The 144,179-nt window shown below is 34.8% G+C and overlaps 8 protein-coding genes, 2 long non-coding RNA genes and 1 pseudogene across 14 annotated transcripts; 6 read left to right on the plus strand and 5 right to left on the minus strand.

Moving 5' to 3' along the window:
* The first annotated feature begins 40,526 nt into the window (after positions 1–40,526).
* LOC126699859 (elongation factor 1-gamma 2-like) lies at positions 40,527–50,904 on the plus strand. 3 transcript variants are annotated; one of them, XR_007646889.1, is made up of 8 exons: positions 40,527–40,693; positions 41,489–41,638; positions 41,724–41,784; positions 41,871–41,923; positions 42,286–42,387; positions 42,510–43,002; positions 44,127–44,582; positions 50,678–50,904. XR_007646889.1 is itself a non-coding variant. In XM_050397832.1 (7 exons), the coding sequence occupies exons 1-7, from the start codon at positions 40,685–40,687 to the stop codon at positions 44,504–44,506; spliced, it is 1,248 nt and encodes a 415-aa protein (XP_050253789.1). In that variant the 5' UTR covers positions 40,527–40,684; the 3' UTR covers positions 44,507–44,882. The 3 variants fall into 3 exon arrangements, 1 of the variants encoding a protein (XP_050253789.1); XR_007646888.1 differs by lacking the exon at positions 50,678–50,904 and adding an exon at positions 44,917–45,089 and having other exon boundaries at positions 44,127–44,716; XM_050397832.1 differs by lacking the exon at positions 50,678–50,904 and having other exon boundaries at positions 44,127–44,882.
* LOC126699860 (uncharacterized) lies at positions 42,715–49,027 on the minus strand. Its single transcript, XR_007646890.1, has 2 exons — positions 48,874–49,027; positions 42,715–42,852 (listed from the first exon to the last, which is right to left on the minus strand). It is a non-coding gene; the product is annotated as an uncharacterized LOC126699860 (long non-coding RNA).
* On the plus strand, positions 45,803–50,711 carry LOC126699858 (elongation factor 1-gamma 2-like; annotated as a pseudogene).
* A 1,676-nt stretch (positions 50,905–52,580) lies between the features above and the next one.
* On the plus strand, positions 52,581–54,294 carry LOC126699861 (uncharacterized). The gene is made up of 2 exons (XM_050397833.1): positions 52,581–52,770; positions 53,828–54,294. Exons 1-2 carry the CDS (start codon positions 52,695–52,697, stop codon positions 54,067–54,069), a joined length of 318 nt encoding a protein of 105 aa, XP_050253790.1. The 5' UTR covers positions 52,581–52,694; the 3' UTR covers positions 54,070–54,294.
* Positions 54,295–66,843: 12,549 nt separating this feature from the next.
* On the plus strand, positions 66,844–76,090 carry LOC126699564 (agamous-like MADS-box protein AGL11). Of its 2 annotated transcripts, none has more exons than XM_050397465.1 (8): positions 66,844–66,955; positions 68,228–68,417; positions 72,104–72,194; positions 72,597–72,658; positions 73,938–74,037; positions 74,759–74,800; positions 74,989–75,143; positions 75,831–76,090. In XM_050397465.1, the coding sequence occupies exons 2-8, from the start codon at positions 68,236–68,238 to the stop codon at positions 75,832–75,834; spliced, it is 636 nt and encodes a 211-aa protein (XP_050253422.1). In that variant the 5' UTR covers positions 66,844–66,955; positions 68,228–68,235; the 3' UTR covers positions 75,835–76,090. The 2 variants fall into 2 exon arrangements, with proteins under 2 accessions (XP_050253422.1, XP_050253423.1); XM_050397466.1 differs by having other exon boundaries at positions 72,104–72,185.
* LOC126699565 (uncharacterized) lies at positions 68,020–69,336 on the minus strand. Its single transcript, XR_007646819.1, has 2 exons — positions 68,950–69,336; positions 68,020–68,464 (listed from the first exon to the last, which is right to left on the minus strand). It is a non-coding gene; the product is annotated as an uncharacterized LOC126699565 (long non-coding RNA).
* A 2,658-nt stretch (positions 76,091–78,748) lies between the features above and the next one.
* Positions 78,749–83,926, minus strand: LOC126698395 (immune-associated nucleotide-binding protein 9). The gene is made up of 6 exons (XM_050395574.1): positions 83,755–83,926; positions 81,839–82,088; positions 81,430–81,707; positions 81,004–81,168; positions 80,790–80,924; positions 78,749–79,158 (listed from the first exon to the last, which is right to left on the minus strand). Exons 2-6 carry the CDS (start codon positions 82,068–82,070, stop codon positions 78,958–78,960), a joined length of 1,011 nt encoding a protein of 336 aa, XP_050251531.1. The 5' UTR covers positions 82,071–82,088; positions 83,755–83,926; the 3' UTR covers positions 78,749–78,957.
* A 3,025-nt stretch (positions 83,927–86,951) lies between these two features.
* On the plus strand, positions 86,952–95,657 carry LOC126698576 (regulator of nonsense transcripts UPF3). 2 transcript variants are annotated; one of them, XM_050395902.1, is made up of 14 exons: positions 86,952–87,263; positions 88,594–88,700; positions 88,991–89,086; positions 89,174–89,275; positions 89,613–89,692; positions 90,993–91,091; positions 92,694–92,814; positions 93,400–93,485; positions 93,642–94,149; positions 94,304–94,396; positions 94,522–94,640; positions 94,741–94,793; positions 95,056–95,193; positions 95,284–95,657. In XM_050395902.1, the coding sequence occupies exons 1-12, from the start codon at positions 87,124–87,126 to the stop codon at positions 94,777–94,779; spliced, it is 1,590 nt and encodes a 529-aa protein (XP_050251859.1). In that variant the 5' UTR covers positions 86,952–87,123; the 3' UTR covers positions 94,780–94,793; positions 95,056–95,193; positions 95,284–95,657. The 2 variants fall into 2 exon arrangements, with proteins under 2 accessions (XP_050251859.1, XP_050251860.1); XM_050395903.1 differs by having other exon boundaries at positions 86,953–87,263; positions 89,177–89,275.
* A 676-nt stretch (positions 95,658–96,333) lies between these two features.
* LOC126699005 (putative methylesterase 12, chloroplastic) lies at positions 96,334–101,567 on the minus strand. Its single transcript, XM_050396551.1, has 5 exons — positions 100,912–101,567; positions 99,444–99,683; positions 99,215–99,358; positions 98,380–98,514; positions 96,334–96,851 (listed from the first exon to the last, which is right to left on the minus strand). The coding sequence occupies exons 1-5, from the start codon at positions 101,155–101,157 to the stop codon at positions 96,579–96,581; spliced, it is 1,038 nt and encodes a 345-aa protein (XP_050252508.1). The 5' UTR covers positions 101,158–101,567; the 3' UTR covers positions 96,334–96,578.
* Positions 101,568–122,414: 20,847 nt separating this feature from the next.
* LOC126699910 (pentatricopeptide repeat-containing protein At4g13650-like) lies at positions 122,415–126,085 on the minus strand. Its single transcript, XM_050397879.1, has 2 exons — positions 123,468–126,085; positions 122,415–123,115 (listed from the first exon to the last, which is right to left on the minus strand). Exon 1 carries the CDS (start codon positions 125,997–125,999, stop codon positions 123,615–123,617), a length of 2,385 nt encoding a protein of 794 aa, XP_050253836.1. The 5' UTR covers positions 126,000–126,085; the 3' UTR covers positions 122,415–123,115; positions 123,468–123,614.
* A 13,490-nt stretch (positions 126,086–139,575) lies between these two features.
* Positions 139,576–141,030, plus strand: LOC126699918 (transcription factor MYB8-like). Its single transcript, XM_050397892.1, has 3 exons — positions 139,576–139,775; positions 139,868–139,997; positions 140,238–141,030. Exons 1-3 carry the CDS (start codon positions 139,643–139,645, stop codon positions 140,788–140,790), a joined length of 816 nt encoding a protein of 271 aa, XP_050253849.1. The 5' UTR covers positions 139,576–139,642; the 3' UTR covers positions 140,791–141,030.
* Positions 141,031–144,179: the final 3,149 nt, after the last annotated feature.

Consider the following 144,179-nt stretch of genomic DNA (forward strand, 5'->3'; position numbering starts at 1 on the left):
ATAAATAATTTTTTAAAAAAGGATGATATAGGGTATTATTTATATGATTTATTATGATAAAATTAAGGTGATAATTGCAAATTTCATTCATAAAAAAAATAAATAAATAAAAACTAAATTGCAAATTTTCATAGTTTTGATTGCAAAATACAAATACCCCTAATTCAGGGTGTGTTTTATACGATTAATACTATTTTTCTGTTCTATCATAATCACATACTCACAACTTCTGTTACAATTAATCCTATTTGCAAATTCTATTATAATGCTTTCAAGATAATATGGCTTTTGCAAAAGCAGTTGATACTTTGTTTCTTTCACCAGCCAACAAATCTCATTCCATAGAATACTTAACTCCGAATAATAATAATAATAATAATAATAATAATAATAATAATAATAATAATAATAATAGGGGTAAATTGGAAATTGCACCCCTAAAGTTTGAGAGTATTTAGATTTTACATTCTGAAGTTTCAAACTTTGGACTTTATCCCATGAAGTTTAAGGTGATTGGATTTTATACCTTAACATTTTAGAATTTGAATTTTGCCTCCTAAAGTTAGGGAATATTTAGATTTTACACCTCCAAATTCTGAAACTTTAGAGTGCACTCCTAAAATATAAGGGATAAAATCCAAATTCTGAAATGTCATAGTGTAAAATCCAAATACCCCCAAATGTCAGGGGGTAAAATATAAATTCTAAAACTTCAAGGTGTAAAATCTAACTATTCATAAACTTTAGGGGTGTAATTTACAATTTATCCTAATAAAAATGATTAAAAATAAATATTTGGTGAACGTAGCAGAGGCATTCTACGAAACTCCAGTCCGAAATGACAAGTCTTTTCTGCCACAACGGCCCACAGGCTAAAAAGGAATGAAACTCCACGATAATGGTGGTTTACTTTTACTTTTTCTTTTTTGAGAAGAATAATGGTGGTTTACTTGGAAGTTGCCACATACAAAGTTTTTTTTTTTTTTTTTTTTTTTTTTTGTTATTATTATTATTTTTTTTATGTGCATGTTGCACAACATGATAATTTCTACTTTTGATTTTTTTTGGTTAAATGATTTGTTAGGATCATGCATATGATTAGATGCAATGAATCAATATGACATTATAGTAATAGAAAAAGAAAGGATATTCGTATTGTTCTTTAAAAAAGGAGGATATTCGTATTATAACCATTCTTTTTTATCTTCTTTTCAAGTTAATATATTATGAGGTTCCTTCCAAGTTATTATTATATATAAAGTATTACAAAAACAAGGATATCGAGTGCTTTTGTTTCTTTTCTTTTTTGTTTTTTGTTTTTTTGATTGATTGTGCTTAATTTATAGGGTCAATAATGTTATCTATTTTTTTTTTTAAATGAATAATGCTATCTACTTAGCAAGTACAATTTTTTTTTTCCCTTTTTATATGTCGCACAAGATTCTTATTCATTGTTTACATTATAACAATTTTTATAACGTGATTTTGATCAATAAATTCACCTTTCATGCCTTGTTTTGCAGTTGATTTATTAGGGATTTGCGTAAAATTAGTGCATTGAGTAAATATCACCCTCAATAAGTCACAAACACATGCAATATATATGAAAAGTTTGGCATAAAGACATAAGATAGGAATATCCTCAGTTAGCCACAAACACATGCAATATGATTGAAAAGTTTTGCATAAAATATAATATTATAATGTATATGATAAGAGCATTCACATTAGGGGTGCTCAATTACCAAAAATGCTATATTAGCATTCCAAACACCAAAAAAACTTGCTTTATCCCATATATTAAATCTAAATATATTTGGCACTTTTTTTTTTTTTTTTGGGCAAACGCTATTTTTTTAGTGTTTGGAATGGTAATATAGCATTTTTGGTGATTGAGCACCAAATTCATTACCGAAATTCCAAACACCAAATACTAAATCTAAAAGGCTCCCCTTTAAAGGAAAAGTTCTTCACCTTAAGAAACAACCAGTAGACAGCTAAAATTAGGAGATATTTCAATATTTAAACACATAAAGCCCATAAACTCATGTTTAAGCAATATTTAGCCAAAACACTTGTAGCTTTTTGGGGGTGTTAAATGCTAAGTTTTTAGCACTTCAAATGTGAATACTCTTAAGCACTTATTAAAAAAAAATTACACATATTATGCTAAAATGGTGTTTTCGTTCTTAAAGTTTGAATGACATTCAATTTTTGTTCCTAACTCCTAAGCTTTAAAAAAAAAAAAAAAATTCCCCATAATCATTGGAAACATTATACTTTTTGTCCTTGAACTTTTTAAAAAATAATAAATAAATTCTCTTGAGCCACTTACCTTAATCTTGAGGAAAATTAAAAGAGGTAAATGAAGGTGTTGCCATAAAAACTAATAGCCATCTGGTCCAATGCCATTTCACCTATATGTTTTGTTAGAAATGTGGTGGTCAAATCCCTCAACTTTTACTCAGGCAAAAAAATAAAAAAAATAAAATTTAAATAAAATCCCATTATTAAAATTATAATTAACCCCTCAAATATTTATTAATGTTATACTACTCAATAAATTGTTATTATCTAAAAAATATTTTAGATTAAATTTTAACAAATTTTGTATTAATCAAAAGTAAATACATTCCCCTTCTATAGCCTAAAAAAAAGTGACCATCGTCTATGAAGAATAGGTGTGAGTGTGTGACTCCTCTGCATATTATGATCCCCCCGCCTCTTATATTTTTAGTTCTCATTCTCCCCATCTCAACACAGTTGCCAAAAAAAAAATACAGTTGCAACTTAGAGGGGTACATAAAAAATATATTAAAATGAAAAGTTGAAGAGATTCTTATTTCTTGTGTGAAAATATGATGAGAGGAAAAAAAACAAATTTTAATTAGTTGAATTGTGGCAATGAGATTCCCATAATTCAATTCTTTTCTCTCTCATGTCTCCTCCTATTTCAGCAATAGCATTGCCACAATTCAAATTTTTTTTTTTTTTTTTTAATCCTTGTTTCAATCAAAACAATCGGTTAGGTCAGTTCAGTTGGGGAGCTTTGACAATACCATTGCCAAAATCACTTTTTCTCTCTCCTTCCCTTATGTGACATCATTTCTCTCTCGTGATGTGGGATACAATTTACTATTTAATTATTGTAATTTATTATTTTTGGTATTTTAGGATTTTCTTCCATAACAAATTACATAAAAATACCAAAAATAATAAATTACATAAAAATCTCTATATTTTGGTATTTTCTTGATTTTAGGATCTTCTTCCATAACAAGACCTTCATTAATTTCTTCAGAAATCTCTATATTTTGTTCTTTGACTTCTACATAATCTTCAAGAACAATAATTTCTTCAACATGCAATTCTTCCTTTAATGGTGGAATATATGGCTCTTCAAAACAATTCAAGTATGAAAGTTTTGGCCAATAATAATCTTGTTTTGTATACGACAAAAGTTCATCACAATCCAAAGGATAAAAGTTTATAGCAAGCATCTTTTTCATCTTTGGCCATGAACGAATTTTGTCTTCACCTTGTTGGGTTCTATTAGATTGTAATCGTTCCCACCAATGTAAGGCATATCCACTAAGTTTATACAAAGCAAGTTTAATTTTTTTTCTCATCACAAATATTCTCATAGTCATATAAATCCTCTAGATCCAGTAACTAATTAAGAAAATCGTCTTTATAAAAATAACTATTAAAACTTGCAATTCTTCTATAAGGTTTATATGAAATTTGCTTACCAATAAGTTGCCCATGAGTTATGTCTTTGCGACAGTTATCCCTATTGTTTCCATGTTCCAACAACGGTATCCTAGCAAAGATTTTTATGAGTGCTAACTGTATGTCACGTAATACTTGCTAAGTTTTCTGTCATCGGAATTGCTACTGTCTCATATGTCAGCCACTAGGCCAGGATAAGTCAAGGCTCTAATACTAATTGATGTCATAGAAGTCTAAAGAAAGCACACACGATGCCCTCTTTGATGAACAAAACCTAAAATGTTAGTTTTTGGGTAGTGAACCTCGAATCCACAAGGGGTTCTTTAAATCCACAAAATGATAAACTAGAATCTACTAGAGAAAGAATTCAACAAAAAGCCTGTATTTTATAAATAATAGTCTATCAAAAACGTTTACAGACTTAGAGGCCTATTTAACAACTTTGTAAAACTTGACAGACAAGAAAAATATGTGAAATATACTTTTCAACAATTGCAATCATTATAGTTATTAAACCCACCCGAACATTGACCAGCCTATGAGCTGGGTCACTAGGTTACCGGTTTAACTAGTAAGTCATCAGTCAAATTGCAAGGTCAAATAAAAAAATTATATCTGTTATATATATATTTTTTTTAAAGAATATATGTACATCTATATACACACACACATACATATACAAAAAATTTTGAGAAATCATAATATAAATATTTAAATTAAAAAATAGACAAATGGCTAAATTAAACTGATCATCTATATATATATATATATATATATAAAAAACTGAAGCCTTTGAAACTTCCACAATTTTCCACGTCATCACTATTTTCTTTTTCTTTTTTATTTTAGGTTTTTTACTTTAATGTATTTCCTACTTCATTTTAGACTTTATAAAATAATAAATTTGAATTATTCCTCCACGGCACTAACCCTAAACCTAATACAACTTCTTTTTATTTGAGAGATTAAGGTAAGTAAACTTATTGAGAGAACCAATGAAATTTGGGATGGGAATTTCTTGGAAATAGTTGTGGCTTTGGTCCAAGTAATTCAGATATTTTAATTCAAGCAAAGGAGATAAAACACCACCCAAAGGCGTCCAACATGTATAACCAGACATTTGATCACATAAAAGTTGGCCATTGAGGTTGAGTTTTATGATGTTACCTGTTCGATTGCTACAGCCTACTCCCAACCAGTTGCAGCAATCTTCACCAACCCAGGAGGAAAGAGTTCTTGAAGGATCATCAAGACCTTCTTTAAATTTAAGAAGGGCTTCCCTTTCCATGTCAATGCAACCCACAGTGGAGTTGCCAGCACTAGAATTGGACCATATAGCTTCAAATGAAATAAACTCAGTTTGCAAAAGAAGGAAAATAAGAGCAAGTAGAAAGGTGGTTTTCATGCTAGCCATCGTTGCTTGGCGATTTACAATGTTGAAGCTTCTTAGAGAGCAACCTTATTGCAAGGCTGTAGGTAATAAAAATTTTCCACTCTTTTGTTTTTTTTAATACATGTTTTTCATGATTTCAAATCCTGATGAGAATCACTTTTGCTATGGAATACCAGACATATTTCACCATTAATTTGTTACGAATATAGTTGTATTTTAGCATTCATATACAATGATGCTAGGTGTAATCAAGAAACTATAATAATTTATAATAATAAAAAAAAAAACTAACACATAAAATAATTGTAAACTTTGATTTATAACTTTGTTTTATTTTTTTTTTTTTATTGTTGGTATGTAAAGAAAAGGTTGGCTAAGAGGCATGAAATACATCTTTATAGATTTGATTTTATTTTTAAATTATGAAATATGTTATTAGTAGCCCATCTTCTGTTTGAATTTAATGCCTCACCCTTTATTTATTTTTTTCATATATTTGATCGATTTGCATTTTTACTTGATTAATACTCTTTTTTGCCTTCAATTGGTACCTCTTCTTCTTTTTTACATTCATATATTTCAACATCTATTCTTTCCAAATTTCTCACATTTGTGTGCGTGATGAGGGTTTGTTTTGTTTATTGGCTTAAAAGTGTCCAAATGAATTTTTTTTACAATAGTTTTACTATTTAAGCCAGATAACTAAAGCAATCTTTACTAAATATTTGATACATTTATTTGTCTTCGCTCCCTAACAATGTCATTTTATTCATCTGAAGGTTGAGACCATACAACATTATTGGTGTTAGAGTTTCACTTTTGGTCTTAGTATTTTATTTTTCCTCTTAAGTTGTAACTTTTATAAGTGAAAATTTATAACTTTTGTTCGACTCTTCCGTGCATTGCACGGATTAGCGACTAGTTATAATTTAAAATTAAGATTTCACAATAATAGAGTAGTCTTTTGATGAGATAGAAGTCATAGAGGTAGGCATACAAACAAAGAAGTGAATTTGTTTGATAATAATAATAATAATAATAATTAGGTTCTCTCCTCTTTATATTACCGTATTATAATTCATAAAACAGTAAAGAAGTCAATAAAGTGGACTTACATATGTAATTTCACAAATTTCACAAACCCAACCAAGTGATAAAAACTCATCTAGGTTACATAGGTTGCCACAAACCCATCATATTTAACTGGATTTGACCGGGTCTTGTGCACAAACAGTCTATTTAAACAACAAAACTGGTCTAAGTGACAGGTCACCGATTTTCGATCCGGGTTTAATAACTACTCATTTATTATACTTTGAAAGGATTAGTAAGTTAGAATATATAATTTTTTCTTTCTGAGAAACCAAAACATTCTAATAAACACATGGTGTGAATTCAACATACATTGGCACAACATCAATATAAGCCGAATCCACGAACGAATCCAAAAAAAATTCGAAAACCTTTCTCTGAGTTTTTTCTACAACAACAGCCCACACTCATAAAACAATGTTCGCGTTTTGCACTACCCGCTTAACATGAAACACACTAAAAGGAATGAAATTCTCAGTGTATTCATGGCATCCTCAAAGCAAAAGGGAAAAGAAAAAAATGGTTGGTGGTTTACTTGGCCCCTCGTCACATAAAAAGTTTTTATTTTTTATTTATATTGCACAACATGATAATTATTAATCAATTAAAATATTTAACGATTTTCTACAACAACATGATAATTATTAATCAATATTCAAAGGTAATAAATAATGCATAAATTTGTATATAAATATAAAGGTAAATTAAAATTACACCCCTAAAGATAATTCTCTTCTTTGGACGAGACTTTTATGTGGTTCAGAAATACTCTAAACCTTAGGTTTAACAGAGAAAAAACTTAAAGATAACCCGGTAAAAATATATCTCCAACTTTATTTAAAATGCCTACAAAATAGGACATTCTTCTACTAATCTATGTTTTCAAAACAAACTTATACAAATTTTTTTTAAGAGAAAATTATGATACTAAACCAAAAAAAAAAAAAAAAAAAGTCCCATCTCACGCGCAAAGCGCATGTGATAAGGTTAGTTATAATATAATTTGATCCAAACTCGTAAACTTAAGTTTTTAAATTAAATGGTGTACTTTATATTATATTTCAATGCTCAATTGGAATCTGTTATGTCTCCTATTCATATGTGTGTGTTCACTATTCAAAATTTTACATATGTCTTTTAGTCAATCAACCACACTTTTACCCTCTACTTTTTTAGTGGTTAGTTTAGCACTTTATCCAGTCCCCCAGTTTCTTACTCCTTTGCTTTATTGTTTGTTGGTTTATTATTATTATTATTATCAATAGAGGTGGACAAAGTTACCTCATTTTTCTTTTTTAGTAAAAAAGGAAGTTTTTGGTATGGAGTGTGGACTCATCGTCATCGACCTCACACCATGTGATGATAAGAGTAACACCACAAGTATCATTGGATCCTTGATAAAGCTATCATAGAGAGCACAACACATTCATTAAAGTGTCACTACTCGAACCATCTTGAGATTTGGGTTAATTGTCAGATATTATCAATTTTTTTTTAAATATTCAATTTACTCTATAAGCATAAACAACATCAGTTAATACAATTTGAAAATTCTATTGCTCTTCCTTCTCCATCTTAAACTTTTATTTATCTATCACTAGCCACTAGTTACTCTTTCACGCGTATAATTGGCATAACCTAATTTGTATCCTTCTCCATTTCTAACAATTATTTATCTACATTGGCTACTAGAAATTCTTTTGCATATATAATTGCTATAATGTGAGATATATGCAGTTAAAACAAGATATTGAAAAGAAGCAAGGACTTAGAATTAGAAGAGCATGAATTTTTTTTTTTTTTTTTTTTTAATGGTGTAAATTGTTCTATGAGCATAGGGAGCAAATTGAATATTAAAAAAAAAAAAAAAAAATTCTTGATAGCTTATGATAACCCCAATCTCAGAGGCAGATTGGATTAATTTTCATTTTAATTTTTTTAATAAAATAAATTATCATTTAGCCTTAAAAATTTTAATTATATACTAATATACTTTTTCTAAAACTCTGCCTGTTAAATAATTGATTGTACTCTGTTCTTTCTTTTTCCGTGTTTTCACAATTTCAAATCCCCTGTTCTCAGTCAAGTCAACAACTTTTCCTGGGCCACCCTCAAGGAAATTTATTCCTTTTCCCATTACTTTTTTTCAGAGCTTTTGCATGGCACGAGTTATTGATTACCAGTCCCCCACTTGCACTCCTCTCCTTTTATTGCTTTTTCTTTTTTTTTTTTAAATCGATGGTGGAGGACATGGTAGTTTAGTGGTAACCAGCTATCAGCTATGACTAAAACGAAGCTGCTAAAATTTCTTTAAGAAATTTGTCCATTTCACACACTCATTTATCTACACACATTCAATTTTTTAAACTAAAATTATGACGTTAAATAGTTGAAAATTATGATTTTCTGTGCAAAAGTGGTGAGTGTGTGAATCATGTGTGTGTGAAATAGACATTTTCAGATGTGGTGGGGCGTACCAGGTATGAGATATTTCCATTAACAAGAAAGTTTTCTCTCTAGTCTCCTCGTTTAGAGAAGTGAAGAAAAAAAATTTTATTTAGCTAAAATTTATGGTAAAATATAAAAATTATCATTAAACTTTTCCCGATACTTGATACTATCAAAACTTTTAAAAGTACAAACAAAAAGCCGTTCAAAAATGTCTCTACTTCTACATCCTTCTTCATTTCCTATTGATATTTATTTATCATCTGCTATTCAAAAACTATTTCCTGCATGTAATATTATCAGATACTGTTTAATAAAGGAATGGACGGTGAAAATGGCCAAATACCACCACTTTCAGAAATTTGTAGCAAAAAAGCACTGTTTCGAAACTAAATGGGAATCTACCACTTTTTATGTACTCGAGCTCACTAAACTCCAGTTTTAAACGGTACTCGAGTTTAGTAAACTTGAGTTCCTAGTTTCATTCCACCGTGGCACTACTAACCTGGAATTTGTGCAATAAAAAATAATAATGTGGTACTCGAGCTTGGTAAACTTGAGTTCCTTAATTGTAATATGGAACTCGAGCATACCAAGCTCGAGTTCTTTGTAAATAAAATGCTCAGTATTCTTTTTCTAAGGTACTCGAGCTCACCAAGCTCGAGTTCCTTACAATTTTTTTTTTTTTGGGATAATCGATAAATAAACATAAACATAAAAATAAGTAATATGGAACTCGAGCATGGTAAACTCGAGTTCCTTATAATTTTTTTTTTTTTTGGGGATAATCGACAAATAAACATAAAGATAAAAATAAGTAGCATAAAATTATTTCTAGCATTCTGCATAAAATTATTTTCTATTCAGCATTATTTAAAAAATTGTTCACTCTGTTTTCTGCAATATTTACAAGGAACTCGAGTTTACCAAGCTCGAGTACCACGTTATTTTTTTTTTTTATTGCACAAATTCCAGGTCAGCAACGCCACGGTGGAATGAAACTAGGAACTCAAGTTTACTAAACTCGAGTAACGTTTAGAACTCGAGTTTACTGAGCCCAAGTACATAAAAAGTGGTAAATTCCCATTTAGTTCCGAAACAGTGCTTTTTTGCTACAAATTTCTAAAAATGGTGGTATTTGGCCATTTTCACTAGGAATGGACTCTGTGCTTTCTTTCTCCGTGTTTTTGTTTTCACACTCCTCACAAATAAAACTTTTGATTATCTTAAAAGTTTCAAGTTTAATCAATTTTGTTAAGTTACAGTGTTTTTGTTCAAATTTTAGCAAGTTGTTAAAAACTTTTAAGTTTGACGACTTTGATAAAGATGATTTTTTTTTTCTTGGTTTTGGTGCTAAAATGATAATATAGCAATTTTCACACCTTTGGTGTGAATGCTAACATTTTCTTTCCAAGAGGCCATTTCCTTTTGAAAGCAGATTGCATTTTTTTTTTTTTTCCTTGTAATTTATTTGCAGATTGCGTTTCTTATCCCAACAAGTCAACATAGCTGTCATCCTCTAGAAACTTAAACATAAAGAATGAAAAAATATAGTAATAAAAATAATACTACAATTAAGCCAAGCTTTTTCCACAACGACGGCCCACAAGCACAAAGCAATTTCCGCGTTTCACACTACCTGCTTGACACGAACACTCCAAAAGGAATGAAACTCGATGAATTCATGGCATCTTCAAAGCAAATATGGAAAAGAAGAAAAAAAGGTAAGACAATGATGAATTAGTGGGTTTTACTTTATTGGCATTTGGCACATACAAAGTCCTTTTTTATTTATTTTATTTTTTTGGTTACAACTTGCAAACTTGCACGACATGATAATTATTAATCCAAAAAAAAAATATGTATCCAAAAGAAATTATTTAGACTGATCCCCAAATAGGTTTATAGAATTTTTTGACGCTATAACAATTTTCTATAAAATGATTTCTGTCAGTAAGATGATTTCTACTTTTAATCTTTTGGCTATCAAATAAATTTTTTAGGATTTTCAATTTTGCACATGATTAAGGCAATCAATCAGTAATAAAATATTACATATAAATGTAATAAAAATCTTGATTTGCTCTTCATTCACAAAGAAAGTGAAATATACTTTTCAACAGTTGCAAACATTATAGTTATTAGACCTGCCCGAACATTAACCGGTCTATGAGCCGGGTCACTTGGTTACCGGTTTAACTAGTGAGTCATCAGTTAAACCGTAAGTCAAATAAAAAAAAAATTATATATGTATGTATAATTTTTTTTTTTTTTTTGAAAAGAATATATGTACATATACACACATAGAAATCATAATATAAATATTTAAATTAAAAAATAGACAAATGGCTAAATTAAACTTATTTTTATAATTCAAAATTAAGGTTTCACAATAATAAAGTAATCTTTTGATGAGATAGAATTCTTGGAGGTAGGCATAAAAACAAAGAAGTGCATTTGTTTGATAATAATAATAATAAAATTAGGTTCTCTCCTCTTTATATTACCATATTATAATTCATAAAACAATATAGAAGTCAATAAAGTGGACTTACATATGTAATTTTAAAAATTTCACAAACCCAACCAAGTGATAAAAACTCATCTAGTTTACACAAGTCGCCACAAACCTGTCAGATTTAACTAGACTTGACTGGGTCTTATGCACAAACAGTCTATTTAAATAATAAAACCAGTCTAAGTGACAAGTCACCAGTTTACGGACCGGGTTTAATAACTATGCATTTATTATACTTTGAAAGGAGTAAGTTATAATTTTTTTTCTTCTTTTTTTGAGAAACCAAAACATTCTAATAAACACCTTGTGTGAATTCATCATACACCGGCACGACCTCAATATAATCCGAGCCCATGTACGAATCCAAAAAAAATTTCGAAGACCTTTCTCAAAGTTTCAGGGGGTCCATCATATTTGTCAAGGCACAAATTGTTTTACTTGTCCAGATGAATTATAGCTTTGAACATAACTGATAAGGATAAAAGGAGTCTGGCCTCGGACCGACGGTTCTGTGCGATCTTCCATACATAGAGCCAACGGAGCCATAGCAGACGGTCTCTTAGCGTGACGGTCTTAATAGCTGACGGTCTAAAAGCCGAAGGAAATGAGTTGAGGCTGACGGACAAAGTAATATGACTTGCTCCCCACGCTACTTTTTTCCCACGCTATAGAATATTCAAGAAACCCCTATAAGGAAAGGATCCCGAAAAATACGCCCAAAAAGGACTCCTATAAGGAAAAGACTTCTACTCTAAGGGAAAAGGGCATGACCCTTGCTACTATAAAAACCTTAACACCCTCGTGATCCAAGGTACGCATAATTTTACCCTCTCTAGCACTCTAGAGCAGTGAGAATAGTTCTAACTTGACCTTCGGAGGGTATTTGGCCGGTACCACACCGGTACACTCCGCTAGGTTATTCCTTTTCGTTGTGCAGGTGCCGTTTGCGATCGAGTGAGGAGCGTGCGACTCATTGGTGGTATTGTTTTCAGTATCATCAGTTGGCGCCGTCTGTGGGAAACGCTTTAACACGTTTTCGCTTTCAAGACAAGAGAGTTACATGGTACTCACTCGCTCAATGGCGACCAACAACGACATTCAAGAAGAAGAAACTCCTGCAACCGCACTTGAAAGACAGGTGCGGACGCTCGCCGCCGCCGTGGAGCGCCTCACAAAGCAAAATCACGACCTAGAAGAGCAACTGAGACAGAAGAATGCAGCTCCCAACAACCAAGGAGCAGAGCAGGAAGGAACCAGCGCTGACAGGGGAAACCAGGAAGGACCCCAGGCCAGCAACGCCCCGAGCAAACCTGAACGACAGAACACGAGCATCCCCTCCCTCGCGGAAACCACTCCGCCCCTCGTTCTCGCGGAGATGCAAGCCATGAAGGAGCAAATGGAGGTTATGATGAACGCTCTCAAGGGACGGGTATCGAGCGACCTTGACGACCTTGTCAACCGAACGGACTCGCCGTTCACCACTACCGTCAACTCCTACCCGTTGCCAAGTAAGTTCCGCATGCCGCAGATAGACAGTTATGACGGGGTCAAGGACCCACTGGACCACCTGGAGACCTTCAAAACCCTAATGCACCTTCAAGGAGTAGCGGACGCCATCATGTGTAGGGCCTTCCCTACAACGCTAAAGGGCGCAGCAAGAATTTGGTTCAGTCGACTGGCCCCAAACTCCATCAGCACCTTCAAAGAACTCAGCGCTCAGTTTACCGCACACTTTATCGGAGGCCATCGGTACAAGAAGTCTACGGCTTGCTTGATGAGTATGAAGCAGCGAGAAGACGAAACTCTAAGAGCCTACATCTCCCGCTTCAATAAAGAGGCGCTCTCGATCGACGAAGCTGACGACAAGATACTTGTCGCAGCATTTACAAATGGTTTGAAGAAGGGCAAGTTTTTGTTTTCCATTTACAAGAACGACCCAAAAACCATGTCGGAAGTGCTTTATCGTGCCACAAAGTATATGAACGCTGAAGATGCACTCTTAGCTCGGGAAGAGAGGCCTAGAAAAAGAGAACGGCAGGAAGACGGTCGGCAGGACCAAAGCCGAAAGAAGGCAAGAACCACGGACCGAAGGGACGAAAGACGCCCTAAGCCCCTGGGGGGAAGGTTCACAAGCTTCACTCCGCTGACAGCCCCGATAGATCAAGTCCTTATGCAGATCAAGGACGAGGAATCGCTGACGTTCCCAGGAAAACTGAAGAGTGACCCCAGCAAACGTTCCCGAGATAAGTACTGCCGATTCCACCGCGATCACGGCCACGACACAGCAGATTGCTATGACCTCAAGCAGCAGATTGAAGCCCTTATTAGACAAGGAAAGCTGCAGAGATTCGTTAGCAAGGAGAGGGCGGATCCCCCCGCACAAGACCAGCACCCCCGACGGGACAATGAGCGACCAAGGCCCCCAATTGGGGATATAAGGATGATCGTAGGAGGGATGACCGCTGCCGGGTCATCCAAGAAGGCCCGTAAGACCTATCTCCGGATGATACAGAATGTCCAACTGACGGGAGCCGTGCCGAAGATAGCAAGAAGAGAAGGTCCCGTAATCGGATTCTCAGAAGAAGACGCACGACGCCTTCACCATCCACATGACGACGCACTCGTCGTCAGCTTGCGTGTAGGAGATTACAATATGCACCGTGTGCTCGTCGACAATGGCAGTTCAGCAGATATCTTATACTACACCGCGTTCCAGCAGATGAGGATCGACAGGGGGCGACTGATCCCAACAAATGCCCCGCTAGTCGGCTTCGGCGGGAGTCGAGTATTCCCACTGGGCGCGGTCACCTTATCCGTCATTGTGGGTGATTACCCCCAACAGATAGCCAGAGACGTGACATTTTTGGTTGTTGATTGCTCATCAGCCTACAACGCCATCCTCGGGCGACCCACGCTCAACTCATGGAAGGCAGTGACCTCCACCTACCACCTGATGATTAAGTTCCCAACTGACTACGGAGTAGGGGAGTTGCGCGGGAGTCAGATGGCCGCACGCGAATGTTACATAGCCATGGTGGAAATGGAGGATCAGGTTCAGACTTTAAGTATAGAGGAGCACCGGACGGTAACGGAGCCGGTTGAGAAGCTAGAAGAAATACCCCTTGACAGTTCCGATCCTAGCCGAACGACCAAAATTGGAACACTCGCTAACCCCACGACCCGTCAAGAGCTCATAACATTCCTTAGGCAAAATCAAGACGTATTCGCATGGGGCCATGAAGATATGCCAGGAATAGATCCTTCAATCATGGTGCACAAGCTGAATGTGTCGCCCGCCTTTTCACCCGTCAGACAAAAGAAGAGGGTGTTTGCCCCGGAGCGAGACCGAGCCATAGCAGAGGAAGTCAGAAAGCTACGGGAAGCAAGCTTCATCAGGGAAGTGTACTATCCCGACTGGTTAGCAAATGTAGTAATGGTGAAGAAAGCAAGCGGGAAATGGCGGATGTGTGTGGACTTCACCGACCTTAACAAAGCCTGCCCCAAGGATAGCTACCCCCTACCAAGGGTCGATGTCCTAGTAGACTCCACGGCCCGACACCAGATGCTGAGCTTCATGGACGCTTTCTCGGGATACAACCAAATCCGAATGCATGAAGCCGACCAGGAGAAAACGTCGTTCGTAACCAGCCAAGGCCTATTCTGTTACAAGGTCATGCCCTTCGGCCTAAAGAACGCAGGCGCAACGTACCAAAGGCTCATGAACAAAATGTTCGCGCAACAGATTGGGAGGAATGTCCAGGTCTACGTGGACGACATGCTAGTTAAGAGCCGGAGGGAGGAAGATCATCTAGGAGATCTCAAGGAAACATTTGATACACTCCGCTCCTACAATATGAAGCTCAACCCAGGGAAATGCGCCTTTGGAGTAACGGCAGGAAAATTCTTGGGATTCATGGTGTCTCAAAGGGGAATCGAGGCGAACCCGGATAAAATCCGAGCCATTATGGAAATGACACCGCCGAGAAGTGTAAAGGAGGTACAGAGCCTGAATGGAAAAATAGCGGCACTTAACAGGTTCGTGTCGAGAGCAACGGACAAGTGTTTGCCCTTCTTCCGGACATTGAAAAAATCCTTTGAATGGACCGACGAATGCCAGCAAGCATTCGAAGAATTGAAGATTTACCTCTCCTCTCCTCCGTTGTTGAGCCCGTCACAGCCGGGAGAAGAGCTTTTTCTCTATCTGGCCGTCTCCCCCGCAGCTGTTAGCGCAGCCTTGATGAGAGAAGAGGAAAGGACGCAGAAACCCGTATACTACGCAAGCCGAGCGCTTCGTGGCGCCGAGGAAAGGTACCCGCCGATGGAAAAACTTGCCTTCGCATTAGTTACGGCAGCCCGAAAGCTCAAACCGTACTTCCAAGCTCATACGGTAAATGTCCTGACTGACAAACCTTTACGGCGAGCAATGAGCAGCCCCGAGGCCGCGGGCCGACTGGCATTATGGGCGATCGAGCTAAGCGAATTTGACATTCAGTATCGTCCGCGGACCGCCATCAAGGGACAGGCTGTCGCCGACTTTATAGCTGAGTTCACCCATGACGAGGACCAGGGGGCAGCAGAGTCCCCTCAATGGAGCATACATACGGACGGATCATCCAACAGGCAAGCCGCAGGGGCCGGCATTGTGTTGCTATCACCTGAAGGAGACACCATTGAATGTATGGTCCGTCTAAACTTTCCCGCCACCAACAATGAATCAGAATATGAGGCTCTGATAGCAGGACTCGACCTTGCCAAAGCAGCAGGAGCCGCAAGGGTAGTCGTCTACTGCGATTCACAGGTTATCACCAACCAGATAAATGGAGACTACGAGTGCAAGAGCGAAAAGATGAAGAAATACCTTGATGAAGTAAGGACAAGAGTGGGCGACCTAGAAGCCAAAATCATCCAGATTCCCAGAGAGGAAAACGAGCGAGCAGACCGTCTCGCGAAGGCCGCCTCAGCAGAACGAATGGTCGTCCCTGGTAATGTACTCTCCTTTGTACAGCTTTCCCCGCTAATAGATCTCAGCAATATGCAGGAAATATGCTCCGACAGCGGCTGGGCAGCGCCGTTGGTTTCATACCTAAAAAGCGGGGTCTTACCGGACGAAAAGGAAGCCGCAAGGAAGCTTAAAGTCCAGGCGGCAAGGTTCGTCCTGATAAAAGACGTCCTATACAAGAGAGGTTTCTCCCGACCGTATCTGAGATGCTTGGGTGCGGAAGAAGCAGACTACGTCATGAGAGAAGTACATGAAGGAATCTGCGGAAACCACTCAGGGTCCAGATCATTGGTACACAAGCTTGTACGAGCAGGGTATTATTGGCCCACCATGCAGAAGGACGCCGAAGCCTATGTCAGGGCCTGCGACAAATGCCAACGGTTCAGCAATATGATTAGACAGCCGACCGAAGAGCTGACCCCAATAACAGCCCCATGGCCGTTCGCACAATGGGGATTAGACATTATGGGACCTTTCCCTACAGCTATGCGGCAGCTGAAATTCCTGGTAGTAGGCATCGACTATTTCACGAAATGGGTGGAAGCTGAAGCTTTAGCCACGATTACGGAGAAGAACGTTCGCAGCTTCGTTTGGAGATGCATCGTATGCAGGTTTGGCATTCCTAGAGTCTTTGTCTCGGATAACGGGAGACAGTTCGACAACGACCATTTCCGGGACTTTTGCTCACAGTTGGGAATAAAGAACCACTACTCCTCCCCCGCCCACCCTCAAGCTAATGGACAGGTCGAAGTCACAAACCGATCCTTGCTCAAGATCATCAAGACTCGGCTCGAGGGGGCAAAGGGTATATGGCCCGAAGAATTGCCCAGTGTACTATGGGCATACAGGACGACGGCAAGAACACCCACAGGAGAGACACCGTTTCGCCTGACGTACGGAAGCGAAGCAGTCATCCCGGCCGAAGTTGGACTCGCAAGCTACAGGGTACACAACCACGATGAGAGCAGAAACGATGAGGCTATGCGACTACAGCTTGACCTAGTGGACGAGATCAGGGCAGCAGCAGAACAGAGGCTCGCTAGGTACCAGGATCGCATGGCCAAATCCTACAACTCTCGGGTCCGACACAGAGACTTCCAAGTCGGAGACCTTGTTCTTAGAAAAGTCATGGGCGCCGCTAGGGACCCTACCCAAGGGAAACTAGGCCCCAATTGGGAAGGTCCTTACCGAGTCTTGTCGTGGCAGAGAAAAGGTACTTACCACCTTGAAACATTGGAGGGACAGAAACTACCACATCCTTGGAACACCGAGCACCTACGGAAGTACTACCAATAGGAGCAGCAGCATGAAGACCAACTTTTTTTTTAACTCCTCAGATTTATCGTTTATTTTAGTTTTTTCGCAACAACTTTTTTAGCCCAAGGGGCAGGATTTGTTTTTAATTACTTTTATTTAAATGCATGGCAATAAGAGGAGTTTTATTCAGAAATTGCTGAAGTGTATTTTCCTTCCGACAGCCCACTAAGTTTGCGGCCCAAAAACGACTAAGTCCTCAAAACTGACGGACCAAAAAGATGTCAAATGACATCAAGGCCAAGGCCAAGAAATCGACGGCCCAAAAAAGGATAAAAGCCAAAAGGCTGACGGTTTAACAAGATGGAATAACCATCGTAGGAACAGTCCTCAAAACTGACGGACCAAAAAGATGTCAAATGACATCAAGGCCAAGGCCAAGAAACCGACGGCCCAAAAAAGGATAAAAGCCAAAAGGCTGACGGTTTAACGAGATGGAATAACCATCGTAGGAACAGTCCTCAAAACTGACGGACCAAAAAGATGTCAAATGACATCAAGGCCAAGGCCAAGAAATCGACGGCCCAAAAAAGGATAAAAGCCAAAAGGCTGACGGTTTAACAAGATGGAATAACCATCGTAGGAACAGTCCTCAAAACTGACGGACCAAAAAGATGTCAAATGACATCAAGGCCAAGGCCAAGAAACCGACGGCCCAAAAAAGGATAAAAGCCAAAAGGCTGACGGTTTAACGAGATGGAATAACCATCGTAGGAACAGTCCTTAAAACTGACGGACCAAAAAGATGTCAAATGACATCAAGGCCAAGGCCAAGAAACCGACGGCCCAAAAAAAAAAGGCTAAAAGCCAAAAGGCTGACGGTTTAACGAGATGGAATAACCATCGTAGAAAGTCCTCAAAACTGACGGACCAAAAAGATGTCAAATGACGTCAAGGCCAAAGGCCAAGAAACTGACGGCCCGAAAAGGCCAACAGCCAAAGGGCTGACGGTCCAATAGATGGAAATATTATATGACAGACGGTCAAAATGTTGACGATCTTACCAAAAACAAAAAATAATAACTACTTACAAATAAGTCTCTCCAACCCACAAGCTTGTAAAGATGACGAGCTAATCGAAAAAGGCTAAATAAAAAAGAGATAACGGTCTCATTAAAATTAGTCATAATCAAGTAACGGACAACGGGGAGTAAATAGAGTTACAAGTAAAAAGCCCAACAAAACATAAGGGCACTTAAATACATTGTTCAAAAATTACAATTAACAACAAGGATTAAGCGGCAGGAACGTCCTTGGAGACCCCGTCAGCTTTATCCTTAGCAATGTGATCTGAAGACTCAGCAGGAGTAGGAGCAGCAGGCTGGGCCAAAACGACCCCAGCATCGCTAAGCAAAAAATCAAAACTGAGGGGTTCGTCATCTCTGTCAGCAGCAGGAGTCATGGGCACGGAGGCATCCATGGTGATTCTAGAAAGATCCAGCTCCGGATAAGCTGACGCTACTTGCTTCAGACAATCATCAAAACCTGTGCCGTAATAGTCAGCACAAGAATCAATGAAGGACTGGGTGGTCTTGAACTTTTCCACTGCGTCAGTCCCAGCCGTCAGTACTTGCGCGCGCAGAGACTCAACCTCCTCCTCAAGTTTCTTTTGAAGGCCCTCAGTTTCTCCTAATTTCTCCTTCACCTCCTTCAGCTCTGTGTTTAGGAGACGGACGGCCTCCTTGTATTGCGCCTGCTGGTCCATCAGGGTGGAATTATGCCTCCTCACCCGAGAGACGACGCCTTCTTTGGCCACGCATCGGTCCTGAAGAGCTTTGACACGGACCAAGGCCTGATGGAAACACGACCGTCAGCTATTAAGCAAGGAAAATATCAGATTGATCAAAGTAGGAAACGTACCCGTGCAATATCGAAGAAAGCCGACGCTCCAAGGTCCTCCGTACCAAGCTGGGCACAGGGATCCAGATCCGTCTGTTTAATGAGGGATTCCACCCCCTCGACAGCGTAATCCTTGTGAGTCAGCAAGGAACGGGGGCCCTCAATGACGGGGCCAGAAGAGGTCATCACCCCTTTCCCAGCACCATGGCCAGACTTGGAGGGCGACTTCTTGGAAGGAACGTCCATAAGGCTGACGGTTGGCTTCTTGGAAGGAGGATCATCCTTTCCGTCAGCTTTTCTCTTGATCGGACCCTTCAAAGAAGAATGAGGGGTTGACGTTCCCTCTTTCCCCTTGGCCTTATCCTCTTCCTTCTTACGGGCAGCAGCGGCCCTCACTCTCTGTTTCGCAGCCTCCATCTCTGCACGAAGTGAGGTGACGGATAAGTGATAACAGGCAAAATAAAATACCAACGGATTAAAATACTACATTTACTTACGCTTTCTTGAAAATTCTTCCAACTTCCGAGCTTCAACCGTCGGCTCCGGACCACCGCAATACAAATGTAGAGTGTCCAAGGTTATCAAATCCCTACACCTACGCTGCTCAAGTGGAATGGTAAGTATCCGACGGATGAAGTCTCTTTGTTCGTCAGACACCTCCGGACGAGCGACGGCTGAAACCAAAGAAAATAAACGGTGTTAAAGAGACGGTTAAAGTTCCCTGAAAGATGAAAAGCGACGGAAAAAAGAAAGAGACGGGGGCAACCTGACTCCTTAATATAAGCCCAGGTGTTATCAAAATAACCCCCGGGCAACTTATCCCATTCATCTGGGCGACACACCCAGTCCGTCCCTTTAACGAAGAAAAATCTATTTTTCCAGTTCCTATTCGAATCCGGCATATCAAACACTAATCTTAGGTTCTTTTCACGAGGTGCAAAGTGATATGTCCCCTTGGCGGATACTTTATGCTGAGGACGGTAGCAGTAAAAGAACTCGTCTATCGAAAGTTGACGGTTCCCCCCACTCAAGCGACCCCAAAGGACCTCAGCTCCAATAAAGATCCTCCAGGCATTCGGAGAGATCTGGCTGACGGATAATCCTAAGAAATCCGCCAGCTGACGGTGTAAAGCCGTCAGTGGAAGTCTAAGGCCAGCCGCGAACATGGCATCATACATCCCCACATCAGCCGTCCTCCCTGTATAACACCTCTCATTCTTTTTAGGGAGACGGAGGGGAATGTGATCTGGGATCTGGAAGCGAATACGCAACTCAGAAAAAACTCTATTGCTCATCTTGGGGAGAAATTTATTGACGGCCCACTCCTCTGGAAGGATGAAGGGACGATTACCTCCGGAACTCCCTGAAGTTCCCTCACTGGACTCTTCGTCATCCTCATCCTCATTACCATCACTACTAACCTCGCTACCGTCATCCCTATCTCCGTCACTATAGATCTCTTCGTCACCTTCCTCCCAGTTCTCGTCATCAACAACCTCCTCGTCGATCCCCTCGACCTCAACCTCACTTGACACCTTTCCCCTAACTCCCTCAACACGGTCCTCTACATCAACACTAAAGGATTGGGTGGACGCTTCTTTTCCTGACGACTCCAAAAAGCCGTCGGACTCTTGACCTGAGCCAAAGACTTCGTCGTAGCCCGCTCCGTCGCGGACTGACGACTGATCACTCGACGCGTCACTTGACATCTGACTACCTACAAGTGACGGATACACCCTAAGTTCCTAGACTGACGTTCTCAATAAAAGATTCTTGGGCAAAAAGTAAAAATAAAAAAGAAGCAAAAAGAGAGGAAGAAGAACTTACAGGTGAAATAGATCTTGAACAAATGGAACAAAGTGTGACGGTACTGGTAAGAGCTGACGGAGCAAAACGTAAGCGAGAGTGACGGTTTCTCTGATAAAAAGATCTGCGAAGTTAAAATGACAAAATGAAGCAAAGCGTGATATTTATATAAGGGAAAAAACGCACGGAATGCGAGGCGACGTCCGTGCCCAGAAACGAGGCCAACGACCGCTCGCCACGTAACCTTGCATTAAATAGCTCGCAGCTCGGGGAGGCATTCATAGTTCTTTTTCTGTTTCAAAAATAACTCAACATGCTGACGGTTGTAAGCGTCGAACATGTAGAGTAGGGGGCAACTGATAAGGATAAAAGGAGTCTGGCCTCGGACCGACGGTTCTGTGCGATCTTCCATACATAGAGCCAACGGAGCCATAGCAGACGGTCTCTTAGCGTGACGGTCTTAATAGCTGACGGTCTAAAAGCCGAAGGAAATGAGTTGAGGCTGACGGACAAAGTAATATGACTTGCTCCCCACGCTACTTTTTTCCCACGCTATAGAATATTCAAGAAACCCCTATAAGGAAAGGATCCCGAAAAATACGCCCAAAAAGGACTCCTATAAGGAAAAGACTTCTACTCTAAGGGAAAAGGGCATGACCCTTGCTACTATAAAAACCTTAACACCCTCGTGATCCAAGGTACGCATAATTTTACCCTCTCTAGCACTCTAGAGCAGTGAGAATAGTTCTAACTTGACCTTCGGAGGGTATTTGGCCGGTACCACACCGGTACACTCCGCTAGGTTATTCCTTTTCGTTGTGCAGGTGCCGTTTGCGATCGAGTGAGGAGCGTGCGACTCATTGGTGGTATTGTTTTCAGTATCATCAATAACAAATCTTACATGGGACAATTCCAAGATGTCATTTCCTTTCGAAATCAGATTGCTTTTTCCACAACAACGGCCCACACTCATAAAACAATGTCCGCGTTTTGCACTACCCGCTAAACACGAAACACTCTAAAAGGAATGAAATTCTCAGTGTACTCATGGCATCTTCAAAGCAAAAGGGAAAAGAAAAAAAAATGGTTGGTGGTTTACTTGGCCCCTAGTCACATACAAAGTTTTTATTTTATTTTATTTTTTAATTTTATGTTGCACAACATGATAGTTATTAATCAATTAAAAAAATAACGTATGTATCCAAAAGAAATTTTTTAGACTGACCAAAAAAAAAAAATTTAGAATCGTTTGTTGCCACGACAATTTTTATAAAGTGATTTTTTTTTTCGGTATTATGATTTTTTACTTTTAATACAAGATAGAAATTTTATTCGACCTTAATCTAAGTTGTGGGGCTAGTGAATTCGCGGCCCAGTCCCCCCTCTACATGGGGGCCCAGGCCCTACGGCCCAAGCCGAGGAGAGCCATTGCCGAGGACGACCTCTTGCTCGGCACCTCATGAAATACCTGAAGAAATGGAGAAACTGAGTTCAGGGGCAAGGTAAGGGAAAAAGCTGCCAACGCCATAATACCAAGCCCTGTATTTGACAAGTCCATCCTTTAAACCATACCCTTTAACTTTCCCAACAACCCCAAATCATGCTAGGTATGGGTTGACAGGACAGGTTTGTACCCCAGAAAAGTGAAACTTACACATGGACTCTAAATAGGAAAACAAATATGGGTATAAAAGGGAGAAGATCCCCAGAAGGATGGAGGACTCTCTGCTCCCGGTGAAAGGGGAGAGAGGGAAGGACACAAGGATTCTTGGACAGCGTCCGAGGACAAAAGTCCTACAACCCGTTCCAATGGAGGGCTTAGCTAGTCAAGCCAGGCCCACCCGTACAAGAATTTCCATGGACGCCACGATCTAACCGTCCACTTGTGCCCAAGGTCATGCCATTCAAGCCCACTCTCTACAAATCATATTGTTGGGGCCCATTGCATACGAGCCCAATGTTACTCTTGGGCTGGTAAACGAAACGTGTCCCTACAATTGGCGCCGTCTGTGGGGATGGCTTGCGCGTTGGCTCAGGCGGCGGCGGAGTTAAGCCTTTGTCAAGCAAGGGTCTATGAGGGTGCCTTCATTACCAGCGACATGTTGTTGTTGTTACAACATAAGTTCCCACTAGGGGCTATGCCTGGCAGTACCAAGGGCACAGGCAATTCTAGGGGCTTCCAACATCAAGTTAACCCCTCCCCACCTTGGTCAAGGGGCTAACCTTTGGAAATTAAATCAATAGATAAGTAAAAGAAAAAATACGAGTTTTGGACAAAACCAAGACCTTGCATGGTCCTCGGACTCAAGCCTCTGGGGAAACCAACTACTTAAAAGAAAAAATACGAGTTTTGGACAGAACCAAGGCCTTGCATGGTCCTCGGACTCAAGCCTCTGGGGAAACCAACTACTTAAAAGAAAAAATACGAGTTTTGGACAGAACCAAGGCCTTACATGGTCCTCGGACTCAAGCCTCTGGGGAAACCAACTACTTAAAAGAAAAAATACGAGTTTTGGACAGAACCAAGGCCTTGCATGGTCCTCGGATTTAAGCCTCTGGGGAACCCAACTACTTAAAAGAAAAAATACGAGTTTTGGATAGAACCAAGGCCTTGCATGGTCCTCGGACTCAAGCCTCTGGGGAAACCAAATACTTAAAAGAAAAAATACGAGTTTTGGACAGAACCAAGGCCTTGCATGGTCCTCGGACTCAAGCCTCTGGGGAAACCAACTACTTAAAAGAAAAAATACGAGTTTTGGACAGAACCAAGGCCTTGCATGGTCCTCGGACTCAAGCCTCTGGGGAAACCAACTACTTAAAAGAAAAAATACGAGTTTTGGACAGAACCAAGGCCTTGCATGGTCCTCGGACTCAAGCCCCTGGGGAAACCAACTACTCAAAAGAAAAACTACGTTACATGGACCTTAACATCTGTCCGGAGAGAGCTCTTCATTAACAATTGGGTTAATCCCTAAACTGCATGGGTTCCCAAGTCTGCTCTCGAATCCTTAGTACCAAAGGGATTGATGCAATATAGAGCAATATATTACCAAAAACACAATCGAAGTCCCTCAATGCTCGGCCATCCTCTTGGATGGATTATTTAGAGTTTATCGTTCTCAGACGGTCTCCTCGCATGTATTACGAAATATTCAGCTGTTATCTCGGTTAGTTTCCTGAGTTTAATTTACTGTGAATTATCGTTATTATGCCTGGTAATGTCGGTAAATTAGAATTAGTCGGATTATGTTTCAAGGTTTCCTGCTCTAAGTATCATTGAAGAAAAACACACCCAGAGCATACCCATTCACAAAGTAGTTGTTGCAAAAAAAAAAAAAAAAAAAAAAAAAAAAAAAAAAAAAAAAAAAGGAAAGAGAAAGATATCCAAAACAAGTAAATAAATTCCACTTTTATTATTAAGACAAAGAAATAGTACAGCGTACAATGAAAAGCTGGAATCAGCTTATATTAAAGCTAACTACATAATCGAAAAGAAAGATACAAGAGAATAAGATAAAGCCGAGGAGGTGGTACAGAGGAGAGGTCGGCTGCTGCTTCAAGACTTTATTCTTCCTCAACACTTTTACATGCCCATAACTCAGGCAGCAAAAGAACCCAACGTGGGGCCTGCACCATTGAAGAAAAGGTGCAGAGAGTGCCCATCTTCAGGCTAGCGCAGCTGAAGAAAAGGTGCAGGGAACCCAACTTGAGGCCCACACCGTTGAAGAGAAGGTGCCGGGAACCGGAAGTTGAGAAACCTACACCAAAATTTGCCTGCGACAAGGCAGACGGCCCTGATGGCGGAAAATCTTTCTTCTGACACACCAAAAATCTGGCGTGACCAGAACCTGCTTCGGATTTTGACTAAAAGAAGGAGAAACACCATTTCCCCTTTGTCAAGATGGAATATTTTCTTGAATCTGTGCCTCCCTTGCCCAGACCTCACTACTTTGAGTCTCAGAAGGACCCGGCGCCTCTGTGGCGGATGGAGTTCCTTCACCCCAACCCGCGCCTCAAGCATATTACACTAAGGGTGGATAACACCGGATACGGAGGCTGTGATTATGGCTTAAGGGTTATAGTTTGGGAGGAAACTGAAGGATTTATGTGTAAGTAGAGCAACCTCCTATCCTATTTATTTAAAAGACCAGGAGGTGGCATTTAATTTACGCAGAGTTCCATGGAACGCTACAGACAAAATGGTTTCGGCTCAATTTCCAATGCCACCTGCAACCATAAGGTTAAAGGATTCTCGTGAAGGCGCGTCTCGAACGCGGGAACGTCAAAGGGCACCGCACGACTGAAGACTAAAGAAATGCCTCTTAATCCGGTGCATCTCCTATGCAAATGGAAAAGCCCAAACATCAAAAAGTACATAATCAGAATGAGTCGTGATGTGAGCCCAACATTATCAAAATGCTCATCCCCAACTAAAAGTTGGGCAGCAGGATTTTGAGGGGCTATTGTGGGGCTAGTGAATTCGCGGCCCAGTCCCCCCTCTACATGGGGGCCCAAGCCCTACGGCCCAAGTCGAGGAGAGCCATTGCCGAGGACGACCTCTTGCTCGGCACCTCATGAAATACCTGAAGAAATGGAGAAACTGAGTTCAGGGGCAGGGTAAGGGAAAAAGCTGCCAACGCCATAATACCAAGCCCTGTATCTGACAAGTCCATCCTTTAAACCATACCCTTTAACTTTCCCAACAACCCCAAATCATGCTAGGTATGGGTTGACAGGACAGGTTTGTACCCCAGAAAAGTGAAACTTACACGTGAACTCTAAATAGGAAAACAAACATGGGTATAAAACGGAGAAGATCCCCAGAAGGATGGAGGACTCTCTGCTCCCGGTGAAAGGGGAGAGAGGGAAGGACACAAGGATTCTTGGACAGCATCCGAGGACAAAAGTCCTACAACCCGTTCCAATGGAGGGCTTAGCTAGTCAAGCCAGGCCCGCCCGTACAAGAATTTCCATGGACGCCACGATCTAACCGTCCACCTGTACCCAAGGTCATGCCATTCAAGCCCACTCTCTACAAATCATATTGTTGGGGCCCATTGCATACGAGCCCAATGTTACTCTTGGGCCGGTAAACGAAACGTGTCCCTACATAAGTGTATATGTGTGGGAAAACTCTCTTCTAGAGACTTGAACCTCAGCCATTTCTCCCCACACTCCACAAGTACTAATACTTATAAAGTGACCATCGCACCAAGGGTATGCGGAGGTGCAATAAATCAATATTCAAAGGTAATATATAATGCATAAAATCCAAACACCCCCAAAATTTAAGGGGTAAAATCTAAATTATGAAATATCAGGATGTAAAATCCAAACACCCCAAAACTTCAGGAGATAAAATTCAAATTCTAAAATTTCAGGGTGTAAAATCCAACCACTCCAAATTTTTAGAGGTGTAATTTACAATTTACCCTAAATATAATTGACATAAAGTTAGAGTATAATTGGATGAAAAATGTGCATCTAAAATTTAAAGGTCCTTGTTATCAAAATATAATGCAACTATCTAAATTTTTATACTTTAGGAGTTACCCAAAACTTAAAGAGTGTAATTTGAAATTTAGCCTAATTATAAATATATATTAAAATAATGATGTATAAAAAAATGGACTCTTAAAAACTTGTGTCAACATTAGAAGAAAAGAGAAAGAGAGAAGGAAAGAGAAAGAGTATGAGAGAGAAATTCTTATTTCAATTGAAGTGATAATAAATTGTTATTTTTATTTTTATTTTTATTTTTAAGATTTCAGCTACAGTAGGATGTCAAAGATGACATTCTACTATAGTTAAGATGTTAAAACTTTTAAGTATAGCACCCTTAAGTAGTGTGCCTTTTTAGAATCAAGTGTTAAAAAATAGCATATTTAGCATTTGAAACTTTTGATGAGAATGCTCTTAATGCTAGTGCTCTAAGCCAATCTTATAAATTTACTTTCCAAATAAGTCAATCACTCTTTTCGTTTTTTAGAAAAATAAGTCAGTCACTCAATACTCTATAATACAAATATTCTTCTTTTCTATTACTATAACTAGCTTGTAACCCTATGTATATGTATGGATACACTTAAAAATATACAATAGAATGCACAATATAATTCTTATATATATAATTTAAATACTATTGATAGTCATTTTTATATTTAGTTAACTCTTTAAAAAAAATTTGTAAAGATATTATTAGGTATAAAATGTAAATTGTTCATTTTTTTTTTTAATTATTGTTAAACACTTTTTTTTATGATTTATTTATTCTAGACTTTTTAGTTTTTATACTTAATAACTCACTTGGATGAATATTTATGATGTGGTCCCACATTTGATTCTAAAATTAAGAAATAAAACTCTTTAAAAATAAATAATTTAGGACACATGGCGCAAAATTGAAACTCTAATTTGAATTTCTCTCAGTTTCACCTATTATTATATAATAATATGTAGATTTCAAATTGATTTAGAGTTCAAGTGATAACTCAATGATATAAAATATATATAATCAAATTGATTCATTGCATTTATCATATGCAAAAAATCCTAGCAAACCATTTAGCCAAAAGAATTAAAATTATAAATCATATTATTGACAAAAGTCATATTATAAAAATGGTTACAACATCAAAAAATTCAATAAATGTTTTTGTGCATCCCTCTAAAATAAATATCATGATGAGCAACATGCACATTATAAAAAAAAGAAAAGAAAAAAGAAAGAAGTCTTTGCAGTGAAGATGCCATGATTAGTTGTTGTTTTTTCACAGCAGTGGAGCTAAATTTTTAGCAATTTAGCTTCACCAAAAGTTACTTTATCTATTTTACCTACACACATCCTACAGCAGTGGATCTATTTTAGCTTTCAACACAATAAAATAATATATCCATCATAATAAAATAATATTTTTACTACAATAAAATAATATATCACCACCACCCCCACAGCACAAACATCCTCCTCCTCCTCCTCCTCCTCCTCCTCCACCACCGCCACCACCACACAACAGAGAAGAAAAAAAAAAAAAAAAAAAAAACCCACCACACAGCACAAACATCCTCCACCACCACCAGCAGTACACAACAGAGAAAAAAAAAAAAAAAAAACCCAACCACACAGCACAAACATCCTCCACCACCACCACAAACATCGTCCACCACCACCAGCAGTACACAACAGAGAAGAAAAAAAAAAAAAAAAAAAAAAAAAAACCCAAACACACAGCACAAACATCCTCCACCTCCACCACCACCACCACCAGCAGTACAAAACAGAGAAGAAAAAAAAAAAAAAAACCCAAATCCTCAATCCACCAGCAGTACACTCCTCGCGACGTCGTCCTCTCAATCCAGCGCCCAGATCCATCATCATCCTCATCAAGGCCGGCTCCCCGGTCGATCAAACCATCGCCGCCCTCTCCTCTTTCATGGAGCCAGGCGACTCCATCATCGACGGCGGCAACGAATGGTACCTAAACACCGAGCGTCGTATCGAACAGGCCTCGTCGCGGATATTTTTAGGGTTAAGGATGAGTTTGGCGACGGCGTGGGACGGCGACGACGTGGGCTGGAACGGCTGGGACGGGACGGCGACGACGTGGGCTGGGCTGGGACGGCGACGGGACGACGATGGCATGGAGAGCTTGATGAGTGAGAGAGACGAGAGCTTGAGAGAACTGAGAATGAGTGAGAGAGATGAGAGCTCTGAGATGAGAGCTCTGAGAGATGGCACGGAGATTGAATAAAAGAATGAAGAAAAATAGAATTAGTTTTATTATTTTAATAGGAGTTGGATTAAAAAATTATTATTATTATTTAGATGTGCACTGTAGCAAATCAGCTAAAAATTTTAGCTTTGCCTCCACTGCTGCAAGCATTTTTTGGTATATTGGTGGAGCTAAAATAGCATTATAGCTTTTTAGCTCCACTGCTGCAAATGATCTAAGATAGGATTTGAACTTCTCATGTCTGTTTTATGATAAATGCATTTATAATTATCATACACCAATAGATTTTTAATGAATGCAAAATTTGAACCCAATTTGCCAACATTAAAGTTTCATTTAATTTTCTGCGTGTGGGGGTCATTGTTTCCCTGACATGACTAGCTGTATTCACCTACTATTAATTTGTTTTTATGTATATTTTCCCATTCTCCAAGACTAAGTTTTCCAAAGGAGTTCAGTACTCCAAAAAAAAAAAAAAAAAAAATGTTTTTCCAAAGAATGACAGGTTCATTGACTTGGCTGGCAAAAGAAATATACAATATTAGATGCTGTCGCAAAAGCCACATCAACTTATCTTGAAATCCCATTCTCAAAAAAAAACTTATCTTGAAATCTCTATCAAAAAAAAATAATAATAATCTTGAAAGCAATAATTCAACATGGACTAGTAATAGACATTGTGAGTCTGTCACGTAACAAATTGGATTAATACTATAAAAAATAACAAATAGATTAATTGTAGAAACCATCATCAATTAGTAGGGGTGTGCATGGGTCGAGTTGGGTCGAGTTAAGGGAATTTTTTGACCCAACCCATCATGGTGGGTCAAAAAAAATTCAACCCAACCCAACCCACGTGAGTCGGGTTGGATCGGGTTGAACCCATAGGTTTGACAATTTTTTATTTTTTATTAAATTGAGTAGAAAAAAAATATAAATATTAATATATTAAAAAAACCTAAAGATTAATATCAATGTAACTCCTTGAAGGCTCAACACTAATGACTAAACAACAATAGTAATTTATTAGAATTTGTGTGAACTAATTGACTTTTATATAGGATAGGAAAAATTGGTTATTTAAAAAAATTTATTAATTATATAATATATTATATATATATATATATATTAAATTATTATTAGTAGAAGGAATTGAGGAAATGCAAATTATTAAATATATAATATATATATATATTTAAATATATATGTATATATATATATATATAAAAGTGCCCTACAATTGATTTTTTAAAAAAAAATTATTAAATATAAAATATATTTTAAATATATATATTAAATATGGGTGGATCGGGTCGGGTTTGGCGGGTTTGTAATTTTATGACCCAAACCCAACCCGACCCACTATAATAATTTTTTTGGTAACCCAACCCAACCCACCAAGCCTTAAAAACCGACCCAACCCGGTGGGTCGGGTCGGGTTGGGTCGAGTTTGGCGGGTCGGTGGGTTTTCTGCACACCCCTATCAATTAGGGTTGTTTGTATTTTTCAATTTTTTTAGGCTAAAATAAAAAATTCACCATTTTCCTCCTAGACGGCTGGACTCCCAAGCACATGAGGAAGTGCCAACAGAATTTATTTCAGTTTTCTAAGTTTAAAGTGTATTCAATTAAGGCCTCTTTCGCAACTTCTGTTAAATTTTTTTAAAAAAATTATGGAAGATATTTTTTAATCATTAATTGTTTTTTTTGTAATTTGAATAAAAAAATTAAAAATTTGTGCAATTAACTGCAATTGTGCACGCCTAAAATGAGGCTATTGGGCCTGACCTCACTTTAGCTCACAAGTTATTTGTAAAGTGAGTTTAGGATTTCCTACTTCGGGTTGTTCTCGACACAGAGACTCAGTGAAGCTACCTCTCTCTCTCTCTCTCTCTGAATCACTCTTTTTTCTCTACTCTCTATTTCCTTGAGAACTTTTCAACAACCTTTTTTCTTCCTCCATCTCCTCATATTTATAGCTCTAAATTAGTGGAGAGATCATGATTACTGCCATGGTTAGTGCAATGGGAGGTCCAATATCATTAGTTGTAAGTGGATGGTTAGGTGGGAGTGGAGTGTGGTGAGAGTGGCCTTGGAACTTGGTTCCCACTCTAGCAGACATGCTCGGCAGCGATGTTTCCTAAGGCACTGCCGGGTATGAGAAGGATGGTGTTTGAACGTTACTCTTTCTTTGTTGTTCGGGAATGGTTTGCCAAGCAAGGACCAAGTGACAAAACTTGGGCCTGCAGTTTGTGTTGGTTCGGGCTAGGGTTTTGGGTAGAAAGAGATTGGGGCCATGAGGCACGCTGCTGGGTCAGAATTCAAGGCCCAAATGGATCTGGGTACCATGGTGCCGTATAGTAACCTTTAACAAAATTTGATGAAGAGACCTTAATTGAATAAACTTGAAATTTAGTGGACTGAAATGAACGAAAACAAAATTAAAAGACTAAAATAAATTCTAGTGAAACTTGGATGGTGAATTTTGCATTTTAGCATTTTTTTTTTTATGTGATGTATTTTTCAATTTAAACAATAAAAATTTGCGAATTCAATCTTAATTATAATAAACCTTAGAAATATATAGACATGAAATATTGTTGTTGAATCCATATGCGAAATACACATGTCATGAAAAAGATGATGCATTTAAGGAATGTATGTAATAATTATTATTCAATAAAATAGACTTGGAATTCAATCTATGGGGTTTATATTAGTCCCCTTGATTTACTGTAGCTTTGTTTTTGTTTTTTTTTTTTTTTTTAATAGAAAAACCAGAGCTATTTTATTCATTCAAATGCATATTGCATCTCACAATAGCCTATGTTGCCAAAGCATGAGGAGCATGGTTACGTACAAATCCTATACAATGAAAATGTACTTAACAATGATCCCCCTAGAAACTCGATAAGTGCACATCTTGAACATCTTCAGTAACTCATCTTGGTCTCCCATAGTAATAGGTAGTTAAGGTTGGGCAAAAACTTTGGTGCCTAGCTTCTCCTTTAACAAAGACGCATGGAAACCCGAATGTATACGAGAATCTAAAGGTAATTCCAATTTGTAAGCCATTTGTCCAATACATTGCAGGATGCGAAATGGACCATAATAGCGTGGAGCTAACTTCGCATTTCGGCGCAAAGAAATAGAGACTTGATGATATAGCTGAAGCCGTACATACACCCAAGTCCCTTCCTCATAGATCTTTTCCCTATGCTACAAATCATATCTTTTCTTCATTTGGTCTTGTGCCATCTTGAGATTTTCCTTGAGATCCTTGAGAATTTGATCCCTCTTCATCAATTCTATTTCCACAGTAGCTACCTTTGCAGTACCTGGAACATAAGTCAGTAATGATGGTGGCTCCCTGCCATACACCACTTCAAACGGAGTCTTTTGGATAGCCAAATGCCAACTTGTATTGTAACAAAATTCTGCCCAACATATCCACCTGACCCACTGCTTGGGTTTGTCACTAGTGAAGCAACGTAAATACATCTCTAAAGTTCTATTCACCACCTCGCTTTGTCCATTTGTTTGTGGATGGTAAGCAGAACTAAAATTGAAATTAGTTTCATTAAGCCGAAACAATTCAGTCCAAAAGGCACTAGTAAAAGCTGGATCACGATCACAAACTATAGTTCTAGGCATACCATGGAGCTTAAAAACATTTTCAAAGAATATTTAGGCAATACTCACTATTGTGTAAGGATGTGCTACTGGAATAAAATGTGAGTATTTAGAAAGCCTATTTACCACCAGGATAGTGGACTTACCTTAAGACATAGGTAGCCCATCCACAAAATCCATGGAGATATCCTCCCAAACTCGATTTGGAATTGGCAACGACTGTAGTAAACCAGCAGGAGAAAGTTGTTCCACCTTGTGCCTTCGACATATTTCACATTCCCGAATAAATGCCATGATGTCCTCCATCATCTTAGCCCAGTAAAAATTTGCTCGCATCCTTTGAAATGTTTTTGGAATCCTTCACTTCCATGAAACTGGTTGATGATATCAACCCTTATAGCTGAACCTGATTCAAGGTAAATCTGATCCTTGAATAAGAGTAGACCATCTCTTAGCTCCCAAGGCCCCATTACCTCAATATCCTGAACCTTCTGAATTAGTTGCTATACTTGAGGCTGAGATTGTTGTTCTTCCCTTATTGCATCAACCTAATGAGGAATGGGGGATGAGAAGGCTAACAATTGCTCCTCCTCCATAGCTTCATCTCGACAAGATAATGCATCAGCCACTTTATTTTCACTACCCTTCTTGTATTCAATTAAAAAATCAAATCCCATAAGCTTATATAACCAGTTCTGTTGAGCCTCCGTTGTGATTTTCTGACTCCAAAGATACTGCAAACTTCACTGGTCTGTTTGCACTATGAATTTCCTTCCCAATAAATAATGTTGCCATTTTTTCACTGCCATGAGTAGGGCAAGCATCTCCTTTTCATTGGTGGATAACATCAGATTTTCCCCATGTAATGCTTGACTATGAAAGACAATAGGACGATCTTAACGTAGAACAACTCCAATCCCTGACCCAGAGGCATTGCACTAAACCACAAACTGCCTTATGAAATCTGGAAGTGCCAAAATAGGGGCTTAGGTCATTGCTTCCTTCAATCTTTGAAATGCTTCTTCAGCCTTGGTAGTCCACTTGAATGAATTCTTCTTCAACATGTTGGTTAGTGGAGCAGCAATCTTACCATAGTCTTGAATAAATTTTTGGCAATACCCCATCAAACTGAGGAAGCCCTACATTGCCTTTGGAGACCTGGGTTGAGGCCACTGTACCATCACTGAAATTTTTTCAAGATCCACGAGAAACCCTTCTTGAGAGATGATATGGCCCAAATAATGGACCTTAGTTTAGCCAAAACTGCATTTTTTTTATTTTATTTTAAATTTAACATGAATACTATGGCTTCTCAAAACCTCCAAAACTTCTTTAAGATGTCGTAAGTGTTCATCCCAAGTTGCATTATAAACTAAGATGTCATCGAAAAATACAAGCACAAATTTACGGAGTTGGTTCTTGAACACTTCATTCATTAGTGCTTGAAATGTGGATGGTGCGTTTGTGAGACCGAAAGGCATAACAAGGAACTCGAAGTGCCCATAGTGAGTGCAAAATGCCGTTTTTGGCATATCCTTATCTTGAACTCGAATCTGATGATGGCCAGAATGCAAGTCTAATTTAGAAAAGAAACTTGCTCCATTTAATTCATCAAGAAGCTCATCAATAGCTGGAATTGGGAACTTGTCTTTGTTGGTGATCCTATTTAATGATCGATAGTCCACACACATGCACCAAGTTCCATCTTACTTCATGACTAATATCACTGGTGAGGAAAAGGGACTATTGCTAGGGAGAATCACTCCAATAGAGAGCATTTCTGTCACCAATCTCTCAATCTCCACCTTTTGATAATGAGGATATTGATACGAGTGAGAACACACAGGCTGGCTGCTGAGTTGTAGTGGAATTTTATGATCATGGACCCAATTAGGAGGTAGACCAGTAGGCTCTCTGAAAAGTTCTAAAAATGAGCCTAATAATTCTTGAAGTTCTAGTGCATCACTCCTTGGTTTTAGTTGGTCATGGTCTTCAATAGCCATGACTTGAACCAACACCCTTACAGGTTGTTTTGATGAGAGACGATTGATTTCATGGCTATCCACCACTTGGTCTGTAAGGCACTTCAAAGTAATCATTTTACCAGCACTTTGGAACCTCATAATCATCTTAGAAAAATCCCACGTGATTTCTCCAAGTGTACGTAATTCCCATAACAACATCATAACCTTCAAGAGATAAATGTAGAAGTCGGCCATTGTAAAAAATTTCCCAAGCTTTACCATGACACTGACACACTTCCCTTTGTTAGTAAGCTTTTCTCCAAAAGCTACCATTACTCGAATCATAGGGCCCTTAACTAATTGCAATTAAATTTTTTAAGCAAGGGATTCACTTAAAAAATTATGAGAACTCCCTGAGTCTAACAAAACAGTGGCAGGAACGGATTCAATGCTTCCAACAACCTTCATTGTCTTTGGTGCGTGACCCCCACTAATAGCATGCAAGGAAATTCCAGGAGCTTCTTCCTCAAAAGGACCTTCCACTTACATGGCCAAATCTTCATCTTCTTCTGTGGTGCAAGCCTCAATGAGGAACAATTTCTTGTATCAATGCCCTGGTACAAATCGTTCATTACAATTGTAACAAAGTCCCTTTTCACGCTGCTCTTTAAGCTCAACGGGTGACATTCATCGAACTGCAAGGGGGGTTCATGGTGAGGTATCCGCCCTAGAGACCTAAGGAGTAACTCTGGTAGTTGCAGGAACTATCACAGGTGTTTGTCTCAGTGAAGAATTTCTAGCTTCATATAATCGGGCTAACCCGATTGCCATGGACAAATTAGTTGGCCTTCCTACTAATACATTAGCCTTGACAACTTCCTTCAATCCACTCACAAAGCAACTTACTTGAAGAACAGGTGGGAGGTGCCCAACCTTGGCCAATAGTTACTTAAATTTGGTTTGGTACTCCTTAACAGTCCCAATTTGTTGTAACTTAGTGAGATCTCCAAAATAGTCATAAAATTAAGTGGGACCATAACAGGCTAATAGCCTTATCTTGAAGGTAGCCTAAGTAAGAGTCTCTGCTTCTTGCTGGATCAATTGATACCGCAGTTGTGCTTCTCCCTCTAGATGAAAGGAAGCCAATGCTACTTGGTCTTCAATGGGTGTTTCATGGAAGTGAAAAAATTGCTCAGCCCGGCATATCCAACTCGTGGGATCCTCAGCTCCATTGAATCTAGGAAAGTCGAGTTTCACCAAATGAGGAGCATATGAATGATTGCTTCCTCTAGAATGACCACCATCAGTGGCCACTCTTCCTTCTGGCCGCTTGCCATTGCGGTTTTGGGAGCTCTCTCCCTCTTCTCGGCTAGAAGATAGTGATCCAAGCTTGGTGTAAATATCTGTAAACTGTTCCATAATATGTTTTTGGCTGCTAACAGGAGAACTCATGCTTTGTCCTAATTGCTCCACCCTTCGGTCCATCCCTAAGCTCTGATACCACTTTGGTACGTATAAGACAATATCTTTACCTATGATGGTTCTTTGGTGATAACAATAAAGAAAAAAAGAAAAAAAAAAAAAAAAAAGAGAGAAGAAGATAAGAATTGGATTTTATTGAGGAAACCCTGACCTCTTGTGACTTAGCTTGAAATTAATTCTCTAAAGATTTATTCATTATTGTCTTACTGCTTAAATTCAGTAATGATAACAACAAAAACGAAATACAAGGACTTGTTCCTAATATGAAGGGATACTGTGGCACAACAACCCAACAAGCTAGGGACTCACTCACAATTGTAAAACAATCCTAACGTTACAATAGATATCTTCCCAAAGATAATAACAAACACCTAAAACATAGGACACTAATAACAATCACCTAAAACAAAGGACTCCAATCCACATCCAAGTAGATACATATATCAAGATGACCCAGGGCTCTGATGGCTGAATCACTCTGGATTTTAGACCTTTTAGTTTGAACTGAGCCGTACGAATAACCCGAATAAATCCCCTGTAAAATTTCAAAAGGCATGAGTATGAAGATGTTCAAAATGTGTGTGTGAGAGAGAGACCTTCGTTGCTGCTTCACGCAAGTGGCCCAAATGTTCACTTGTAACAAAATGAACACCTTATAATCTTCTTTTGGGTTCATAGCCGATGCAATCAAGAAAACTGAATCATTGTGGAGAATTTCACTGATGTTCAAGATGTGCACTTATCGAGATGTTCAAGATGATGTGCACTTCATAGGGATTTGGGGGATGTGCACTTCATAAGAGATATGAAATATCATCCCCTAGAAACTCGATAGAAGCAAGCTCAAGTACTTAACAATGATGTTATGGGCATAAAATATATATATATATATATTTGCAGCACAACTTTTTTTTTCCCCATAAGTTCAATTTATTAATAAAACTCAAAGAGGTAACTGATTGGTATCTTGATCTGATGATAAAAAGTTATTATCAAGAGCGAACGTCATAAGTTGAAACTTTCTCAAAAAAAATGTACATCAAGTAAATTGGCATCACTCATTTAGCACAACTTCCTTTAATGATTAACCATTGCAGTCCAAAAGGTGAGCAAGCCACATAAGACTAAGGAAACCTTGGTACTCATTTGCACTATAATTACAACTTATATCACCATAATCCATAAATTTGAAGTTTATTGCATAGAACTACTGCCAATATCATTCATATAGAATTACTGCCAATATTTGCCTCTCATCGTTCTTCAAATCAGTCATGTCAGCTTGATTTTCCCTTCTTTTGTAAGGGTAGTGTTTATCGCATACATTGTGTACAAACACGCACCTGATACCACTCAAAACAATTAAAAATATGACTTTTAAGTCATAATTTTAAACTTGAAAATGTGAATTTGTTCGTGTGCAACAAATTTTCCCCTTTTGTAATATACTTTTGTTTGTTCCTTTCTTTTAATGATAGATCATAGAAGTATTAATCGGCCCCAAAAAAAAAAAAAAAAAAAAAAAGGCCATGTCGGGTCAAGAGAGTTGTACCAAAATGGGTCGACCAACCCATTACCTTTCCTTTTTCAATTGGGCTTGGCTAAGCAGCTTCTTAGTGATTAATTGGTATTCCAACCCAAACCAAGAAGAAAAGAAATTGAAAATCCAAATTCTTTGGCCATACTTGTCTAAAATCTCCATTCAAATTACGTAAATACTTTACAGATATTTAGCCGAATATGCCACTCGCATCTTTGAGCACCCTTGCTTTATCTCTTTTTTCTTTTCCTACAAATTGATTCTTCCTCGAAAATTCAATTCTAAATTATTAATTTTTTTTAGAGAGTTTCAACCTTAGCATTTACTTCTGATATTTCATATCTCTTATATAACTATCAAAGACTTTACCAGTTGAGCTAATTGGAACCCGTTTGATTCTAAAATAACTAGTTTTTGTTTTGAAATAATTTTGAGCTATCAATGTGTCAAATTGTCAATGCAGCACTGCATGTCTCATTAAAAAAAAAAAATGTATGCTGGTTTGACTGGTGATGTTCTTATCAAATCCTGTGGATAGCCAGTTTTGGCCATATTGTTATTGATATCTTCCATGCATTAAGGTCATTTATAACTTGTAAATTAATGTGTGTTTCTAAAAAACAACTCAATGTTGCTGCAATTATTTTAGGCTTTTAGTAAGGTCTGATAAAGAGGGGCTATAGCAGAAGTACGTGGGAGAGTCATAACAAACATATTGTACACTTTATATATATAAAAAATAAAGTTTTAAACATTTATCTAAAATTTATGGTTTTTTTATTTAAAATTATTTTTAAGTAGTGTTATTCATTTTAATGTGGCTTGTTAACTTTTCAATAAAATAGTTATTATAACCATGCTAGGCTTTGAACCATCAAAGAGTGGCATTGAACTAATAATTAGTTTATTCTAAAACACATTTAAATAAAATAAAAGATTATATATGTGTGTGTGTAAAGTTGTAATTTACAACTATTTTATGTTGGTTTTAATTCCGTCCAAATTTGATTGTAATTTCTACAATCATATTTCCCTGTATTTATGTGAGTTTTTAATTGTAAGGGATGAGTGTAAGAGAGTGTGAAGACTCAAGCTTAAAAGGATGAATAAGTGGATTTCGCGAGTGTCTCATGAGAAGCTTACTCGTGAAAAAGTCACGTGTAGAGCACATGATTGGAAAATAATGAGTTATGCCAACCTAGAGGTTTTTGCGAGTGTCTTGCGGGTAAGGTCATCTCATGAAGTACTCGCGAAACTCTCTATTTGGCAAAAAGTTGTGTTTTGCTTTACCAAGTCTTTACCTACACTGTATATACCCTCGTTACCTACAAATTGTAAGAAGTGCTTTTCAGAGAGAAAACCCTGGAAAATACACTTGAGAGTTAAAGATTGTTATACCTACAATCATCTACACATTTCCTTGTGGTTTTCCTCAACTCCTATCTCTCCATCTCTATATCCTTGAGAAGTTGATAGCTCAAACACTTACCACACCCATTCTAATTGTAAAGTGAGATTTTGGTGCTGTTGGGAAGTATTAGAAGGAGTCATTCATTAGCGGATGCAATCGGGCTGAATTGTGGGATCCGGAAAGCTAGAGAAGACAAGGTTTCGAGAAGCCAGTTGGTAGTAGGAGCTTAGAAGGCTCAAGTACATGGAGTAGATTAAGCTTGGAGAGTCTTTTGTTATTCATGTACTCCAACTTTATTCTCTAGTGGATCGATTTTGACTTGAAGGGTCGTAGAGAGGTTTTTCGTCGAGTTTTTCGGTTTTCTCTTCGATAACACGTCTCGGTATTATCTTGTGTTTAGATCTCAGTTTCCTACTCTTTAAGCTTTTCTTTTATTATTGATAATGAATGAATATGGCTTAGGGTAGTGTTATCGGTTGTTTGCGCTCATTTACTCTTATTCTACATTTAGCTTAAGTTCAAGTAAAAACAATCTAGCCGTAATTTTTAATTGAGGGTCTAAACAAGTACTTATGTTTTCACACAAATCCGAGCTTTCAATATATATATATATATATATATATATATACACATATAAGATAAACTAAAAACAATGGACCGCTACTTAATTTAAACATAAATATTAAAGTATAATAAAGATTCAATTTAGTAAAATATTATTATTAAAAAATAAAAATAAAAATTTATCCCATAAAAAAATTTAATATTTTTTTCATATAAAAATGAATATAACTAAGACGCTTGAATTTATCCTTTGGCTGCTTAATTTTAAGTTTTAACAAGAGACTTAAAAAAAATAAAAACCATGCATTAAAAAACCCGACAATTCAAATAAAATCATGCACTTCAATATTCTTCTATAAAAACTATCTTTTTCTATTTTTTGTTTAACTAAGTTTTTTTTTTTTTTTAATTACAAATCTAGTATTTTATTTTGTATCAACCTGAAATTTCACACAATTCGATGGTTTGGCTGATCAACCACTATTCTTGTGTAGTTTTAATAGCTGTAATCTCAATTGTTGCATGCACACATTATTTAATGATATTTATAATTTCCTTCTTATTTGATTATATCGCAATTTAATTTGCATTACATTTTAAGATTTGGACATAATCGTTAAAGTATTAACTATTGACCACTCACAATTTCATTTTAGTCCAAACAATTAAGAAGATAAAATTTAACAATTGAAAAAAAAAAATCATCAGACTAAAATTTGATTAAGCCAAACCACAATAGTTTAATTTTTTTTTTTTTTAAAGGAAAATGTGAAATCTCAAATTTGTTAATTAAGCATAATCCAAACAAATTTTATATAATCAAAATTTAAAAAAAAAAATCCAATTTTAATAGTTAAAAATTCATTAAAATGTATTTAAAATATGTTAATTAAAAAGCTAATTTAATGATACTTAACATTTTCTATTTAAAAAAAAATTTGTAATTTTTAAATTTAAGGACCAAAGACAAGTGTGTTTAGGTTTTACTTATTTTTATTTGCTTTTATTTAGGGAAAAACCCTAAAATAGTGAACCAGATCTCTGACCAATCACCGTCCTTATATTTCCCTCCACAAACCCTAAACCCCTCTTTTTCTGTCTCCCTATAGACTCTCATTCAGCGCCTCAAAACTCAGACCCATCTCTCTCTCTCTGTCTCTCTCTCTCTCTCTCTCTCTCTGTTATTGCCTCAAAGAGTGCAGAGTCTCTTTGAAGCCATGGCTTTGGTAAGCTCTCACAGATCTCTCTTCTCTGCCCTGTGTTTTTTTGCCAAAAATTTTCACTTCAAGCTTGCATTTTGATGCCCATTTAGATCTGCACTCGTGTTTATTTTGTTGGGTCTTTGTTAAATCCAATTGGGTCTTGTTTTGTTTAATTTAATTTTTTGTTTTTTTGGTTTTTGTTGGGTTTATGTATATCTGATTGGTTTATGGGAAAAGTCTCAAAGAGAGGAAAAGAAATGACCTTTTGAATTGATGTTTCGATTCAATTGATGGGTTTTATTTAGTTTTTGATTTGCTTCTTAATTAGTCATGGATTTGTTTTGTCTGTACAGTTGTTGTTTAGGTTTTTGATGGCAATGTGGGAATTTTGAATTGATAAATTGAGTGTATTTGGTTCAAAATGTTGGATTTGAATGTGATTAGTTTTCTTTTTATGTTGAACTACGAAATTATTGACACCAAATGGAAATGGAGAAATCTAGGTTCATGTCAATTCATTTTTCAGATGAAGAAGAATTGAATCTAGATTCTAAGAGTAAACAAATATGTGATTGTGGGTTTTCTCTTTGTATTTGTAAATGAAAGTTGCTAAAAACATGAATCAGACTGATTTAAATCAGTAGATGTGACATTTATTAAGATCCTGTAGTTTTAGATTCAAAGGATATGATCCTTTGATCAAGCATTAGTTGTGAGGACACGTGGTAATAATCAACATCAGAATTATCTTGAGTGCATGATGTAACTGCATGCAATGGAAAATGGTTTTATGTAATGTATGTGTTTGGTTAACTTTAGGTCCTGCATGCGGGGTGCGCCAACAAGAATGCTTTTAAGGCACTTATTGCTGCGGAGTACAGTGGAGTCGAAGTTGAATTGGTGAAGGATTTTGAAATGGGTGTGTCAAACAAAACTCCTGAGTTTCTCAAGATGAACCCAATTGGAAAGGTGGCCTTCTTTCGTGGAGACAATGTCTTTTACAAGCCATATGTTTCTTATGTGTTTTCCTGAGAAAAGGTCTCTTGTTGTGTAGGTTCCTGTGCTCGAGACACCTGATGGTCCTGTATTTGAGAGTAATGCCATCGCACGCTATGGTAAGGCTGTCTTTTAAACTACATTTGTTATACTTTGAAGGCTGTTTTAAGATTTGAATTTCATTGTTGGTTATTACTTTCTGCAGTGACACGTGTGAAGGCTGATAATCCTCTCTATGGCTCTTCACTGATTGAATATGTAAGTGGTGTGAGGATTGTCTGGGTATCAAAAGATTTTTTTGTTGCTTCCTATTAAAATCTTTTGTGTTTACTCTGATACTATTTTTTTTTTTTTTTTAAGTTGGAGTCCATATGAAATATTCTATATCTGTTGGTATATAAAGGGCTTGTTTGGTTTGGATGTTTAAAGTGTTTAAATCTTGTGGATTTCAATTCTAATTCTAATAAGAGTCACTCATATCACACAACTAATTTTTTTTCCCAATATTATTGCTATTATTTTCATAATGCTAACATTCTTGTAAATTTTGTCATGTCACATGTGCTTCCTGTTGAATTGGAGACACTTGACATTTCTGTTTTGCAACCTTGTTTCAGCAGGCCCATATTGAACAGTGGATTGATTTTGCTTCAATGGAAATTGATGCTAACATATCGCGCTGGTTGTACCCACGATGCGGTTTTATGGTTTACCTTCCACCGGTTAGTCAAGTTATACTTTTGCTTATTCTGTTCTCTTAACATACTTAAATATCATCTATCTGGAAATAGTGGAACTTTTTCATTTAAAACTTAGCTCTTAACTTCCTGTTATCTGCGTGAAGGCTGAAGAAGCTGCAATTGCTGCACTGAAGAGAGCACTAGATGCTTTGAATACGCATCTTGCTTCCAACACTTACCTTGTTGGGCATTCTGTGACACTTGCTGATATCATTATGACTTGTAACTTGTATACCGGATTTGGCCGGATCTTGACTAAGAGTTTTACCTCTGAATTCCCTCATATAGAGAGGTACTTTTGGACCTTAGTTAATCAGCCAAATTTCCAGAAGATATTGGGTGAGGTGAAGCAAGTTGAATCTATTCCACCTGTTCAGTCCACAAAGAAGCCTTCACAGCCAAAAGAACCTGCAAAACCTAAGGAGGTCAAGAAAGAAGCAGTGCCACCTAAAGCAGAAGAGGCTGCTGAGGAAGAGGCACCCAAGCCCAAAGCAAAGAATCCTCTTGATCTTTTGCCCCCTAGCAAGATGATTCTGGATGAATGGAAAAGGCTGTACTCGAACACAAAGACTAATTTCCGTGAGGTTGCAATTAAAGGTATATCCCATATATAAGCCTTTTCTTGCCTGTGCATTTGAGTGGATTCATTTAATGCCAGTTTGTGAATGTGGTTGCTTTTGGTAATAATAGTTATGAGTATGCCAGTGTGAAGTGGTTTGTCATGTCTCTTTTGTTTGTTTGTTTTTGTTTTTGTTTGTTTGATTGTTTGTTTTTTCTATTTCTCTTTACTTGTTTTTTTATCCAAAGCTTTGTCTTAGTAATTTTATTTTGGCTCTGTATTTGTAAAATTATACTTTCTTTGTCCCATGTTGTCTTTCCACCTTAGTAGGTCAAACTTTTTAAGGGGGTATCATTTAATGCATACTATTGATATTTAAAAATCACTAGTTTCCTATCCAAAAAAAAAAATCACTAGTTTCCAATATTTTCCTTCTTAATATAAACTCAAATAATGCATATGGAAAACAAATATTGATTTTTCAAATAAAGCAAAGGGTTAGTTAGGAATGTATTAGAGTAGCTGATTCTGTGTCTAAAATTGCGACTTGGCCAGAAGAATCTACTGCAGCAATATCTATCCACCTTTATGAATTCTAACCCCAACCAGCATGACGAGGCTGAATTTATTAGAACCTGTTATGCATGTTACTAAGGAAAAAAAAAAAAGATTGGTTGGGCTTCAATATCTAATATAAAATTTTAAAAGTTGATGTTACTTGCAATGTTTTATTCCCAATTCAAAATTCCCCTATTATGATTTTTATGGAGTTTATAGTTCAGGGATGTTCGTACTTCATATTATGCAATTTCATTTTACTTATAAAAGGAAAACGAATTTTATATCACTTAAGATTTGGAACTTCCATCGATCAATCTTGATGTGTGTGTGTGTGTGTGTGTGTGTGTTCCTTTCTATTAGCAGTTTTATTCATACTTCTACTTTAATTTATTCACCTGTTCTATAACTGTTCGCTTGGTGTATGCACTTCTGGGCCTTGGTGTATGAGATTTGATAATTTAATCCTTTTGCAGTCTTGTTAGTTCACATTTGTGTGTGTGTGTGTGTGTGTGTTATTAGTGCTGTTAAGCAGTGCATGTGTGTGATATATATAATAATTGGATTGCTGTATGTGTTTTTTCATCTTTGCTTCCTCTTGCAGGGTTTTGGGACATGTTTGATCCTGAAGGCTACTCCCTTTGGTTCTGTGATTACAAGTATAATGATGAGAATACTGTATCGTTCGTTACTTTGAACAAGGTGGGTGGTTTCCTGCAACGTATGGATTTGGCTCGTAAGTATGCATTTGGGAAGATGCTGATTATTGGCTCAGAGCCTCCATTCAAGGTGCAAGGGTTGTGGCTCTTCCGTGGAACAGAAATTCCTCAATTCATTATTGATGAGTGTTATGATATGGAATTGTACGAATGGAAGAAGGTTGACATTAATGACGAAGCCCAGAAGGAGCGTGTCAGTCAAATGATTGAAGATTGTGAGCCTTTTGAGGGGGAGGCTTTACTGGATGCCAAGTGCTTCAAGTGATAAGGATATACTACTGAGAAGTAGATCAATTGTTATACGGTCCTCTTTATGACAAGCTTCAATTCAAATTTTCTTGGTTTTTGCTCCAGACAAAATTGCTTCTTTTCTCATATTTTCCCAGTAGTAGTTAAATGACACTGGTATCATCTTATGTTTTTTGGTCTCATGACAGTGTGGTGGGATATCGATAGACGCATTGAATTATATTAGGTAATGGTGTTAGCTCATTGTAATAAGCATAAAAGCATTAATGGTAACCTTCAGATCAGAGCACACTGATCCAATAGGTCTTACCAGTTCAACTCCAATTTTATGGGACTAGCACAACACCCATTTTCTTTCTAATTCTAGCTTTTGAAGTTATGCTGCTTTTTTATATTTATATGTGTCTTTTTTGGTTCTTTTGGCAGTTGCAATGTATTAATATATCTGGGAGAGCAAGCTCAGGTGCTTATTCCTCCATTAATCATGTTGGAGCTTACCTTGGTCTCCTGTAATTGTATTGAGAGGTTGCAATGACAGTCACTGGGAATTCTGCACGAGGCACGCACATTTAAGATTAAAAATATGGCATTTTGGGTTATGTATTCGTTTTACATTTGTAATGGCTTATAGTTACTAGAACAGTTCTTTGTGGTGCATCTCTGGTTGTTATGACAACAGGGCTGCGAAATAAATTATAGAATGATTAGTAAGTAGTCTAGAGGATCCAACTCCATCTAACTAACTAAGAAAAAACACCACCCTTGTAAGAGATGCTTTCATTACAAAGTTTAAAATTTAGTGCCCTAAACTATATGTTCCCAGAGAAGTTAATGCAACCCATGAGTTAGGCTAGTGGATTCCTACTTGCCCCTTGATTATGTAGGGATCAGAATGATCTAAAGTTATTTGGAGAATTATATACTTGTGGACTCCTATTCATTTAAATCCAACTTAAACAATTTGAATATAATTATGTTAATGTCTATTTTAAAAAAAATACAAGACATGAGTTATCACTTTTACTAAAAGACACTTATTATCACATGATTACTGGAGCTTTTAAAGCAATGCTAAGGAGCTTGCTTAAAATGGTATTAAAAAAGTGAAATTTTGATTTGACATGAATTTTGAAATTTTCAAGTTTTTTGGGTAAAAATATTATGCACAAAAAATAAATTTATTAATCAAATAGTAAATAAGTCTTTAAATTTTGACATGATAGATTAAGATATAAAAAATAGGAAATTTAACCACTAGATTTTCAAATTTTACATTTAAGATGAAAAGCTTGTCCGGCCAAGTCCTTATATTTCCCTCCACTACTATATACTCTCCTCTCGTAGAGGTCTTCAAAAGTCAAAACTCAGACCTTTCTCTCCCTCTCTCGCCTCAAAGAGTGCAGAGTCTCTTTAAAGCCATGCCTTTGGTAAAGCTCTCAGAAAGCTCTCTCTTCTGCCCTCTTTTTTTTTTTTTTTTGTTGCAAAAAAATTTCACTTCTAGTTTGCATTCTGATGCCCATCTGCATTCGTGCTTATTTTGTTGGGTCTTTGTTGAATCCAATTGGGTTTTGTTTAATCGGTTTTTGGTTGATTCCTGTATATCTGATTGGCTAATGAGAAAATACTCAAAGAGAGGAAAATAATTGACTTTATGAATTGACCTTTGGATTCAAGTGTTGGGTTTTGTTTAGTTTTTTTATTTTCTTCATATTTAGTCATGAATTTGTTTTGTTTGTACTGTTGTTTAGGTTTTAGATGGCAATGTGGAAATTTTGGATTGATAAATGGGGAGTGTATTTGGTTCAAATCTTTGGATTTCAATGTGATTAGTTTTCTTTGTATTTTGAACTACGAAATTGGAGACATGAAGTGGAAATCTAGGTTCATGTCGATTCATTTTTCAGATGAAGAAGAATTGAATCTAGATTCGAAGAGTAAACAAATACGTGATTGCGGGTTTTCTCTTTATTTGTAAATGAAGGTTGTTAAGAACATGAATCAAACTGATGTAGATTTGACATTTATTAAGAGCCTTTAGTTTTAGATTCAAAGGATATGATATCCTTCGATCAAGCATTTGTTGTGAGGATACATGGTAATAATCAACATCAGAATTAACTTGAGTGCATGATGTAACTTCATGCTATAGAAAATGGTTTTATGTAATGTATATGTTTGGTTAACTTTAGGTCCTGCATGCGGGGAGCACCAACAAGTATGCTTTCAAGGCACTTATTGCTGCAGAGTATAGTGGAGTAAAAGTTAAATTGGTGAAGGATTTTGAAATGGGTGTATCGAACAAAACTCCTGAGTTTATGAAGATGAACCCAATTGGAAAGGTGGGCTTCTTTAGTATAGACAATGTCTTATACAAGCCATTTTTTTCTTATGTGTTTCCTGAGAAAAGGTCTCTTGTTGTGTAGGTTCCTGTGCTTGAGACACCTGATGGTCCTGTATTTGAGAGTAATGCCATTGCACGCTATGGTAAGGCTATCTTTTAAACTACATTTGTTACACTTTGAAGGCTGTTGTAAGATTTGAATATCATTGTTGGCTATTACTTTCTGCAGTGACACGCGTGAAGGCTGATAATCCTCTCTATGGCTCTTCACTGATTGAATATGTAAGTGGTGTGAGGATTGTCTGGGTATTAAAAGATTTGTTTGTTGCTTCCTATGTTCTCAAGTTTGCAGGGTTTAAAATCTTATGTTGGTTTATAAAGGGCTTGTTTGGTTCGGATGTTTAAAAGTGATTAAATCTTAAAATTTGATTCAATTAGTTTTTCCCCCTCAAGATACTGCTTGGTAAACTCAAATATAGTATAGGATTGAAGGTTTTTAAAAGGAAAAGTAATAAGGACAAAGTTTCCCTACAAACTCCCACTAAAAAATCAACATGACTACTGTAATGACCACATCCCAATTGTATAAATATTGTCTACTTTAGGGCCCATGCACCTCATGGTTTTGTTCTCTCTTAAAGCACATAGTAATGGGGGAAAAGATCTCTACGTATTAAAGGGAGATCACTCCTTATAAGCACATCAAAGTAAACAATATTTATACAATGAGGGTGGGATCGTTACAGATGGAATCAAAGTGTGCTTATAAGAAGTGATCTTCTTTCAATGTGTAGAGACCTTTTCCCCTACTACTGTGTGCTTTGAGGGAATAACAAAACCATGAGGAGTATGGACCCCGAAGTAGACAATATTTACACAGTTGGGGTGGGGTCTTTATAGCTACATATTTTGAAAATTTAATCGTTAAATTACACATTCTTAATGTTCTTAACATGCATGTCAAATTTCATTCAAGTCGGATGTTATCTTCTATTTGATCCATAAACTTATTTTTATGCATAATTTAAGACTATGAAAACTTGAAAATTAAAGATTTGATTGATGACATAACTATTGATTTTTGATCTTTTTTAAATTTTGCAAGTATGGAGGATATAATAAAAAAATGCAATTTAATGATGAATTTGCCAAAAGTCACATCTAATAAAAAGATATAGAGGAAGTTTGTAGCCATTGCCTACAAACTAGTAGCATTATAAGATAATATTGTTCCATAAACTTTGTTCAATTAATAATATCATTATAAGACAATTGTTTACTCAAAAATGAAAAAAGTTTGTGGATTTGGATTCTAATTCTAATAAGAGCACCCATATCACACAACTAGATTTCCCCCCCTATATTATTGCTATTGTTTTCATAATGCTACCATTCTTGTAAATTTTTCATGTGCTTCCTGTTGAATGGAGACACTTTTGACATTTCTGTTTTGCAACCTTGTTTTGGCAGGCCCATATTGAACAGTGGATTGATTTTTCTTGAATGGAAATTGCTGCTAACATAGCACGCTGGTATTACCCACGATGGGGTTTAATGGCGTACCTTCCACTGGTTAGTCAAGTTCTGCTTTTGCTTATTTTGTTCTCTTAACATACTTAAATATATTTTCATCTATCTGGAAATAGTGGAACTTTTTCATTTATAATTTAGCTCTTAACTTTCTGGTATTTGCATGAAGGCTGAAGAAGCTGCAATTGCTGCACTGAAGAGAGCACTAGATGCTTTGAATACGCATCTTACTTCCAACACTTACCTTGTTGGACATTCTGTGACACTGGCTGATATCATTACGACTTGTAACTTGTATACCGGATTTGACCTGATCTTGACTAAGAGTTTTACCTCTGAATTCCCTCATGTAGAGAGGTACTTTTGGACCTTGGTTAATCAGCCAAATTTCTAGGAGATATTGGGTGAGGTTAACCAAGTTGAATCTATTCCACCTGTTCAGTCCACAAAGAAGCCTTCACAGCCAAAAGAACCTGCAAAACCTAAGGAGGTCAAGAAAGAAGCAGTACCACCTAAAGCAGAAGAGGCTGCTGAGGAGGAAGAGGCACCCAAGCCCAAAGCAAAGAATCCTCTTGATCTTTTGCCTCCTAGCAAGATGATTCTGGATGAATGGAAAAGGCTGTACTCGAACACAAAGACTAATTTTCGTGAAGTTGCAATTAAAGGTATATCCCGTATATAAGCCTTTTCCTGCCGGTGCATATGAGTGGATTCATTTTAATGTTAGTTTATGAATGTGGTTGCTTTTGGTAATAATAGTTATGAGTATGCCGGTGTGAAGTGGTTTGTCATTTCTCTTTTGTTTGTTTGTTAGTTTTGTTTTGTTTTTATTTTTGTTTTTGTTTTTTTTCTATTTCCCTTTACTTTGTTTTTTTATTCAGAGCTTTGTCTTATTAATTTTATTTAGGTTCTGTATTTGTAAAATTATACTTTCTTTGTCCCATGTTGTTTGTCCACCTTAGTAGATCAAACTTTTTAAGGGGTATCATTTAATACATACTGTTTATATTTAAAAATCACTAGTTTCCAATATTTCCCTTCTTAATATAAACTCAAATAAAGCATATAGAAAACAAATATTGATTTTCAACTAAAGCAAAGGGTAAGTTAGGAGCATATTAGAGTAGCTGATTATTTGACTAAAATTGCGACTTGGCCAGAAGAATCTACTGCAGCCATACCTATCCACCTTTATGATTTCTAACCCAACCAGCATGATAAGGCTGAATTTATTAGAACCTGTCATGCATGATATTAAGGAAAAAAAGTTTGGTTGCATGCTTTTTTTAGAGAAGTAATGAAGGTTATTTAAGAAGGTTTAGTGGGTAGTCTCCTTGTGCAGTTCCAAGTAGACCCCTGAATGAAATGCCGAAGTGGGATTTTGGTTGGGCTTTAATATCTAATATAAAATTTAAAAAGTTGACATTTTTGGCTACTTGCAATGTTTTATTCCCAATTCAAAATTCCCCTATTATGATTTTTATGTAGTTTATAGTTCAGAGATGTTCATACTTCATATTATATCACTTGAGATTTGGAACTTCCATCAATCAATCTTGATCGTTTCTTGAACCTACTTATATATATTCCTTTATTCTAGCAGTTCTACTTTTTCATACTAGTACTATAATTTATTCACCTGTTCTATAACTGTTTGCTTGGTTTATGCACTCCTGGGCCTTCTTGGTGTATGAGATTTAATAATTTAATCCTTTTGCAGTCTTGTTAGTTCACATTTGTGTGTGTTTTAGAACTCTGGTTATTTAGTGCTGTTAAGCAGTGCATGTGTGTCTGTGTGATATATAATAATTGGATTGCTGTATGTGTTTTTTCATCTTTACTTCCTCTTGCAGGGTTTTGGGACATGTTTGATCCTGAAGGCTACTCCCTTTGGTTCTGTGATTACAAGTATAATGATGAGAATACTGTATCGTTTGTTACATTGAACAAGGTGGGTGGTTTCCTGCAACGTATGGATTTGGCTCGTAAGTATGCATTTGGGAAGATGCTGATTATTGGCTCAAAGCCTCCATTCAAGGTGCAAGGGTTGTGGCTCTTCCGCGGAACAGAAATTCCTCAATTCATTATTGATGAGTGTTATGATATGGAATTGTATGAATGGAAGAAGGTTGACATTAATGACGAAGCCCAGAAGGAGCGTGTCAGTCAAATGATTGAAGATTGTGAGCCTTTTGAGGGGGAGGCTTTACTGGATGCCAAGTGCTTCAAGTGATAAGGATATACTACTGAGTATTGAGAAGTAGATCTAATGTTATAGGGTCCTCTTTATGACAAGCTTCAATTCAAATTTTCTAGGTTTTTGCTCCAGACAAAATTGGTTCTTTTCTCACATGTTTGCATTAGTTGTTAAATGACACTGGTATCATCTTACGTTTTTTGGTCTCATGACAATGTAGTGGGATATCGGTAGGCGCATTGAATTATATTAGGTAATGGTGTTAGCTCATTGTAATAAGCTTAAAAGCATTAATGGTAAGCTGTGGATCAGAGCACACTGATCCAAGAGGTCTTAACCAGTTCAACTCTAATTTTATGGGACTAGCACAACACCCATCTTCTTTCTAATTCTAGCATTTGAAGTTATTTTGCTTTTTTACATTTATATCTGTGTTTTTATTTTAGTTCATTTAGCGGTTGCTATGTGTTAATACATCTGGGAGAGCAAGCTCAGGTTCTTGTTCCTCCATTAATCATGTTGGAGCTTACCTTGCTCTCCTATAATTGTATGAGAGGTTGCAATAACAGTCACTGAGAATTCTGCATGAGGCACGCATATTTATGATTAAAAATGAGGCCTTTTTCTCTTTTATGTAATCGTTTTAAATTTGTAATGTGGGTTTCTCATAGATACTATAACAATTCTTCTTGGTGCCTCTATGGTTGTTATGACAACAGGGTTACAGTGCGAAATAACGTGCAATGATTGAGATGTAGAGAGGATCCAACTTTATCTAACTAATTAAATAAAAAATAAAAATTTCTGCCTTTGTAAGAGATGCTTTCATTACAAAGTTTAAAATTTCAAATGAAGCCCTACATTCTGCATTCCTAGAGAAGTTAAAGGTACCCATAACTTAGGCTTTTAAATGTTGCCCTACATGACGTTAAAGGAAACTCATAACTTAGGCTAATGGACGTGAATTCCTTCTATTTGTCCTTGATTATGCAGGATTGGAATCATCTAAAGTTTCTAGGAGAATTATTCTTGTAGAGTTTTATTCATTTGAGGCAAATGTTAACAAGAACTGGGAGATTCTCATTAAGGTTGAGTTATTGTGAGATCCAATTAATAAAAAATTGGCATGAATGAATGAGAGGGGCTAGAAACAATTAAAGTGATAAGTGTGGAACTTAAAAGCATGGTTTTAAAAACTAGACCGACTAGTCCGATCGGTTCAGGCACTAGTCCAGTCCAGTAAAAACCTCAATACTAGACAAAACAAGGTTGAACCAGGAACCAAAGGCAAAAACAATTTTACTCCCAATAAGTTAATGTGTTACTCTTTGGAGAAAATTGCCTTTTGTAAGAGATGCTTTCATTAAAAAGTTTAAAATTTTAAATGGTATCCTACATTATGTGTTCTCATAGAACTTAAAGGCAAATCCATAACTTAGGCCAGTGGATGTGTATTCCTCTTCCTTATCCTTGATTATGTCAAGATGAGAATCATCTAAAATTTCTAGGATAATTATTCTTGTGGAGTCCTATTCATTTAAATCCAACTTAAACAAAATTTGAATATAACTATATTAATATCTATTTATATTATTAATCACATAACCAAATCCAATAATTTATGTATTTTTCAATATAAAATAATGTTTAAAAAATGCAATTCACAACTTGAGCTTTGAAAGCAAAGGAGTATGTATGCAATATATATTCCAAATTTTTTACCATTTGTTGAAATAGGTGAAATATATATAGTTATTCTATTGCCATAATTTTATTTTCACAATAATAAAATAAATTAAACATCTATCCAAAAAAAAAAAAAATATGTAAATTAAACAGGTACATAATAACACCTTAGATTCTGCCCACCAGTAAGTCAGATTCACATTCATCAAAAAAAAAAAAAAAGTTAAGTCAGATTCACATTGTAGGCAGCCAGGGAGAGTCAACATTGTAACGCCGAGACCCATCACGACTTTGGAGTTGCAGTTGTACTACATAACGTAACTACATATTTATTAGCCGATGGTAACAAGAAAGAATTCCAAAATGGGCACATAGGTCTTTGTCCTTTTTTCAATTTTCTTTATTCCCAAACAGAGAAAAAGAGAGAAACACAGAGAGAGAGAGAGAGAGATGAGTAGAATTCCAAACCTAAGATCTCTGCAATCCCTTTTCCTCTTTTGCTTGATCTCTCTGCAATTCATTTCAGGTCTCTCTCTCTCTCTCTCTCTCTCTTTGTCATTATTATTTCAATGTCTGAATTTCACTATTTTGTTCAAACATATATATTTTTTGTTTGTTTATGATGAAAAAGACAAAACCGTACAAGAATTAGAAACCAAAGAACATAGAGAGTAGTGGGTGCTTTTATGTAGTTCTGTACAAGAATCTCTCAGTTGGGTCTCAGATCAATTTACTTTTAGCTTTGCGTTGGCCAATTGTATTTGGGTTTTCTTGGAATGAATAGAAAAAGTAGGAAATGCATGGTTAAGGAATTGAAAAGTTTTTATTTTTTTCTTCTTCTCTTATTAGTTCTATGTAATTAGCATGTTTAATTTCATTGCTTTTCTGCGCAAATTTGCTTGTGAAAGCAGAAAAAAGTAGCTCTAGAATTCGAACTTACTGATGCATAAAACTAAAGATTTGATTTTTCTTTTTCTACTTTTTCTTTGCAATCAAATATATAGGTGGGGTGTTTTGCATGTTATGGAACCTTGCCAATTAGGGACAATATAACTGGCTTTTTAGTTGTTTTTAATTTGGATTTTATTTTCTGATAGATACGGTAGGATTTGAAACTTATGGTTCCATCCATGATAATTGCCTTTTATTATCAGGCCATGGACTAGATTAGAACCTAGTGCCTCATTCAATGATAACAGATCTTACTAGTTAAGCTAATTGGGACCAACTTTAGTTTGGGAAAATGAATGTAGACGAATTAGATATAAAATAAAACTCCAGTTCAATTATATTTTTGGTTCAGCTTATATCAGAACAGAACCAATTCCGTGGTTTACCAGACATCACCTAATTGCTCATTGTAGATACAATTTACCTAGTAACATGACTTGGTTTCATTCTGTTACTCTATAGTTAGATGGGCTTGGTTCAGGTGATATGTATTGTTTGGAAATGAAAATTACATTAAAAGAAGTTTAATTTAAAACTCAGTTGTTTTCTTTGTTTTCAGTTTCATCAATATCTAAACAAAGGGTTTAATTTGTTATTTTGTGATTTATCTAACAATTTGTGTGTATTTGAAGGCTTTGCGAATGATTCTCCAAGTGCAAAAGATGAAAATAATGCTGGGAGTCATGGTGCTTCGGGTAGTTCTGTAGGTATCAAGATAGTTATTGTATGCCTGGGTTTGGTGGCAGTTTTTGCTTTTGCTGTGTTTTTATTCAAGATATGGCAGAAGAAGAAGAGAGAAGAGCAGCATGCTCGTCTTCTAAAGCTGTTTGAGGATGATGATGAGCTTGAGGTTGAACTTGGTATTCGGGACTGAGATCCTTTCTCATTCATGTATTGACTGTAATCAAGAGGTGCGCCTCATGGCTTTTGTTTTGCCTTTCATTAGTAGCAATCACTGCTTTGTTGATATAGGTTGTTTGAAACTTTATATTTATAGCTTTTTCTGCATTATATCTTTATTGAATACTGGTTTGTAGATCTTATACTGATTATACTTATAGGTGATCTATTCCAAGGGATTATTGGTTTTTCCAAGAAATGAGTTTTGTTGTGAACTTAGATTTTTCAAGGCTTTGGCATTACGGTTCTACTAGCTCCACTTCATCCCCCCCCCCCCCCCCCCCTCATTCTATGTGTTACTGTCATTTTTGTATGTTATCATTTCCTGCCTCTAGTACATCTTATTGTGAAACAATGATGTTATTGCACCCCACATATTTGCACGATGATAGCAAATCAGCAAGGTCTATCATTTTATACTTATACAAATTAAAATACAATGTAAGAATATAAATGCACCACCTCTATCTAGCTTGTAAGAATAACCCATGAACTGTATATGGACATTGGACAAGCAGGGTAAAATTAGTTGTTGGAGAACACATTGGAGAAAGTATAAACACCTTCCAAATTTACATCCCAGATAATGGATGATTTCACCCCTTTTCACTAATTGGTCAACTTCTAGATACATTTTCAGCATTTATAACCTTAAGCTATCCTCACCAAGCTTTTGGATACATTGCATGATGATGATTTATAAGCAATTCTACTTTCAACTTGCATTTGAGAAGGAAATGGTATATTCTGTCATATGATTGAGAGTATTTAAGACTTTTAAGGATTTTGATCATTATCTGTGGGGACCCTGAGTTTATATTATATCTATGAGCATTGCCTTTGAAACAGAATTGTGTTTTTGAAACAGATTTCTGTGTGTAAAAATCTTGAGGTGACATGTTTGAGAACAAGATGACTGGAAGTTGTCTGAGATAGTTTGGCATGTATTAATTATTATGAAGAAAATGAATGTCATGGTTTAACTTGAAACAAAAGCTAGGCCAAATAGGATGTGGGCCAAGTTGGTTAGAAACAATATGACAGTCTATGACTAAATGGAATAAAATAATGCTGGAGTAGTTAGTTAGGTGCAATATCACAGTTATTTTGATGTGGAAATTAATATTTATTTTGATTAGGACATCCTTTCTCTTCTTGTTGGCATGATTAGTGATTTTGATGATGTTGGTGACCCTTCACTATGTTCGTTTAAAACATCAACTAGTTTCTTTCTCTTTGTTCTGCATTTAAATGGGGGTAAGCAGTCCTGGTCTTGCTGGGGAAAAAAAAATAGAGAGAGAGTATTAGACAAACAAGAAAAAGAGTAGTTATACGAAAATCTGATGCATATTTTTTGCATTTTAAATTGGTTTAATGAGTGATGATGATGTTGGCAGTTTGCCTTTTCATTTTGAAAGTTTAGGACTACCATAATGAGCTATATGGTTTGTGAGTTTGTCTTTGTTTTTTTATTCAGTTGGATGATACTATAGGAAAGTCAAATGAATATTTTGCTATATGTTCCGTAATTAAATTAAACGTAAATATAATTTTTTAGTCACTGTGTTCAAGATCAAGTTGGAAGGCCTTTCAAATTATTGCTGCTGTAGCTGCACTAGAGCACTCCCGTGAGATGTAAATAGCCTCAATGCATATTTTTAGAAGTCTGCATTTCATATCATTATTACTTATTCTTAGGGGATTTTAGAAGCTATTGACTGACCAATGGATAGGACTATATACTTCAAGATCTAGCTCACCACAGAGAGAAGCTACAGGGTCTGGTCTCCTGCCATTGGTTGTGTAAAGATCAACTTTAAAATTAGGCCCAAGAAATCAGTGAGTACATGGGAATTCAGCCATTATGATGCAGAAAATTGGTGGTTCATGAGCTATGTTGGAAACTCTGTAATTTCTGAGGGGAAAGCAACCTGTTATTAGCTTCCCTAAATGCAAGATTCTTTGCAGGCCCCCGAGATTAATCTCATGGAATATGTGAGTTTCAAGCAGATTCCCTCCTGGAAGGTTGTTTTATTCTCATCATAGATCAAGTAGGCTAGCCATTCATTTTTTATATTAGTTTTTCAGGTTCTCTTCTAATGGACAGTCTGTTTGAAATGCATTCTGTAGTTCTCTAGAATTTGTAGCTATTACATTCTTCTAGCCAATTTTCATCCTAGGCTTACAAAAAGTCTTACCTCAATTACTTAGCTAAAAAATATGATATCCCTGGTTGAAGAGAGACTAAAATTTTCTTGTCAAGAAGATGACATTGGGCAGAAACAACATGACGCTAGACATAAACTGAATCTTGTATGGTATGCTTTTTGGAGTGAAAAATGACATTCAACAACAAACGCCGTGTTGAAGTTATGTTTTTCTCATATTATTTTAAAAATGTCATGTTGCTTCATGCTTGCATTAAATGGTATATTTAAAAATGTCATGTTGTTTGCATAAAATAGTATATGTCGTTTAACAAATAGGGAATGTTGATCTTGTCATAAACTTACATGTGTAGCCCCATGCGTTTCTCAATTTATTTTTTGACACAGAAGAGGGAATTTAATATATTACTTGGAATCAACTTGACAATATAAAAATATAACTCCACAAGCAAAGTCAAACACTTCGTTTAATCAAACCTAGTCGTAGGAGTATACATATTATGATATTAAAGCCTTTAGGGAAAATTATTTTATATTAGATGAGCAATTTTTTATCCCTTCTTATAATCTATCAAAAATGAATATTTTTTTTTTTCTTATAGTAATGCACTCACTATTATGTGGTGGAGGATATATATATATATATATATATATATATATATATTACAATTTTTTATCACTAAATGTAATATATATTACATTTAGTGTACTAAATAATTACTTCTAACTTAGGCATTAAATGAATTAAGTTCTACATTGGTATTGAATCGATGAATTCCACATTGAGTCAACTGATTCCCAGGACTCATACAAGCCCTCCATGATTAAATATTTTGCATTCAAATAAGAGTATGACAAGTATGAAATTTGATTTAGCAAGTGGGTTGGCAAGCTCCACTCACAAAAAGAAAACCCCCAACCCCATTTTTTAAAAAAATTATGGTTACCATACTTTCAACAAATAAGCAATTATTAAAGTGCATCTAACCAAACTTTGGTATTTTAAGAGGAAAACTGGGGTTGAAAGTGATTCATTAGGGTTGAAGATGGCAAGTCTATTATATGATTATTGAGCTAAATTGACAAATAAAATTATGATTAAGCAAATTGCACCAAACAACTTTGATAGTTGAGATAGACTCACACACACACACATATATATATATATATCTTTTTTTGTTTGCTTCAAGAGGAAGTGGATATTTAAATAATAATGTCTTTGATTATATTGAGCATCAAAAACCAATCTATCATCAATTTGATTTAAATAGCCCAAACTTACTCTAGAATTATCAATCCTTTACATTATCCATTTTGTTTAATCCGTCTTTCAATTACATTAGAATTATGAATTGTTTGTATCTAATAAATAAAAAGTATTTAAAGTTCAAGGTATATAACTCAATTCACAAAATAAATTTTACTAAAAATCAGGTTTTTGTAAATTTAATAATTGATGATCCAATATAATAGCCAATTAGCCATACACTTGGCTTCAAAACTGTTCTAGCTTGAATGAATAGCATATTTTGTTTTACAGGCAAGGTAGTATACTCTCGTGGTATATTTGGAACAGGAAACATGAAACCAATAAATTTCTTGCAATAAATACTCCATCACATATAGAGCTTGACATTCAAACTGAAACAAAGGGTCATTTTCATAATAAAAAAAGATAAACAAAGTGATGAGCCATCACATATTCACATGAGTTCCCCCCTCACATAAATTTCCTTGTTAGAAATACTGAATGCAATAGTATTGTATTTCACAAATCAAAGAATATACAGCAGTACCTTTATATAGGAGGCATATGTGTGCGATACATGTGTAGTACAAGTACAAGTGTGCTATATAAGTAACCTAGCTGTGCCTAAAGCCCATAACATAATATACGTTAACAGCCCCCCTCAAACTCAAGGTGGATGTGAGACCAACTTGAAGTTGTCAACCAAATCACGAGTGCGTCCATTAGGAAGTGACTTGGTGAAGATATCTGCAAGTTGATCTTTGGAGGAGACGGAGAAAAGCTTGAGAGCACCATGGACAAGATGATAACGGATAAAATGACAATCAATCTCGATGTGTTTAGTCCGTTCATGGAAGACATCATTGTAAGCAATATGAATGGCACTTTAATTGTCACAATAAAAGGGAGTAGCAGAGGATGTGGACACACCCAAATCCTTAAGAAGCCATTGTAGCCAAAGGAGCTCAAATGTGGTATCAGTAAGGGCACGATATTCTGTTTCAATACTGGTGCGGGCCACAAAAGTTTGTTTCTTACTTCGCCAAGAAATCAAAGAAGAACCAAGGAGAAAACAATAACCTGTAGTGGACCTGTGATCAGTGGGATCTCCTGCCCAATCAGTTTCAGAGAATGCACGGAATACAAGAGGAGACTGAGCTGAGTAGAAAAGGCCATGGAAGAGGGTGCCCTTCAGATATCGAAGAATGCGCAGAACAGCAATATAGTGAGTTGATCGTGGAGCAGACAGATACTGGCTCACTTGATGAACAGTATAGGAGATGTCTGGACGAGTAACTGTGAGATAAACTAAGCTGCCAACTAATTGTCTGTAAAGAGAGGGATTAGACAATGGTTTCCCTCCTGAGGGAGTCAAATGCACACTAAGCTCAACTGGAGTGTCAACAGTCTTACTATCAGTGAGTCCAGCTCGAGACAAGAGTTCAGAAGCATACTTGGCTTGAGTAATATAAAGTTCATCTATAGAATGTGTGATTTCAAGACCCAAGAAGTAGCTGAGATGTCCAAGATCTTTTATCTCAAATTGCTGACTGAGAAAATTCTTGAGTTCTTGAATGCCACTGAGGTCATCACCAGTTATGAACTTGTACTTGTACTACATTTTACTTGTACCGCACACATATGCCTCCTATATAAAGGTACTAATGTATATTCTTTCATTTGTGAAATAAAATACTATTGCATTCAGTATTTCTAATATAGTATCAGAGCCTTTATATAAGAGGCATATGTGTGCGGTACAAGTAAAGTGTAATACAAGTACAAGTGTACTATACAAGTAACTTAGTTGGGCCTAAAGCCCATAACATAATATACGTTAACATTCCTTATTTATGTGTTATGTACTATCTAAATTTGTATAGTCTGACAATGAATAGCTACTGGTAGAATGTACATCAAAATATCACTATTGGTGATAACATATGAATTTGATCTTGTGTTTGTGAGTCACTGGACTTCATCCTATTGTAATGGAAAGTGTGGAATAAAAAAATATTGATAGAGTGAGACAAGTGTTGGGAGATGAAATATGAAAGAGAGGGGAAATATGTATTTTCATCTCATTAAAAAATCGTGAGGGCAATTCAGCCATTTTGGCCAAACCAGAAGCAGTGCATTCAGCCATTAATTTGTTAAAAATAATATTTTTTTAAAAAAAAAAAAAAAAAAAGGTCTTATCAATGTTTCCAATTTTCCACATAAAAGTTGAGAGACTAAAGTCAAGTGACATAACATGTTTTTCTGACTCCAACCTCTAGGTCATAAATTAATGAACCATTTTAAGAAATTTAATACATATTTACATAATTTTTTTTTTGATAATTACAATAATTTGTTAAGAAAAAGGAAAAGGAAAAAAAAAAAAAAGTGTCTTATCAATGTTTCCAATTTTCCACAGAAAAGTTAAAAGAATAGAGTCAAGTGACATAACATGTTCTTCTTACTCTAGTTTCTAAGTTCTAATGCTCATTTTTCATTATTGTAATTATCAAAAAGCAGTCTCATATAAGAAGAAGCCATTACAACTACTTCATCAATGGGTGACCTTGACAAAAACCTTTTAGAAAATAAATATTTATTGTTCATCCAAATAAGATATTTATTCATGTTCAAGGGTGGTTTTGTCATGTAAGAATTAACCATAATAATAATAGTTAAAATTTTAATTATTTATTTTCTAAATAAATTTGTAAACTTTGTATTAGGTTATTTGAAACAATATATAAACACACAGAATTTTCAACCTTTGAGAATTGTAATTTTTGTGAGTGTAAAAACTCTAAAAATGTATGGCACTTGATATGTAAATTTCATAGCAACTGAATAGGTCTTGATATGAAAATTCATTACTCTTGAATCGAAATTTTCCACCACTTTGTAAGTTATGGGTTCCCATCATTGTCAATTGTCATGTTGATGTTAGTGTTAGAATTATGTGCCCTCAAAAACAATACTATACATTTTTATTTGATGATAAAATTTTATTTTCACATTCATAACTTTTATAGGTATATTTCATTGTTTAAATGTGGCATGTGATGTCACATCTGTAGGAAAAATCATGTTAATGGTTAAGAAACCAAAGACAGGGAGTAATGATTTTTCATATATTATTAAATTGTTCTAGGCTGTGGATATTAATTGAATATTACCACTGAAGCTTACACTTGTTGTGCTGCTATATGATAGGATGATTTTCTCCATCATTGAAGTAGTGACTTTAAGCAAACAAGTTGGTGTAATGTAACAAGTACATACACTGAATTGGATCCGATCAAGGACACCTTATGGAGTGATCATTGCTAATTAAAATGTTGTTCTATCACAATTTTTCTATTGTCCTCAAACATGAGGGGTTTGTGTATATTTATTTATTATGCATATAACTTTGACAATGTCAACTGGTGATGCCAATTTTAAAGGTTATATACAGACACGTTGGGTAATGTATGTAATGAGTAAAATATATAAATGCTCAACAATGAATCCACCAATCTCTAAAGAAGATAGTATATTCAGTTGATTTTCATATTGAAGTTGGACTCAAAACAAAACCGACCGGTGACATTTTTCAAAAATGTTTTTCATATATATAATATTGTATATATATATATATATATATATATATATATATATATTTAAAGAGTTTTTAAAGATATTTTGGAGTCCAATAGAAATTATGAAATAAAGAAATTAAGGGTCACATAAGCTAGGGATATGACAATGATATTTATCCAGTCCTAGTGGCTTGTGGGAATATAGTATGGTGGAAGGACATAGATATAAAATTATATGAAATGGGACCTCATTTGTAATTCTCTAATCTTCAGGGGTCAATTACAATGTGTTGATGGACATTATTGCAATATGTAGAAGTTCAGATATTTTCTTGATATGGTTGAGAAAATTAAGAAATAATTTTGGAAAGAGTTTCAAGATAAGTCAATAATGTTCAAAAAGTTATTGATAAAATTCTACGGCTGAAGATTAGGATCCCTAAGGATCCCACGTCCAATCTCTCTCTAGGGTTTTAGAAGTCTACTATAAAATAAGATTTTATAATATCCTATTTAGTGGTTGGCCATCAGAACTACTGTATGATACTATAGTCTTCTGAAAACTCAAAAGAAATAGAGAGAGAGACGCGAATACCTTGGGAGGCAACACACTTGGGTTGCTAAGAGAGGTACGCAATTTTTTGTTTCATTTAGAATCTATGGTTGTGTGGTACAACGATCTTTAAATGAAAATTTTTTTTTTTTTTTTTTATATTGCTTCCGCAATAGTTATTAGTTAGGACCCACTCTACAAAGAAAGAAGAGCCTGCTTTATTTTCATCACATGATGGTCACGTCTCATGCAATCATAGATCAAGATATATCAATTTCATAAGCTAAATTTACCACCTAAAATTTTATATATATAAATATATACACCTTTGAATTTCTTAACTAAACTGATTTTATATTCAATTCTATAATTAATCATGATCTTATTATTTTCCACCATATTGAAGGTTCATGCACCTCAATTCAGAACCTCAATTTCACACTAATATATTTGATTAATTTAAGGGAATATCAAACATAGTGTGAAAATCCTCAAAATCGTACATTGACAAAACCCCAACCTCAAAATTCTTTCAATTCACATTACACAGTAAATTTCAAGGGAATTTACATCACCCAGTGCTATGACTTTATTTTTTTAATTATTTGACCATCTTAAAATGTGTCACATAAGTGGTAGAAAATGTCTATTAATTGGCCTATAGTTTCTATGACTTGAATTGTTTTCCATTGAGTCCATTGTCTTTAAAATAAAATATAAAACAAAAAAAAAAACAAAAATGAAAGAGAATACTTGTCCATTTAAGGCTTTAACTAATGCATTTTATCCCCATTCCGTTATTTAGACAACAACAATGTTTGGGGTACAACTTTTATCATCATAATATTTATCCATATAGATTAGAGTAAATATTGTTATCTATACTATTATTTAAGAGGTTTTTCTTGTTTGGATTCCTTTTTTTTTTTTTTTTCAAAAATGCTAGCTCCTACACCCCTATATTTAAGTAGAGACAAAATTAAAGGATAATCCAGTAAAAATGCAATTCTAACTCCAACTAAAACATTACCTAAAAATTTGGATTACTATACTGTTAATTTTCAAATTACTTTATCTATTTATAAATTAGATTATCAAAATAAAAACACTGATTTTTTTTATTATAAAAAAAAACCTCATCGCACGCGCTAAGCATGTGTGATGAGGCTAGTGAATTAATATTGATATTACTTGTATTCTACATCGATAGATCATGTCAGTGATTTTTTTTTTTCAATTGTGTTTTTAGAAAATACTCCAAAAAAAAAAAAAAAAAAAAACTTATTTAGAAAGCCCAAATATTTTCTTAAAAATAATTAAGTTTGTCAAATTTTCAACTTTCCAAGCATCCATATAATGCTCATACAATATTTCTCTTTTTTATTATTATTATCTTCTTCTTCTTTTTTCCTTAACCTATTGAGAATTTGAGAGGGAATAATCTTGGCCAAATCATCTTAATTAATCATGTTGGATCCATCTCTACAATAATTTCTTTAATAAAAAATAAATGTCTTTAAAGAGAATATCTCTCAAATCAATTGTACTCAAGTCCTATCAGACCATTCCACACGTTGCCATGGCCTTCATGAGTGCTTTGTCTCACTAGTTCTACCATAGGTCTATAATCTTATGACTTTATTTTTTATTTGACCAACTTAACATGCCTCACATAAGTGGCAGAAAATTTCAATTGGCCTATAGTCTCTATGACTTGAAAAGTTTTCCATATATAAGAGAATACTTGTCCATTAAGGCATTAACTAATGCATTTTGCCCCATTCCGTTATTTAGACGGCAACAATATTAGGGGTACAACTTTTATCATCATGATATTTATTCATATGGATTAGAGTAAATATTATTATGAATCAATATTGATGTTATTTGTATTCTATATCAATAGATCATGTCAGTGATTTTTTTTTTTTTTAAATTTTGTTTTTAGAAAATACTCCCAAAAAAAACATATTTAGGAAATACAAATATTTTCTTCAAAATAATTAATTTTGTCAATTTCTCAACTTTCCAAGCATCCATATAATGCTCATAAAATATTTCAATTTATTATTATTATCTTTTTTTTTCCTTAACCTATTCAGAGGGAATAATCTTGGCCAAATTATCTTAATTTATCATGTTGGATCAATCTCTACAACAATTTCTTTAATAAAAAATGAATGTCTTTTTATTTTTTAATTTCTAGAGGTAGTAAAAGAAAAAAACCTAGAGACCAAGAGTTTTTTCTTTTAATAATTGTTTCCTTTTACAAGTCTCGTCTTTAGCTAAAGCCAAGATTACAATTGAACGGATAGTTCTAAAACCTGTAATAGTGCACTGGATATTTTCAATTAGTAACCTAATGGACTGTTTGGATTAAGGGGAGAGGGAGAGGCTTTTTTTAGCCAACTTTATTCTACTCCCCTCCACAGCCCCTCCCTCCCCCCTCAATCCAAGCGGACCCTAAGTTAGGCAAGCATGGTCCATTTTGTAGAATTGTGCAAATTTTTATAAACTGGAGATTAGAGTCATTAGACCATAGATGTAATATGTCAGCAAATTGACAATAGCCATGGTGCTAAAAGTCTACAACCTATAGATTTATAATAATTATTCTATATTGTTAGGCTAAGACATTAATATAAGTTTATTTTAGTATAGGCGTGATTTAATATGCTATCCCACATAAAAATAAATGATTTTACTAGTTAAACTAACAAAGAATTCATCTTCTCTTTGTAAAGCCAAGTGACCAAACCTTTATTGATAGAACACAATTCTAAGAGTGTACAACACAAATTCAAAACCAGAATAAAGCATAAATTCTAAGAGTGTAGAACTTGCGTCTTGATCGGATTTAAATGATAAAAATAAACCTACTTTGTAATCTATTTTTAATAATTTTTCCATTCATGTTAATTTCCCATACTAGGTCAAACCCTGCATTGACTATGAAAACGAAATACCAGCCACCAGGGAAAGCTCATATATATGCATGGTGCCAATGTGCCTAAACCATAGCATTTAGGCTCTATTTGTGACAAATACTAAATCTTGGTTAAAAAATAAACAGTGACACATGATAAATATAAGACTACATGCCCAACTTTTATTACCACAAAGGCTAGCATCTAAAGAGTAGTACTGAAGACTCAACAAATTTCATAATAATTGACATGTATTATTGCGATTGAAACATTACTTTCAAGTGGGTCCTTCAATATTAATGATATTACTTTTACTTTGAATCAATCACATCCCACTAAGTTAGCTAATAATTATGAAAAATGAAAAAATGAAAAACTTTTGTCTTCCTTATATTTCTTTTAACAAAGGGTCTATTTAGAATTTACTTATTTTCTAAAACTGAAATTTTTTTACTAAAAATATTGTAAATAAAAGGTAAATGTTAGTTGAAATAGTACAATGTGATTCATAAATAGTACAAAAAAATGCAGTGAGACCAATGAATAATAGCAAAAATAAACTGAATAGTAAAATAAGTTGGCAAAAATAATCTTTGTCAAACAGACACTAAGACATAAACACCAATTCATTTTCTTTTCTTTCCTCGTTTACAATGAACTCAAATTTGCATAACACTAATATGAAAGATTGGTATCACCAATCTTTATTCTTCCCTTTGCTTTATTATATATAGATTTGCTTTTGGTGCTAGAAGAAACAAATATGTGCTTGAAGATTGAAGATGTTCAAACGTGGAATTCGTTAGTTTATTCTTATTTAAAGTTACTGAATAATTTATTTTATTTTAATTTATTTATAGGTAAAATTACTGAATTTTTTTGTTGTAATATTTTTTCATGATCATTTCCAATTTGGTATTCTATACAATCAAGCCATGCATCATTCAAGTAAATCATGTTAATTAGACTTTGGCAGTGGGGTTATGCTTAAATCATACCTTCTAATATTACTCCCTCAATTAGCATCAGATGATTAAATTGGTTTTTTTTTTTTTTTTTTTTTTTTTTTTTTTTTTTTTTTCTCTCTCTAAACCATACCACATGAGCTATTCATTTTTCAAGGCAAAATTGCGCCTAAGAACAACGTCCATATATGCAAGGAAAATGCATGTGGCCCTAAACCATAGCATTTGAGCTCTATTATTGAGACATACTAAATCTTGGTTAAAATAAGAAAAAGTGATTAAATGATAAATATAATATGCCAAACTTTTATCACCACCTCAAAACGCAACAAATTTCATAATAATTTACATGTCTTATTGTGATTGAAACATCACTTTTAACTTGGTCCATCATTAATGGTATTATTTTTATTTTGTATCAATCACATCACATTATATGTTAGTAGTAGTAGTAAAAAATGATAAAAATCCTACAAACTTTATTACCTAAATTAATGTGATAATAAATTTGATTTGGGAATTTTGATAGCATAGTAAATTAAGAAAAATTCAAAAAATACAACATATTTTACTCTACAACTTTGCAAATTATGTGACAATGAATTTGATTGGTAAATTTTTAAAAACATAAAAATTAAAGTACGAATAATTTTTTTGTGATTAGTAACACGTACATAAATTTGTATAGATTATATAGTTAAATTAGTAACATATCTATCATCACACATATATGACTGTTTGAATTGCTATTTTCTAATTGGCAAGATGTCAATCGCTTTGTAAAAGTTAGTTGGTAAAATTTATAACATCCCTAATATAGGTGACAAAAATTTATTTCCCTAGACTGATTGGCATCAAAATGACCTTATATAATTTGTTTTTCTTTTCCTCATTGACATCCTAGTGCGCATATTTGGACTGCACATGTCCTAATCTAATGCAGAAGATACATTTTTGTTTCCTTTGCACATTATCAATCAGTCTCTCTCAGTCTAAGACAGACACCATCATATGCAATAAGGCATGCCTGAGACACATATGAAAGTTAGATTCATGAGATAGATTCCTGAAGGGCATGTTAGTCACTCAAAAAACAAAAAACAAAAATATTGGATAAAGTTTTGCCCTATTTGGTGCTCAATTGCACCTGCAAAAGCATCCACACGCTTAGCAAAAAACTACTACGTCTTGTATGGAATTTTAGCAAATCACTATTCCGCACGTCTTTCTCTCTCTCTCTCTCTCTCTCTCTCTCTCTCTCTCTCTCTCTCTCTCTCTCTCTCTCTCTGTATATAGGTAGATAAAGACAGAAAGAGCTATTAAAGGAGGAGAAGTAGTACTAGAGCTCTATGAGCAAAGTTTGTTTGGGATTAGAAAAAAATTCCAAAAACTAACTAGCAGGAGTGAGTTCCAAAGCCAGGTCTGTGATTGCCTACCTCATTACATCTCTTCTAGTTGTAGAATTTATTTCAAAGTAGGTGTAGTTTTGAATTCATCTCTTGGATCTGTTTTCAGACAAAAGAATATTTTGTCCAAAGCTAGTGCTGTTTCTTAAGCTTATTTTCTAGCTTTTCCATGGCTTTTTATGGAAATTTTTTTTTTCCTCAAAATGATTAATGAAAAAATGAAAAATTTGCTTGATGTTACTGATTTTGTTCTTTATATATATATATATATATATATGGCTTCTAGAACTCATGGTTTTATGTAATAAGTTCATGATGGTGCTTTATATTTCAGTGCTAGTTCTTAAGCCTGTTTTCTAGTTTTTCTTCTTCTTTTTTCTTTTTTCCACATAATGATCAATGAAAAATTTTCTTGATATTATTGATTTTGTTGTTTTTATATACTTTTTTTTTGGGTGTTAGAACTCACGGTTTTATGTAATAAGTTCATGATGGTGCTTTATATTTCAGTGTTGTTTCTTAAACTTATTTTCTAGCATTTCCTCGGCTTTATATGGATATGTGTTTCTTTTCCTTATTCTTCGTTTTTTTCCCCTCAAATGATTAATGAAAATATTAGGCCATGGGTTCAAGTCTCATGCCAAGTTTGAGTCCTTATATATATATATATATATATTTCAGATTTTTACAACAAAAAATTCTCAATTTTCTTGAGCTGATCTGAGTTGATTTTGACATTTTTCTAGTCTTTGAGCTTCTCAATCTCATGAAGATCATGGATTTGGTTAGTGTAACCATAAAACCCTAAAAACACACACAACACTTGCACACAAAGACACAAACACAAACACAAACACAAACAAAGAATAATGCACCCATAAAGTACTAAACAAAAATCTTAGTCATTTTTCTGTAGGATCTGGCTTTGTTATTAGATCAAGTGCATGTTTCAACAATAGTTTATAGCCCTTAATTTATGCTTCACCTTAATATTGAAGCAATTGTTCACTGTCTATGACGTCATTTCTTCTTAATATTTGACATTCATTCAACACATTAAACCAATACCTTTTGGCAATTCTGCAAACCCATTTTGGCAAGCATCAATTTTCTGTTGCAACTTTCAAACTAATCAACTCTACATTAGTTGAAATGTTTAATTACACACATCAAAGACAATATTTGTGTAATATTCTCATATTGAACATATAAAACCTGCTGATTTTGCTAAAGAAAGTAATATATAACTACATGATGTCACTTGCTAATGTGTTTAGGCCTCTCAGGTTGTGCAATGGGGAGAAGAAAGATTGAGATCAAGCGGATTGAGAACAATACAAAACGCCAAGTCTCCTTCTGCAAGAGGAGAAATGGACTCTTAAAGAAAGCTTGTGAACTTTCTGTCCTGTGCGACGCAGAGGTGGCTCTTCTCATCTTCTCCAGTCGTGGACGGCTTTATGAGTATGCAAACAACAGGTGAATTAACCTCACATATCTTCATTTTCATTATTTGTCATGTTTCTCTGCTCATTGGGTGAAAATAGCTAAATCAAACATATATATTTGTCTTGTGGGATTTCCTAATTCATCTATAGATCATGTACTTATTTATTTTTCTTTTGATATTGATACCATGGATCTTTATAATTTTATGTTTATTCGGTATTTCTACAAATAAAATAAAATAAAAAAATTCTAAGTATATATATTTTATATGTGGAAATTGTGGTCTTCTTTTGTGTCATGACTTGTGTAATGATCTAATTAAAAGAAGAGTGAGGGCAGAATATATTCAAAGTAGGTAAATGAAAGTGAAGATACAAACATGGAGTTATAATTAAGTACTATATTATGACATTTTATGAGCTTAAAGAAATTTTTGGAAGCCATTTTTTTAAAACATGGCTAATTAATATATATATATATATAGAGAGAGAGAGAGAGAGAGAGAGAGAGAGAGAGAGAGAGAGAGAGAGAGAGGGAGGGTTTTTTTGGCGGGGGAGACTACCAATGATTTGTGCAAGTATCATTCATGCTGCTTCCTAGAAAAAAGGAAAAAATAAAAAAACAAAGTTGCAGTTATCTCTTAAAACAATATATTAGAATTTTTATATGATATTCTTTGAATTGAAGTACTTTTTAAGAAATGTCTGCATTAATGTGTGCATATTAATATGGAAAAAGGAGTTTCAAATCCCATGAGATGATCTAGAAACAGGTATCTTTAACTTGGAAAACAGGCAGTGGAGTTGTGATGCCTATTATGCCAAGAACTTGGTTGATACCGTTTGAGTTTGTGTGGAACAATTGAGTTAGGATGCATGGACACTTCATTTAGGGTGTCATACTCGTATTATATCAATGTCTTATCCGTATCATACCAGTGTCATACTTGCCGTTTCATATTATAATTTTTCAAAAATTGCTTGTGTCACTATGTCATACCCGTACTTGTATTTTTATCCGTATCGATGTCCACATTCGAGACACAAACCTTTTCGCTTAATCCACCTCGATTAATAGTTTATAACTTAGAGAGCAAATAGACATTTTACATACTCTCCTCACTCTCACTCTCTCAGATTTGGCTTTGTCGTCTACAGGAAAAATGAGAGAGATCCTTCATTTTATATACTCAGCGATATGGATTAAACTATAAACGAAAACCAATTGGTTTTGCTAACAAAACAACGAGAGAATTACATACAAATGCAAGATATCCATTCAAGCATTGATGAAAATAATGCACTGCTGCATCTCACAGTGTGTTTATATGTACTCAAAGTTGTTTTATAAGATTGAGATGCATGAAGAAAAGGCAACAAATTCCCAGATGCAGCTCTAGCATCACTTTTGCATAAAAATACATATGTTTACCAACAGTAACCATAAGAAACAAATCATTCCTAGATGTCTTTTACACTTATTTGATTTCACTTTTTAGATTTGTGATCTTTGAGAATCTAGCAGTGTAAATAAAAAGGTTGCAGAGGTTCTGATCCTTTTTCCTCTTCTGTTGTTTGTGGTATCTCAGTTGAAGTAGTCTTCTACTTCCACCTTTTGCTCTCAAATCTTCCTATCATTTCTTTTATATTTATTGACTGACAGCCAATTGCTTGATATTTTATGCTCCATGGACCGTGTGTTTACTGTACACTTTCGTTTGGTATACTTCACAAGGAAAGTTCTAAAGAATTAGTGAAGTTTTTGGTCTCTCTTTCTTTTACCAATCCCATGCTAAGAGCTAATGCCAAAGTCACAGACTATGTTCTATTAGTTTTTAATGGTTAGCTCGTGGTCTACAAGTGCTTTAGGGTTTACCGTTACTCTCTTCTCTAATAAAACAAGTGAAACACTATAGTGATTCTGAAAGTTTCCCTTTTGTTTCTGATTTTCTGTGGTACGTATCATAAGTTTCTGACTTGAAATATCCACCTGTTTCTGGACCTTAAAAAATGGGTGTCCTTAGTTTCCATTTACTTAATTATTCATTTTGGTTCAACTACTCTCTCTCTCTCTTATATATCGGACTTTTGCATTTTAACATTTTAAAACAAGAAGAGATTGAAGTCAGGTTCAAACTTAATACTACTTGCTGATTTAATATAAAAATAAATTATTACCTATTGACTATTGTTTTAAAAGGTTAAGTTATTAGAAAATTGTGGAATCAATTTTTCAATCATTAATCTGACACTTTATTCAGAAAAGGCAAGCTATTAGGCGTGACAAAATTGTGTTGGCAAAACAACCTTAACCATGTTATAACTAAAGAGATTCAGCTACACCTACACGTTATCATGTAAATAATAATAAAAATAACAACAGTAAATGGATCCTAATTAGGAGTCATAAAACTGACTTAACAAGCATAAGTGCTTCCCTGTATGTTGTTTATACCATACAAGGTGTTAGAATAATTAGGTGGAAACCCCTTTGGGCGAAATAACTTATATTACTTGTATTTATGCACTAATTCCAATCTAGTTAAGCTTAACACCCTTTATCGATTCGCAAATAATAAACTTATGAAATTGTGAGGGGTTTATCACAAGTAATCAAAGTTGTTCATTGTATATCCCAACAACTAATGACAATAATTACAAGCCAAATAATAATGATGATAATACTAGTACTAACAAGAGAATTAAGCATTATCAAAGAAGGAAAACTAACTCAGTTCATGGAAATGACTAACCTATTTGGAAGAAAGAAATAAATCTAGGGTGTCAGCTCTAATGGTCTATTTGGATTGAAGGGGAGTAGAGTAGAATTGACCCAAAATTAACCTATTTTCAGCCAATTTTACTCTACTCATCTCCACTCTTCCTCCCTCCCCCTTCAATCCAAACAGGCATTGAATAATCTCTAGCTACATATATGGCATACTATGGTTGCTTTGAACTATCCTTTGCTGCCTCTCTTTCTTCCTTTTTCACCTTTCTTTTTAGTGTTACTATAAATGAGAATCTTTGGCCTATTAGCACAGTATAATGGAAAGGCTGTTTCTGAACCTTTCCTTTTCAGGATCTATTTTCTTTGGTTACCTTCAACCAATTCTAGCTTTGGGAATTACATTCCCCCATCTTTTGTTTTCTTTCTTAAGTGAAAAGAATGTAAAACATATCTTTTTTTTTGCCATCCATGAAGGGTTTAAGACTTGCAAAGAGTCTTTGGTCCCTTGACTTTCAATTAGTATTTTTTGGTATAAGAGAATGACGTAGAAAAAGAAGACATAGTAAGAATATAATGTTCTTGTGATTGCACAAGGATAACCCTTTCTGATCCATCAAAATGTCACAAAGGAAACAGACTTGAGTGCCACTAAGACGGTACTGTAGCAATATTGTAAAAAAATTCGCAATTAGAAGACCGGGTAATACATGTTTTTTGTGCTTTAATGCTAAAATATACCATATTTTTCCATTTACAAGTCCGGATGTGAATGCTCTAAAGTGTTTTTTATCAATCTTCAAGTCACATCACTAAAGATAGCTAGCTCCACTAACATGTACTGCATTCAGCACCCATTACTTCCTTGATTCGTTGTTTCAAGTTTGTTTACATTTGACATTTGTTTCCTCATTTATGTCTTTACATGTGTATAACTTATAATTGCGTTTCAATTAACATTAGAAACTTCATTTGTTTTTAACAAACAGTACAAAATCAACCATTGAAAGGTACAAGAATGCATGCTTGGACAGCGCAGAATCAAGCTCTATTGCAGAAACAAATACTCAAGTAAATGAAGTAAGCTATTTCTCTATATTTCCTTTTCCTTTCTTGTCTTATTTTTTTTTTTTTTTTTTTTTTTTTTAGATAATGAGTTATGATATTTTATAACTTTAAACAGCAATACCCTAAATGTATTGGATTAAATGAGCACATATTGCGCAAACATGTTTTGAGTCACAAATCATATGCATATTCGATCGATCTATACTATATGAACGGTTGTGAGATTCTACTTGTAATTTGACTATTTTTTTTAGGGTTTAGTGCTCTTTTCATATTAACAATATTTTTGTCAGTTGTCACTTACTCTTTTTTTTTTTTTAATTATTCTTGTTTGGCATATGTACTATAGAATTTATAAAACTGACAAAGCTGACGTATGCTTCTGATATTATTTATGTTCTTGAATGAATGCAGTACTATCAACAAGAATCTGCAAAACTAAGGCTACTAATCCAAAATATGCAGGATTCTAACAGGTGATTTTCATTTGTCATTGTTTCTAAATGCAAATGGCAAAAGAATGATCAAAAAAAAAAATTTCAAAATTTTTTTTCTTTATACTTAATTTATCAAAGACATTGAACATTTGTTTGTTCTATGGCAACCAACCAAGAATGAAAATGAAAGAAAAGATAAAACATGCAAATAATCCTAGAATTTAATATTTTGAATTACAGTTGGAAATCTAATAAGTTTAATACTAAAAAGTGGTGGTTCCACAATTGGCAATGACATTGTCTCAAGTGCATTTAATACTTTAGGCCTCATCTATTTTGCATGTGATTTTGATATCAATCAATCAAAGTTACCGGATAGTAAATATCTTTGTAGCCTTGTCATGAAAGAGATGAAAATCTAGAGGTTATATCATTCATTTATCATTACATGGGCACCCATAAAACCATTTAGGCAGTTAGGCATAAGCTATACTAAGGATATATGCAAAATATATATATGGATGTTTATGTAAATGGGAGTTATATAAGAAGTTTCATACCATAGTTTTGTTTTTACCACAAGAACTCAAATGAGTTAGATCAAGGGAATTCTTTTCAATAAATATGTTTAGCTTTATGTGTCGGTAATATGTTGGCTTTATGAATTGATGGATGATGTAATAATATAAATAAGTTTAGTGACTGAAGGTACTTTAGAGGCTCTTAAAAATTGCCTCAAATTCTTATTTGGATTTGGTTTCTTTGGTGCTAAAAAAATTATTTTCCTTCATATGAAAGGAAAGAGTTTTCCTTATTAAAAAAGTAATATAGTATTCATTATTCATCAAGGAATATAATTGAAGATTTTAAATATGCATTATTATAATTTGGCTGCTTTAGTCTTAGGTGAGACTTTTGTCTAAAGTAGCCCTATTGTGTAAGGAGTGGTGTGGTAATGTTTTTAGGGTTGAAAATACCAAATCATATGAGGGATTTTTTAGAGTATTGAGACTTTTGGATTGCAAGTCTGTATGTATGAGATTTGTTTATTAGTTTATTTTTGTGAAAGCCTTTTGAGTGTAGTTTTTTAGGTTTGGTGGGTGTGATTGTAAAACATATCATTGATAATGGATTTTGGTGATAATGGATTTTGGTTGGTAACAACAGTGAACATAAATTTGAAGTTGATAGAACCACAAAAAATATTATTATCTTATGTGAATATTTTTATTACTTAATTATATGAATGCATTTACGTTAGACTGAAATTCATGAATCATAACAAAGAGATTATTATAATTTTCTTCTCTACTTGAAGGCACTTACTGGGTGAGGAAGTGAGTTCTCTAAATAGCAAAGATCAGGAGCAATTAGAGAGCAAGATTGTACAAGGTCTCATTAAAATCAAGTCAAAGAAGGTACAAAATGTTAAGATGCATTCCAAGACACAATAGGAAGACCAGACACAACCACATTTTGATATATCATTGATTTCTTAACTTCTACAACCCAATATCTTAAAAGCTCCTTGTCTATCTCATTTTACTTTCTGCTCATGTAATGTAATCTAATTCTCTTACTAGTTCACTGCAACAGCATGAAATGTTGCTAACTGAATCATATCTTACTCTGTTTATTCATTTCTATATTATTACTAGCTTGTAACTCTATGCATATGCATTGATACACTTAAAAATATACAATGAGATATATAATATAATTCTTATATATATAATTGAAATACTATTGATAGTCATTTTTATATTTTGTTAACCCTTTAAAAAAATTTGTGAGGATATTATTAGGTATAAAATGTAAATTTTTCATTTTTTTTTTTAATTATTGTGAAGTTTTTTTTTAATATATTTTTATTCTAGACTCTTTGGTTTTTGTACTTAATAATTCACTTGGATGAATATTTATGATATGGTCTCACATTTAATTCTAAAATTAAGAAATAAAACTCTTTGAGAATAAATAATTTAGGACACATGGCACAAAATTAGAATTCTAATTTGAAATTCTAATTTAAGTTTCTTTCAACTTCACCTATTATTTATATATATATATATATATATATATATATATAGATTTGTCAAACTTTGTTATAGGCTAATTGATATCCAAAATTTTCTCTAGGTGATAGAGCTCGAAAATGAAAATGCTTATCTTCAAGCAAAGGTATATTTCCTAAACTTCTTAGACTAAATTATAGAGTACTAATTATTGCACACTCGTTAATGTACACTGTCTATACACATCATAAACATGGATATGTTTAAAAAATGTAGATATCACATGTGAAATTATAGACATTGTGTGTACAAATTTCTACTTTTCACTTCTACATTTTTTTTTCTACTTTTCAGGTAGCAGAAGTTGAAAGGCTTAAGCAAGCAAATTCAAATATGTCTGTACAAGATCTCAATGCATTTCAGGCATTATCTCTCAATTCATTTACTCCAATTACAGTTGAGGATAGCACTTCCTACTCACAGCCAGAACAAAACATACTTCGTCTAGGGTGATTTATCTACTTCCATTTATTTCATCATTTTTAACATTTATATGTAGACTAATTAGTTCTACTTCTATTTACTTAATTATAAGATCCAATTGAAAACTTTGCAATCAACAAAATTTTAATACATCAGTAGTTGTAAATACTTAGCTCTCTAAATGCAACTACAAGCGCCTATAAGTGTTAACACAAGTAAAAATACACCATATGGTCCATATGTACTCTGACTCAAATTTTTTGTCACAAACTATATGAATGTTGGCATTCAACATCTATCTTGGTATTCTTTGACTTACACTTTTTAGAATTACTTTTTTTTCCTTAAAGTTTAATACCCTTTTTTTTATCAAATATGGGAATCTAAGATACTATTCTTATCAGGTTTAGCAATGCAAAATTTCTTTATGTTTGACTTGATGATCACTGACACTAGAAAAGAGAAGGATACATGTTCTAACTTTAAATTCTTCATTTTGTTATCAAGTTTTGCAATGCAAAATTTCTTTATGTTTAACTTGGTGATCACCGACAATTGAAAAGAGAAGGATATACATGTTCTAACTTTAAATTCTTCATTGTGTTATAAGTTTAGCAATGCAAAATTTCTTTATGTTTGACTTCTTGATCACTGACACTAGAAAAGAGAAGGATACATGTTTTAACTTTAAATTTTTCATTGTATTTATGCAGGTAAATTGTTCAACTACAATTATGCAAGTGGGGTCTTAGATAATGCCTAAATAAAGATCTCATTGTCTACTTTCTCATTAAGTTATATCGTATTGAATCACTTTGGCTTGTTTTTATGTAGCATCCAACATTTCTTTCTATGAGGTCATCTTGTACTGGCACTTATCTCTGCCTAGTAGTATATAAGATATTGGTGTGCTTTTATTAAGGAGTATAATATGAATGGCTAGATTAATGCCAAGCGTATTTACTATGGTTTACTACCAGTGATCGCATATTAGTTTACTTTTGCATAATGTTTGTCAATCATTTTAAGGCAAAGACAATATGACACATACAATGCACAAGACATGCATGTTATCCACAAGATAATTAAACCTGTGATCCTCATTTCCTTTACCTTCACTAGTTCACTTATGCTACCAGAGGTTCTATTGCTTAAGAGCCAGGCACGTGATGATCATTTTTTTATATATATATAAAAGTAGTGGAATTAGTTTAAATTTAATTTTCTTTTTGTTAGTCCAATGATATTGGGTATGCCAAGAGCATAATCTAGATAGTAAAGGTGACTTAACTTTAGTTTAAATTTAAGTTTCTTTGTGTGTAGAATTCTTGTGCAAACAACATTTTTCTTTTATCGCTCATTAGAAGACCACAATGAATCACTTGTTAGAAGACCACAAAGCTTGTTAGAGGGGTCTTAAGGAGGAAAGCGGTGATCTTGATAAGTGGCAATGGGTTGCCATAGTGTGGTTTACTTTAACCATTAAATACTGATCACTTTCCTAGCTCAAGTGAATTTTTTGAGTGGTAAACTGTTTTTGGTAATTTGGTTTCTGTAATAAGAAATGATTCTTAAAATTTTCATTTTTTTAGAATTATGTTCGGTTGGCAAGCAGGTTCCTTTAAATAGGACTGCTTTTTTATTTTTAACCAAACCACCTCCACAGCTAGTACTATCCCATGATCAATTTTGGCTAAAATTGCACAAAGATTTGCAATCATGGTCATGGAGTTTCACCATAGAGTGCAACATAGAGTGGTCGTTGTTGGATAAGACTTGGAGTCCATCTTTGTCCTTAGTTTTTAGCCAAATCAATAATTAATCACTCAATTATTTTTGAATATTTCAATTAGTTACAATAATGGAAGATAGGTGATTTGAATTATGGTTCTCCTTAAAATATGTATTAAAAAAAAAAAAAAAAAAAAAGGAAAATGTTAATCACTGAACTACGCTCTTATCTCTTAGCATTATTAACTCAATTTCAAACATTTCCAATAATTGACCTTGTAGAGTTACAACGTATTCATTACAACTGCCTATCTCGATGCCTTTTATTGAGACTAGGTTATACATGAAAAAGGAAATTCTCGGACTCCATTCAAATGTAGCATTTTCATTACTAGTTACTAGTAATTATAATAAACCAACCAAGACATTTTATGGTGGCGGCAAGTAAGCTTGGAAAGCATTGAAAGATACTATATATAATAGTTGATAATGATTATTTATGATCTCTAAAATGCATCATCTGGGTTTAATAATCAGATGAATTAAAAATAGAAGTTGATTATAGGTTTACATTGTACTGTTAATGTAAATCTTACATTGCTAATACAATATATACAAAAATTTTCCTAAAATTAAACTGATACCCTGATATCATATATTTTAAGTGAATTTGATCTGTTTGTATCCCTTTTTTTGCAATGAGTTTTCTTATCAATAAAGTTTTCATTTCCTATAAAAAAATATATATATATTTCAAGTGGTATAAAGTTGGTATAAATATTAAATTATATACGAGGCCCACCAGAACAAGATATGCCAGAGAGTTGCCATTGTTGTTGTGCTGTGATTGTCAGATTACTACTGGACAAATAATGCTAGATTGCAATGCAATCTTGCCATTTAAGGAAAAACAAATAGACCACATTTGCATCCTATAATAATGTATAAATGATAAATGATCTGTTGAAATATGCTTTGGCCTTGTCACATTTTTTTTTTTTTTAATACTAAGTATTTTTAACATGCAGAGAGAAAAAAGATCTTAATTTTTTATTAATTTTTTTGTTTATTATGATTGATATTTTATTTTTCTTGTAAAAACAATGTCAACTTTTGTACCTACCAAAAATTTAATAGAAGATAAATGAAATGGAATAGGAGATAAATGAAATGAATACCTTAGCATCACCGTATACTTCATGGTCCAATTTAGAAGTAATACTAGATTTAGTGGGGTATAAAATACATTTTTTTTTAATTGGGCTTGGTCGATAATAAGTTCAATTACAAAACATAATTTCATATATAAATTTTTATCCAAGGGAAATTACTAGTCCACACCCTATTACACACTCTTACACAAAATTTTAGTACATTTCAAGCGTGTGTAATTGAGTGTGTATAATAAACACTACCCTTTTATCCAATGTTAATCTTCTGCACTTCATAGGAGAGAGCGAGGTCAATCCAGAACTCAGTCCACGTCACCTCAAAACCTTTAGCTAAAAAATGGTTATGAAAAGTGTTCCGGCATCTGAATCATGCTTTGGCAGGCAATCATAGAATAGAACCATTTCGTTATTGTAGATGAAACATGAAGCTACTGAAGCTCAAAAATAGTTGCTGGCAGTAGAAAATTCAAGTGCATGACTTATGGCACCCAAAGCCAAAAGGCCCTCCATGGTTGCATTAAAATTCAAGGGTACCAGTATAGTTGAATGCTATGGGTTTCAAGGTTGAAGCTACAAAATTTTACTAGGCAATCAGGAATGTCTCAAAGCATCTGCCTCTAACAAGGTCCATCAGTTGGTGGGATATGCAAAGGGCTGTAGTATAGGTCCTTTTTCCCCAGAACTAGGTAGGATAGTATTATGAAAGACTACAATTAGATTCAACTGGCTAAGTTAAAAGGTCAATAAAACATATCTATATTATATATTCTTGTTTTGATTCTCTAAGTAGGAATTGTAAACATATACATAGGGATCAAATCTTTTGATGATTAGATAAATTCGCTTAAGAAAACTCCACACAAAACAGAAAAGGGAGGAAAAAAATATATTCTTGATGATCTGAACTCCACAGCACATTTTCTTTATAATCTTTACCTCATAGAATGGCACACCGATTCTCACTGCGCTTACGGAGCTCCTCCTCCGCTTTCTCTAGATGTTCTCTGAGCTTACGAATTTCATCATTTGATTTCATTTGAGCTAAATGTGCTAGCTCTTCGGCCCTCAGACGTGCAGCTTGCTCTGCTGCCAATTGTTGCTCAAGCCTATTAGTTGTCTCTCTAAGCTTTGTCTCAACCTACAGAACAATGCATCATTCATTACTAGACAGAATAAAGCAACAATCCAAAAGTAAGTTTCTAGGCAAAGCAAAATTTGAACCTGAAAACTAAACACACTACCACAAGCCCAACCCACCTTACAGCTTACACTAACCATTTACCACCTAAATCAAGGTCCTGTGACACACATAAGTTGGGCAGAGCAGTTTGCTAAATACTTTAGATTACCACATCAGATACATGTAGTTACATATCTTTAAAAACATCTAGAAAATGGCTTCCAATATTCAAAATAAATAGGACAAAACCAATATACAGAGAGAGAGAGAGAAATCTTTCAACTACTCAGCTTACCAATTAATCCTTAAAGATAAAAGAACAAGAAAGGACAACCAGAACCAAATAATAAGAGCATAAATGATAAGCTACTTGAGTGCATAAGAGAAAGATATTAAGTTATAAGCACTGATCCTTACTATTTTCTTTTACCAAAAATCATTGACGTGGTAAAAACCAAATACTATTTAAATGAAATCCTACACCAACTTCTATGTTATTAACAAGTCCACATTCTCCAGAGTTCCAAACACACCAACTCAAAATGCAATTTATTATTTGTGAAATCACTGAAGTTGACACCAACACCATGTCATCCATTTCATATTAATTGATAATAATGATGCCCCAGATTGTTATTGAATTAATTGTGTGTTGTTGTGTGATGAGCCTCACATTGGGCTTATAAACATACAAGGAGCCTCAATTGTGACTAGACTAATCCTTTAAAGGTATAGCGTAGATGTGTCTAGCACTTTACTTTGGGTCATTACTGATAGACAGACAGATTCAATCAAGGTCCACTTCAGCAAATAAACCACAAGTCTAAAAAGTATATAACTAGCAGAAAAGAAGGGTAAAATTTTACTTGGAAAGCATGCGCCCAGTGCTGCAAAAGAGGCACTCAATCACAAAGTTATCATAGAGCATAGGTGCAAAGCATAAAGCAAAGGTGGGCCTGAACAAAGTGAAGCACATGTTTTGGTGAATTCATCTAAGTCCTATATTGGCTAGGGATGGATTCAGCAATTATTCTGTTATATACACCTCATGTACATACAATTTCTTTTTATTGGTGTCATGGTCACCTTCGACCTAGCACTTATAGTGAGAGGATGTGCCAGCTGAGCAAGAGTTTAAGAAAAATTCAAAAACAAAAGTTACAAACAAGTTGTTACCTATATCAAAGGTCTCTTACTAATTAATTGAGTTGTGACCAAATCATTAAAAAATGAAGGAAAAAATCATATTAACTTAAGCAGCTTCACACTCATGTCTAACAAGCAGATAAAGAACAAAATATGTTTCTGCATAATTTTTTTTTTTTTTTTTTGGATAAGTATGTTTCTGCATAAATTAATCAAGCCTGATAAGACATTTTTGCTGAAGGTAAGATATGGGTTCTTAGAAAGTACAAAAAGAACCTTGCATTGACAAAGGGTGGTCTTCCACGGTCATGGATCAAGAGTGCAGCAGTGCACTCCTCACCCAGGTTCTTATTTTTACACATTGATGACAAAATTATACCAAGTGTAAGAAGACACAGATGCAGGTGGCAAAAATATGTAAAATAGAAGAGCATTGAAGATACCATCTCAGTAATTCGTTTGAGCTGCTCCTCGTATGAACGATGCATATTATCCTTTAACTCTGATATTTCTCGTTTAGAGTAACCTTTCAGAGAATCAACCTGTTCCTGTTGATTGCGGAGTTTCATGGCCCCCTTCTGTTAAATGATCAAATTTGTTAGAATGAAACTTTCATAGGAATTTTGATGAAACTGTGAGAAATAACTTAACAATGACCTTCAGTTCAGCAAATATCTCATCTGTATATGGTTGTCCACCATTTTGTGCTATAACCATGTTTACAAGCGAAAGAAGTGTCTGAACCTGCTCAACCCTCTTGCTTTCATCCTTAGTCTTGTTATCGAAAAGCACAACCCGATTTTTACATAAAACAAGGATTTCCTGTATCAATGTTAAAATCAAACATACAATTAGCATATGTGAGCCTTCTCATTTAAGACAGAAACGGTCAAGCAGAAGAGGCATAAAATTCCAAGGTGTTCAGCCAAAAAACATGTGTGCTAATTGATACAAACTAGTTACAGTAAGCTAAGTATTTCATGAGTCTATCTACATTTCTCAAAAACAAAAACTCAACAAACAGGCAAGCCTAAGTTAAACCAAAGTTTAAGAAGAAAAGTTATCAACAACTCTAAAAGTAACCTGTAAAGGCTTAGGGCATTCACGACCCAAATAATCTTCCAATGTCTCATCATTATCTTCAAGTTCATCCCCCCCAGTGAAGACTACAATCATGTAGTCAACAATTTTGCTTCCAAACAAAGTTTGCAAGCTACGAAGTGCAGCTTCCTCTTCTTGTGAAAAGCGGGTCCTAACTGAATAAACTATTAGAACTGCATGGATCCCATCCTTTGCCAAGTCAATACATTTCACAATTTCTCTGCCAACAAATTCAGATTCGGCAGAAAAATCAAACAACCCTGCAATGATGTTCACATTAGTCATTGTGTACCCCAATATCAACAAATATGGAGAGGAAAGCTTGAATAACATAGCTCTCAAATACAGTTAACCATACGTTATTTAGTAATACAAATTGGTAAATTTATACCAGGAGTGTCAATGACATTAATAATCTGTCCATCTCTCAGTACAGTTCTCTGCAGTTCACAAGTGCTTGTAACACCAGAGGAGCTTGCCTTGGACTTGAAGGCCCTTTTCCCAATAATGCTATTCCCTGTTGCACTTTTGCCATTCCCTGTACGTCCAACTAAAACCACCGTTCGAACTCCATTGGATGGGGAGGTAAGCTCCCAGTCATCATCTATTACACTCCCACCCATTATATAAAATCAGAAAACCTGCAGGCAATTATTGATGTAAACTGTCATTGAGTTCTCTATTATATAAAATAAAATAAAAACATATATAATAATAGACATCACTTGCATCTATGCTAACAAGATTAAAACTCTAGACAACTGTATTTTTATAGTATGGCATCTGTAACATTCTATGGCTTGTCTGCTCTCCATCTCAGATTTCCGGAATATCTTATCATATATATAGTTTTTGTGTGTGTGTGTGTGTTGGGGGGGGTGGGTGGGTGGGGAAGGGGGGTAGGGGGCATAGACAAAGGCCAATTTGGGGACTAGAATTTAACTAAATTCCAGATTTGTTCAGTACTAGGTGCACATCCCTTTCTTTACCTCCTGCACTGATACTTTGTTAACTGACTTTATCTCAATCAGAAGTTATATATTCCTTTTATGATAAACATGATAGGATTTGAGATCTATGGTGTCTACTCATGATAATTGCTCTTCAGATCACACTAGCTTCAAAACAATGCTAATAATAACTCTGATGATTACCATTAACAGAAACCACAAAAAGAAACAATTTCTTACAATAAACAATAGTGGCGGAGACACGTTCATCCTTTGGGGGAGGAGGACCATGACCCCCCAATATTTTTTTATTTTATTTGAAGAGTTCATTAGTAGCATTGATTCTTGTATTCACTTTTGACAAACAAATTGGTAATTTATATTAGAAAGAAATTTGCTAAGAATTTCACTATGGAGATCATAATGGTTGAATGTTATTCTATGAAAGATTCTCGTCAAGCATAACTTTGATTATCAATGCTTAAGTTATTTTGTTGGATCCTTTTGTACATAACTATAGAAACAAGACAACTTTTGTATAATCGTTAAGAGTTTAGAAAAATTTGTATGTTTTCCCACACATATATATATGTATGTATTAATACCATGATTCCTGTCTCCATCCCTAGTAAAAAATGTAATATTAAAATGTACAATCAAAGAACATATTTGGGGTCAGCTGCACCGACACAACTCTAGTTATCAATTGGTCATACAAGATACCAATCTTATGAACAATCACATTAAGTTTAAGCTCCTCCAATATACAATACTTGAATTCATTCAATCAAATTCATATATTCAATCAAAGCACAAAACCCTTTAGTTTTCCTTTCCTTTTATTTCTTTCTTTCTTTCTTGGGCTAATTATACAATTACTAAAACCCCATTCTCCTCCTAAAAATATCTTCTTTTTGCACCACCAAATAATTTCAGTGCATCAACAGGTAAATTTCAAATAATACAACGTTCGATGACCAAATCCCACACTTTTAAAAAGCTAAGATTTCAATTAAATTAAGATCAGCCACAAGCAATCAAACCTTCCAAAAGAGTAACAAATACACACAGAGAACAGTATAAATCAGCAATCAATAACAACACATTTTCATAATTACGCAATCAAATCAAATCAAACCCACAGAACTATACAGGAAATTCAACAGCCCTCTGTTTGGTTGCCGAGAAAACCAAGGAAAATACCCCCCCCCCCCAAAAAAAAAAAAAAAAAAAAACTAGTTTGAATAAATCAAAACAAATCTGAGACTCAAAACGCCCATTCTTTTGTTACAAAAAATTTCATTTTTCTCTATAAATTTAATGCAAAGAGAAATACCCAAAGTGTAGAATTTCTTACCTGAGAAATTAAAAGGGCAAGGGACTCTGAAGCTAGAGAGAGAGAGAGAGAGAGAGAGAGAGAGAGGAAAGTGAATATTATTAATTGAAGGAGGAGACTTGTAAAGTTGGATTTGTGATTTTTATATAATGAAATTTCGTTGATACGACAAACATAGGACTCTTGTTAAGCGCACGGAGGGGTTGTGTTGTGTGGATAAGGTACGATGTGGTAACTGGGAAGGCAGTGTTGGAGTGAAATATGGAACCTTGATTTTTAGGTGGGACCTTATTTTACTTGTGGGCTAAGTTCTGATGAACGGCTTTAGTATTTTTCAACCAAGAAAATTAAAGGAATAATAAATAATAATAAAAAGATAAGTAAAGAATTTTTATTTATTTATTTTAAAACTAAGTTATTCTTTTCTTCTTTGTTTTTTTGTTTTTTTAAGATTAGAAAAGTTATCTTCATTATTGAGCAAATATCATTTGGAGTTTTAAATTAATAAACACTCGTTTTATTTTTCTTTTCCTAAAGCATAGTACTCCTTTTTACTTTTTTTCCCTTTTCACTTTCTTCTATGTATGGTGCATTAGTTTTTTTTTTTTTTTAAATTGTATATTAGATTGATCTCATAATTTAATATCAATTTAAAAAATTTTAGTTTTTTTAATAGTTAGGGTGGGAAGATTTGAAACTTTAATGTTTCTATTGAAAATTTCAAGACGTGTCAATTAGTCAAACTATAAAACTATTGGCTTAAACTTTAGTAAAAAAAATGTTTGGAGAATATTAAGAATTTGTTCCCATGACTTAAGGACAATATTAGTGAATTAACCGTTCCACAACCGAATGAGTAAATTATAAATAGTCATTGTGATGCAACAGAGAACTTGATCTATTCAATTGAATGCAATTAAGTGGTTACCTACTATATTTGCTTGCAATTTTATTCATTTATTGTGATTATTGACATAATACTATTGATTGAAGTATTATCAAATTTAGTTGACAGAAGTATAAAAATAAAAAACAAAAAACAAAATCAATAAACAGATAGGTGATGGATCTAAATTGTGAGAACGAGGATCCCTAATCCAATTTAAATGGGCAGCCAAGATTATTTCCGAGGATACGCCTCGGACTTTAAGGATGAGCATTAGCTATGTGAGGCGCATGAAGTTAAAACATCACTCGGCCCAAAATACGAGAAGGATGAAGGAAGAAGGGTGCAAAAGCCATCCCCTCTGCATTAAATACAAGACAACCACTCCCCTGATCGCATTAATGAGGAAATGACCATAAATAGTGGTGGCACAACTAAGATTGCAGAATAAAAACTTACTAGTATGTTCCGGATGAGACAGAAGTCCTAAGAAGGCAATCTCATCCCTCCAAGTGTAGGATTAGGATGATTTATGTTTAGATATAAAAGAAAAATTAAGATCCATGTGTGGGGATCAAAAAAAAAAAAAGAGGGAAGAAGAGAGGACTTTGTAACCAAGAACTAAAATATTTGTATAGGTGAGAAACAAACACACATATATAAAATAGACATTCCTCAGGCTTGACCAAGGAACCTCTTTTTTCATAATTTGTTGCCCTAGTCATATCATTTGCTTCTTATCTCATTGTGATTAACTTTAACTTATTGAGTGATCAATATTCAACCCATTCTCTAACAAATCTATTGTAGTAGGCTTATTGGGCCACTGTCCGAGTCATTTTTGAGCCATGGATCAAGTTGTGCCCTTACATAAACCAATCCATAATTCGAGCTTTAAATGGGAAGTCTTTTTAAATTTTGAGAATAATGTAAATAAAATTTGAAGTTGAAACATTATGATCAAACTAGCTTTGTAATAAGATGCATGGATACACTTAATGATATACAATAAGATGTATAATATAATTCTTATATATATAATTTAAATACTATTGATAATTATTTTTATATTTTGTTAACTCTTAAAAAAATTTTGTAAGGATATTATTAAATATAAAATGTAAATTGTCCATGTTTAAAAAAAAAAAAAAATTATTGCGAAGCACTTTTTTTTTACAGTTCATTTATTCTAGAATCTTTCGTTTTTGTACTTAATAACTTACTTGGATGAATATTTATGATGTGGTTTCATATTTAATTATAAAATAAAAAAATAAAACTCTTTAAGAATAAATAATTTGAGACATATGGTGCAAAATTGGAACTCTAATTTGAAATTTCAATTTGAGTTTCTTTCAATTTCACCTATTATTATATATATAGATTAATTAATTAGATAAAGATAGAGAATAATGATTAATTTATTTCGTTGTAGTCCAACTTTTTTTTTTTTTTTGAGAATCTGACTCGTTGTAGTCCAACTCTATATGATAAGATTCGATACTTCTTCTATTATTACACATCTATAATCGGGGGTGGGGAATATAAAATCCTAGATTTCTTCGCTTAAAACACTGGAAGCTTTATATTTTTTAGTAAAAAGCTTGATAGCTGTATATGTATATATTCATCATCACTTGTACTATGCTTGGGTGACTACAAATTTATAATAGTTATATATAAAATAGCTAATTAAATATAAATACAAAACCAGAGAATGTCCAACTTGACTTAGCATAATGGTTACGTGCCTGACTTTCAATAATATTAAAATAATTTGTTTAAAAAAAAAAACTTTGGTCCAACCATTTATCAAACGATCTTTCGTGACACGCTCGAGTGGCGAATTTAATAAGCTTAAATAACATATCATAAATCTAAATATCATAAATTTCATATACCACACTATTGGTTCATAAAATTTTCTAGTTGTCTCATAAAAAGCCACTCAATAAACGTTGAGACATCGACACATGACTTAATCATTTTCAATCAAATAAAGTTCAAACCTTAATTTTAATTATTATCATTTTGGTCATTCAACTACTTGATAAAAGTTCAATTTGGCCCCCCTATCTATAATATCAATTTCCTGATTCAATTTCATCAATCACCGTTCATTTTAAAATTAATAATTGAACAATCAAATGAAATTTGATCTATTAATTAAAGTACCACATTAATAATTTGTTTCAAAAAACTTTTTTTTAAAATAAATAAATAAAAGGCAAAAAAAAATTTCATGGGCCTTCCCAGCTTATAGCCCAATTCAGGCCCACCCCAAGCCGAAATTGCCATCATTCTTTTCTTTCAGTCTCCTCATTCATACAACAACAAATCCAATCCCAAAAAATTTCCCCAAAACTAACCAAACTTTTCTTTCTTTCCTCTCTCTTTCTATAGAAAGAGAAAGCAACCAAAACACAAACACACACACACACACACACAGACACACACAGAAAAAAGAAAACAGAGAGAGAGAGAGAGATTTGGGGACGAAATCGATGAAAGAGCCATCGGAGAAGACGAAGGTGGTGGTACGGCACCTCCCTCCATCGCTCACGCACTCCGATCTCTCCGTCAACATCGACGAAAAATTCTCCGGCCGCTACAACTGGTTCTTTTTCCGTCCAGGAAAATACAGGTTTCAATTTTTTTATTAATATATTTTTTTTTCTATTTATCTCAACGCTCTGTTTGGTAGTACCTTGAATAAATAAACAAGGATTTGATTTATGTTTTTGTTTTTTTTGTAATTTGTGCTTTAATGGTAGAATGTATTTGGTTATCGTTTTGAGGTATCTATTTTTCTGAAAGTATTTGTTAATTGCTTTTAAAGCAAGAAAAACAGTTATAAATTGCCAAACGGAGCTTAAAAGTAAATTGAATTAGAGGTCTAGCTAAGGCTTTGTTTGGTAGAGGATAAAAATTAGAGAAAAATGGAACTTTTTTGAGTAATTGAAAAGCTCGGCGAATCTAGTTATTTGATAAGTTGATAGAAAACTTAGATTAGGCTCAATATGTAAAGTGTGTTTGGTTGCTTATTATTTAAAAAGAAAAAAAAAGTACTTGAATTGAATTAAGGCTTTGTTTGGTGTGAGAGAAATTAGGGAAAAATCGAATTGATATTATGAGTAATGAGGTTTGTTGAAGATTGGTTTTTTAGAAATTGAAAATCTTCGCTTAGTTATAATTTGATAGCAAAATTAGTTCTGGTTCAATAGGTAAAGTTTGTTTGGTTGCTTATATAAAAAAATCCATCAAAAGTATAGTTCTTGTTGCAATATTTAATGTTAATGCAAACGGAGCATGTTTTGTAAGTTTATGAACCGTTTTGGACCTTTGGCGTTCATAGAGTTAATGAAATTTAGTTATAGCGTGTTTTAAAATCAACATTTTCAATTGAGTTATTTCACATTGATCTACCAAAGTTCGTGCAAATTTATAATGTCTTTTTTTTTTTTTAATTTTTTTTTATAGGTAAATTTATAATTTGACTTTAAAAAAAAAAAATATTGTATGTGATTCATAGAATGAAACGTAGATTGTTAGGTACTTCATTAATCAGGATTACAGAGTTGTTTTCAACCAGGAAGTCGTGTAGAGTTATGGTGTGTATTCAAAATGTTCTAGGTTTTTTGTGATGAAAAAAATGTGCATGCACATGTGGCATGACTAATCTGTTGAGGATCGATAGCCAATCCCAAAAAATTTGGGACTAAGGCTTTGTTGTTGTATGCACTGCATGGTTGCTGATAGAGTATTCAGGGACAATTAAAGAATCAGATTGTTGCATATTAGATTAATTTTTACTTTCTGTGACTTAAAGAAACTAGAGAGACCACTTTTCTAAGCTCACTATAACTTAATGGGTTAATTGTTTATATTATTTTTATTTTCTTCTATTTTTAGGCACTTATCCATGGGTTAATGGTTTTTCTAACTTGAAGAATTTCTGTTAAAAAAATTTGCAGCCTGAAGAATCAGAGGTATTCTCGAGCCTACATAGACTTCAAGAGGCCTGAAGATGTTTTCGAGTTTGCAGAGTTTTTTGATGGACATATTTTTGTTAATGAGAAGGGTAACTAATAATGACATGCCTTATTCTTTACATTACAAGTTCACAAACAGATGCGTTTTATGTTGTTGAAGTGGTTTGATTCAGTGAATATCATTGTATGAATTAATTAAAGTTAAGATTTGGGTTCCCTAGCTAGTTATGCTCTTGTATAAGCAATACTGTAATATCGTGTTTATATGATTGTGGGGAGACTTGATAATGGTAAAAACTGCAATGTCTATATCGTACTCATCTTACTTTAGAATCTATAGTATTTTTTGCAAAAGTTTAAACTGTGCCATTCATCTCAGGTGCTCAGTATAAGGTTTTAGTTGAATATGCTCCTTCACAGAAGGCCCCGAAGTCAACTACTAAGAAGGATGGTCGTGAAGGGACCATATATAAAGGTATTTGTTCAGTTTGCATTCGCTTTTACTTGGAATACCATTGTACTAGATTTTGTTATTAATACCTACCTTTTTCTTTTATGAAAGTAGATCCTGATTATCTAGAGTTCCTCAAAATTATTGCAAAGCCGGCTGAGCATCTACCTAGTGCAGAAATACAGTTGGAAAGAAAAGAAGCAGAGCAAGCTGGTTTGTAATTATTTTTAATGACTTTGCATGTTTGTGTGTGTGTATTAGTTAGATAATCTCATATTGGAATATAGACGTGTATAATTTTGGCCCATAACTTTGTTGCGCCCAAGCTCCCTTTATTTATTAATTTTTTAGGCCACCATGGTGCCTATTGCATGTAATGATTTGAGTTTCCTATTTTGATGCCACCCTGGTGCCACATAAGGTTGTGTCCAAATGTTGTGGAGTAAATTTGTGTGTTTGGTCATAACGAATAGTGGACACAACTAATTATTTGTGTTTAAGAGACATATTTTTCCTATAGATTTATGAGTTTCTCCATACTTATTTCTAGGTGCTGCAAAAGAAGCTCCTATTGTTACGCCACTTATGGAATATATTCGTCAAAAACGAGCCGTTGAGAGTGGAGTCCAGGTAATGTGTTATATATTTTCGTATCTTCTCCTCATTACCTTGACTGTCTATCTTAAAGAAAGATGTTCTTTTATTGCGGTTTAGTTCAACAGAGTTGTTTGTTACTGATTTTGTGATGTAATTAGATTATTATTGTTGTTCTTTTATGACAATCTCTATCTTTGAAAAAAGAAGAAAAAGAAAGATTAAATACGTGGATGGTTAAATTTATAGGTGAATTAGACTATACTATCTTTAATTTATGTTAGACAAGTTTCTGATAAGCCCTAGCTTACTGAAAGCAATATTTTTTCCTCAAAAAAAAAAAAAAAAAAATCTTTTAGGAACTTGGTGGTATGAAGAATATTACAAAATTTGAGAGATTTCCAAGGTCAGAGGTTCAAGCCTCCCTATTATGCAATTATGCAAGTATATGGGAAGCGGTCCCTCATTACATTATGTGGTGCCTATGGCGTGAATGAAATGCTAGAAGCTTTGAGGACCAAGAAAGAACTATTCCAGAACTGAAGATGTTTTTTCCTACTTCTCTTTTTGCTTGGCTGCCTTCTTTGGGTTTTTATTCTTTTTCTTCTCTTTTAGATTTCATTGATCATTGTACTCTACACCATGATTGATGGTCTCTAGTATACGTCCTGTATACATTGTGTTTTTTTTTTTTCAATGAATTACTTTATTTATCAAAAAAAAATTATGAAAAATTTGAGAGATTTCCATTGAGATTGAGTACTTGTGTTTAATGTGGTACAACAAAAAGAAAAGAATATTACTATTTCTTGAGGTCTTGAGACTATTCTATTAATGTAAGCTATTTAGCATATACTTTTTATATCCATTGACTTTATTTTTCCTTATGAAAAGATTGTTTTAGAATGTCCTTTCATAATTTCTCTTCATTTGTAGTACATGGCAATTAATTGAAATGTAGTTTGTTTGTTCATTTTTCTAAAACCATATTGGATTGTCATATGCCAGTTTGTGTGGCTCATTGGCTAGTTAGTTGGTGATTTAAAAGATCTAGTTTATATGTGAGTTATGTAGTGTAACGTTTGAAGATATTATTCTGCATTCATTGTAACCCCCCCCCCCCCCCCCCCCTTTTCTTTTTCTTGGCCTTTATATATAATAAATTAAGATACTTTTTTTTAATATATATTAATAATGGAATATTTTTATTTTTGTATTAGGAGTGTATATATATATATATATATATAAAGATATAGGTATCCTTGTTATAAGGTAGATTTTATCATTTTGAATCTATGAGTTCATGTTTTGTATTGAATTTTGTGATCGTTGATAGGGTTCATCAGTTGGTGGCAAGATTAGGAGAAGAACTGGGGCTGCATCCACGAGCAAGCCTGGCTCATCTAATACCAAACGAAGCTCTGAGAAGAAAAAGGTTTGCCGCTCAATTATGTACTCAATTTTCTCATACTCTTGGCATGTTTGTGTGAGAAACGTAAAAATTCTCGATTAGATATTTTAACATTTTTTAATCACTCATGAAAGTGTTTCATTTTCCTACTTTTGACGTGTTTGTTACTTTCATCACTTCAAGTGCAACCAACTTGTCTGTATTGTTCCCAGTGTGTCAAAAATATAAGGATAAGCTGTATTTCTCATCCAAACTCTCATAGAAAATCATCATTCATATTGTGTGGCTGGGTGTGATCTTTTGTTTTTGGTGGAATATCTCTAGCTTAGCATGTAGAGGGTTTATTTTTTTATTCCTATATATATACCAATGAATAATTGAAGTAGAACACTGGATTGTTATGCAATCTCCTTGTATCTCATCATTCATACTGTGCTAATAAAAGTATTCTTTTATTGCTTGAAGCTGATTAAGAAAAGTTTGAGCCAGTATTCCATTTAAAGCCGGTACATCATCGTGAACTCTTGCGGTGATATTCCCCCCAAGGATCCTGCTCAAATTTCCCCCCCACTAGAATATTGTCCCTAATCTCGCCTGTATCTTAGGATGCTTGCTTATGCAATCTTTGTTTTCCAGTAGCAGTACCAGTAAACTAGCTAGCTTGTGCATCCTTTCAACAGTGACAGAAGTTTCAGCATGCATTGTGTGTCACAGGCTCACAGCAGCATTGTTTTCAACATCTTGAGTACAGTCCTTTGATTATTTCCATTGCCTCCTATTCCTTAATTTAACTGCAAGGTTCTACAGACTCTCGGCAGAAACAAAAAAAAAAATCCTCTTGTTTAGCATTAGTCAAGTCTTCCTTTTGAGTCCCCATGTTGCATTCTGCTATCTTTCCTAAGCTCTTGTAGTGGAATTCATGCAGGTCAGACCTGAAGTGATGCTGGAAAGCTTCTTAAAATAGGAAACTGCATGCTTTTGACAGAAAATTATGATACACTAGGCGAAAGTTAGGAAATGAGTTGTAAGAGATGATGTGAAAATGGAAGATTTAAGTAAACACGCAATAGCAAAATTGCAGAGGCAAAGATAAGGAAGAAGGAATAGATAGTCTATAGGTGTTGCATCCCATTAAAACTAAATGATCTGCTTTGATCATTACTTCTAGTAAAATAATGCTAATTTTTATCCCATTCTTATTTCTGATATGATATTATTTGGGTTATTTATTGGTAAATTTTATTTTTCTATCGTTTATGTTTTCTGTATACTTTTGAGCAGGGTGAAGTCTTCACTGGTTTAAGTAAGTTATCTCCAATTGTTAGGGTTGGAAGTTGCTTATCTTAATTGAAAGATTTAGCACAAATACATTCTGGACATATCAATAATATCTCTATGTTTGATAATCTTATTGTTATCATTTACCCCCTTCTGTTTGGAACTTGTCTTTTAGTGATTTTCTTTTGGATAATGTCAGTTTCTAGCAGCTGTGTCGATTATTTCAATACTGTGGTTGCTGTCCTTATGTTTCCCAATGCTTTCATGTTACTCTGTGCACATGCATTATCTTTGTTCTTGAACTGAAAGACATGGTTAATTTGCTCACTTTTTCTGTTTGATTGACAGTATATATTGAAGGAAAGTGCCAAGAATACCACTCAAAAGGACAAGTCAAATTTCATTGTAGTGGCTAGGCGAGAGGATCAAGCAACTACTTCAAGTGGAAAAGAAATATATGATGAGAGAGGTAAATTTTTCCTTTTCCTGCCAATAATGAATCTTTCTAAGCGTGAATTGTTCAGTTACAGTGTCATTTTTATCTGTTGCCAAATATATATAAAATTTCTACTACCAACTTCAGTGCAAGACAATAGGCTGCACTAAACAAGTACCGAAAAAGACCTGCTTACATTCCTTTCAATGTTTTCCTGCTTTTATGGACATGCTAAGTGGTTACTGATGTGTTTGCCAAGCTACTGAATTTTTATAGATGCTGGTACTGGCTGTCATGGTAGTGGGCCAAGGGAGGCTATAGGCCACCTGGGTTTTCCTCTCTGTTTTTAGGTCCATTGTGATTTTACTTTACATGTGTGTTTTTCGGAGTGTGTACATTGGAGCATGTCTGGGGTGCAACCATTCATATTTATGCTTGTATATATCAAAAAGTGTATGTAGGTTGATTAATTAAAACTGGGAATAGGTTACCATTTTTCATTGGATGCAAACATGTGATGTTGCGGATATATTTCAGCAAAAAAAAAAAAAAAGAATATATATTTGTTTCTGTCATATTTCACATATGTTAACTGGATTTTGTCTCTCGCCATTGAAGGTTCTGTTTCTGGAATCCCTGTGACTGCTGACTCTGTAAAGAAGAAGTATCTGCTTCTAAAAGGGAAAGACCGAGGATTATCTAACGTAATGTTTTTCTCCTCTGTTCTTTATTTCTTTGTACTTTACTGGTCATCGCCATCATTTATGTTGTAAATTTCTTTTACAATTTCAAAATCTCGTTACTGATTGTCTTAATATTACATGTTTTAATTGTCCAATGTATTTTATGACACTTCTCAGGTTCCTGAGGGTTTGTTACAACAGGGTGTAACATTGCCGGCTGGTAATTCTCCATCTTCAACTGTGCCAAAAGAGAATCAGAGGCGGGAGGCTGGTGGGAGGTTGATTAGAAACGTACTTTTAAATAGTGATGCTCGTCATAGTCAATCTTCAACAGCAGTTCAGCCTCATCAGAAAATTCAAATCTTGAATTCAGAAAGTGGTAAGCGACCACCACGGCCAGTCAATGCACGCTTAGGGCCGAATGGTCTTGTAGCTAAAAATGAGACAAACTCCTTTGGTTCTGAAGGGGATACAAAAAGGACTGCAGATGATAAGTTTACGAAAAAGGACTTGCAAGGTTTGGGTAATGTCAGTGAGAAGCAAGAAAAACGTACAAGAAACAGGGATAGACCTGATCGTGGTGTTTGGACTCCTCTTCGCCGATCTGATGTTTCACATACGAGTGATGAGAACTTGTCATCCTCCATGTTGCATCCTACTCAATCACAATGTGATTCAGTTGAAGGTACTACTAATCTTAGTGCATGGATTTTTGAGTGCCATAAAATACTGGTGCTATGCTGGGGAACCATGACTCTAGTATCAAATCATTCATCACAAATGCAGCTGTTAGGACTTAAGCAGGGACCGGGAACTGACTGTTTGCCTTCGTTTTCCAGTTTCCCGTGGAGAAATGAAAGATATTTCTTATGGAAGTAGGAATGCAGAGGCTACAGCCACTATGAGTGGACGTAATAATTCTGTTGAGAATGGTTAGTTTTTTATTCAAGGACTGAAATGTGGTGTGAGCTGCTCTCTCTCTCTCTCTCTCTCCCCCTCCCCCACTTTTCTTTTTAAACTAATGCTATTCTGCTACCCAATGTTTGAATTTTCCTAGGATCCCAAAGACATTTTGGTCGTCGTGGAGCTGCCCACATAACGAAGGATGATGGCTCTGTTAATATGAGTGAGGGGAAATCTTCTAGAAGAGGTGTTAGTGGCCATAGTGCTCATGAGGTCTGCATAGTTTTTGCCAAATCAACTGTAACATAATCTTCTGTGTTACTTCACTTTATTTTGAGTTGTTAAGTTTCTCCCCTTGCCCTTGTCTTTACAGAAACAAGTTTGGGTGCAGAAGCCATCTTCAGGTTCTTAGAATACTAAAATTTGGTAAGTCTTTCCCTTTATTTGCCTTTTTTTTTTTTTTTTTTTTTTTTGAGGGGGGGGTGGGGGGTGGTGGTTTTTTCTTGCTCAAAAAGATTCTTCTTCTAATTATCTCAAATCTCAGAGAAACTCAGAAACCATGATCATAATTTCAAGAAATATGATCAACTGCACCATGATTTATAACTGTGTAAGATGCTTTATTTATGTCATGTAAACATTGATCATAGTTGTTGTAATGGTTTAGAAATTGATGGCTGTTAAACAGGTGTGTGGCATTCTGTAAGAGCAATAATTCATCATGTGTCCAAGGACCGTATCTGTTACCACAGGCTAAGGCCTCCATTGAAGACATCGTATAGACGACATTCCAGAATGATGATTTTATGGTTTTGCCAATTGTAGGGTACGTGTATATATATGCCTTGAGATATTTAGCTGGAAAGTTTTTAGATGTGGAATGCATTCTGACAATAAGAAAATTCTTTGATTGTAGACCAATTATGCTTGTGGAAATTTCTTACGGTACAGGGACCTGATTTGCACCCCCAACGGGAAAAGTACAGGCATGCTCATTCAGAAAAATGCCGAGTTAACATATCCAAGTGACGCAATACCCAAGTTGGAGAAGGATTTGATTTCTTCACTATGTAATTTTCATTATTCTGACGCATATCTCAAAAGGAAAAGTAATAGTGTGTGGTATGAAAGACGAAAATTTGTGGTATTTTGACCCAGACGGTATGTCAGAACTGTCTTCACCTTAATGTATCATATGATGATAGTAACCAAAGAACTTGGATGGATTATGAAGGTGTTGTTTTGACTCATTTTGGTATGGAAATATGGCAAGCATGTTCTAACGTACAATTTGATTTTGCGGGTGATTTACAACCTATTTGCATCATCAGTCAAATGTCTGTGCAATTGTTCTGAACTAAATTTTTGGAAAAAAAAAAATGCTATGTTAATAATTTTTAATTGGCACTGTTCTGAAGTTATTTGGAAATCTAATATATATATATATTCTGAAAATCATGTTTTCAAGACTTGAAATAGTGTTTTCATTTACTTAAGTTGCCACCATTTTATGTGAAATCTTGTTTTTAAAACAGGATTCTGAATGCCAGTTAAAGTAACTTTAAAACAATACTAATTTAAATGCCAATTATTAAAATAATATTATTTTGCACATTTTGCGTAAAGTTATAAGATGTGCTTAAGATTTTTTTTGAACATAGTCGGACTTAAGTATTTTCAATAACACATCTGATGGATACCGTTCAGATTTGTGAACCATTGACTGTGAGACGCATGCGCTGAAACCCAGCATTATGTAGAAATTGAAGAGCATATATGCAGAACAGGCATACATGTTTGCAGGATAGGAAAAATTGTTGAGCAGAGACCATACACAATTTCCTTCTTTTCCTTTTTGCTTGGGGCAAGAAAGGGAGACTGGCAATTCATCGAATATCATTCAATCGAGTAAAGCCCGGAGACTTGTGAGTGATGGTCTCATTTTCACAAATTGCAGCCAAACCCATTTCGAACCACATTTAACATGACATTCCATTTGTGTCTGGAAAAATAAGCTAATACGTTTTTACCTCCATCCATATTTCAAAACGGTAAAAGCAGAATATAGCAATAAACAGGGCCCCTGTGATCTACGTACAACAATGGCTTTCCAATTGTAAAGTCATGTAATTAATTAACTACTTTTGCATTTTGTAAGAAGTGGGGGGAAAAAAAGAAAAAGAAGAAAAGAAACATTTCCTGATAATTAAGTTAAGGAATTTGCGCAATTTCAACCAAAATTTTGTGCAGTGATTGTGGCTTTGAGAAGAATGGGCAGTGGTCACTGCCTTTTATCTTGTAAACTCCTTCCGGTGGGTTTTCTCTCACTAGCTTCTCTTGAACATCTGGTGAAAGTGCACGATCATCCAGAGTCTGAATATAGTACCGCCGGCCTGTTCCATAGTTTTCAGGGGATAATGACAGCTTCTCCATGATAGGACCAAGTGGGGTGGGTCTCATGGAAACCATGGCCAATGCAACATCCTGGAGTGAATCACAGTCCATTGTGAAATTTATCTTGTATATCAGTAGGATATATTTAACTAAAAAGAGAAACAAAATAATGAAAATAGAAATTTCTCTTATGTGTGTTTAGTAGGGAATACTTCTAATTGATTACCAAGTAAGAAAACCGATTTTTTTTTTTCTCTGACAAGAAATAATTACTAAGTAGGATCAAACATCATATACAACTTTCACTACTTTTCACAATATATAAGAAACACCTTGTCTAAAAGATTTAATAGATTGCACAATCCAGTATGAATATATAAGCCAAGACATAGTCTCAGGTGAGTCCCTGGGATAAAAAAATTGTCTTAAATTTGTGTAAAAATTAAGCAGAGAATCATGTTGTCTTAATTGATTTAGAGAAGATATATATATTAGAGTAAATATAGAGTTGAAAAAAAAGAGGCATAAACAGAGGAAGAAAACAGTTCCAAGCAAATGCCTAGACAACTCACAAAGGAAAATGGACTCAGAAAATTAGCTTGTGAGAAGATTAAAAGCTTTTTGAGAAAAATGTTGACTGAAATTGGCTCTGAATGAAACAAGAACTCAATTAAAATGAGACAGCCAACAACATATACTCATGGGCAAGACTTAAGAAAGGACATTCACTGGACTAGGTCTCCTAAGCTTTAAAAGTCAAATAAATGGGATCAAAACAGGAAACAAGACATGAACTTAACAACGTATAAAAGTGCACATAGAACTGATGAACAGAAGACACACATACGAATTTCAGAATAAAACAGTAAGTTGGAATATATTGAGAAAGATGCTGTCCAGATCATTTGCGAGGTTGCACAAGTAGAAATGTGCTTTAAAGTGTTCTATGATCTTTGGTACCAACAAACCAATCAGTAGAAGAATAATTCAGCTGTGCTTTGGACTACAAATAAATAAGTTTTCCAGAAAGAAAATTATTGAGAGGTCTATTCAGATTTCAGAATAACTAGGAAGTCAAGCAAATTTTCCTTAGAAAAACTCTAATAAATTCAGCCACTGGAGATTTGAGTAAAAATGACCATGCTATAGCTAAAAGAAGGGAAAAGAGTAGGACAAATGAAATACTATACAATATGTCAAAACAGATTTCTAACCTTAAATTTTCATATACATCAGTTTTGAAATGATAAAGCAGAAATCACAGCTACAAAACAATGTGGATGATAATTTATTTTAAAAAAAATTTATAATGAGAAGTCAAGCCTTGGTGCGCTAGCAAGTGCCTTTCACCAAAAGCGATAGGTGGCGGGTCCGAGAATCAGCCTCAAAAAAAAAGGAAAAAAAAGAAGGGGGTAAGGCTGAATATCATGACCTCTCTTAGGCCCCACAAAAGTGTAAGCTTTGTGCATCGGGTACGACCTTTTTGAAAAACATACATACATACATACATACATATATATATATATATATATACTGTGTGTGTGTGTGTCAGAGAGAGAGAGAGAGAGAGAGAGATTGAAGGTCTTGGATGAAATGATATGTTTGAATTGTACCATACCTTCGTTGGGGACTGATTGAAATATAACCCCTTCATTTGCTCTTTCTCAAACATGAATCCCGTAGGAGGTTTGTCTTTTCCATTTCCATGAATTAAAAACTTTGATTCTTTCATAAAAAGTTCTGCAGAACCAAGCTGTAATACAAATATCTTATGTTAGAGCAATGATACCTGCCTGAAAGAACTGCAACACATAGCTCAGAGACATAAACTGCCTTGACCTTTTTTTTAGGATGTTGAGAGGGATGGGGTGGGGGGGAATCCTTTAGACATAGTTTTATTTCTTGCAGTCAACAGTTATGGTATAAACTGAGCCCATGACTCCACTGCTCACTTTCCAATCCCATGCCAGCACCACCAAGTGGCAAGGTGGAACTCCTAAGACCTCCTCCAAGGGGTAGGGATTTCATTTCATTTCTTAACCAAATCAATTTGAGTGGATGAAAACATCACATCTCACAATAATAGGAAAAGTTGGAACTGTATTGTGTTATAAGAAGAAAGGCACAATTATTTCCTTATAGCTGTTCAACATAGGTTACACAAAAAATGTGCTTGCATGTATACATATATATACTTAAACATGCATGTATACAAACACTGTTGACACGACTTGAATTGGGTGTGAGGGTGCATAGGAAATCATGGAACAAATGCTTATAATCCTTTAACAACATTAATAATGAATTCAGTTGACAGAACTCATATTAGTTATATGGGATCCTAAGTGGTGGCATAATTTTGATTCATCATAGTTTCCTTACAGGATCAACAATTCTTCATAGTTCTGTTTTTTACCACTAAACATAATATGTTAATTATATTGATTACATACCTCTTCAGCAAACACATCAAAAGGCCTCTGGCCATTAGATACCATTGTAGCGCAAATGAAAATTGCTTTTGATATCTTCTGCGGAAAATGTTCCAATGCATAAGAAATACATGCACCACCACTACTATGACCAACCAGAATGACCTGCAAAAGGGCCACAGAGATCCTTAAATACGGAGAAACAAAAGCCAGCAAAGTGCTTCAAGATGATAAAATTATGTATAGTCACCTTTTCATCCTCGGAAAGCTCCTGTAGATAATCAATCAATGGCTTTGAATACTCTGCCAATGTGGCAACACAATTTGTATCAGTCAGATCAATACCAGAACCCGTGAGATCCAAGGCAGTAGGAAGCAATCCTGATTCCTCCAGCAGAGAAATAGTTTTATACCAACACCATGCTCCAAAGCCTTCTCCATTTATAAGAATAAATTTTTTTGTTTGAATGTTCTGTAGGATTTCTGGCACCTGTAAAGGATATGAAATACAATTAAATATAGCTTCATGTTAACCTGTTTGTGGCAAGAGAGAGGGAAAAAAATGAGGGGGTGTATAAGCAACAAAAAAAGGAAATTGAGGAGCTCTTGTATAAAAACCTGAATGATGCAAAGGTTCAGCATTTTAAATTAGAAAAAAATGGTGATAATGACCAAGTTTTGTTCCATAAGACACAGACCCAGTCAAGGTCGAGGTTAACAACATTCAAGAAGAAAACACATATATTAAGCGCACTTTCAAAAAGATAGTTATTATATGATACATCAACAGCAAAAGGGGACCCAAATCAAAGCAAATAGATGAAAGTATGACCACGACTCATGGCAATTCCACCATCTTTTGCCATAATGTTCAAAAAAAAAGTCCGGTTTAACATATATTGCAAAGTTCATCAGCTCCAGAGACAAATCTAAATCCTGCTTTGCCCTCTAAAAACAGCTTTTTAATATCACTGTTACAGAAGTTTCAAATTGGATGATTGGAATGACGATTATACATAGGATGATTAGAAGAAACTTCAAGTTCAAGATTTATAACATCTCAACCACAATTTCCACTTCCCTCCACAGCTTTGGCACACTTCCTATTCCTTGTGCCATTAATAAAATTTAAATGCATAAAAAAAGTGAATTGCTAATCACTTTACCAAGTTTCATGGACCACCATCCCCATCCTAATTGCCATGTCACAATCCAATTAAAATACTACAAAACTCAAGTGTGTACGAGAACTCAATCCTTAATAAAGCAAGCATGGATCATAACAAAAAGTGAGTCTTGGAACATCACTTTTTTTCTGGGAGTAAACATAAGTATATTAAAGCTAAAAAAGACTGCCCTGGTATTAAAAAATTGCTACTCATACTTTTCCAGATGCACTTTTTAATTATTCAAGTGAATAATAGATCAAGTTCTTTCTTTTCTTCCACCTTTTCCCAACAAAACACACAGCTTTGCCTACTTGGACCATTGACTGCTGCAATTTCAAGGCACAATTAAGCACTTTTTCACTTTAACCTATAGCTTACAGATCTTAATCATGAAAACCCACTTTTCTTCACGGATCCAATCATCCAAAAACTGTAACTAACAGAATGATTACACACAAAAACACATAGACAGACCAAAAAAAAATAGAAAAAGAAAAAGAGCACAATCAGTTCTTTCTTTTTTATGCTTCAATCAAATTAAAGCCCTACCTGTTTTCCATTTGAGAATGATTCATCACCAAGATTGCGTCTCTTACTGGTGGACCCGATTCTCCTTGACATGGATCCCTCAAACCTCTGAGACAACTGGTGCTGATGAAGAGCCATGGACAAAGCTTGCTTGTGCAAGAACTCCTCCTCAGCCAATAGTTTCCTCTGAGACCTGCCAATTCTTTTGCTTCTGGATCCATTTTCTTTCACATCCTTCTTTGCCATGCAAATAAACCGATTACCCATTATCCAAAAACTTGTTTCAGACAAAACCCAGAAAAGTTTTTAGCCAATTTTGACCAAAGTGTCAGAAAGTCACAAACTTTGCCTGGAAAATGGGGTGTTTTTTAACATTTGTATGCTCATTGCTCAATCTGTTGTGCCAAAGATGAGAGTTGTTGAGATAGAGGGAGAGAGTAGGTGAAAGGGAGAGAGAGAAAACTAGAAAGAAACAAGTGCTAGTTTTAAATGCAAAAGAAAAAGAATAAATAGAAATTCTAGTAGTAATAAGAGACTGTGATTGTGAACAACCAAAGCCAACTGATTTTGAGGACCTTATTTAATGCTTAGATTCAAAGTTTCAACGGTTGCGGAAGACTTTCAATTCTCTCTCTCTCTCTCTCTCTCACAGACACACACACACAGAGACTAGTCTTCAAGTCTGTATGTAGTTTTGTCTCTCTGTTGTTTTACTGCTGGTGTCTGAGGATATATAACTGATGTCAACTCCAAACAACGTAAAAAAAAAAAAAAAAAAAAAAAAAAAAAAAACTGAATAGAGTTCGTGGGGTACTTGGGAGCAATTGTTTAGGACAGTTTTTTATTTTTATTTTTATTTGAGGGATAAAATACAAACGAGCTATGTTTATTAAAAGCTACTATATTTGTTTATGAAAATTTTTTAGAAATTTTTTATAAAAAAAATAATTGATTTTTTATACCTTTTTATAAATATAGCATTAAAATTTTCTTAAAACTGTCTATTATTAAATGACGTAATGACACCCATTAACAAGATTTAATTTTTATTTCACACTCGTTGCACATAATCGTACACACATTGAACTTCACTAATGAATACAAATTCTCTATACTATTTTTTGTATTCCATTTTATATTCCATTAATCACAACTTGTATTCCACTAATTATAACTTGTCATGTATTTGTTTAACTTTCCTTATAAAATAGTCAAAATTTAAAATGAAAAAAAATAAATATAGAGATATTGGGCCTAGGAGTTCATTATCTATTTGTATATTGGGCCTGTGGCCCAAGCCGAGAACGAAGATTTGTCCGAGGAGGAGAAATCTTTGTCAGAAAAGATTGTGTTAGTGAATAAAGAGGTTAGTTTTGGTCATAATAGTTCAAGAAGGTGGGTCGAGGATAAATGCATCCTCGGCTAGACAAAGTTGAGATCCGAAGAGGTAGTCTGTCGACCAGGGTAACATTCTAGGAAATTCCGTTGGGGCAGATAAGCATTGCAGAGACATCAGACAGGGAGGAGTCCTAAAATATCTAAGGAGAAAGCTGCTACCACCGCATTAAATGCTTTGCAGCTAACTCTCTGGTTATATTAATGTGAAGATGATACCTGAACAGTAGCCTTCAGCCTTACAACTACTACCTAAAGACTTTGGGAAGGGGCTGATGGGACAAGTATCAAGATCAACAAATATGGCATGCACGTGAAGGGTAGAGATGAAAAGGGAAAATGGTATAAAAGAAGAGGGAGCAATCAGAATAGAGGGGGAGAAATAAAGAGAGAAACACTGTAGCAATCAAGAACTACCTTTGTAATCAAACCCGAAAGAAATATATAAGAATTGATCTCCTCAGACTGTGCCAAGAACGATTTTCTTCAGCATAAACCTGTCTAATTTCATTCATTTGTCATCTGGATCTACTTTAATGTTTGTCTAATTCATTAAAGCCTAGTTTTCTAACACATTCTCTGCAAATTCATTGTTTTGGGCTTTTTGGGTAGAAATCCATCCACCTTTTGGGCTAAGGAACTAAATTTGGTCCTTACAATAAACATATGATAAATTGTGATTGATGGAATATAAAATAAATCACAAAATGTGATATAAATGATTTGTATTCTTCAATACAATACAAAATTGACATACTATCAATTTAACACTTATTGTTTTGCGTGCACAGTTCAATGCTTCTTTGGATAACCTACTATAATTACTTCTTATTATCAATAGAAATTTATTTTATGAAAAAAAAAATTTATAGATTATTATCAATAAAATAGATTATGGATAGTCAATTCGCCACAATAAGTCTCAAAGGATTTTTTTTAGAATCCATACTTTTGCATTTGATTGACCCTTTTAAGGCTCTCTCTCTTTTCATGTGATTTTCTCATAATTATAAATAGGAAATCAGAAATTGATTTTACATCTATCAAAAATTCAAATTAATCAGGTTCAACTTTAGATCAATATTAATTTCACAATTGAATAAAACAAAAATTATCAATGTAACATGTGTTTGAATGAACTTAATTGAGTAATGTTACAACCACGGACTATTTTACAACAATTTTACAAAATGTTGATATGACCAATCTCTTATTGGTTTTCATTTAGACCCACCATTAATATCACTTTTTCATTTACCAATTATTACTCACCACATTAGTAGTTTGTAAAATTTTGTAAAATAGTTTATATCTCTAGCATTATTTAACTTAATTTCATCAATTTATTTTATTTATGGAAAAAGTTAACAGAAAGGTATTTGTGGTGGCTCAACCTAATGGGATGAAGGTTTTGGGCTAAGGTCTCAAATTTACTTGTATTGCAAGTCAGGAATATCCAACAATGGGAGGCCTCAAAGATGGCGATGCAAGTTTTTGTAGGAGACAAACGAAAGTTTTTCTTTTTGTCGGGTTTCCTTTCTCGTATTCCTACCCTCCTCGAGATGGTCACAATGTAACTAATCCCTCTTTGTGAAATCCGAATTGGACTTCCTTCTTCTCGGGATGTATATCTCCTTGCTACTCTCGTGCTTCTCTCCCCAATTTTTCCCAATTTTCCGAACCCCTTGCCCCCTACCTGTCGGTCTTTATTTATAGACTCCCCTTATTGGGGTCATCATGATGAATGGGTTATTCCCTATGTTGGTGGGCCTCTCTGTGCTATATTTTTTACCAGATGGGACCTGCCACTCATGATTAATATGACCCTCTTGAGACTTGCACCAAGTGCTAGTTGATGCTTGACAAGTGGATTCCCCCGAGGCATTATCTCCTGATCTTGGTATAACAGAAGATGTTCAGTTAGGCTGTGAGCTCGGACCAGGTTCGTCTAGGGAATGGGTAGGTGCTCGGTTAGTAAGTAGGGTGGGATGGGTCCATCCAGGAAACATGTCATAAGCTCGGTACAGGCCAATAGCCATGGTTCATACAGTATTGGTTTATAAACTATTTTTAGTATAAAATATTTTTAGAATTTTTATTGAAAAAGAAAAAAATAATTGACTTTTTGACAACCTTTTTTTATTTTCTATGAAAGCAATATTAATATTTTCCTAAAATGGTCATTAACAAATGCACTTAAGGGTTAGGGTATCTGTTAACATGTGCATTTATTTATTAGGTTAAAATGTACAATTTTGCTTTAAAATATGAGACGTTTTAAGAAATTATACATTCTATTTTAAGCCTTTAAGGTGATTTTTTTTAATAAAAAATTATACATTCTACTTAGTGTATTACTATTCTTAGGAGTTATAAGTTAATTAAAAAAAAAAAAAAAAATCTAAATAGTCGGTTGATTAATTTGTCTTCTGTTTGGGTTCAAAATGGCTCAAGTTTAAATTTGAATCTACTTTTAAAAAGAAGAAAAGAAAAAAAGAGAGAGAAACCTAAAGATAAAATAACTTTTTTTAAGGCAACTCCATTGAATTATGAGTTTTTAAAATGTTTTCGAACAAGGCTACTGAATACTGATTTTATAACTTTTTTTTTTAGTCTTTTGTTCCGGATTTTATTTTTCAAAAAAATTTAAAAATTCATCATCTATTAAATTTTTATAAATAAAAAAATATTTTGATTTCATTTGTTGCTGTACCACGAGATTTACCTCACTTGTCAAAATGTCTAGAAGATTTCAATTGCAATAGCTATAATTAAAGCCTCTAAACAAATATCCTTGTCTCTTAATGCCCTTTGTGGTGCCACTTTTGGGCATTTGGGATATGTGACTGTGAAGGCTCTGGAAATCCCAATCAATATTTGTAAATTAAGGTGCACAACTTTTTTATTATAAATAATAATAAAAAAATAAATTGTCGCTGAGATCCAAAAGCTGACAAGTAAGAACCTCCTAATTGTCCACATAAAAAATTTGGAATGACATGGTTCAATGGTTTTTATTTTTATTTTATTTGTTTATTTATTTATTTTGATGGAGACATAGTTCAAAGGTTGACAACTAGTGAGGATATCCTTCCCCTGCTTCATAAGGATATTAAACCCTCAAACCATAATTTCTGATTTTCTATCTAAATTTTGGATGCAACCTGTGGGGCTCGAAATCTGAGGTCCCAGCCCATTTTGTGCTAAGGGCCCAAAGCCTAGGCCAAGGAGTCCTACTACCGAGGACGCGCAATGAAAGCTCCTTGAAAGGCCCAAGGATGTGGCCGAGGACGATCTCACGCTCAACACCTCACGAAACGCCTAAAGAAAAGGACAAACTCAGTACAAGAGCAGTACAAGGAAGAAAGCTGCCAACACCATAATGTGGAGCTCTGCGTCTGACAAGCCCATACTGCAGACCTTGCTATTTAACTTTTCCCAACCACTCTGATGTATGGATTGATAGGACGAGTCATTACCCCAAAAAAAAAGGAAAAACTGACACGTGGACGAGAGACGGGAGGTAAACACTGGTATAAAAGGGGAAGAGAGCCAGGAGAAAAAGGGGGGAGGACAGAAAGAAACTACAAAAAGAAGAATGGGAAGAATGTGATGCTCCTCGGACTAAGTCCGAGGAGCCAAACCCTTCAGGCCACATCGACGTAAGGCTTAGCTATTCAGGTCAAACCTACCTTTGTATGAGCTCCCATAAAATCAGGACCAGACCGCTGCCCGGCGACTAAGGGTAAGCCTTTTAAGCCCACTCTCTACAAATTATATTATTTGGGCCTATTACACACGAACTCAATATCATTCTTGGGTCGTTAAAAATTGTGTCCCTACACAACCATTTTGAATAAATTTACTATTTTTGGCTGATCTTAAGAAAAATAATAATAGTAAACATGTAATTCAGGTGTTAACATGCACATATTTAGAGTCTTTAAACTTTATATATGTCATTTTGTGTGTAAATTGTATGGTATTAAAAAGGGAATAAAAGTCAATAATTAACCTTGTAACTCTGCTTAATGCATTCATGACATTTATGGTTCAACATTTCAGATTCCCTACTTATAGAATTATCTACACACAGAAAAATAAAAAAAAATAAAAAAATAAAAAGCACGTTTATTGTGCGTACCCTATGAGGTTGTTAAATGAAATTTTATGTTTATATTATTATATAGGCTAGTTACTAACTCACACTATGAAAAGAATAATTTTTTAAAATAATATTCACTTCAAATGCATATGAAATTAATAAGTAAAAATAAATAGAAAGTCAAATTATAAATTTTGATATTCCAAAAAATAAAAATTAGAAATTTTGTAGAAAATAACTTACCTAATATAATTAGAATTTGCATTTTAAAAAATAATAATAATTAGAATTTATTTAGAGAAGAAAAAAAATCTAATTTAATTAGAATTCTTTTATTGTTGGAGTTTCTTTTATCTAAAAAGATGACGAGTTTTAATTATTTTAAACTAACATTTAGTTTAGCATTATTTAAGAATTAGCTTGTAACCCCATGCATATGCATGAATATACTTAAAAATATACAATAAGATGCATAATATAATTTCTAAATATATAATTTAAATACTATTAATAGTTATTTTTATATTTTATTAACTCTTTAAAAAAATTTGTAAGGATATTATTAAGTATAAAATGTAAATTGTCCATGTTTTTCTTTTTTTAAATTATTGTGAAACATTTTTTTTTCGATTCATTTATTCTAAACTCTTTGATTTTTGCACTAAATAACTCACTTGGATGAATATTTATAATGTAATCCTACGTTTGATTCTAAAATTAAAAAATAAAACTCTTTAAAAATAAATAATTTAAAATTCTAATTTGAGTTTCTTTCAACTTCACCTATTATTATATGTAAATTATAATAATGTATAAAAGTCTGTGCTTTCAAAAGCTCATATGGCAACATTACAATAAATTAACAATAGTCCAACGCTTTCATTTTTTATTAATATATATAGACTATAGCTTCTAAGCCACACAACACACGTGGAGTTCAACAAAAGAATATTTATATATGATGTATAATTAGTTAATAAGTATTAATAAATAAAAATTCCAATTTGTTAACTTGTAGAAACTAACTTACTTAATTTAATCACCCTAAAAAAAATATCTTAATTTAATTAGAATTTATTTAGATAATTGTAGGGACACGATTTGCGTTGGACCACAACAGGGTTGGGTTCGCACGTAAATGAACCCGTGCAATATCATTTGTAGAGAGTGGGATCGAAAGGCTGAGCCATGTTTACTCGGCTGTGGATCTGTTGAGTTGTTCATACATGATCTCGAGGTGTTCACCCCTTTTTGGTCCTTTTCTTTCCGGAAGGATCTTCCTCTTTAGGTTGCAAACTTTCCTTTTATATTAGCATGCATTCAATTTCCTTCGTCCACGTGTAGGGTCGAACTTTCCTAGCCTGACACTTGTCCCATCAGCTTAAGACCTGAGTTGTTGGGAGTGGTTGAGTAGGCTAAAGAGACACGACTCTGTGAGAGACAAAGCTCCGTCTAGGGCAGGTAGTTTAGGCAGCCTTTCCTAGATATTTTAGATTTCTTACAAGATTATCCCTATACCGCTTTTACCCCTTTCCTTAGTGTAGCTCTGGGCTAGCCGAGGGCTGTACCCTCCTCGGCGGTTTCTATGGCCCATTGGTGCTTTGCGTTTATTGGGCTGGGATTACTATCCTCCTCGGCCTGGGCCTTAAGTATTCCTGTGAATAGGTGGATCTGGCCCATCTGTTATCGGGCCCCACAATAGCCCCTCAAAACCCTGCTATCCAACTCCTCGGTTGGAAAGGTGGGTTTTGATGATACCGAGACTCTATTGCGGCTCATTAAGTTCGGCCCTTAATCTACGTCAGCAACTTCTCACCTCCCCAAGGAATGCGCCGGTCTACAAGGTATTTCCCTTGACTTACGCGTGATGCGTTTATTCCGTTTGGTTAGCCGTAGTGCGCTTTTAATGTCTTCCTTTTACGAGGCCTCTTAAATCTAGCGGTTATGGATAGCTTGGAGAAACGAAATGGTTTTGCATTTACTAGCAGACTTCTTAGAGGATCGGAGCGTGTCACGTACCCTCGTCTTTTTCCCTATATAAAGAAAGAAGATAAGAAGGTGATTCTCTCATATGCGAGTCCCTTAGACCCTTCTCAGAATCCACTTCTTCCCTCTGGTTATTCCTCAGTCGATAACACGTCCCCCATAGTGATCAACCATGAATGAATCCCTCCTTTCCCAAAAACACCATACCTTAACGAAACTTGAGATGGCTCGGTCGGGGCAAGGGTGGTGGAGACTCAAGGTTTGTCTCCCCATTCTTTTAGCCAAAATCCGAAGCAGGGGCTCGTCACATCCTATTTCCGATGTGGCCGAGTCAAAAACCTCCCTTGTCATCTCCATCTGCTCTCTCATGAGCATACCTAATATGGCTCCCTTTTTCCCTCTTTTTCTCCTTTTACTTTCTTTTCATTGCTTCTCTCTTCTTCTCCTCCTTCCCGCTCATGTCTTCCATCTTCTTTTTCCCTTGCTTTCTTCAGCAACCAGAGCTTGCTGAAGTGCTTCCATGTGTTCCAATTCTTCTTCCTTGTCCTTCATTATTTTTGTATAAGGGTCTTCTCCTGATGTGAACAGTACTGAGGCATAGATTTCAGAAAGACTTTGAAGGCGAATTCAGAAGACACCTGATAGTTTACTTATTTGTGTTACGGATGTTGTTACTGTTTTAGCAGTTCATTTTTTGTATTGGCTCATTTAAGCCCTTCCTTGTAGGTTGTAACAATTTTTCATATTAATAAAAGTGATTGTTACTCTATTTCGTATGTCTTGTTTATATATTTTAACAAATGTGAATGCGCTGCTCGGCATAATAGTATAGCATTTCAATTAATAATAAATAAGGCCAAAGTAATCGTTGATAAAAAGATGCCACGATGGCTTTAATAAAATAATTATTCAACGTAGCAATCCGACCAGTGTGGAATGAGACTTATCTTAAAATTAGCCGTGATGGGTATTAAATGCTCCGATTAGATATAAGAAGTAGCTATCCGAGGACGTGTTACCCACCGGATGAATGGCCTCTTTAAGTTGACGATCATTAGGTTGTTCTGCCATCTCGATGATACGCGAGCCTTAACCTTTTCCAGTATTTAAGCCGAGAAGTTTCTTCATTTGGGCAGTTGATTTCCCGGTCAGCCTGAGTCCGAGGACTTTGCAAAACCTGGGTTTTGTTCAGGACTTATGCGTTTTATCTTATGTACTTGATTTTTCCTTTTAGTTTGAGCCCGAGGACCATGCAAGCCTTAGGTTCTGTCCGAGACCAATGTCCGCATTAGTACTTGGTTTTCCCTTTTAGCTTGAGTCCGAGGACCATGCAAGCCTTAGGTTCTGTCCGAGACCAATGTCCGCATTAGCACTTGGTTTTCCCTTCCTTTGAGCATTTCCCGAGGTGCTTAACAGTGGTTGTTCTCGGCCATGGTCATTGCTCGGCGTCGGCCAAAGTACCTGGGCCCATACCCAAAGCGGGCCTGGGGCCACGAATCCACCTAGCCCCTGATTTAAGAGATATTTCTGCAACTTCTGGCCACGTGGTACTCTCTGATGTCACGGGGACCGAGGTGCACCTTTACGAGGCTCTCTAACCTTGTGGTTGCAGTTGATGTTGGAAGTTGAGCCAAGACTGTTTTGTCTGTAGCGTTTCTTGGGAAGCCACATGAGTTGACTGCCATCACCTTGTCTTTTCCAATAAATGGGAAGGAGAGAAAGTTGCTTTATATACGCACAAACCCTTCAGATTTTCTCCCACATCACAGCTTCCATATTCGGAGTTCTCCCTTCTTGGCATTACATGTTGAAAGTGAGGGTTGGGAAGAAAGAAATGTCTCCGCCGCAGAAGCGCCGTGTCTTCATGAGGCTTATAACAGTAAGGTATGGACACAGGAAGCACAATTTCAGGAGAGTTTTCCATCTCCACCGAGGGAGAACAGCGTCTCTCCCTCTTTTAGCCAAAATCCGAAGCAGTCTCTGTTCATGCCAACACTTTGGTATGGCAGAAGAAGGGTTTTCCTCCATCAGCGCCTCTGCTCTGCGGCAGGTGTATATTTAGAGAAAGCCCCATCACCTTCAACTCCCTGCACCTTTTCTTCAACGGTGTCAGGTTCAAGTTGGGTCTTTTTGGCTGCCTGAGTTATGGGCAGGTAAGGGTGCGGGGGAAGAATAAGGTCTCGGAGCTGTAGCCAACCTTTCCTCCGACATACCTCCTCGGCTTTCTACAGCTTTCTTGTATTTTTCTTTTTCTTGCTTATGTAGTACTCATGTAGTAAGCTTTGACGTAGGCTGATTCCAGCTTTTCATTGTACGATGTACTATTTCTTCATCGTAATAAAAATAGCAGTTTATATACTTGTTTTTGGGTATGGTTCTTTTGGCACATCACCTCGTGAATGAGTGTACTCCCCGTATGTGCTTTCTCTCAGCGTTACTTAGGGCAGGAGCCCCTTGAAACACGATTCAACTCGTTCTAATTCGTTCTAACTTACCTATACTACCAGGCATAATAATAATTGACAATAAGTTAAATTCAGGAAACTAACCTAGGTATCGGTTGAACGTTCTGTAATAAGCGAGGGAATATCATCTGAGGGTGACGATCTTTGAATAATTCATCCGAGGACACGACCAAGCGTTGCGTGACTTTGGTGGTGCTTTTGGAAACCCGTTAATTCATTCCATACTGGTCCCTTTAGTGTTAAGGGTTCAAAAGCAGACTAGAGAGTCCATGTAACACAGCTTTTCCTTTTAAATAGTTGGTTTCCCCAGAGGCTTGGGTCCGAGGACCATACAAGGCCTTGGTTCTGTCCAAAACTTGTATGCTTCTTTTTAAGTAGTTGGTTTCCCCAGAGGCTTGGGTCCGAGGACCATACAAGGCCTTGGTTCTGTCCAAAACTTGTATGCTTCTTTTTAAGTAGTTGGTTTCCCCAGAGGCTTGGGTCCGAGGACCATACAAGGCCTTGGTTCTGTCCAAAACTTGTATGCTTCTTTTTAAGTAGTTGGTTTCCCCAGAGGCTTGGGTCCGAGGACCATACAAGGCCTTGGTTCTGTCCAAAACTTGTATGCTTCTTTTTAAGTAGTTGGTTTCCCCAGAGGCTTGGGTCCGAGGACCATACAAGGCCTTGGTTCTGTCCAAAACTTGTATGCTTTTTTTTAAGTAGTTGGTTTCCCTAGAGGCTTGGGTCCGAGGACCATACAAGGCCTTGGTTCTGTCCAAAACTTGTATGCTTCTTTTTAAGTAGTTGGTTTCCCCAGAGGCTTGGGTCCGAGGACCATACAAGGCCTTGGTTCTGTCCAAAACTTGTATGCTTCTTTTTATTTGCTTGTTTTCTGGAGGTTTAGCTCCTCGAATAAGGTGGGGGAGCTGGCCTGGTGTTTGAAGCCCCTAGGCCTGTCCACGTCGTTGACAACGTGGAACGTAGCCCCTAGTAAGAGCTTATGTTGGAATATCAGCAACATGTCGCCGGTGATATAGCCACCTTCATAGCCCCTTGTTCGCCACCGCTCGAGCTAACATGTAAGCCTTCCCACAGACGGCGCCAATTGTAGGGACACGATTTGCGTTGGACCACAACAGGGTTGGGTTCGCACGTAAATGAACCCGTGCAATATCATTTGTAGAGAGTGGGATCGAAAGGCTGAGCCATGTTTACTCGGCTGTGGATCTGTTGAGTTGTTCATACATGATCTCGAGGTGTTCACCCCTTTTTGGTCCTTTTCTTTCCGGAAGGATCTTCCTCTTTAGGTTGCAAACTTTCCTTTTATATTAGCATGCATTCAATTTCCTTCGTCCACGTGTAGGGTCGAACTTTCCTAGCCTGACACTTGTCCCATCAGCTTAAGACCTGAGTTGTTGGGAGTGGTTGAGTAGGCTAAAGAGACACGACTCTGTGAGAGACAAAGCTCCGTCTAGGGCAGGTAGTTTGGGCAGCCTTTCCTAGATATTTTAGATTTCTTACAAGATTATCCCTATACCGCTTTTACCCCTTTCCTTAGTGTAGCTCTGGGCTAGCCGAGGGCTGTACCCTCCTCGGCGGTTTCTATGGCCCATTGGTGCTTTGCGTTTATTGGGCTGGGATTACTATCCTCCTCGGCCTGGGCCTTAAGTATTCCTGTGAATAGGTGGATCTGGCCCATCTGTTGTCGGGCCCCACAATAATCATAAGGTATATACAAAGTCTAATCTAATCAAAAAAAAATTTAGTGGTGTGCATGCTTTACCTAAAAAGACAATGAGTTCTAATTAGTTTAAATTACATTGATTGAAAAAAAAATTAGATCATCTTCTAGAAAATTTAGCAATATTTGTAACTCTAAAGATTAATATATATTAAAATGATAGATGCTGAAAATTGTCGAATTTTAAAAACTTGTGTGGCAACATTATAACAAATTAACAAAAGTTATAGGCTTTCATTTACATTATTAGTCCATCTATATATTATATATAGATGGACTAATAATGTAAATGAAACCCTTTTTTTTTTATATATATATTTTTATATAGGAGATTCACAAAACCTTTTAATAGATGTCATACAAATATATTTGTTAGAAAACTAAGGGCTGCTGTGTATTATTTCCCTATCAATAGTTGTGCCTTAACTCCCATTAAAAAAAAAAAAAAAATAGTTGTGCCCTTAACCAAATTTGGTAATACAATTAATATAGTGACCATAACTCATAAGCCTAATATTCTAATAGCAGCATTGTAAACCTCAAGGATATCATGTATGATGTAAATGCCATGCGCGCAATAAATTATATTAGGTAAACATTATTCTCATTCTTGGCTGAAAATGGAGCTAAGAATTCATAGCTTTTCACTCAAGAACTATTATTAGTCATGTATAAATATCTGAAAAAATTAAACAACTCTTACATGTAGGAGTAGGACACCGCTTGGTATTTATTGTAGTTTCTGTCAAACTTATGCTAGAAGATAAAAGCACGCAAAAGTACTCTCATGCCTTTATTAGGGCTGTCCAAACCTAAATTCGCACCTGACAAACTCGATGTATCTGACCGAATTCGAACCAAAAATTAACCCTTTTCGATCAATGAGGTACTCAATGGTGGGTTTTCTCTTTCAAAATTTGACAAATATCCCATATGATCGACGAATTCCATTTACTTTTGTCAATCTTCATCTTTCCTCACCATGATACGACAACCCAATCTTTATCAGATTCGACAACTTCAACTGATCTAATAGCTGTAATGAAGGCATGGTGGTCGTGTACCTAAGGCCCCGTTTGGTATGGTAGTTTAACAACATGTTTTTCAATTTTTAAACAACATTACATGCATTTTCACACATTTTTTTCACTCATACCTATTTCAAAAAAATACAAACAACGTTACTAGAATAATATTACCAAACGGCCTCTAAGTATCAATGATCGACAGTAAATGACACAAATAAAAATACTTAAAAATGTTGGGTCAAGTGGTGGGTGCATTCCAAACTTGACCTAATTTGACCCGTGGACACTTCTACCTTTATAATTTAACCTGCGTTTGGGATGAGCTGAATTTTTCAGCTTATTTCTATTTTCAGCTTATTTTTGTTTCTATTCATGAGTTTCACTACACTTAGTACTATTTATAGGTTTCACTGCACTATTCAGTTAACTTTTACCTTTATTTATAGTATTTTCAGTAAAAAGTTTTTACTTCCTACTAAATAAGTTAATTAGTCATTTTTGGATTAAACTTCTATTGTATTCCAACAGCGCTTTAAAAGGAAAAAAAAAAAAAAGTTTGTTTCACATTATGTTATCATTTATATTTGTTCTGACGCATCCCAATCATCAAATTTGTACATTTTTAAAGCAAGAGCTAAAACTAATAATTTATGTCAAGAGCCTCTTGACTAAGAGATAAGTCTCGCTCTCACTTGTAGATAGGGGTGTCAATTCGGGTTAGTGTGTCAGGTTTGTGTCGTGTCGAGGTAGGGGTATTTGACTAAATGGTTTAACCCTAATCCGACCCATTTAATAATCGTGTCATAATCCTTTAACCCTAACCTGACCTATTAATAAGGCGAGTTGACCTGACCTAACCCATTTGACATACTTAATAAACGAGTCGTGTTGGGTTGACATGAATGTAACACAACCCATTTCAACTTGCATAATATTAAATATAACATCCATCTATAAATAATTTTTTTTACATCCCAAAAGCAATGCATACACTTCAAGTCTTCAACCCAGATTCTTGTAATCTTTAAAAGCAATACCTGTCAGATCTAGTTTATAAACTATCTCAATAAACCCACTTGCAAGATATGCAGATGGTGTTCAACACTAATACAAACACCAAAAAAAAAAAAAAACATATGGTACAAGACAAAAGCTACAACCGTGGCCTTAATCAACAATTAATATATCTCATATATTAATAACGGCACATGGGTTCAAAGTTTATAGAACAAAAGCATTATGTAGAAAAAATAAATCCATGAGAGAGAGAGAGAGAGAGAGAGAGAGAGAGAGAGAGAGAGAGCAATAACCGGTTTGAGATTTTGAGTTTGAGAATTGGGCGTGAAACTATAAGATAGTAGAGTGAGTAGTACGGCTAATTTTTTTTTTTTTTTTTTTAAATTATATATTTATAAGAAGGTTTAGAGATTTAGGGGCTGTTTAGATTTTTTTTTTTTTGATTACTCATCACTCCTCACTCAATTTTCGTCACTCATCACTCAAAATACCCCAACTCCCTACACAAAGTCTATTTGGCACCATCACTCAACTTGTCATCACTCAAATTTTCTACTTTTTTTATGGGACCCATACTTGTAAAGTAGTTAGACCCTTCTGTTAAGCCTACCTGTCGGAACCCATTCCCCACCATTTTCTCTTTTCTCATTTCCCCTTCACTCTTGTTACTCTCCCAAAACACAAACCCGAAACCATCAAAATAGAAGAAGCAGCTCATCACCCCAAATTCAAAACTCCATTCATACTTATTTATGATACACCACCAAATCAAAAAAAAAAAAAAAAAATACTATCTAGAAATAGCAAGACCCATCTCTGATCTCTCACACAATCACACTCACACTCTTCCTGCAATTCTCATACTGTTATAATCAAAACACAAACCCAACAAAGACCCATGTGAGTATATTGTCAAATTAATGTCTTTTTTATTTTTTTACTAAAAAACCCCAAGGTTGCACCTGGTGTGATTGTTTTGAGCTTGATGAAGGTTGCGCCTGGGAATTCACAATCATATCTCCGTCGCCGGAAGTCCCACTCAAAGCTCGTCGCCAGAAGTCCCACTCGAAGCCCGTCGGCTAGTCGAGTCATCCATCTTCGTTGCTGTAAGACTCTCTGAAAGCCACATTGACGATTCTCTCACCGAAACGACTCATCGTCGGAGATGGACTTCGATCCCAGGCGAAGAACGGAAACCCAATGAAAAGGAAAGAAAAAGAAGAAAAAAAAGAAAGAAAGAAAGAAGAGAACCCATGCCTAGAACTTCGCCGTCGTGTTCGCTGGTTTGAGCTGTGGCTGCCGTGAGCTGGATGAGGTGGGGGCTCAGTCGGTGTGGTTGGGCAAAGGGGATGAAGTGTGGGATGAAGTTTGAAGAGGTATACTTGGATTTGGGAATGGAGAAGAGTTTCTGTGGGTTGGGTTTTTGGTGTGAAGGAAAAAGCTGTTGGTGGGGACATAAGGGAGAGCCAGACTTGACAAGGCACTAACAGTGGGTCCCACGTATGTGGGTTTAATTACCAAAATGCTATTGAAAACTGAGTTATGAAAACTGAAAACATCTAAAATATGTTTTCAGTTTCCATAACTCATCACTTAAAAATCAGAGAATTAAGTGATGGAAACAAAAACTAGAAACAACTGAAAACAAAAACCAAACACACTTCTCAGCTGTGGGTCCCACCATTTTTGAGTTATGGGTGATGAAAACAGAGTTATGAGTTATGAAAATCATAAATCCAAACAGCCCCTTAGGGTTTTTAGGGCTTAGATATCTAGGGTTTGTAAAGTTTCAATTTCCAATTATATCTCTTGTAAGTTTTTGTAATTACTCACATTTCTTTTTAAATTTAAAATATATGTTGAATATAAAAGGTATTTGACAAATTTAAAATAAAATAAATATTTATTTGTTATACAAATTAAACGAGTTGTGTTAAGTGGGTCATTTTGAGTTGACACAAATAAATTGGCGTGTCAAACGTGTCTATTACAGGTTACGCGGGTTGACCCACTTATGACATGTTTCTTATCGTGTTACTTTCGGATCGACCCGTTTATGACCCAAACCCATTAAGGCCCAACCCTAACCCGAAAAAACCCGTGTCGGGTTCTTGTCATGTTCGTGGGTTGGGTCGAGCATTGACAACCCTACTTGTAAAGAATGGATTCAATATAAAGAAATAATACATATACAATATATTGAGAAACATCATGAATATAGAATAGATTCCATATAGAGCAATATTACATACACAATTATTGAAAAATATCGTGAATATAATGCAATATTACATGCACAATATATTTCACAATTATTGAGTTTTCAAATTGTTATTGATTCTTATAAGTTGATAGTTGACCCATTTTATTTCAACTATTTCTAAAGGTCTGTTTTGATACAACTTATTTTTGCTGAAACTGAAAACTGAAAATACTGTAGCAAAATAATTTTTTAATGTGTGAAAAATTACTGTTCATGGATAATGAACAGTGACAGAGGTGTGTTGAGGGGAAAAAAAAAAAAAAAAGTTGAAATGCGCGGCTTGAAAACACAGAAGCTAAAATGCTGTATCCAAACCCTTCCTAAATCACCTCTTCGATAAGTGTGAAAAAAATATGTGAAAAGAATTGTGACAATTTTAGTTGATTGAAATATGGAGGATAGCTACCTCCTATCTTTTCAGTCACTTTAAATACGAAAGACAGATTTTAAAGTCAGATTTCGACATATTCCTAAATCAAATAATTCTCAATGCTAACAAAAATATGGACTCTTACTTATTTGCATGGTTACCAACCTGTTAATCACTTGATATCATATTTGATTTTAAATTGATTATTTAAACATTATAAATTTTACTAAACAATATGTCATCAGTATGCAAAAAATAATTTATTTATTTTAATTAACTCATTATAAATTTACAAGATCAATTTGTAAGCTTTTTATGATAAAATTAACAGAAAATTTTAACAATTTTCTATATATAAAAAAACCCATTGTCGATTAAGAATCTTGCGAGAATAAGGAATTTTTCTATTAATTGTACCAAAAATAATTTATATTGTTTTATATTTATTACGCATTAAATTAAGAGCAAAGAGAGGTCTAAGTTGGGCCATAGAGAAGAGAAATTCTTTGGTATTTCCGGAGCACTGAGAATGGTGCTTCCTCTTTTCACATTCATAGTGAAGTTCACTCATTAAATTTATGATAGGGTCCACACTTAATATTCATTAGTCTAGGCCTTCGGACCACACTTATACTTTGTTCATAATAAGCTCATATTAAATTCAAGGACACTTGACCAAACTAGTTAATATATTTCTTGTTAGTACTATAAGTTGATTAACTGACATAATTGTAGATAGGACAAAATATGACAGTTCACCTAATTCTAATTGACCACAAGATCAATTTTTCAATCTTTTAATTTTTATTAAATTTCTCATGCAGAGAAAATACAATAAAGTATACAGATTTCTTATGAAGCGTTTGCTTATAGCAGGCAAAGAAGCCAATGAAGCTGTCAAGAATGTCTTTATGAATGGAAAAGCTTTGATAAGAGGTGCTTAATGAAAAAATATTTCATTAATCATTAAAAAAACAAAAAAACACAGAAAGTATGGTTCATAACAGACTGTATTATATCTGTATATATACAAATTGTATTTTATACATGAATGTTTGAAGGAATAAGGAGTTTTTGTTTTTGCTTGAAATGAATGGTACAACATATCCATAATACAGCTGGTTTAGTGAATAATATAACGAAGCCTTCAGCTTTGCCAATTTGTTCATGGTCATGCTTAGATTGCCAAATCACCATTGTTTCTTTATCAAAATTTTGACAGATTTTTCCATGCTGTCCATGTGATCACAATAAAAAGAAATTGATATTATTATTATTATTATTATTATTATTATTATTATTATATACATCCATTGAGACAAATAGATGATCATCAAGTCTTGTAGTATTAATGATGGTAAAAAATTTCCATCACAAAATGTACCATCATTCAATGGTATTGTGCAGTGGCGGAGCTAGGATTTTAGTTTAGGGGGGGCAAGATTAAAAAGAATAGATATAGTTACATATTTTGTGAATGAAACACAGCTGAAATCGTGTTCATGATTTTCAATTATAATTGCAAAAATGTCAAAACAAACCTTGGCTATAAATGACTTTGGTTACTTAGCACTAACAAAAGTTACAAAACACCTTTGAAAATGATGCAACTTTAAGCACATCTTAAAAACTAGTAAGGATTTCCTCTAGACACTTTAAATTCAAAAGTTTAGAGAGCCAATGGAGCTAGCGTGAAACTCCCCTGTTTCATGACTTTAAAACAGAGTATTTTTCCCAACTTTTGAAACTTTGCAGCAATAGCAACTTGTTGACCCATAAAGCCCATGGATTAGCTAGCTGAGATTCCCTCAAAATTATTGATTTTCAATTAATATAAAAGACAAAAAATTCCATAAGACTTCTAATAATAATTAGAAAAGAAAGAAAAAAAAAACTATCATGAGTCCATAATTAAGTTATTAGTTTTTTCTTTCTTTCAGATAATATGTAAAACTTATCTTTTCTTATAAAAAAAAATTGTAATACTTATCTCTTGACTCTTAGTTAAAAATAGCAAACTAATCTAAAAATCTAGTTGGGGGCTGCTATATTAAAAGAGTTTGGGGAAAGGTCAGGGGGGGCATTTGCCCCCTCTCGACCCCCCTTGGCTCTGCCCCTGGTATTGTGCACCTAAAGAGTAGTTGAATTTAGACTCCTTTTCAGTTTCTGAAAACTTTATTATTAGTTTTAGTTTTACTGGCAGTATCATTTGAACTTCTTGAGACATTATTATAGGTTATGAATTTCTTAAAGATCATTGTGGTCAATAGCCATCCAGATCAAACTGAGATGAACTTTAACAACATTGATGGTCACTGGAAATAAACATAATTATCATTCAAAATTTTAAATGACATAACATATTATATATTGTCAAAAAAAAAAAGCCTCAAACGTGAATGGGTATTTTTCCATTTCATATGAAATTGAGAGAATCCTATTCCCAAATTCATAAATCCAATAAGCTATTCCAGTGTGTGAAAATATCAAAATATCATAAAAGAAAGTAGATGTACTAAATATTATTGCCAATGGCAACATACATAGACTTGGCCCTCTATAATATATCCAAGTCAGAAACTTAAACCCTTATAATTTCTTAGAGAAATCTAAACCAACATCCTAGTCCCTCTTTAAAAAAAAAACGAGGGAAAACTAGAATATTTAAATCAAACAAACTTTCTAATACTGCACTAAAAAGTCTCAAGCAAAGCTATTTTTCTAATAATATATAGCTTTTACATAATAGAACATGAGTAATCTGGATCATAGAATGGATCAATCTTCATTGGTGATGGTGGCTGTGGAAACAACTGTGCTGGTGGCTCATAGGACCGGTGGTGGGGATAGTATGCCATTGGCTCATAGTAATGTGTCTCATAATAGTGTGGCTGATAGTTTGGATAGTGATAAGATTGGTACGGAGGAGGCTCTGGTCTTCCATAATTATAATAAGGATAGTCATTGAAAGACTCATAATTATGGCCATACATGGTGTCACTATATGCATAGGGATCTTCAGAATGAACTTCAATGAGTTCTGCCTTTTTCCCAGCTTTTTGTATCTTCTTCAAAAGGATTTTTGGTTCTACTTTGCCATAAACATGTGCAACCCCTTCTTTTGCATCAATTTCGTAAGATAGACCTAACAAAGAATAAAATCAATATAAGTAAATAAATAGATTAAAAAAAAAGAGTCCATCAATAAGTAATTTTTTTCAGTACATGGCATATTAATAAGAATGAACATAAATAAATAAAAATATATTATAAATCAATAAGCAATTTTTTCTTCAATGCATAGCAAATAAGAGTCAATATCATGGCAAAAAAAAATGAAAAAACATGTATTAAAAATGTGTTTGTGTCAGAAGTGTATGAGAGAGATTTAAATAAGAAAAAGAATAACCTTTAATATTCATCAACACTTTGCTCAGTGTGGTGTGCCATCCTGGAGATTGGGTATCAACTTTTAGAGTACAACTCTGCAAAAACATAATATAGGAAAAGCATTATATTTAAAAAAGAAAAAAGAAAAAAAAGAAGAGTATGGAATAATGAAAAAACAAACAAAAGAAAATGACATAGGCTAACCATGTATCCAGGGAAACCCATTGAAATAAATTAACTTGCTATACCACAAGACAAAAGATGTTCTCCTAAAGCCTTAGAAGTTGAAGGATTATTGACAAGCAAGAAAATGATATGTGAAAATTTTGGATGACAACAATATGAAGTTCAGTTTGTTTATACAGGCCTAGGGCAACCGTTTCTCAAAAAAGGAAAAAAAAGTACAGGGCAACCAACTAAAGGATTAGATTTCATTTCAGATAAGGAAATTTGCACACGTTATAAAGTGTATCAACAGAAATCATATTTTTTATATGGTAAGAATCTTTGGTATATAGAGTCGGTTATGCAGTGAGATTAACTTCCACATTAAAGGAGGCTATTTAAGGTATGGAATGTGTATATAACTGATCAAGTTAAAAAAAAAAATGAAATCATGCATACCTTTGAATGAAAGTCATCTATTCAAATGGGCTTTTGTCCTTATTTTTTAAAATATTTAAAAATCGAGTTTCCCATAGAACTCGATTTTATGATTATCGAGTTCTAGGTAAGTTTTTGCCACACTAGAGGAGTACCTGTTAGATGATTGAAACTTACTTAGAACTCGATTTTCTAAAAATCGAGTTTTATTAAAAACTTGATTTTTAGAAAATCGAGTTTCAAAACAGGGACATAATGTATAATAGTTTCAAAATAGGGACATTGTGGTAGATATTTTAAAAAATAAGGGCAAAAGCCCATTTTCCCCTCTATTCTTACAATTGCTAGAGGTTTCCGAAAATTTGAGGCTTTTACATCTATTATTCAAAAATCTTTGCACATCACTCTCTAAACAAAATAAAAAACCATAAAAAAAAAAAATAAAAAACTCAACTTTATGGGTCATTTTTAAATTATACATTTATGATGTTATATCATAAATGTATGTTAAATGTTAAAAAAACTTTATATTTAACCATAAATGTATGTTAAATCACACTTTCAAAACTCAAATTTATTTGAAAGTATAGAAAAATATGCATTTATTCAAAAAGAGAAAAAGAAAAACAAGCATTAAAAAGTTCTGTTTCAGTCATATATATATATATATATATATATATATATATATATGTAGTATATACATAGATAATATAACCTTTTAGAAAAATCATATATAGATAGTATATTGGATTCTCAAAAGGAAGAATATATATAGAAAATATATTTGAAATGATATATTAAGCCCGCATCTCAATAACATAGCCAATTTAAGCCTGAATTCAGGGATGCTTTACCAATCTTATTAATATATTTCCTGCTACTACTCCAAGTTGAGAAGTTGACTGATTAACATAATTCCCACTACTACTCCCAAGTTGATAATTAACACTATTCCATATAGGACAAATATCAAATATGTCAGTAAAGTTACACCAAAATTCCTTCCACCCCAAAATAGTTTAATAGTTTAATTCCTTCCACCCCAAAATTCCTAAATTACACATTCAGGGAAAAAGAAGAAGCTAAAGTATCTAGATTTCTTATCAAGTTTTGTGTTCCCATATAGCAGGCAATGAAGCTAATGAAGCTGTCAGGAGTCAGGACTCAAGAATGTCGTTATTAATTGAAAGCATTAACAAGACTGCTTAATGAAAGTATGGTTCATTACAGCTGTACACAAAATTCATTTACTAGGTACAACTGGTTAATGGATATTATAAGAAAGTCTTCAGCATTCACAACCTTCTTCCAGGTAGTGCTTAGATACCCAACATCACCTTTGTTTGGAAAATGTTCAAACTACTATCAATTTTATTACAAAAGACTTACGTACTAACATGTCAATAAATATGATTAGTGCCACATCAACTACATTGTAAAAAAATTGTGAATTATTGTTATTAATTATTTTTAAAATTTCATGTTTAAAAGTTGATATGTGAGTTTGTAAAGTAGTAAAATTACCATGTTGCATGGAAGCCAAGTCTTTTTTTTGATACAAAATAGAAATTCTACTCTAGCCTAATCTATGTGTATATGTGTATGAAGCTCCCTCTTGGAGACTTAAACCCCGGCCCTTGCCCCCCACACTTTACAAACACTTATACTTGTGGAGTAAACATCGCACTAAGAGTGTGCGGTGGTCATGGAAGCCAAGTCTTAATGCAAAGAGATCCAACTCAAAAATCGTCCAGTGGCAAGGTCCAATAAGGATAACAGAGTCAGTCTGGTCTGGGGACTCAAGTAATCTGTAATCATACTATTATTGAGTTGTTGCAGCCCTCTTAACACGGTCAGAGGAACCTCATAAGCGAGATGGTATCCTGTCACCAAAGAAATATAAGGCATTATAACACCAATCTGGGGCGAAATTAGAGCTCAACATGTAAGTCCTAAGCAGGAAATAATTTCTACAAGTAAATCAACTAAATTCAAATCTGATCATGATTATTATAAAGAAAATTACAACTTTTCAAACACACACACACATTCACACATGTAGTTAAGAACTGCAAGAATCAATTAATAGGGTCCGTACAATATCATCTCTAATGAACAGTGAGGCCTAATAAATCTGAGCCCCATCATTCTCATTTATGTGCTTAGCTTAAATTTCAAAACAGGAACTGTCAGGGCTGGAAGTTAAGTACGAATATAGATTAATCAAGTACTCACCTTGGTACCGTGCATTTTAGCAAGATGAATGGCTGGCAATAGGCAGGTCATCACATTTCTCCCCATCAGAATATGCAAATACTGCAATGGAAACATACCAGATATTCATGCCTCAAAGCCTCCTTTTTGAGGGTATCGTTCTTCCTTTCAAGATGGAATGTTTCTGCTTTCAATCCAGCTGGTGCCAACCTTCTTTGATAGCCCTACTTTCTTGTTCATTAGCTCCCTTGCTTTCATACTATCACCCCATCTCTCATCAATAGCACATAACTTTGAAAACAATGCATAAGTTGCAATTTCATCTCCACCTAGCACTATCATCTTTGCTACAACAACTGAGCCAAGTTGACTGCACCCATGAAGAATGCAATTACTGAGCAATGATCTTAACATTAACATGCATGGAGTGAATTTCATTGCCTCCATGAACTTGATTGCTTTCTTAAATAATCCAGCACGCCCAAGAGAATCTATCACACAAGCGTAGTGCTCCACCATTGGACTGATCCCATAAACATCACGCATCATACAGAAATATTCCATCACCTGATCAGTAAGAGCTCCATGGCTGCAGCCAGAGAGGACTGAAAGGAAGGTGATCCAGTCAGGCTTTATTCCACAATTTTGCATCTCATTAAAGGCCTGAAAAACTTCTTTGCTGTTCCCTTGATGTGCATGGCCTGCAAGCAGGCTATTCCAAACCACAATATCTTTTTGTTGTGCTCTGTTAAAATAATGAACAGCATCTTCTATGGCCCCACACTTGGAGTACATGTCAATCAGACTGCTAGCAACAAAGTTTTCATCTTCGAGTCCTACTTTTATAATTAGGTTGTGTAGTGACCTTCCAGTCAAGATAGATGTTGATTTAGTAGAAGCTGTAAGTGCACAAGCAAAAGTGAAATTGTTTGGTGAAACGCCTTCCCTAAGCAATTTTCTAAACCAAAACAAAGCTTTTATACTGTCTCCAAATTTTGCATAACCTGACATCAGTGCAGTTACTGAAACAACATCGTAGTCCACCCTCCTAACAATAAGCTTTTCAGCACTGCTAAAGCATCCACAGTTGGCATAGAGGGAAATCAAAGTAGTCTGAACAGAACTTTTGGTTCCATTTCCAGACTTGGTGACATAAGCATGTACCATTTCAACATGTTCAGTAGCCTGCATACCAATGCATCCAGTAAGAACACTCACGCATGCAACTGTATCTGGTCTCACGCCTTCATTTAGCATTTGGGAAAAATACTTTAGAGCTTCCATGGGAAGCCCATTATGAACATTACCTGAAATAACTATTGTCCAAATTAATAAATCACTATTGCAACCAACTTGTTGAAAGACCTTGTGCATATCTTCTAAACAAAAACAATTTGAATACATGTCCATTAAAGCAGCAACAACAGCTTTATGCATGCTGATTCCGGTTTTAACAATGATGGAATGTATTTGAGTACCCAAACATAAGCACTTAGATGCAGCTGATGCACCAAGAATGCATACTAGCATGACTTCATCTATTGCAACAACTTCATCATGATGCAGCTGCTGGAAAACATCCATGGCTTCTTGAAAGCATCCATGAATGCTGAATTGGGATATCAGAGTAGTCCACGACATCACATTCTCACTACCCAAATAAAGGAGCAAGTCAAAAGCTTCATCCATGGCACCAAAACTACAATACATCCCAACAAGCGAGTTCTCCACTAGACCCTGACCTTCCAACCCAAGCTTAACTATAAACCCATGAACTAGCAATCCTTCTTTCAAACTCCCATGTCCACTTATTCCACCCAACAAGTTAACAAAAGTAGCTCTGGTGGGTCCTCTCATATCAGACACTAGCAACCGGAAATTCTCAAAAGCTTCTTCTACATTTCCCATTTTCGCATATACCTTTATCATGGTATTAATCACTGCAACATCCTTACAGACCAGTGCATCAAATACATTCAATGACTCATCAAAGCAATCAAATTCATCATATAGTTCAATAAGCCCATTACCCACAAAGGCATTGTCACAGAGACCAAGCTTAACAATAAGTCCATGAACTTGTATACCTCTACTAAGATCACCATTCATAACACAAACTTTGAGCACACTATTTAGACTTAAGTGGTCCGGTACAAAACCACAACTTAACATCATTTTAAAGAATATAAACGCATTCCAACCATACCCAACTGAAAGATAACCACTTATCATGGAATTCCAGGACACAACATCTCGTTCTGGCATTTCATCGAACACTTGTTCAGCAAGTGAAACATAGCCACATTTCCAGTACATATTGGCCAAACTGTTGAGTAAAATAGTCTGAGGCTCTGCTAAGAGTTTGATAATGTGGCAATGGAGGGCTTGTCCCTCTGAAATTTCCTTTGATTCTGCACATATTTTTAAATGATGGGTATATATTTTCTCAACATGAATAGTTTTACTATAAATCTCTCTTATTATGCTTCTACTTCTGAATTCAATATCTGTGTGATAGAATTTCAGACATACAAGTCTGACCCTTTGAAGCATGACCTTTTACTTTTACATGACCAAATAAGAACAAAGAAAAAAAAAAAGACCTTAAATCTCATAATTAATTGCCTGGAACAGAACCAATATTGTTTTGCTTCACCAAGAATGGGCCAGGCCTGAGATCATACTTTTGTAAGAAATTTTTATGGAATATCTACCCTCATTTTAATTAAGGCCCAAAGCTTCTTTTGGGCTAGTCCAGGCACTTTTTTGAAATTTTTCTAATTTTAATTCTCCTGACCCAAAAGACGTGTTTCTATATATAAAAAGAGCCAATCGGTTTTTAACAGTTACATTTTGGTTTGTTCAATCATTGCATAACCACAAAACTCACTATTTGACACTTTTGTTTTGTTCTGGCTTTTTTTTCTTTTCTTTTTTTGGTTGTCGTCGTCTTTTTAAATGTCCAATTTTGACACTTTTGCTCTGGCTTCTTTTTATTTTTTGTCTTTTTAAATGCCCCGATTTGGTTTGAAACTTTGACTTTGCCTTTTAGTATTTTTTTAATTTTAAAATAATAAAATATTGACTCAACATATTGTCACAATATTTTCTCAATTTTTAGGTGTTAGTCCCTTATAAGTTAAAATAAAATAATAAAAATATCATATTAGAATCAACTACAAGAAAAAATAAAGGTCTTGTAAAAATATTGTGGCATTTTTTTTTTTTTTTGGCATTTCTAGAGAAAGAGCCAATAGGTTTTCAACAGTAACATTTTGGTTTGTTCAATCATTACAGAACCACAAAACTCACCGTTTGACACCTTTGTTTTGTTCTGGCATTTTTTTTTTTTTTTTTTTTTTTTAAATGCCCAGGTTTGGTTAGAAACTTTGACTTTGCCATTTATTTACCATAGTATTTTTTTAATTTTAAAATAATAAAATATTGACTCAACAAAATGTCACAATATTTTCTCAAATTTTTAGGTGTTAGTTCCTTATATGTTAAAATAAAATAATAAAATATTATACTAGAATCAACTACAAGAAAAAATAAAGGTCTTGTGAAAATGTTGTGGCATTTTTTTTTTCTAGAAATTTTTTTTTTTCAATTTTAATGAGCTAAAATTCACTATTTCACACACAATTTTCTTGGGTTAACTTTTTGTATTTTTTCTTCTTTTTTTAATATGCTGTTTTAAGTAAAAAAAAAAAAAACAAACAAACTTTAGGGAAAAAAACACTTTCAGTATTTTATGTTTGGGATAGTTCACAATTTCCACCCCCACCCTCCTACACTTTAAAATCAAGCAATTTTTCCCTTAATGTTTTGGAAACAAGCAAATACCCCATACTTTACTCTCTCAGTTAAACCCTATTGAAATTTTATAATTCATAAAATATTTCATTTTATAATGTCCAAAATACAACCATGATAAATTTCAATATCCCAAAAATTTTCTTCAAGTATTTTGAGTTAAAGGTAATAGTTCTTGAAAAGTTGGAATTGTGATATAGGATGTTTTATTTGTTACCTAAAGAATATTGATTTGTTAGATTTAAATCTTCGAGACATATGATTTTCGCTAATGGAAAATTTGATGACATTACCTTTGTTATATATATATATATATATAATTTCTTTTATTGCTCAAAATGATGTTATAAACAAGGAAGTATGAATATTAAAAAAAAAAAATTATTGTGGATGATTACAGGTATTGGATAAAGGGCTTCAATTATAGTATATGACATCATTCATTGCAAAAAATTAAATATTGTGACAATATTTTAGCGAAACTCAATTGATTATTATTGGAAGATAATGATATTCGTCATCATTTTTAGAAGTTTTTAGTAAGTGGATATTACCTTTAGCAATTAGATACGAAGAAACTTTTATAGTAAAATAGATATTCATATGTGAAATAACTACACTAACTTTATGTAATCAAAATTCTTATACGAATAAAATTAATATTATGACACACATATTTTATTTATGGAAATTACCTTTTCATGGTTTCATACTTTTTCAAATATGATTTTGTGGGGCCAGAGAACTTATGACCCAACCCACTTTCCATTAGGACCCAGGGCCCGTGCTGAGGAGAGTAGTTGCCGAGAACAAGTGGTGAAAGACCAAACAGCCTAGAGGTGCAGCCGAGGATGACCCTGTTCTCGGCATCCCGAGACTTCAAAGGGAAGAGAGGCATGTCGTCCAAGGCAGCCTCCGAAGCGCCCCCAGAAGAAAAGGCGAGTAGAATGGGACTCACATGGGGGTACGGAGTGGAAGTGGTTCAAGGAAAAGACGTCACCTCCGCATTGAATGCGCCCACAAATGTCCTGGCCATATTAATGGGAAAAGACTCCTGAACAGTGTGGCTTCGGTTATTGCAACTAACAGAAAGTAGGGGGAGGTGGCTGATGGGACAGGTACTCGAATAGGTACCTGCCTGATCAACAGATGGAGGATCAGGATCAACCGTGAGGGACTATATAATGTAAAGGCTTAGGCGCCAAAAGGGGGAGACCCCGAAATAGAAAAAGGAAGAATATGAACATTAAGCTCGATGGGCAAGATCCACGGAGAACCATGGCTCGTCCCTACGTGTCCACCACGAATACCATGACTAACCACCGTTTGGTGATCAAGGCCTAGCCTTTCAAACTCACGCTCTACAAATTATATTGTTTGGGCCCTTAACGTGCGAATCCAACATCATTTTGGGGTCGTTACAAATTGAGTCCTTACAGATTTTATTTTAATTTTCTCACTTAAGAGGCCATGCTAGTATAAATTTATTTTAAAAGCCATTGGGAACAAATTGGTTTGGAAAATGATTTTTAATTCTATATATGAAAAAAAAATTACGTTGACTTTTCTTATGAAGACTTTAAAAGTACTAACAAGCTTAATAAAAGAATAAAAGAATAATAATAATAATAAAAAAAAAGAGAGAGAATTATATATACCCTTAGGCTCAAAGTTTTATTGGGCCTGACTATGCATTGGAAATTGATTATCAGTAGTAATCAAGGACAAAGCAAGGATTAAGAAACTAATACTAGTAGCAAGAATCGTGCAAATTCCAATCAATCATCATTATGTGAGGATTTTTTTTTTTTTTAATATAAGATAGAATTCTATTTTAACCTAATTTAAGTGTATATGTGTGTGAAACTCTTTCCTGGAGACTTGAACCCCGACTCTTACCCCCCACACTCCATCATCATGCGAGGATTATAATAAGGTGTTGGTTACATAGCCACACTTAATAATAATTGTAGGGTCACGTTTTGCAGCCCAAGCCCCAGATGTATGGGATCTTGGACCAGTGAACCCAGTACAATAAATTTGTAGAGAGTGGGTCCAAGAGCTAGGCTTTAGTGCATGGATAACGGTTAATATGGTGTTCATGACAATCAAGCAGCGATGAACTGAATTTATCAAAGAAGGTTGGTCCTCGGCACAATCCAGGGAGATTTTTCTAATACATGTTGAATGGTAGTGGTTCCCGGAGAGCTCCAGATTGCCTCCCATCCCCTCATTTTATACTAGCTTCCCTCCTATAGATTTAGATTCATCGTGCTGATACCTGTCCCACTTGTCCCATCAATCCCTCCCCAAAGTTGTTGGGAGTGGTTGTAAAGGCAGAAAAGCATGACTCTGTTAGGTACAGAGCACTTAATGCAATAATGGCAGCTTTCCCTTAGATATTTCCATTCCTTCTGTTGTCCTTTTTTATCTTAGTGCTTATCCTATTCCATGGAATGACCCGCAGAGTCGCTCTCAATGGTAGGCCATTCCCTTTGTCCTCGGCCATACCTGGCCGAGGAGGGGTTCTTTCCATGGCCGAGGAGGGATTCTTCCTTGGACTGGGCCCTTGGCCCAACGTATATATTGGTATGGGCCCCCTGGTCTGTTACCCCCTCACAATAGCCCCTCGGGATTCTTCTTTTCTTCCCCATGGGAGGAAAGGAGGATCTCGATGTGATTATAGTTCTTTCGCGCCCATTTTACACTATGTCTGATTGTAAGATATTCTTTTAGTTTATCCAAGTCACGGTCCTGCTGTTTCAATACACGAGGCATGCTTTTATTAAGGTCTTTTACGAAGTGACGCAAATCCAACGGTCGAAGACTGCTTTGGAAATTGAGCGAGATTTATTTCGCTTGTAATTCTTTCTTTGAGATTTGGGCGAATTAATTGCCACCGGGTTTGCATCCCATATAAGACACATTGGGGGGGTCGTTCTTTCTCATTTACAGATCCTTAAGCTTTGCGGGAGTTTCAAGCTCTTAATTCTTCAGACGTTCCCAAGGGCCCTACCAAGGTGGTGATTGAGGTCTAGGGAATGAAGTGGCCAAGGGTAAAGGTGAGGGTGAGGGAACCAAGCCCTCTTCAAAAGTTAAGGACGTTGCCAAGATTTAGGATGACATAGTTAAGGCAAGGGAAGCAAAGGCCAACGACATTTCTTCCTTTCAATCGAGCGAGAAAGAAATCCCTCTTCCTTCAGCCAAAACCCAAAGCAGGTGTAGATCGCATCAGATTTTTGGTGCGACAAAATTTGGGTTTCACCCAACGTCGTGTGTCACATATGCGCAGATGTGGAGACGGACTAAGGTTAATCAAGCAAACCAATAAGAACGTGGGTAGGCAGGTGTTCCATCTTTCAGCTTTGATAGCAGAACATCTTGTAGTTGGGAGAAGAGGGGTCCATCAAACGCTCCCGTCTCTTCTTCTTTCTCATCGCCGGTACCATCCATACTAGCTCAATTGCTGTTAGAACAAGATTATGGATTTGACGTCTCCGCTTCTTCTTCTTCTTTCTCATCGTCGGTATCATCCATACTGGCTTGATTGCTGCTAGAACAAGATTGTGGATCTGGCGTCTCCGCTTCTTCTTCTTTCTCATCGCCGGTATCACCCATACTAGCTCGATTGCTGCTAGAACAAGATTGTGGATTTACCGTTCCTATGAACTGCTTTTTATAGTTAGCTTTTGAAACAGGCCTAACGCATGCCTGAGTCCTTGGACCAGACTCTTAAGGGAAGTTAACATTATAACATCATCTTAAATGTTGAAAAGAACCTTAGCACCCGGTGGTCCCCTCGGACCACTTACTTTAAATTACACGTTCTTTGATGGTTGCACTATTCGCAGTATAGAGCACATGGTTATTTTCTGATTAGTCCTACATAGTTAACTTATTTAAAGTTAGCAGTCGGGTGCCTGTTGATTTTGATAAACTCAGGGTGACAACTTTTCATTATCATCAACAGCATCAATTCTAAGTACTATTTGAAAGAAAAATACTAACACACCCATTAATGAAACAATTACTGCAGAAAAGGAAAGGTTTGTAAAGTAAAATGCAGTTATCTTTTTATTAAATAAAGGGAAAGTACATCGTATACAAATTCTGTTTAACCGTGCGTGTTAATTTCCCCAAAGTAGGAGGTCCGAGGACTCGGCATAGCTAAGGTTCTGTTTAACCGTTTCAAAAGATGCCAGTGTGTGTTAATTTCCCCAAAGCAAGAGGTCCGAGGACCCGGCATAGCTAAGGTTTTGTTTAACCGCGCGTGTTAATTTCCCCAAAACAGGAGATCTGAGGACTCGGCATAGCTAAGGTTCTGTTTAACTGCGCGTGTTAATTTCCCCAAAGCAGGAGATCTGAGGACCCAGCATAGCTAAGGTTCTGTTTAACCATGCGTGTTAATTTCCCCAAAACAGGAGATCTGAGGACCCGGCATAGCTAAGGTTTTGTTTAACCGCGCGTGTTAATTTCCCTAAAGCAGGAGGTCCGAGGACCCGGCATAGCTAAGGTTCTATTTAACTGCTTCAAAAGATGCCAGTGTGTATTAATTTCCCCAAAGCAGGAGGTCTGAGGATCCGGCATAGGTAAGGTTCTGTTTAACCACGCGTGTTAATTTTCCCAAAGTAGGAGGTCCGAGGACCCGGCATAGCTAAGTTTCTGTTTAACCGTTTCAAAAGATGCCAGTGCGTGTTAATTTCCCCAAAGTAGGAGGTCCGAGGACCCGGCATAGTTAAGGTTCCGTTTAACTGCGCGTGTTAATTTCCCCAAAGCAAGAGGTCCGAGGACCCGGCATAGCTAAGGTTCTATTTAACGATGCGTGTTAATTTCTCCAAAACAGGAGGTCCGAGGACTCGGCATAGCTAAGGTTCTGTTTAACTGCTTCAAAAGATGCCGGTGTGTGTTAATTTCCCTAAAGTAGGAGGTACGAGGACCCGGCATAGCTAAGGTTTTGTTTAACTGCGCGTGTTAATTTCCCCAAAGTAGGAGGTCCAAGGACCCGGCATAGCTAAGGTTCTGTTTAACGGCGCGTATTAATTTCCCCAAAGCAGGAGGTCCAAGGACCTGGCATAGCTAAGGTTCTGTTTAACTGCGCGTGTTAATTTCCCAAAAGCAGGAGGTCCGAGGATTCGGCATAGCTAAGGTTCTGTTTAACAGCGCGTGTTAATTTCCCTAAAGTAGGAGGTCCGAGGACCTGGCATAGTTACTGTTCTGTTTAACAGCTTCAAAATATTCCAGTGCGTGTTAATTTCCCCAAAGCAGGAGGTTCGAGGACCCGACATAGCTAAAGTTCTGTTTAACCGTTTCAAAAGATTCCAGTGCGTGTTAATTTCCCCAAAGCAGGAGGTCCGAGGATCCGGCATAGTTAAGGTTCTGTTTAACCGTTTCAAAAGATGCCAGTGCGAGTTAATTTCCCTAAAGCAGGAGGTCCGAGGACCCGACATAGTTAAGGTTCTGTTTAACTGTTTCAAAAGATTCCAGTGCGTGTTAATTTCCCCAAAGCAGGAGGTCCGAGGACCCGACATAGTTAAGGTTCTGTTTAACTGCTTCAAAAGATTCTGGTGCGTGTTAATTTCACCAAAGTAGGAGGTTCGAGGACCCGGCATAGCTAAGGTTCTGTTGAACCGCTTTAAAAGATGCCAGTGCGTGTTAATTTCCCCAAAGCAGGAGGTCCGAGGACCCGACATAGCTAAGGTTCTGTTAAATCGCTTCAAAAGATTTCGGTGCGTGTTAATTTCCCCAAAACAAAAGGTTCGAGGACCCGACATAGCTAAGGTTCTGTTAAATCGCTTCAAAAGATTTCGGTGCGTGTTAATTTCCCCAAAACAAAAGGTTCGAGGACCCGACATAGCTAAGGTTCTGTTTAACCGCTTCAAAAGATTCCAGTGCGTGTTAATTTCCCCAAAGCAGGAGGTCCGAGGACCCGGCATAACTAAGATTCTGTTTAATCGCTTCAAAAGATGCCAGTGCGTGTTAATTTCCCCAAAGCAGGAGGTCCGAGGATCTGACATAACTAAGGTTCTGTTTAACCACTTCAAAAGATTCCAGTGCATGTTAATTTCCCCAAAGCAGGAGATCCGAGGACCTGACATAGCTAAGGTTCTGTTTAACCGCTTCAAAAGATTTCGATGCGTGTTAATTTCCCCAAAGCAGGAGGTCCGAGGACCCGGCATAGCTAAGATTTTGTTTAACCGCTTTTCCATCCATGCTTTGACTCTCGACTTCTTTCTCCAATGGGAATTCAGTGAACCGGGCTACTAGACCCGCGAGAACTAGCCCCTTGACAAGTGTACAGGGCATATACTTGACATCAGAAACCTTTAGAACTGCGCCCCATTTAGCAATCCTCCCCGCGTAATCAGTACTTCAAAGTGTAGACCTGAGCGGAAGCTGAGTTATGACAACAACTGTGTGTTCTTGGAAACAATGGGAAGCTTTCGTGCAGCATGCACCACTGCCAAAATGGTCTTCTCGAGGGACTCTTGCTGATAGGAGCTTGATCCTACCATGATTAACCGTTGCATTCACTAACACACAAGCTCTTCCCACAGACGGCGCCAATTGTAAGATCACGTTTTGCAACCCAAGCCCCAGATGTATGGGACCTTGGACTAGTGAACCTAGTACAATAAATTTGTAGAGAGTGGGTCCAAGAGCTAGGTTTTAGTGCATGAATAACGGTTAATATGGTGTTCATGACAATCAAGCAGGGATGAACTGAATTTATCAAAGAAGGTTGGTTCTCGGCACAATCCGAGGAGCTTTTTCTAGTACGTGTTGAGTGGTAGTGGTTCTCGGAGAGCTCCAGATTGCCTCCCATCCCCTCCTTTTATACTAGCTTCCCTCTTGTAGATTTAGATTCGTCGTGCTGATACTTGTCCCACTTGTTCCATCAGTCCCTTCCCAAAATTGTTGGGAGTAGTTGTAAAGGCAGAAAAGTATGGCTCTGTTAGGTACAGAGCACTTAATGCAATAATGGCAGCTTTCCTTTAGATATTTCCATTCCTTCTGTTGTCATTTTCTGTCTTAGTACTTATCCTATTCCATGGAATGACCCGAAGTGTCGCTCTCAATGGTAGGCCGTTCCCTTTGTCCTCGGCCATACCTGGCCAAGGAGGGGTTCTTCCTTAGACTGGACCCTTGGCCCAACGTATATATTGGTATGGGTCCCCTAGTTTATTACCCTCCACAATAATAATAATAATAATAATTATTATTATTATTATTATTATTATTATTTGGAAAAAAAAAAAAAAACTTTTTTTAGTTTTTGAGAAAGCTTTTTGGAAACAACGTAATTGTATAATTTGAATTATATTTGTTGTAACTTGTAACTAGCTCCTTAAACTAAAGGAATGTGATCCACATTGTCCATATAAATATATATGCACACACACGTCCTTTTCTAATTGATAAATCACAAGAAATATTGCATCATGGATGACATTGACATCAATATCGTCAAAGATTCAAATTAAGTACACATGATAGGATTAGGAGCTGGATCTTAAAACTTAAACCCTTAATTACAAGAGTTTTTAAAGATACTTTCTCTCTATTTTTTTCTTTTCTTTAAAAAAAAAAGAAAAAAAAGTGAATCTATAGGATCATTAAGAGATCCCCATCGTTCAGCTCACCCAAAAAAAAGGAGAAAAAGGACAACATGTTAAGAGTCTTTGAGGAAGCATTAATAAGGGAAACTTTGTCGTTACATTACTGTTATGTAGTAGTAATTAATAATAGTGCAAACTTAAGCAACGTTTATGATGTTCCAAATTATTTGTCATGGGCCTCATGGCTAAATGAATTAACTTAACACTTACTTCAACTCTCTCTTAAGTCTTAACTGTTAATTAATTGTTAGTTCATCAATAGCCTCTTAAGTGTGCTTTTAACACTGGTCAGCTCTTCCGTCTGGGTGCAAGTGTCAAAACTCAAAAGACTCAAAACCTAATCTGGTCAAGTTTAGTTTATGAAAATTTTAAACCATATCACAGGAAGTTTCTTTGAAAATTTAAGTCAAAGTTTCTATAAAATAGAAAAAAGATAGATCGTACAATTATTTAGACGTTGTATTTGTGACTAGGATTTCTTAATTAAATTATGAAAAAAAGTTAATGGATGCCTTTGAAGAATTGGTTTAGAAAGTATTTTTTTTTTTAAATTTATGAAAAAAGAAATTAATTGTTTTGACAACTTTTTATATTTCTAATGAAAATTATGTCAAAATTTTCTTAAAATGATTTATTAATAATTTATCTTAAAAGCACCCGTTAACAAGACTAAGGGGTGGTGCTACAATTTGTTCAGGGGATTCAAATAAACCCACTGACTTCAAATATATATATATATATATATATATATATATATATATATATAATACTTTTTGAAGTTTATACTTTAATTTATTCTTAAAAACATTTTTATACACCCTAATTTGAATCTTATACACTTTTATTACAAGTATTTTCAACTCTAAGAGTAAGAGTAAGTGTGCGTTTGGCATGCTTAATTTTGCTAGTTTATTTTACTATTCAGCTTATTTTTGCTACTATTCATGGGTACTATTGCACTTTTTGGTACTATTCATGGGTCTCACTATACTATTTCAACTAACTTTTACCTTTATCTACAATACTTTCAGTAAAAAGTTTTCAGTTTCAGCGAAATAAGCGAATCCCAAACAGACCCTAAGTGTTTGTAAATTGTAAGTGTCAATCTTTATTATAAATTTATATTATATGTGTGTGAGTGTGTCTAATATTGATTATGTGCATTACTTTTTATTATAATGTTATTTTTGTGAATAATAATGTATGTGGATGTTTGTGTCTATAGTATAAATGTAATATAGCTTTATATAATTTAATAATTAGAAAATAGAGAGGGTTTGTTACATGTGTGTGTATTGTTATCATATTATAATAACTTTTTGTTATAAAGTGAGAAAAAATCAAGAAAACAAAATTGTAAAATTAGTGATTGTTTAAACATTTGATTGGTTAAGGAGACATGTAATGTATTATTTTATGTATGAATGAGTGTGGTTGTGTGCGTTAATAATTAATATGGAGCCAATCTGTTGAGTTTAGTTATTTAGTTTTAATTTTTTTTAATAAAAATAATGACAAATAGATAATAACAACTACATAAAAATAAAAATTTTAGACACACTTAACAAAATAAAATGGTCATTGCTACCCACATTGGCAATAAATATTCATAATGAACTATCATGTAACAATTCAAAATTTGAAAACTTGTAGAAGGAAATTGTAATTTTTTTAACTTAATATATTCAAGTTCTCTTTTTATTAAAATGTTTTGAATTTAAATTTCTTAATGACCCTCTAAACAAAATTCCAGGAACCGCCATGGACAAAACCTTTAAATTAATTATATGATTGTATTGGTCAATAAATCATATTGTTTAATAACTGTCGTTGTAAAAGACAATAAGGTTTGTATTGCATCAATCAATACAACCATATGGTTGAATTTAATTGACGAATCTAAAATATTAAATTGTAGCTAGTAATCTTCTCAAAAAAAAAAAAAAAAAAAAAAGGAAAAAGAAAGAAAGAAAGAAATTGTAGTAATAAGTTTGGTCCCTTTGCAGCTTGTGAGGAAAACTCTTTCCATAAAGAGCCTTCATTTGACCTCGAGATTCAATTAAATTTCCTGGACACCTAGATCTCTAACGTAGTAATCAACTAATCATGTACTAATTGTGCGTGACCAACTTTCTTCTAATGTTTATTAAAAAAAAAAAAAAAAATTCTTCTAGTGGTTTTCGTTCAAGCAATGAGTTTTTCAGATCTTGAAACTTGATATTGATGGGAGATATTATGGCACATCAATTCAAAACTCATTGGAGTTCTAATATATATTAGATGTATTCCTTATAAGTCGGACAAATGATCCTTTATGATTTTTTTTTTCTTGAGATAAATGCTTGTAAAACGTCATATTTATATATTAAAAAGAAAATTTATCAAGAACCCTATAGTTCGACTGATTAGTATTTTTTAGTATTTTCAATTGAAACATCTAAGATTCGAATTTCTTCCTTCTCAATTATCAAATTAAAATAAAAACTATCAAGAATTTTAAAGTTCAACTGGTTAGTTTCTTCTTCCAAGATTCAAATTTTGCCCTTTCCAACTATCAAATATATATATATATATATATATTTTTTTTTTTAAACCATAACTTACCTTCAAACCCGCACGTTTCTCCAATGATAGAAAATGTGCAATTTTTTAATTAGACCCACTAGATAAATTAGTTAGAATGAACATACTGTAGTTTGTCACTATACATGTTATGAGTTGGTTGCCACTTACGCAATCATTTTACTAGAAATCCGATGAGAGTTGAATAGAAGCATATGAACATTTGCTCATTGCTCATTCTAATAATTTTATCTAATCAAAAATATTCCTTCAATATTTTACCTAATTAACTACTTTTTCACTACGGCACTAGAGAATTAAAGTATGACATGATTAACAATTAAAAATGTTACTACAATTAAAAATGTTTCTAAGCAATGTAGTTACTAATTACTATCGTGTTGTGTGTGAGAAAGAGCATTATTGAAAGGATGAAAAGTATAATAATTAAAAATTAGAAGTCAAGGGTATTAGGTGTTGAAATTTGAGGGTCCTCTTGTTCCTATTTATGTTGAGAAAATTTGGATCGGTGCCATTGTGAGTGCTGTCATATAAACATAAACAATAGGGTTTCGAATTTTAAAGAAATTTTTTAAAACTAGTAGTCCAAAATGAATTTCTAATGCTCAATCCACGCGCTGAAGTATAGTTGACATAATTTTTTTTTTTAAATGAGATGATCAAATGGCTTGGGTCTTCACTCATCATTACCTAGTTACTAGGGTTGTGATTATTAGTTCCCACAATTAGTGTTAGGAAACGGTGATTTATTACACTGCATGCAATATTTTGGATTCTTTGCCATAACTTTTTTTTTTTGGGCAAGGAACGTATTTCTTTCATTTCATAATTAAAATTTTATTTTATAAATTTAAAACTATACCGTAATTTAATATTTTAAATAATACGACTTTTTAGATATTTTTAGTTTTATAATATTTAATTTAGAATGTAAAATGAATTTCTAAAGAGATCCATTTCTTAAACTTTTGAATTTTGAATACTCTATCCTACTACTATTTATGGGGTTTTTCTTGTTTGGAATCCTCAATTTAGATGCCCAAAATACCCTTAAATTCATCTATTTCTAAGGCTTAAATCATAGGGTTAGATATGTAAAATTAGTAACTTAAAAACTCCTAAATTTTAGCTAAATTTAAAATAAATAAAAAACGTTTTTTCTCTCACCTCCGCATTTCTCTCTCACATTAGTTGACAAGTACTAATATAACTTATTCTTTTTGAAAAAATATAAACAAATAAAACTTTTTTTTTTCATAAATGTACCTTTTTTATTACTAAACTGTTATTTTCTCACCTTCAAGTTTCTCTCTCATATTAGTAGTCAAGTACTATACATCTTTTTCTTAAAATAAAAAATAAAATAAACTGCCATGAGTAAAATGTATAAACCTAAAAAATAAAAAATAAAAAGCCTCATCGTACGCACAAAGCGCGGGTAATGAGACTAGTATCATTCAAGTGTGTATTGAGATGTGCATTAACTTGAAATAAGTTAATAAAAACACAAAATAAGTTTTTTTTTTTTTTGGGAACCCACCAAAATAAGTTTAATAAAAACCCAAAAGAGTGGGGGTACGCTCATTTTTTTTTTGGCTTACTATGATTATCTTACACCCTCTAGTATACACCTTCCATACAAATGTTGAAAATGTTTTTCGTAAAACATTTAACAACGAAACAAATAGAGAGTAAAACTCTTAGTTTAGGCATTCCTTCCCACATTAAGTTGGTATTTTGGGTTTGAATGATCCAAGGTGTTGCAAACAGTTGTACACTTGTACTCCTTTGTAGGATCACTTATTTGCTTAAAAGTTAAAATATTTTTCCTTCACCTTTAGCTTTAAGCAAGTAAATTAACAAAACAGAAGCCTTACCAAATTCATATTTAACTTAATTAATATCTCATCTTTCTAACTAGTTATTTTATTCTATAAAAAAAGGCGCGACCTTTCCATCATGGGTAAAAGTTTTTACTCCCCATGTGATGTGGGAGTCTTGCTATTGCGTGATTCATACTCCGTGCAGAGAGATATGTGGAATTTTGAAGCACGTTTGTTTACTAACTCTGTCGAAGGAAGCCTTATAAATAGTATCATACTTCAAGAAGCAATACTACAATAACTTGCTTTCCATTTTGCATGTGTGAGATAGAGAGAGAGAGAGATCTAGAGCTCAAAAATGGGCAGAAGTCCTTGCTGTTCTAAGGTGGGAATGAATAGAGGAGCTTGGTCTGCTGAAGAAGACAAAATTCTCACTGATTACATCGCAACCAATGGTGAAGGAAAATGGAGAAATCTTCCAAAGGAAGCAGGTAAGACATAAAATAAAAATCCTAGCAAACGAAATGTATATATATGCTTTTCTCTTTGGGATTTAATTATATTGTTCCATGCTTGCATGTAGGTCTAAAGAGATGTGGAAAGAGTTGCAGGCTTCGGTGGATAAATTATCTCAAGCCTGACATCAAGAGAGGAAATATTACATCTGCTGAAGAGGACCTCATTATTAGGCTCCACAAGCTCTTAGGCAATAGGTATTTTCCCATTATTCTTTTTAATCTTTATTTTTGTTAAAGATCAACTATTATATTGAATTGGATAAAATGTTGTATAAATTAAAGACCGTCTTTATATAAATAGAGTCATGAGCTTTGTTTAAGCAGTATAAGTGAAGTACAAGTAAATAAAGTACAACGAGTGTAAAGCTCATTGGACTTGTACTATACATCAACAATGTACTATGTATTGATTGTATTGCTAAATTGTTTTTACAGATGGGCTCTCATAGCCAAGAGGCTGCCTGGGAGAACAGACAATGAAATCAAGAACTACTGGAACACTGTCCTTAAAAAGAAGCTGACCAATAAAGGTAAGGAAGCAAGCGACGATAACAAGAAAATCAAACCTTCAGTTAAGAGTGTGCCAGAGGTGGTCAAGACCAAGGCATTTAGGTTCACAAAGGTCTTTGTTGCACCACAACAAGACAAGCATGAAGCTTTTGATGATAATAATAATAATGTCCCTCAAGAACCTATCTACTCTGAGAACGATAACCTTGAAATGGAATTGAAATCCATTGATTGTCAACAACCACTTCCGTTGGTTTCTTTTGATGAAGAAGAAAAGTCATCAAATTTTGCACTAAACTTTAGCACGGAAGAGCTTTTGATGTTTGATAATTTCGAAACGGATATTTGGAATTTATGCATGTTTGATGATAATATGGAAGGAGAGGCTAACAATGGTGGTGCCAATGATCTTTGCTCACTTTTGGATGAGCCTCTTCCATTCTATGAAGAGAATTCTGAGCAGATGCATTGGATCTAGATTAATATACTGTTTGATAACTTCTTATAAGTTAACCTTAGTTGGTACAAAAGGTTAGAATTGACACCCCATGAAGCAGAAAGGCATTCTCACTCTCTCTTTATTTTATATTTTATTTTTAGCTTCTCCTTGTGATAACAATTTGTACAACTTGGTATAGAGATTCAAAGTAGCTTGTACACTGTAACACCAAGTTGACTACTTTTGAATATTGTGAAATAAAACATCTAGGTTTAAATATTTTTCTCGTCCCTATAATATAGCATACATTTTATTATCATCTTTAAAAATATAAAATATTCTAATTTAATCGTTGAAAATTGTGAAATGCTCTAAATTTTCATTATTCTTTCTGTCCACTATCTATTACGCACTGGAGGTATTTCAGGAACAAAAATAGAAACTACATTTTTTTTTATCCCTTAAATATGCATTCTATTACATACATATGTTGACTAAAAACATTACAAATGTGAATGGAAGGGTGACAGATACAAATCTGTCTATATCATACACTTTTCCTACTGATTTTTCAAATTATCTTTACCTTTTTGTATGGGTCACATGCAAAACATTAAAATTCAAAGCCTTTTTCCTTATGCTAAGTTATTAGACTACTAATTGTCGGGTCCTAAGTGGCAGAACTATAGTCAATTCTGGCGAATTCAGATATTCTAGAGTTTTTATGGTACTCTACCACATAGAGTTCTTTTAATCTTAACCTCTCATTTAAAAACTAATGGTTTAGATTTCATCATGTCATTAATTCTGGAACAAAACCTTAAAATTAGATACCCCATCAACTATTAAAATGGACATGTCACATTTTGAATTTATTTTAGTTTTAAAAACTCAAATCTGAACCCAATCTTGTTGCCGTGCCAACACCAACGACACCAAACTTGTCTCCGATGAGATCTCTACGCTAGAATGAATAGAGAACTTGGCAGCCGGTAAGGAGGTATTTTGCTGGAGTGGGGCGAGTGGAGGAGCTGTATGGGTTGGGTCGCCAAGAGCTTCAGTGGCAAGGTGAAAAGGCTGCATTTTCAGATCTGGGTTATAGACAGAAGCGCGAACCTTTTGTTACAGAGAAAGTCATCTCTCTATTTTACAAGTATGGACTCTACTTACCAAATAAAATGATATAATAATGAATTCAATTGCGTACAAAAACTAACTTAGAAAAAAATTGGTACAAAAATTGTCCAAGGCCATTACTCCTAAAGAGCAAGTATACTAGTAGTTGAAAAATGCGACAACTAGAGAAACATAATTTGCACAGACGTATGTTAATAATGGTTCTACAAATCAATTGTTTTTTTTTTGTCGTTGAAAATTGCTACCAAGTTCTCTATTCATTTTAGCACTGAGATCTCACTGAAGACTAGTTTTAGTGCAGTTGGGTGTTGGCACGGCAGTGAGATTGGGGTTTAGATTTGAGTTTTTAAATTTTTTAAAACTAAAAATAAGTTCAAAATGTGACATGTCCATTTTAATAGCTGATGTGACATCTATTTTTAAGGTTTTATTCAATAATTAATGACATGGTGTAATCTGAACCATTAGTTTTTAAATGAGAGGTCAAGATTAAAAAAACTCTATGCGGTAGAGTACCTTAGGAACTCTAGAAGATCGGAATCCAATTCTGGCATGTGTGGGTTTTTCTTATATTTATTATTATTTATAATTATCCATTTATTTTATTTTATTTTTTCGTTAATTAGGACTTGGGATGAGGGATTTGATTCTGGCCGACATCTCCATTTAAAATACTAGCCAATGTTAATTTGACTATAAAACTCTACGTTGACGTTTGTGTGGGTTAAAACTTAAAAAGTTAAAGTTTCATTCGAGATATGTATATAATGTCAAATATTTCATCTTTTCATACTCAAAAACAGGTTCCAGTGTAAGGATTTATATCCCCCGATCATTTAAGGCATTCCATTGATCATGAGATTGATTTTTAAATCTTGTCTTTTATAGATAAAACTATACTTTAAATTTCAAGTCTACTTAAATTGGGGGAAAAAAAATACTTATTTTGTAATATGGAAATATGAAACTCGTGACAATTGGAGGTTTAGCTCAGAATTATTTTTCATAACAATAACACAAGAAGCGAGTGATGAGGCTTTGATTACCCAATCATCTATAATATTCCGTGAAAAATGGGCTAGCGGGCATGTGAGATGGAGCAAGGTCTTGTTTGTTTTCTATATTCTTTGTATCATAGAATTGGAATATCCCATACCCAAAGGCATTTAATGATTCGATGCATTCATCTTGGCCATTCGATTTTTCAGTGAAATTGGGGACTGAAAGGCCGTGATAGATTGCAAAGAAAGAGATGCATCAATTTTGAGGTTCATTTGGTGTCTTGTACATATGAGTATCTATATATTTGGTGATGGAGATATATAGATGAACAATTAATAAGAAATTTTGAGGGGGTAGGGGTGCTTCGTAATTCTCAATTACGATAGAGATCGATCGTGGACAATAATACAGATAATTTAGAGCCCGTTTGGTAATGTTATTCTAGTAACGTTGTTTGTATTTTTTGGAAATACGTGTGGGTAAAAAAGTGTGTGAAAATACGTGTAATATTGTTTAAAAACTGAAAACAATTGTTTAAGTTGTGGTACCAAACACCCTCTTACTCTTTTGGTGAGAAAGACTATAATAACTAGTATTTCGGTATCAAAGAGAGGATGACATTATTTTTTGAGGATTTTTTTTTTCTTAATAATTATTAATGATGCCTACTATAACCTTTCTTTGATGGCTACAGCTCTCAAGGTAGGAATATACTAAATATGACGAAGAAAAACTGTTTTCTCCACTTTTGGAGATGTAAATATTTTACCATTTTTAAATTATTTTTTTATTCAAAAGTATTTTTATTTATTTATTAGGCACATTAAAGAATGAATAATATTATGTCTATAACATTTTCACAACAAAGACTGGATGGTAAGTTGTTATTAGTTTTAATTTGGACTCACCAGTACTAACATCACTTTTTACCCACCCATAACAACTTGACATCTAAAATTTGTTATGAAATTGTTGCAAATGTGACATTAATCTTAAAGAATAACTATTACAACTATTTAGAAAAAAAAAAAAAATTACGGACAAAATAACAACTCCATGTTATTATTTCATTATAGGACGTATTCCTACTTTCCTACATCCTAAATTTGGATACACTGATCAACTTGTTTAATGGCTTGCTCTCATGCTAAGATCAAAATCTAATTCTAAGGAAAATTATTTTATAAGACGGTTTTATAAGATATTCTCTCGTAACATGTATAGGTCTTACTTCTTACATATTGTGAAAGAGATATCTTATAAGACCTACATCTCATATACTATGAAAG

This window comes from Quercus robur, chromosome 9 (genome assembly GCF_932294415.1).
Source record: "Quercus robur chromosome 9, dhQueRobu3.1, whole genome shotgun sequence".
Taxonomy (NCBI): domain Eukaryota; kingdom Viridiplantae; phylum Streptophyta; class Magnoliopsida; order Fagales; family Fagaceae; genus Quercus; species Quercus robur.

Bases quoted from the DNA above. Each gene is read 5' to 3' on its own strand.
- LOC126699859 (XM_050397832.1), top strand. The intron at 41,785-41,870 runs GTAAGGCTGTCT...TACTTTCTGCAG, and splicing joins TAATGCCATCGCACGCTATG to TGACACGTGTGAAGGCTGAT. The intron at 42,388-42,509 runs GTTAGTCAAGTT...ATCTGCGTGAAG, and splicing joins TTATGGTTTACCTTCCACCG to GCTGAAGAAGCTGCAATTGC.
- LOC126699861 (XM_050397833.1), top strand. From the start codon at position 52,695: ATGAGTAGAATTCCAAACCTAAGATCTCTGCAATCCCTTTTCCTCTTT. The intron at 52,771-53,827 runs GTCTCTCTCTCT...GTGTATTTGAAG, and splicing joins CTCTCTGCAATTCATTTCAG to GCTTTGCGAATGATTCTCCA.
- LOC126699564 (XM_050397465.1), top strand. From the start codon at position 68,236: ATGGGGAGAAGAAAGATTGAGATCAAGCGGATTGAGAACAATACAAAA. The intron at 72,659-73,937 runs GTGATTTTCATT...CTCTACTTGAAG, and splicing joins AATATGCAGGATTCTAACAG to GCACTTACTGGGTGAGGAAG. The intron at 74,038-74,758 runs GTACAAAATGTT...AATTTTCTCTAG, and splicing joins TTAAAATCAAGTCAAAGAAG to GTGATAGAGCTCGAAAATGA.
- LOC126698395 (XM_050395574.1), bottom strand. From the start codon at position 82,070: ATGGGTGGGAGTGTAATAGATGATGACTGGGAGCTTACCTCCCCATCC. The intron at 81,708-81,838 runs GTATAAATTTAC...ACATCATTGCAG, and splicing joins TAATGTCATTGACACTCCTG to GGTTGTTTGATTTTTCTGCC. The intron at 79,159-80,789 runs GTATCTTCAATG...ATTGTTCTGTAG, and splicing joins TCAAACGAATTACTGAGATG to GTTGAGACAAAGCTTAGAGA.
- LOC126698576 (XM_050395902.1), top strand. From the start codon at position 87,124: ATGAAAGAGCCATCGGAGAAGACGAAGGTGGTGGTACGGCACCTCCCT. The intron at 93,486-93,641 runs GTAATGTTTTTC...GACACTTCTCAG, and splicing joins AAGACCGAGGATTATCTAAC to GTTCCTGAGGGTTTGTTACA. The intron at 94,641-94,740 runs GTCTGCATAGTT...TTGTCTTTACAG, and splicing joins GTGGCCATAGTGCTCATGAG to AAACAAGTTTGGGTGCAGAA.
- LOC126699005 (XM_050396551.1), bottom strand. From the start codon at position 101,157: ATGGGTAATCGGTTTATTTGCATGGCAAAGAAGGATGTGAAAGAAAAT. The intron at 98,515-99,214 runs GTATGTAATCAA...TTTGTATTACAG, and splicing joins TTGATGTGTTTGCTGAAGAG to CTTGGTTCTGCAGAACTTTT. The intron at 96,852-98,379 runs GTATGGTACAAT...GATTCACTCCAG, and splicing joins TCAATCAGTCCCCAACGAAG to GATGTTGCATTGGCCATGGT.
- LOC126699910 (XM_050397879.1), bottom strand. From the start codon at position 125,999: ATGCTTCAAAGGGTCAGACTTGTATGTCTGAAATTCTATCACACAGAT.
- LOC126699918 (XM_050397892.1), top strand. From the start codon at position 139,643: ATGGGCAGAAGTCCTTGCTGTTCTAAGGTGGGAATGAATAGAGGAGCT. The intron at 139,776-139,867 runs GTAAGACATAAA...GCTTGCATGTAG, and splicing joins AAATCTTCCAAAGGAAGCAG to GTCTAAAGAGATGTGGAAAG. The intron at 139,998-140,237 runs GTATTTTCCCAT...TTGTTTTTACAG, and splicing joins CACAAGCTCTTAGGCAATAG to ATGGGCTCTCATAGCCAAGA.